Source organism: Hypanus sabinus, chromosome 10, assembly GCF_030144855.1.
Source record: "Hypanus sabinus isolate sHypSab1 chromosome 10, sHypSab1.hap1, whole genome shotgun sequence".
Taxonomy (NCBI): domain Eukaryota; kingdom Metazoa; phylum Chordata; class Chondrichthyes; order Myliobatiformes; family Dasyatidae; genus Hypanus; species Hypanus sabinus.
Window position 1 is genome coordinate 54,545,397 of NC_082715.1, and position 144,179 is coordinate 54,689,575.

Below are 144,179 nucleotides of genomic sequence, written 5' to 3' on the forward strand. Positions count from 1 at the left end.
TTGTACAGAGGGAGAGAAATGGAAGCCAACAGAAGAGTAGTTGTCTGTTTTGAAAATATCATATAATGAAAAAAGATGAGGAGAAGCAAGAATTGCAATATAATAATGAAAAAAAAATCTAAAATCAAGTGATAAACAGTGTCAGTGTGAATCTTTTTTAAAGCAATGCTGTGCAATTGTCCAAATAAATGAAAATAGACTGGAATCAGCATTTCTCATTATTGCATCATAAAATACATTGTGTTATGTTTCAAACTGATTCATTGTGCACAAAGTGCTTCTCAGAATGTTTCACAGGGAAGTGATAAAACTGTAAATAAACACTTGCAATATCTTTGGTCTTCATTATCATAAATCTGGTCCTTCTTGTATTTCACAATTACAAAACTTTATTGTCCATGATTATGAACATATGTAAACCATGTTGTGCTATTTGAGTTTTGAAATCGTGCTTAAGTTTCTCACTTTTCATCTTGTTTTCTGATTAGCCCTGACGGGCACATTGCAGCTCGGCCTGTTTCAGAGTTCAGAGTTCAATTCCAGTGCCATTTTGGAGGGAGTCTCTGGATGTCCTCCCTGTGGAATGTGGTGTTTTTTCTCAAATACTCTGGTTTCCTTCCAGACTCCAAAGGCATACTGGGTAGGCCCATTGGTCAGTGTAAGTTGGCTCGTGATTACTCTGGGTTAGGGTTAACCGGGGCTGCTGGGTTGCTGAGGCAGCATAACTCGAAAGGCTGGAATGGCCTACTCTGCACTGTGTCGTTAAAATAATAAAGAGTTAAACAAAAAATGCAACGAGAACAATGCTATTGCTTGCACATTATAATTTGTTTGTAACAGTTTGTACATGGCCTAAATGCAGAGCAAGAGACATTGAAGCTGGTCGATAGTTCACAGACTTTAATGCGAACGGAGTTAGAAGGAAAAGAAAACAATATACACACAAGGCCAAACAGGGCCATTAACTAAAACTCTCAAATGGAAAACAAAGCCAGCTCTGTGACTGAAAGCAATAACTAAATATAAAACAAATACCGCTAGACTTCAGAGTCAGTTGACTCGACAGTCCAAATTCCCAGGCAAGGCCAAATGCAAACAGGCAACGAAAAGTTGCTGTGCTGTGTTCAAGTCACAACAAGCACTACGATGAAAAGACTGGAGTTTAAATACCATCACAATGAAATAATAATTAGCTGATACATGTATATTCACGATCACAATTGTCATATCTGCTGCGCTGCCGAATCTATAGTTGTGACAGGGTCCCCCTTCCTAGCCGCAGTGCCTGAGGTGCCACAGACCTGTGTCTGTTGGAAGTCCTGGATGAGCAACTTGTCCAAGATGTCCTTTGCCAGAACCCAAGAACATTCCTCTGGATAGTCCACAAGGTACTGGACCTTACCAAGGACCCCGTGAGATGCCAGGAGGTGCTGCACCATATAGACAAGCGAACCATTTACCAGGCCGGGAGGAGGGGGAGGTAGGGTGACAGGGGCCAGGTGAGAGGCAGTAACTGGCTTGAGCTGGGAAACATGGAATACTGGGTGGATCTTCAGTGATGCTGGTAGACATAATCTGTATGACACCTTGTTGACAGCCTTTTCCACTACAAATGGTCCCATGTAGCGCAGTGCCAATTTGTGGCTCTGGGCTTTCAGAGGAAGATCCCTTGATGCCAATCAGACCACCCCTCCTGGCTTGAATAGCCTTACATGTCGACGGAGCTGATCAGCCGCCAGAAATGTTGTTTCTGGGCGAGCAGCAGAGAAGCCCTGGCTCGTCTCCAGGTGAGCTTGTAGCGCTGGATCAGCTGTTCAGCAGAAAGAACTCCTATGTTGATCTCCTGAACAGGGAAGAGTGGGGGCTGGAATCCCTTCTGGCATTCAAAGGGAGACATACCGGCGTAGAACAACTAGAGGTTATTGTGGGTGATCTCTGCCCAAACTGATTGGGAGTTCCAGGAGGTGGGATTGGAAGAAGCAATGCAGTGCAGGGTTGTCTCCAGCTTCTGGTTCACTCTCTCAGTCTGGCCATTGGATAGAGGGTGGAAACCAGACAAAAGGCTGGCCGTGGCTCCTACAAGAGAGCAGAAAGTCTAAAATCGGGAAAAGAACTGTGATCCATGATCAGACGCTATGTCTTGAGGAAAGCCGTAAAGCCTCAACACATGTTGAACCATGAGTGTGGCAGTCTCACGAGCTGATGGGAACTTGGGGAGGGCAATGAAGTGGATGGACTTGGAAAAATTGATCCATAATGACCAAAATGGTAGTGCTTCCATTTGATGGGGGCAGCCCAATGATGAAATCTACTGAGAGCTGGGACCTGGGTGGTGGGGTAGAGGCAGTGGATATAGGAGACCTACAGGATGCTGACATTATGTCTTGTTCCAATTGTAGGTGGGACAAGAAGATACAAAGTCATGGACATCCTAGGACATAGATGGCCATCAAAATTGTCTCCTTATAAACTCCTGGGTCAGTTGAATTCCCAAATGTTCAGCTAGTTTGGTGGAGTGACCCCATTTCAACATTGGAAAATACCACAGCAGTGACAACCAGTTGATTGGGAGGTCCCCCACCCAGGCCTGGGTCCGACTGTTGGGCAGCCCTCACCTCTGCCCCTATTCCCCAGATCACTGGGGCAGCAATACATGGGCAAGGAAGGACTCTGAATCAGTGTTGTCCTCAGGTCCATTGAGCTGCTGGGAGAGAATGCTGGCCTTTGTATCCTTACGGCTGGGACGATAAGTGAGGATGAAATAGAACTGTGTGAAGAAGAGACCACACCAGAATTGAAGAGAGCTGAGTCTCTCAGCATCCTGAATGCAGGAAAGGTTCTTGTGATCTGTCCAGACCGAGAATGGATGTCTGCTCCTTCCAGCCAGTGTCGATACTCCTCCAGGGCCTCCTTGACAGTCAGAAGTTCCCAGTTCTCAACATCATAATTCCTCTCAGCAAGAATTAAGCGACGGGAAGGAAATGAACAAGAGTGCATTAACAGGATCCGTGATAGAGCCAAAATTCTGGGTGAAGCTGAGATAAAATGTGCAAACTCCACAAAATGCCATACCTGTTTGACTATAGGTGGTTTGGGCCACTCTGTCACTGCCTGAACTTTACTCAGTCCATTTGAACACTGGATGGGTAAGTATTTAGCCTAAAAACAATACCTGGCCTTTATGGAACTCACAGTTTTTGGGGTTGGCATACAGGTCATTTTCAAGAAGCTGTGTGAGAACTCTCCGGACATGCTGTACGTGTTCTTAATGAGAGGAGGAATAGATAAGGACGTCAGCTAAATACACAAACACAAACTGGTTCAACATGTCCCTGAGCACATCGTTAAACCAAGGTGTGGCCAGACCACAGGCATCATCGGGTACTTGCAGTGACCATTAGAGGTGTTGAAAACTGTCTTCCATTCATCCCCTTCTCCTGTGCAAACCAGATTGTAAGCATTGCGCAGATCAGTTTTGGAAAACATGGTTGCTCCTCAGAGATGTTTAAATGCGGACGTCAGCGGGGGAAGAGGGTAGCGGTTTGTCACAGTGATGTTGTGCGGGGGCTGATAATCGATGCAGAGATGCCGCCTTTCTTGCTCACTAAAAAGAAGCCCACTACTGCCGGTGAGGTTGATGAATGGACAAAGCCCATGGCCAATGCCTCCTTGATGTGTTCTCCATGGCTACCATTTCCGGATGAGAGAGGGAAAGGAGCCAGCCCCAGGGAGGACTAGAGCCAGGTAGGAGGTCTACTACCAGGACAAGGAAGCTATGAGCATTATGCAATTAGGGGAAGCTGACTGAAGAGAGAACCGACCTGTCAAGATTCTCCTCCCTGCTGATGGGTAACCTCTTTTACTGGATGCTTGGAACCTGCCACCCAGAAGTGTCCTGGATTGCCAAGTTAGATGCAGGAACCTGTTCTCCAGCACCACTCTCGTTCCTCCTGTGACAGGCGCATGTGCCCTACTTGCATAGGCTCCTCCATGGCCTGAGTGCTGGTGGTGATGGAGGGGCAGAGGGTGAGAAAAGACCAATGATCAAACGGTGTGTAGGAAGTTTGAAATATTCTTTCTCTGCACCACTCAGTTAACTGGTTGCCAACTCAAATAGCCAGATTAATCAGGTCATCCAGACTAATCGCGTCCCGGATCTCATGCTAGACCCTCTGAGTTTAGTCCCCGCTGGAAGGCAGTAATGAGAGATCTCTCATTCCAACCTGTCTCTACTGCGAGTGGAATTTGACTGTATGGGCTGTCACCATTTCTCTGCCTTGGCGCAGGTCCAGGCGTTGGTGGGCAGCCTCCTGACCCCATACTGGAAGGGCAAAACTGTAAGGGTCAATAGTTCACAGACTGTAATGCGAACAGAGTTAGAGGGGAAAAAAAACAATATACACAAGGCAAAACAGGGGTGTAAACTAAAACCCTCAAATGGAAAACAAAGCTAACACTGTGTCTGAAAGAAATAACTAAATATAAACTGAACACCGCTAGTCTTCAGAGTCAGTTGACTTGACAGTCCAATTTCTCAGACAAGGCCGAATACAAGCAAGCAGTGAACCATTGCTGTGCTTTGTCCAAGTCTCAAGAAGCACTACGATGAAAATACCATCACAATGAAATAATAATTAGCTGTCACATGCATATTCTTGAGCTTCCGAATCCGTGGTTGTGACAGAAACAAATCACACATGTAGACATATGTGAAGGTAGGGACTTGTGAAAAGAAACACCCTTTCACTGCAATCGAAAATCTATAAAAAAAACAGATGGTGTTATAATTAGCCAGATGCACATTTTTATAAAACATTTAGCCAGATCCAAGCACACCCTGGACAGACTGGATAGAATTAATTACATTGTAAAATGAATCTTAAGAAAAATAAGCATTTTATACAAGGAGTAAGATTACTTCCACACTTCTTTCAGTTGCCTTAGCAATTGTAAATTTTATTGTAAGGTACTAAGAAGTAGTATTTCTTCCCCCTCAGTTAGTTGGTATTAACTTATTATTTATGTGCTTTGGCAGTGTCTGGCTGGATTTGCATCATCAGGGAATAATGTAGTCATTAATACTCTAGTATGGAAAGCCATTCGACACATTTTCCATTGTTTGGCCTTTGATAAAGCTCTTTCAAAACAAATAATAATAATTTACTTTATTGATCCCGAGTGAGAAATTCTTTCATTACAACAGTAGTATTTAAAAACACACTTAGCATTGTGCTTAACTAATAATAAATACAGAATGTTAGCGTAAACATAGTAATATAAAAATAGTGTACTGATATGCAATAATGTAAAATCATAAAGCAGAAACTATTAAATTATGATGTATGAGTTCCTATTACACAGAGATGAACTGTTCTATATGCTTATTGCATTTGGTAGGAAAAAAATTCTGTAACAATCCTTGTGACAGCGGAGCTGAATGAGTCTGTTTGAAAAGGTGTTCTGCTGCTTATTCAGTAGGTCATGGAGAGGATGTGCCAGATTGTCCATAAAGGATAATAGCTTGCTTAATGACCTCCTCTCCACCACTAACTCAAAGGAGTCTGGATTGTGGCCAAGGATAGATGCAGCCTTTCGGATGAGTTTAATTAGTCTTTTAGTTTCACCAGCATTGATGCTGCTTCCCCAACATAAAGAAGCAAAGAAGACTGCACTCACTACAACAGACTGGTAAAAGATCTCCAACATCCTGCTGCATACATTAAAGAATCTTGGCTTCCTTAGAAAATGGAGTCTGCTGATTCTCTTCTTGTAAACAGCCCCATTTCCTACTCAACACACAGGCAGGCCTCCAACCCCAGGAAAAGCCATCTCCGGGCCTCCAGTCCTTGGATGTGGACTCTTTAATTAGATTTATTCTCCTACTCATTCCAAAACAACCTATATATTTTGCAAGTCCTTTTTCAAAGTTACAGTTAATTGAATCTACTTCAATCATTGAAAAGTTCCAACTCAGAAAGCCATTGCGATTTTTCATCATGATGTTGCATACAGTTATATCAGGAACTTCCTGCTTTCATATTCTGTGCCTTGGCTATGAAAGAAAAGCATTTGTATGCCTTTTTAACAACCTTATTAATCTGGAACACACTTTACAAAAGATTAAAAGAAGCAAACACCATCATCATATTTAAAAATAACTTGAATATACCTCACAAGGAGCCAAAATCTGCAGGACTAGAAAGCTATTGCTGGAATGTGAGACTTGGCTGGCTGATCTTTCTCCAACTTACACAGACACAGGCGCTACAATTTGCATCCTGCCATTAAACAAATTTCATATTCAATTTGCCACTCTTTATTGGATCTCATGGGCTTTCAGGTTTTTAAGCAGTTTGGCATATGAAACTTCATGAAAAACCTTGCTAAATTGCATGTGGACTATATCAAGTACAGCATCTCTTGTGGTGACTCTTCAAAAACAAATTAGTCATGTTCATTAGAAATTTATTGCAATAATTTATTCTGCATTCTTGTACTACCTCAATGTACCATAGTGATGAAATGTTTTTTAAGGATATCTGCAAAATCATTTTTCACTGCACCTCCATGAATGTGAAAATAATAAACCAATTTGACAATTTAAGCACAACTTTCCCTGAACAAATCCATGCCAATTGCCTTTGATTTAGCTATATTTTTCAAAATGCATCCTTCAGAATGTATGCTAATAATTTCTTATATGTCAAACCTTAACAGATTCTTAGCAGTTTGAGGAATCGAGGAATATTGGTCTATGTCCATAGATCTCTCAAAGTTGCTGCATAAGTTGATAGCATTGTTAAGGAAGTTGGCCGTTATTAGACAGGGGACTAAGTTCAAGAGTCGTGAGGTAATGTTGCAGCTCTGCAAAACCCTAGTTAGACCACAATTAATATTGTGTTCAGTTCTGGTTGCCTAATTATAGGAAGAACGTGGAGGTTTTAGAAAGGGCGCAAAGGAGATTTACCAGGATGCTACCTGGAGTAGAGAGCATGTCTTAAGAGGTTGGGTTGAGTGAGCTAGGGCTCTTTTCTCTGGAGTGAAGGAGGAGGTGTATAAGATGATAAGAGGCATAGACTGAGTGACCAGCCAGAATAATTTCCCAGTGTGGAAATGGCTAATTCAAGAGGGCATAATTTTAAGGTGATTGCAGGTAACTTTTTTACAGAGTGTGGTGGGTGCATGGATTGTACTTCCATGTGTGATGGGAGAGGCAGATACATTAGGAATATTTAAGGAACTCTCAGATAGGCACGTGGATGATAGAAAAATGGAGAATTATGTAGGATGGAAGGGTGAGATTGATTTTAGAGTAGGTCAAAGGTGTGTTTAAACCTGTAGAATGGAGAATCAGATTAGAAATTACATGTAAATTGAAAGTGCATATTCAAATAACAACTATAGAAAGACAGATTGACAAGTACAAACCCCATTTCCAGAAAAGTTGGGATATTTTCCAAAATGCAATAAAAACAAAAATCTGTTATGTGTTAATTCATGTGAACCTTTATTTAACTGACAAAAGTACAAAGAAAAGATTTTCAATAGTTTTACTAACCAATTAATTGTATTTTGTAAATATACACAAATTTAGAATTTGATGGCTGCAACACACTCAACAGAAGTTGGGACAAAGGCAGGATTGCCATTTGTGTTACATCACCTTTCCTTTCAATAACACTTTTTAATCGTTTTGGAACTGAGGATACTAATTGTAGTAGATTTGCAATTGGAAATTTTGTCCATTCTTGCTTGATATACGAGTTCAGCTGCTCAACAGTCCGTGGTCTCTGTTGTCTGATTCTTCTCTTCATGATGCGCTATACATTTTCAATAGGAGATAGATCTGGACTGGCAGCAGGCCAATCAAACACACACACTCTGTGTCTACAAAGCCACGCTGTTGTAGCCCGTGCAGAATGTGGTCTGGCATTGTCCTGCTGAAATAAGCATGGACATCCCGGGAAGAGAGGTCGCCTTGATGGCAACATGTGTCTCTGTAAAATCCTAATATCCTCAGAGTCAATGATACCTTCACATACATGCAACTCACCCATGCCGTGGGCACTGATGCACCCCCGTACCATCACAGATGCTGGCTTTTGCACCTTTCGCTGATAACAATCAGGATAGTCGTTTTCACAGAGAACTCGACGCCCATTTTTTTCTGAAAACTAGCTGAAATGTGGACTCATCTGACCACGGCACATGGTTCCACAGTCTTTCGGTCCATCTGAGATGAGCTTGGGCCCAGAGAACTCGCCGGCGTTTCTGCATAGTTGACATATGGCTTCCTCTTTGCGTAAAACAGTTTCAAGTTGCATTTCTGGATGCAGTGACGGACTGTGTTAGTGACAATGGCTTTCCGAAGTACTCCCGAGCCCAGGTGGCTATAATTGTCACAGTAGCATGATGGTTTCTTAGGCAGTGCTGCCTGAGGGCTTGAAGATCAGTGGTTCCCAACAGTGGTTTCCGACTTTGCCCCTTACATACTGAGATGTCTCTGAATTCTCTGAATCTTTTCACAATATTATGGTACTGTAGATATTGAAAGACCTAAATTCTCTGCAATCTTACGTTGGGAAATGTTCCTTTTGAACTGACTAACAATTCTCTCACGAATTTTGGCACAAAGGGATGAGCCATGACCCATCCTTGCTTGCAAAGACTGAGCCTTTGATAGACGCTACTTTTATACCCAGTCATGATACCTCACCTGCTACCAATTAGCCTGCTTAATGTGGAGTCTTCCAAACTGGTGTTACTTGAATATTCTGTGCACGTTTCAATCTTATTTTAACTCTGTCCCAACTTTTGTTGAGTGTATTGCAGCCATCAAATTCTAAATTTAAATTGTATTTACAAAATACAATTAAGTTGGTCATTAAAACTATTAAAAATCTTTTCTTTGTACTTTTGTCAGTTAAATAAAGGTTCTCATGAATTAACAGATTTTTTTTATTGCATTTTGGAAAAATCCTAACTTTTCTGGAAATGGGGTTTGTACATGCATGGGAATGATCTAGAAGTTTATAAATCAAACGCTGGTAGATGAGACTAGCTTGGGTAAGGCATCTTGGTTGGTTTGGATCAGCTGGACCAAAAGAACTGTTTCCATGCTATATGATTCTAGGATCACTTCCTCTCCTCCTTCTGTGTAGCACCGGGATAACCTCTCATCCCTCTTTAATTATTTTATCTTTGTTTTAGGATTTGCCTTCTTCAACACCAGAGCACCTGCAAGGCTTCTACAGAAGGACATATACAGATTCAATACTATCATCCCTTCAAAACTCAGCAATAAGCTCAAAGACGTTGGCCTCAATACCTCCTTGTGCAATTGGATCTGCGATTTCCTCACTTGCTGAATCCAGTCAGTTTGGATTGGCAACAACATCTATCCACGATCTCCAACAGCACACTTGCACCAAGTGTCTGTGTGCTTAGCCCCCTGCTCTACTCATTTTACACTTATGACTGTGTGGCTAAGCACAGCTCCAATGCCATATGCAGGTTTGCTGATGACACCACTGTTGTGGGCCAAATCAAACGTGATGTTGAATTAGCGTAAAGGAGATTGAAAATTTGGCTGAATGATGTCATAACAACAACCTCTTACTCAATGTCAGAAAGACCAAGGAACTGATTGACTTCAGGAGAGGGAAACTGGAGGTCCATGACTAAGACATCATCAGATGATCAGAAGTGGAGAGTGTCAGCAACTGTAAATTCCTAGGTGTTACTATTGCACTGGATCTATCCTGGCCAAAGCACATAAATGAAGAAAGCACAACAGCACCTCTACTTCCTTAGGATTCAGCATGACATCTAAAACTTCGACAAACTTCTATAGATGGTAGTGGAGCACCTATTGACTGACTGCATTGCAGCCTAGTATGGAAACACCAATGGCTTTGAATGGAAAATCCCACAAAAGGTCATGGATTTGACACAGTACATCACAGTTATAGCCCCCTCAACCAATGAGCACATCTACATGAAACATTGTCACAGAAAAGCAGCATCTTCACCACCCAGGCCAAGCCCTTTGCTCAATGCTGTCATCAAGGAGAAGGTACAAGAGCCAAAGGACTTAAATCACCAGGTTCAAGAACAATTACTACCCCTCAACCATCAGTCCTCTTGAGCAAAAGCGGACAACTACACTCACTTGCCCATCCATTGAGATGCTCCCACAATCAATGATCTCACTTTAAGGAGTCTTTATCTCATTATCTCTTGTTCTTGTTATTTATTTATATTTGAATTTGCAGTTTGCTGTGTTCTGCACTCTGGTTGATCTGTCATTGAATCTGTTATAGTTATTATTCTTTAGATTTGCTGAGTATGCCTGCAGCAAAATGAACCTCAGGGTTGTATATTGTGATGTATATCTACTTGGGTAATAAAATTTACTTTTAAGTTTGTACTTTGATTGGACTGCCAGGAGTGGTGGTAGAGACAAATACATAGAGGCATTAAGGAGGTTCTTAGATAAACACATGAGTATGCAGAAAATGGAGGAATATGGACCTTGAGTAGGCAGAAGGAAATCGTTTAGTTGGGTATTTAATTAATAATTTAGTTAGCTTGGCACAATTTCACGGGCCAAAAAGCCTGGTCCTGCGTTTTACTCATTGTTCCATGTCTTATAAAGACCATAACATCTAGGAGAAGAATTAGTCCATTCAGCTCAGAGTCTGCTCCACTATTCCATAACTGACCTATTATCCCTCTCAACCCCATTCTTCTTCTTTCTCCCTGTAACCTTTGACGCCTTGATTAATCAAAAACCAATTCCCCAATCTATTTAAGGCCTTCTGCAGACACCATGCTTCCTCAACACCAACTGCCCTTAAAAGCATATAATGCCCTTAGAAGTTTATAGTACAACAGGACAAAGTCAGCATGGTTTTCTTAAGGAGAAATCCTACCTGACAATTCTGTTGGAATTCTTTGAAGAAATAACAGGCAGGATAGACAAAGGAGAGTCAGAGGATATTGTTCATTTGGATTTTCAGTAGCCCTTTGACAAGCTGCTGTGCATGAGGCTGCTTAATAAAATAAGAGCCCATGAAAAGAAGCAGCCCTAACACTGACTCCTGCAGTGCACCACAAATCACTGGAAGCCAAGCAGAAAAAGCCTCCTTTATTTCCACTATTTGCCTCATGCCAGTCAGCCAATGCTCTATCCATACATTTCCTGTAGCACTATGTGCTCTTATTAAGCAGCCTCAAAGAGCTACTGAAAATCCAAATAAACAATATCCACTAATTCTCCTTTGTCTGTCCTGCCTGTTCTTCCTTCAAAGAATTCCAACATATTTTTCAGGCAAGATTTCCCCTTTGGAAAACAATGCTGACTTTGCCCTACTTTATTATGAGCTTCTAAGTACTCCAAACCCTCATCCTTAATAACAGATGCCAACATCTTTCCAAGTACAGAGGTCAGGCAAACTGGTCTATAATTTCCTTTCTTCTGCCTTCCTCCCTTCTCAAAGAGTGAAGTGACATTTGCAATTTTTCATTCCTCAGGAACCATTCCAGAATCTAGTGATTCTTAAAAGATAAATACAAATGCCTCCCCACTCTCTTCAGCTACCTCTTTTCAGAACTGTGGGTCCATCTGGTCCAGGTGACTTATCTACCTTCCGACTTTTCAGCTTCTCTTATTAAGCAACAGCACACACTTTTGCCCCTTGACACTCTCGCATTTCTGGCATTCTAATGGTGTCTTCCACAGTGATATAAAGTACTTACTAACTTCCTCCACTATTTCTTTCTCCTCCATCATTATCTCTCCAGTACCATTTTCCAGCCGTCCGATATCCACCCTTGATTTTTTGTTACTATTTATATATCTGAAAAAGCTTCTTATATCCTCTTTTATATTATTGGCTCACTTACCATCATATTTCATCTTTTTTCTGTTTACTGTTCCTCTAGTGAGCTCAACCACAAGAAAGCCATCTTGGAGATATTCTACAAATTCCCTCTCTTGGTATCCTGCACCAACCAGATTTTTCCAGTCAGCCATGGGATTTGAAATGGAGTGACCGTTGCTGGGGGTGCATGTTGTGTCAATTGAGAATGGCAGAATATGAACCTGTGATTGGCTTGATACTCTGGGAAGATGAAAGTGTGGAGCAAGATTAAGATTGACGAGGAAGAGAGTGGAAAATGAACGGGTGCTCTGTGCCACCTGCTTGTGTTTAACCAGTCTCAGTTTGCTGTGCCTGTGTAAGGTGTAAAGGTCCTGAGATGTAAGCTTCGATCACCTCAATGGCTCTTTGCTCATAGCTGTGGACTCCATTTTGGCTGAGCTTGATGTTTAACGTCCTCAGTGCTGAACGTACATTACTATTTGCGCAATTTGATTGAGGCGGTTCAGCACAGAACTGGATCTGTGGTTGTGGCCTAAAGTCATTGACACAGTGTTGAACTGACTGACTTCATGGCTGTGGCTATTGGCTCCTTGACGAGCTTTACTCACCTTGGCAGCTCGTGGCTGTGGATTCACTTTTGTGAACTCTATGGTTTGATGTTTAATGTTTTGTGTGTTAGTTACTTGGGTTTTGTTCTTTGCGAAATTTGTTCTTTTTACACATGTCCAATTGTCTTGTGTGGGACATATCTTTAAAGGGTATTTACGATGCTTCTTTGTTTTGTGGCTGTCTGCAAGTAGGCAGATCTCAAGGTTATATACTATATACACACTTCGGGAATAAATGCACTTTGAACTTTGAAACTACCTGCATATTGAAATCCCCCAAGATGATCACAACATTGTCTTTTTAATATCTTTTCTAGCTCCCATTGTAATTTGTAGGCTGCATCTTGGTTACTATTCAGAGGACAGTATATAACTCCCATTATGGTCTTTTTACACTTGCAGATCCTTAATTCTATCCACAAGGATTCTACATGTTCTGATCTTATGTTACCTCTTTCTAAGGATTTGATTACATTTTTTACCAAGAGAGCCACAGCTTCTATCTACCTGCCTGTCCTTTTGATACATGGATACACATTTGATACAATGTGTATCCTTGGGTGTTAAGCACCCAAAGATGATTTTCTTTCAGCCATGACTCAGTGATGCCCATAACATCATACCTGCTAATCTTTAACTATGCTTCAATAATCATCTGCCTTATTCTATATACTGCAATTATAACACCTTCAGTCCTGTATTCATCATCCTTTTTGATTCTGGCTCCGTTACATTTTAACTCATCCTACCAACTGCAATTTGGCCCTGTCATCTGCCTGTCCTTCCTTCACAGTCTCATTATACACTGCCCCTAATAATATACCAACTCCCCCATCTTCAGCCCTATCACTCTGGTTCCCAACCTCCTGCAAAATTATTTTAAAGCATCTCCTACAGTTCTAGCAAACCTGCCTGTTGGTTCTCCTCAGGTTCAGGTGTAGCCCATCCTTTTATACAGGTCATACTTTCTGCAGAGATCCCAATGATCCAGAAATCGGAATCCTGCCCACTGTACTGATTCCTATGCTACACATTCATCTGCTAAATCATCCTATATCTACCCTCACTGGGGTGTTACACAGGCACAAATCTACAGATTACTAGCCTGGAGGTCCTGCTTTTCAATTTTTCCTAATTCCTTATATTCTCTCTTTAGGACCACATCCTTTTTCCTACCTATAATTGTTGGTACCAACATGTACCACGACTTCTGGCTGTTTGTCCTCCCCCTTTAGAGTTCTATGGACTCTATCCAGAACATCCCTGACCCTGGTACCTGGGAGGTAATATTCCATCCAGGTGCCTCTTTCATGTCCACAGAATCCGCTTTCAGCTTAGACAATAGACAGTAGGTGCAGGAGTAGGCCATTCGGCCCTTCTAGCCAGCACCACCATTCACTGTGATCATGGCTGATCACACACAATCAGTACCCCGTTCCTGCCCTCTCCCCATACCCCTTGACCCCACTATCTAGAAGAGCTCTATCTAACTCTCTCTTGAAAGCATCCAGAGACTTGGCCTCCACTGCCTTCTGTGGCAGAGCATTCCACATATCCACCACTCTCTGGGTGAAAAAGTTTTTCCGCATCTCTGTTCTTGCTATCATTGACTAATGTACAAGAACATCGAGATCTCATTGTACTTCCCCTTTTCCTAACTTGACTCCATTTAGATAGTAATCTGCCTTCCTGTTCTTGCCACCAAAGTGGCAAAGTCACATTTATCCACATTAAACTGCATCTACCATACATTTGCCCACTCACCCAACCTGTACAAATCACCCTGCATTCTCATAACATCCTCCTGACATTTCACACTGCACCCAACTTTGTTTAATCAGCAAGTTTGCTAATCCCTTCATCTAAATAACGTATATTGTAAACAGCTGCAGTCCCAGAACCGAACCTTGCAGTACCCCACTGGTCACAGCCTGCCATTCCAAAAGGGACCCGTTAATCGCTACTCTTTGTTTCCTGTCAGCCAGCCAATTTTCAATCCATGTCAGTGCTCTGCCCCCAATACCATGTGCCCTAATTTTGCACACTAATCTCCTATGTGGGACTTTATCAAAAGCTTTCTGGAAGTCCAGGTACACTACATCCACTGGCTCTCCCTTGTCCACTGGCTTCACTAATTATGAAATCCCTTATCACTACTGCACTCCTCTTCTAGTCCCTTCCCTTCTGAACCACAGACCTTAATCAGAGCTAGAGACCTGGTATCTGTGGCTTTCTCCTTGGAGGTTGTGCCACCCAACAGTATCCAAAGCAATATACTTATTATTGAGGGAAACTCCCACAGGGGTTCTCTGCACTGGCTGCCTATTCCCGTTCCCTCTCCTGGCAGTCACCCTGGAACCTGCCTGCTGCTACTTAGTGGTGACTACCTTCCTGTAACTCCCCATTTTCCCAAATGTGTCTAAGGTCATTGAGCTGCAGTTTCAATTCCTTCAAATGGTCTCTAAGGAACTGCAGCTTCAGATTCAGATTCAGTTTATTGTCATTTAGAAACCACAAATGCAATGCAGTTAAAAAATGAGTCAACGTTCCCCCAGAATGATATCACAAAAGCACATGACAAAACAGACTACACCAGAAAATCCACATAACGTTTGGCAATCCCCAATTCAGAGTCCAGAGAAGCTGCTGCGTATTAATATCGCGCTACCGTCTTAGCGCGTTCCCTGGAAAGGATCTCCAAATACACCAGACAAAACAAGACCAAAAACTAAAGCTACAAGACCTGCACAAAACCGCATAGTTACAACATATAGTTATAACAGTGCAAACAATAGCATAATTGATAAAAAACAGACCATGGGCACAGTAAAAATAGTACAAAGATATTAAAGGACTATAAGTTCAAAAGATATCACCACGCAGTTTCCACAAATCCTCAGGGTCCCGACAGACTCACCACGCCACTCCAGCGGCAGAAGGGAATACCCTCGCTATGGACTTCTAAGGCACCGCCTGACTCAGCCTCGCAGACGCAGCACACAACGAAAGCTCCGTTGAACTCAGCCTCGCAGACTCAGCACACAGTGAAAGCGACCTGACCGCAGTGGACTCCAAGTCCATCTGTTGAACCTCCGAGCCGACCATCCCCTCTGGCACAGCTTCTCCGAGCACCATCCTCTGCCGAACGTATTAAGACGGCCTCGCCAACGGCCATCGGCAATGTGACCCCGAGGACTGGGGTCGTGTTCTTCCAAGCAGAGTCCCGGATCTCACAGCAGCAGCAGCAATGAAGATCTTCCTGGAATTTCCCAATGTTCCTCTGTGCTCCCACGTCCATTTTCAATCAATTATGATTGCGCACGGCACCCCACTTCACAAATAACAGATAATCAGTTCCGGAGTGGCTGCTGCAAGCTGTGTCACACCACATATTATAGCTTGCTGCTCTTCATGCAGACATGGCTATCGGGGGCAGTGGAGGTCTCTGAAATTTCCCACAACTCACACAATGAGTATACCACTATCTCCAGGCCCATTCTCAGCACACTAGCTATGTATTAACAGAGAAAAAAAACTTACTTGAAGCTTTCTTATCAGAAACTAGAAACTTAGTAGGAAATACAGCAATTACAGGGGGTAGGTTATGAAAAGGTTCTGTTTGTGAGTACTGTCTGTAAGTCCATTACTCTGTAAGTCAGAAATATCCAATATTTCTTGTATTGCTCAAAATACATTTTCTCTAATTCTTTCATTTCATTGAATTATCAGTTGAACACTATCCTGATTAGGCTAATGGGATATATACTGGATCTAGTCAAAAATGTATAAATTATTATTATTAATATTATTCCTACTAGTTCAGAAAAAGCTAAAAAATATACAGCAACCAATAAGTAAAGCCAGATTTCTATAAGTCATGTCTTACATATCTTGGAAAATCGCTTTATTACATGTCTCTGCTCACTCATGACTGCACGGCCAAATACCCTAGCAATCACATCAAGTTCCCCAATGACACAGCAGAGATGGTGGCTCATCACTGGCAATGATGAATCAGAATCAGATTTAATATCACTGGAGGTCCTCCAGGTTATGAAAGTCATGAGATAATCTAGTCTTATGCATACGAGGGGTGATTGATAAGTTCGTGGCTAAGGTAGAAGGAGTCAATTTTGGAAAACCTAACAGATTTATTTTTCAACATAGTCCCCTCCTTCAATTATACACTTAGTCCAGCGGTTGTGGAGCATACGGATCTCAGACCTCCAGAAAGTGTCCACAGCTGGGGTGATTGATAAATTCATGGCCTAAGGTAGAAGGAGATGAGTTATACATCTCTGTTAATAACTCATCTCCTTCTAACTTAGGCCACGAACTTATCAATCACCCCTGATGAGTTATTAACTTCAAACTTTCTGTATAATCACTCAAAGAGTTGAAATGCATGTGCATGTAACGAGAGCTGTATAACTCATCTCCTTAGGCCATGAACTTATCAATCATCCCGCGTATGCTCCTATACATTTTTTATTTTTCCTAAACTAGTAATAGTCCTAGTAATAACAAGGTCATGAAATATGTTAACTTAGCAGCAGCAGTACAATGTAATGCATGATAAATATAGAAAAAAATTGAATTACAGTAATTATAGGCATGTATCTTATGCAATTAAAATAAGTAGTGCAAAAACAGAAAATTTAAAACAGAAGTATTGGGGTAGTGCTCACGGGTTCAAAAGTCCATTCAGAAATCGGATGGTAGAGGAAAGGAAGCTGTTCCTGAATGAGTGACTTCATGCTCCAGTACCTCCTTCCCAATGGTAATAATAAGAAGAGGGCATTGCCTGCATAGAGGAGGTGGAAGAGTTTGAGGCTTGATGCCAGCAAATAGCCACATCTTGAATGTCAATAAGATAAAGGAGATGGATACTAACTTCAGGAGAACACAAAGTGCTCACGCCACCCTTTTACCTTGGCGGCACAGCAGTGGAAACCGTAAGCAGTTTCAGACTCTAGGGAATGCATGTCATACACAACCTTTCATGGTCCCCGAACAGATCCTACACTGTCAATAAATCTTATCAACACATTTACTTTCTGGGGAGGCAGAGAGAGCTGGACATTGCACATCAATACTCACATCTATATGCTACTGTTGGTCCCACTCTCATCAAGGAAGAGGATATGTAGCATCCACACCAGGACCAGCAGACTCATAAACTTGCCCCAAGTAGTAAAGCTGATCAGCATCTGTGCACACTAACTCTGCCACAATTCTATTACTTCCTGTCAGTTAGTGTATGTACAGCCCAGTGTCTTTTATGGACACAAATCAATCTATGTAATTAATTTTATTATTAATACTATGTTCTTTATCATTTGTGTGCTTTTGTGCTGTATCAGATTTGGGGTAACAATCATTTTGTTCCTGCTTACACTTGTGTACAGGAAATAACATTAAACAATCTTGTATCTTGAATACCAGACTTACAGTGAGACTAATTTATATTAATGACATACACCCTACAATATCAGAACATAATGGGAAAGCTATAATTTCTGCAGCAGTTTCAGGATCCACATTGTTTAGAATGAAATAAGTTATTTAAAAACAATGTGGCATATGATTTTTAGCTCTGGAACAAGAACAGAATGGAGATTACCCGCGTGCTTAAAATATGACTTTTCATATACTGTATAGCAGATCCCTGGGTTACAAACGGCACAACTTCTAGAAATTTTACTTTACCCAAATTCTCCCATGCATTTTTAAAGCTTTTCTCAAACTAGTAGCAACAATAATAAAATGATTCATGATATTAATTAATGAGTGGATTCAGTGTGCATTTCATTTGTTTTATTGTTAGTAACGTTCAGATGATTATTCATTGATCCAAACATGTAGACAGTATGGCCAAGAATATACACCAGCACATCTACTTCCTCAAAAGCCTGCAGAAATTTAGCCCATTCATGTTGATCTTTACAAATTTTTTATAGGTGCACTTTAGAAAATATCCTGTCTGGATACTTCATTTGTTGGTATGACAACTGCTATGTCCAGTACTACAAGAAATTGCAGAGAGATGTGGATACAGCTAAGTTCATCAGGAAAATGTCTCCCTCCATTGGCACCATAAGACAATAATGGCATGAGACATAAGAACTGAATTAGGCCATTCAGCCCATCGAGGTGCTCCACTATTCCATCATGGCTGATTCATTAACCCGTTACCTTTGGCTCTCATGCTAATCAGGAATCGACTAACCTTTGTTTTATACATACCCAATGACTTGGCCACTGTGGCAATGAAATCCACAAATCCACTACCCTCTGGCTACAGAAACTCTGCGTCATCTCTGTTCTAAATGAATACCCCTCTAATCTGAGGCTGTGCCCTCTGGTCCTAGACTCCTCCACTATAGAATACATCCTCTTTTATCCACTCTATCTTGTCGTTTCAATATTTGATAGGTTTCAAGGAGATTCCCCTCTCATTCTTCTAAATTCTGATATGTATAGGTCCAGAACACTTCTTAGATAAGAAGCCCAAAACCGCTCACAGTACTCTATGTGACCAGTGCCTTCATTGCCTTTGTATCCTCATCCTCTTGAAAGGAATGCTAACATTGCACTTGCCTTCCTTACTACCGACTCAACCTGCAAGTTAATCTTTAGGGACTCCTGTACGAGGATTCCCATGTCCCTCTGTGCCTATAAATTTTGAATTTTCTCCCTCTTCAGAAGATAGTCAAGTGCTTTTACTCCTTTTGGCAATGTGCATGATTCCACACTTTCCTACATTATATTCTATCTGTAACTTCTTTGCTCATTCTCCTAATCTATCCAGGTCCTTCTGTAGGCTCTCCTCTTCCTCAAACTACTTGCCCCTCCACCTATCAAATGCAAAGCTATCAACTCCATCATCTTAAATCACTGACATACAGTATAACATGAAGAACATGAAAATATGAGGTCCCAGCATTGACCCCTGCATAGCACCACTCATCACTGGCAGCCTCTTTATTCCCAGTCTTTGCTTCCCGCCAGTGAGCCAATCTTCTATCCATGCTACTATTTTTACCATGGGCTCTTGATCTTATTCCATTCTTTTTGCACTTCTGCGCTGCCTTAGGAAAATTGTCCACCGCATCAAAGACCACTTCCATGTTGGTCATTCTTGCTTCTCCCCCCCTTGAGCTTGAGACATGTACCACCAGGCTCAAGAACAACTTCTAATCCATTGTTACATGACTTCAGCAGGGATTACTTCCACAAAAAAGATGAACTCCTGAAATCTCTACCAACCTCATTGTGGCCCTTTGCATCTTATTTTTCACTCTGCTGCATTTTCTCATGAATTGTAACACTGTGAGGCCTCTGTTGCTCAGGGTCGAACATGGGCTTTGTGTCCTAGCTGTCTAGATATGCAAAACCAGAGCAGTACAATATGAAGAGCAAGCAGTTGCCTATGGAGCAAGCTCTGCTTCTCCAGGTACCTGATCATTCCAAAGGAACCATACTGACTGATAGAGTTTGGCATCAGCAGTGTCGCATGAGTTGCCAGTCAATGTTGAACTCAACATAAGAACTCCTGCTTTGGATTTTTTCACTTGGGGTTTACTCCCAAAATCTTCCCCATGACTGGGTACAGCTGCAAGGCAGCAGAGGTTTGAGATCTGAATTGTCTGTCTAGATGAGCTGCCAACCACAGCTGATGAGCTCCATCTGCTCAAAGTAACTGGCTTTAAGGCACAGCAACCTTCCTTTACTCTGCTACTGTCAGTAGAAACTGTTCTGCCAGGCTTAGAAGCTAAGCCACACGTGAAGGCCAGGAGACACATTTGTTTGTCAGAGGCTTTTTGAGATGCACGCCATGGGAGCATTTACTAGGTAGTGGGAGCTTATCCCTTCTACCACCAACCCTCCCCCGGCTATAACAAACTTAAGGAACATTGTATTCTGCACTTTAGTATTGCTTTTCCCAATGTACTGCCTCCACATACTATGTTTTAAAATCATCTGTAGGGATGACACTCAAAACAATGTCTTTCATTGAGTCTTGATACACGTGGCAAAAATAAACCAATTCCCAATTACCAAACAAATAATTTATATCATATACATATATAGAGTTCATTATTGAAAAGACAGCATATGGCTTACTATAAAGGCAAATGTTCCGGACTGACTGAGAAATGGGCTCTCTTACCTAAGCCAGCAGCTGCCTGTGTTTTAACTCCTCGGCAGGTAAAAAGATATTGCTGATCAAAGCCTTAACTAATGTTGCAATTAATTGAGATCAAGCTCTATGATTTGAGAAATCAAACCAGGTTTTATCAAAAAGTGAAGCAACAAACAATCTCCAGAAAGATCTCAATTGGTTGTGCATATTCTGTGAAGGGAAGGGAATTGTTGACTTTGAGGTTTGAAATCCTACATCATGGCCTTTCCACACACAGATGCGACTCAAGCCACTGAGTTCCTCTTGCAAATTGTTGGAGAACTCCTCCAGATTTCTGCATCTACAATCATTTGAGTTTTGATCATGATCATGAAACTGCTCGAATGTTATAAGCATCAAGACTATTTCTTTGACATTGTCTAACTTTACTGTATCAGAGTAGATCATGGGACTTAGTTACAGTTTGAAGGAACTTGTTGAAGGAGAGGCTTGACAAGATCAAGTGAGAGTGTTAAGGTTAAGTGCTTAGCACAATAGTGACAAATGTGGCTCTTGCTGCTAACCATTGTGTTTTCAGGATCAGGAGACAGATCCTTGCTTTTCCCTCTGCTATGTAGAGGCCACAGATTCTTGGCATCATTTATGTGACAGGATCACAGCAACTTTCAACAGGAGCAAAGGCACAGTTTTGCTGAAGTATGCAAAAGTTGTTCTAAATATTGTTCTGTTCAGTCACTAGGTTCACAGCAGCAGCCTTTTGCCGTTTGTCACACCATGGTAATACAAGGAACATTTAGGAAAATATTACAGATTCACCATAGGTAAGGACTAAATTTGCTACAAATCTCCATGTTTTATAACTTCTCTCACTGGACCGTGTACAAATGACAATTTAATGGTTAAATTGCTGCCATTTTATATTTTTTAAAATGACAACTGTAATTGTGGATTCTCATTCATAGAACATAGAACATTACAGCACAGTAAAGATCTTTTGGCCCACAATGTTGTGCCAATATTTTAATCTATCTAATATCAATCTAACCTTCCCCTCTACATTACCTTCATTTTTCTATTATTTATATGCCTACCTAAGAGTTTCTTAAATGCCCCTAAGCATCTGCCACAATCAACACATCTGGCAAAGTGCCATGCTTTCCGTGTAAAGTACTTGCCTCTAACATCTCCCTATCCCTTCCACTAATCACCTTAAAATTATGGCTCCTTGTATTAGCCATTTATGCTGTGGGAAAAAATTCTCTTGCTGTCCACTCTACTATGCATTTTTTCATCTTGTGCATCTCTATCAAGTAACCCCTTACCCATCTTCACTCCAAAGACACCAGTCTTAGCTCGCTCAACCTATCTTCATGAGACATGCTCTCTAATCCAGGCGGTGTCCTGGCAAATCTCCTATGCACCCTCTCTAAAGCTTCCATATCCTTCCTATAATGAATTTACTAGAACTGAACACAGTATTCCAATTGTGGTCCAACACACGGTCTTATGGAACTGCAGCATTACCGCACAGCTTTGCACTCGATCCCCCAATTAATGAAGGTCAACGCACCTTAATTCTTCTTAACAAACCTATCAACTACTACTCTGAAGGATATTTGGACATGGATCTTAGGATTACTCTATTCCTCCACACAGCTATGAATTCAGCCATTAACCCTGTATTCTGCTTGCAGATTCCTTTCAGTTTAATTTTTTTTGAAGTCTTTAAAAATTAGAGATCTCCCTCTCCTCTCTTCTCTCTCTCTCTCCACCCCCCCTCTCTCTCTCTCCCCCCTCATTTTTATTTCTCATGTCTTTTTCTGTCTGTGTTTCCTCCTCTGTGGAGGATTTAGCAGATGATTCATTAACTTTAATTTAAATTCTTTGTTCTTCTGATGTTTGGTTCTTCAATCTGATTGCTCAAGGAGAAACACAGTTGGATGTTCTGATCATTCTGGACCAATATGCCTTTACCAATAACTTTCCACACAAAATTAATTTACATCCTAAACATGTCAGAGTAATTCTGGGGCACAGTGGAGTCTACTACAGGAAAATCTGAATCAGTGTCTTCTCACCATTCAGGCAGTTTGAAACCCATGAAATTGAGTGAAATACAAAAAACTGAATTCACATTGTTCAGGGAATTTCTGAGCCATATACGTCAAAGGGAAGTATTAGTTAAATAGATGGAGTTAACACATCTTTCATTTATTTGTAAAATATATTGAGACAACAAAAAGTAGACTGAAACCACAATAAAATTCAGGAAAGCAAGGTGGAAGAAAATTAGTGTTCAGCTGTGTTTCTCAGAGGCATTACCGCTTCCATCCCTAACTATTGCTGTTCCCTATGATTCTCAGAAATCCTCAATCAAAATGAGGTAGAAGAAAATGGAAGACAGGGAAGCAGGAAACGAAAATGGCAGGTATTTCTGGGAATAATGTAAAAGGTGCAGGATCGGTTCATTCCAAAGTGGAAGAAGGATCCTAAGGGGAGTAAGGGGCAGCCGTGGCTGACGAGGGAAGTAAAGGACAGTATAAAATGAAAAGAGAAGAAGTATAACATAGCAAGAATGAGTGGGAAACCGGAGGACTGGGAAGCTTTTAAAGAGCAACAGAAGGTAACAAAAAAGGCATTACACAGAGAAAAAATTAGGTACGAAGTTAAACTGGCCAAGAATATAAAGGAGGATAGTAAAAGTTTCTTGAGGTATGTAAAAAGCAAAAAATAGTGAAGACCAAAATTGGGCAATTGAAGTCAGAAATGGGTGAATTTATTATGGGGAACAAGGAAACGGCAGATGGGTTGAACAGGTACTTTGGATCGGTCTTCACTAGGGAAGACACAAACAATCTCCCAAATGTAATAGTGGCCAAAGGAACTAGGGTAATGGATTAACTGAATGAAATTTATATTAGGCAAGAAACGGTGTTGGATAGACTGTTGGGTCTGAAGGCTGATAAGTCCCCGGAACCTGATGGTTTGCATCCCAGGGTACTTAATGAAGTAGCTCTAGAAATCGTGGATGCATTGGTAATCATTTTCCAATGTTCTATAGATTCAGGATCAGTTCCTGCAGATTGGAAGGTGGCTAATGTTGTCCCACTTTTCAAGAAAGGAGGGAGAGAGAAAACAGGGAATTATAGACCGGTTAGCCTGACGTCAGTGGTGGGAAAGATGCTGGAGTCAATCATAAAAGAGGAAATTACGACACATTTGGATAGCAGTAGAAGGATCAGTCCGAGTCAGCATGGACTTATGAAGGGAAAATCATGCTTGACTAATCTTCTGGAGTATTTTGAGGATGTAACTATGAAAATAAACAAGGGAGAGCCAGTGGATGTAGTGTACCTGGACTTCCAGAAAGCTTTTGAAAAAGTCCCACATAGGAGATTAGTGGGCAAAATTAGGGCACATGGTATTGGGGGCAGAGTACTGACATGGATTGAAAATTGGCTGGCTGACAGGAAACAAAGAGTAGTGATTAACGGGTCCCTTTCGGAATGGCAGGCTGTGACCAGTGGGGTACCGCAAGGTTCGGTGCTAGGACCGCAGCTGTTTACAATATACATTAATGATTTAGATGAAGGGATTAAAAGTAACATTAGCAAATTTGCCGTTGACACAAAGCTGGGTGACAGTGTGAAACGTCAGGAGGATGTTATGAGAATGCAGGGTGACTTGGACAGGTTGGGTGAGTGGGCAAATGTATGGCAGATGCCGTTTAATGTGGATAAATGTGAGGTTATCCACTTTGGTGGCAAGAACAGTAAGGCAGATTACTATCTAAATGGAGTCAATTTAGGAAAAGGGGAAGTACAACGAGATCTAGGTGTTCTTTTAAATCAGTCAATGAAAGCAAGCATGCAGGTACAGCAGGCAGAGAAGAAAGCTAATGGCATGCTGGCCTTTATAACAAGAGGAATTGAGTATAGATCCTTCTGCAGCTGTACAGGGCCCTGGTGAAACCCCACCTGGAGTATTGTGTGCAGTTTTGGTATCCAAATTTGAGGAAGGACGTTCTTGCTATTGAGGGAGTGCAGCGTAGGTTCACAAGGTTAATTCATGGAATGGTGGGATTGTCATATGTTGAAAGATTGGAGCAACTGGACTTGTATACACTGGAATTTAGAAGGATGGGAGGGGATCTGATTGAAACATATAAGATTATTAAGGGATTGGAAGTAGGAAGTAGGAAGCATGTTCCCACTGATGGGTGAGTCCAGAACTAAAGGCCACAGGTTAAGAATAAGGGGTAGGCCATTTAGAACAGAGATGTGGAAAAACATTTTCACCCAGAGAGTGGTGGATATGTGGAATGATCTGCCCCAGAAGGCAGTGGAGGTCAAATCTCTGGATGCTTTCAAGAGAGAGTTAGATAAAGCTCTTATAGATAGTAGGGTGGAGGGATATGGGGAGAGGGCAGGAACGGGGTACTGATTGTGTATGATCAGCCATGATCACAGTGAATGGCAGTGCTGGCTAGAAGGGCCGAATGGCTTACTCCTGCACCTACTGTCAATTGTCTATTGGAACTCAAAGGTAGTGGGCAGTAGTAAAAAGAACTTGCTCCAGTTTTATAAGAGGAACCTTAATGAATCTTAAGGTTCCATATGTTATGAAATAACATATAAACAGGTACTTGGACAGAAAAGTTTCAGTGGTGCATAGGACTAGCTTAGATAGACAACTTGGTCAGCATGGATCAGTGGGGCCAAATGGCCTGTTTTTGTAATATGAAACTTCCATGAAATCTCTTCCATGTATGATCTAATCTTTCTTCTCCATCATTTCTCTGCTTTAATTCATCTTTTGTGCAAGACATAAAAAATCATAAAAATTAAAATTAAAATAAATAGCGCAGAAGAGGAATAGTGAAGTACTGTTTATGAACCCATGAGCACTGCATCACTACTCATTATTTTGAACTATTTATTTGTTTTGCAACTTTCTAATGATTTTTATGTACTATGTTGTACTACTGTCACAAAACAATAAAATTTGCTACTTGTGTTTGAGATAGTAAACCTGCTCTGCTTCTGATTCCGCTATCATCCCATCAGTTCAGACCTGGGATGAGAGGATTCAGGTTCAAGTTCAAGTTTATTGTCACTTGACTGCACCTAAACACAAACAAATGTACCAACGTTGCTCCAGACCATGGTGCATCCACATACTGTAAACATGACATTATCCTATTATTATCAGCTAACAAAACTAAATCGACGTTTTTTGGAGTTTTGGTGAATGAATGGTGTTCTTTTTGAAACCTAACATCCTGAGGGGGCATAGCAAGGATGATCTCAAATGAGGGGATATGGGTCAAGGTTGGCTCAGCTCATTTCATTTAGCTATCAACCTCCGTGTGAAAAAAAACCCTCTCCAAAGGTCCATTTTAAATCTTTCTCCTTAAAACACAGATCTTAGAGATGTCCAGCACAAAAATGAGTCCTTTAGCCTAGTGTCTCCATGCTGACTGTTTTGACCAGTTACACTCAAGCTGTCTGCCCTCGCCATCTGTGCTTATTTACACATCTGTCTAACTGCCTCTTAAGTACAATGATTGTGTCTGATGAGTGTGCAGGAACTTTTAGCACAGAGTGTTGAATCAGTGGAATTCTCTGATCCTGCAGTATGTAGAAGAGATATAATTGGAAGTATTTAAAGGGGATTTAGAAATACTTTTGAAAAATAATGGAACTGGGATCTATGAAAAACTGACACAGAGGTGGAGACAATTCCTGGGGCTGATCAGCCATGATCATATTAATTGGCAGGGCAGACATGAAGGTCTGCGTGGTGTACTTCTGCTCCTATTTCATTAAGTTCTTCAATTGTCTCCAGATCTTTATCATCTTTCCCCCTTTCTGAAATCCCTGTCTTTCTCTTCATCATGACGTGACTCCCCCCACCCCCTTGTTCTCTCCACAAAGATCCTAGGAGCATTTACCATTTACTGAACATTTCTCTTCTGGTTGATCTTCCCCAGTGGAAGCATTATTCTTGGCAGACTGGCTCCATGAGTCATGGTCATATGGTCCTCCAAAGCCCATACTAAGTTCAAACATGGCAACAGGGCTATGAGTAATCAAGGGATATTTCAATTGCCAGGGAGAAGAATAGTGTAGATTGCCTCAAATAAATTTTATATCAGGGGTAAAGAAGACAACACAAATCCTAATGCACTAAGACAGCTAACAAGGGAATGCATAAGAGTGATTATCCAACTTTTGTTTGTAAAGTAGAATGATTTCATAACTAAATTGAATTTGAAATGATTATTTTGACCAAGTACACTGTGATAATGTAGAACTGAGGGTGAATAGGGAATTAGTGTTGCAGATTTATACTCAGAGTCTTCCCAGGTAGAATAGTTCTGCTTCATTACCTCTCAGTGTCTTCCCACTTTTTTTTTATCAACTACTGAGGTGTGACTGCTGGTTACAAATGACCCCTCATGATGACCAAATTGTTGAGTAGATCCCCACAAATTCTGATTCTCACGGTGCTGTTTTTCACAAGGTGAGACAGTCTGATCCAGGTACTAGGAGGTCCTTCAAGCAAGTCTGAAGTCAGACAGATGATGTGCATATGTTGGATGCCATTTCTGAATGGATTGCACATTGGAATCACGAGTGATGTTGTCAGTGGATAGTCCTTTGTGGCTCAGTGGAACTGAATATAATTAGCTGCTGTACAAGTAAGGTATTATGTCCTTGGAATGGCAACCTGTAAAGTTCATCACCAATACTCACGTGCCAACAAGGATGTTTATACCTTTCTACAAGGCTCATCCACATGGATAACATCCAAACTCCACACAGATGGCGGGGGGGGGGCACTTTTATCATAAACACCAGGAAATTAAAATAAAGTATTGAGATACTGCACAAAATAGGTCCTACGACACCCTGAACTGATGCCGGCCATCAATCACTCAGATACACTAATCTTGTATTCATTTATGTCCATGCTTTTTTAAAAAATTTTCATCTCAGATTCTTATCCTCTCCTCAGATTCTACCTCCCATCTATACACTAGGCCCAATTGACTATAGTCAATTCAACTACCAAAACAAATATTTGGACATAGGAAAGAACTGGAACACCCCAAGGAAACCACACTGCAAATTCCATGCAGACAGAACTTGAGTTCAGGGTCGAACCTAGGGCTCTGGTGCTGAGACGGCAACTCAGCTAGTTGTGCTACTCTGGTGCCTTCACAATAAAGTCCTTTAGATACATAAAAAAATAACAAGTAACCTAAATCTACTTTAAATCTTAATTTAACCCGGGCACAGTCTTTCTGCAATAAACTGACTGCAGAATATATTGTACTTATATTTTCAGCTACAGTAATTGTCTTGTATATTTAATATATATTATTCAATTTGAAAATGTAAGATACAGGCTTAAATTATTCAAATATAACTTCATGCTACTTTCAAATTCATATTGTCATAATTAGATGAAATTTTCTGCTTGATAACCCAGTCAGTCAGTTTTTTTCTGAATGTAAATCTTCTGGTTGTTATCATTTAGCTTTGCTTCTAAGCTCTGATTGAAGTGCACTCCCTCCACGTGAAGTCCTGCTAAGCTTATTATGGCTGTAATAAGTTGATGCTGATTTAGTGATTAGGTTAATGATGCTCAGTGGTGCATTCAACAACTGCAACGTAAGACTTTCTGTGTGAGGAACATTCACATTATGTCAATCACCAAACCTACAGATAAGTGCCAGTGAACCAAGAAAACTCTTTGAAAATCTTGCTTAATTATTATTGATTATTCTGCCAATCATTATTGCTTTCATATTCTAAACTAGGAAGCAACCTATTATTTGGCTGTGTTTACAAGGCAGGTTGACAATATGCCCGGACGTCATCTTGCTTCCTCCTTTACTTGGTAGCAAAATTTCTTTTCCCCCTACATGCTAATTAATTCCCTAACATGGCCCATTATTTAGCCGTCCCCTAATCCAGACTTGGCACATTTGATGAACAGCTGGCAGAACACATGCCATAGAACTCTTATTGCATTCCAATATTCATTGACAAAATGGGCCATTACTTCAAATTGATCTTAGAAAGCAAGCAGCCCTCAACTTTTATTTGCCACCTCTGCTCTATCACCACATTTCTTCCACTCCAACGTCAGCTTATTAATGTGTTCCAAGTTCACGGAATACTTTATAACTAGAATTAACATCTGTTTAATTTGTTGTGTTGACTCCTTGCCAAAGCAAGTTTCTCTCCCGCAAATGCTGATTGATTCTGCCTTTCAGTTATAAATCATTTATTTATAACTGAAGATCTGCTTTGGCCAGCTGCCCATTAACAGGGCACCATGGACATGAGGTTTCTGATGGTGGGTTGTGGAATTGAAGCTTGATATCAGGTGATATGGGGGCTGAAATTCCGAAATCAGCTGCACCCAGGAAATGGTCTACTCTTACCACAACTCATTGGCTGCATCTCAGCAGAGCTCCCATGTGCCTCCATGTAGCACAAGGTTTCAGGATAAACTGGGCAATAATATCAGCAGCTCTTGCTTTTCAGACGTTCTTGTTGTCATGGGCTGGGGAATCCTAGCCCCAGCCCCATGGTCTAGATGGTCTTGTAGTGCGATTAATGTCCCATATCAATGTCAAATGGGACAGTCTATTTTCCTTTAATTTGGAGAATTGCCCTAGTATACATGACATTTTTCTAATCTTTAGTCTTCTTGTATAATTAATATCAGATTATAGGTCAAATCAACAAATGAAATCCACCATAAGAAGTTCTAAAGTTCATGGTTTGCTGATGAAATGTCATTGCCCAGAAAGCGTAATTCTGTCTCTCTTTTCACAAAGTTCCCTAATCTTCAGTCTTAAACATTTGCTTAATTTTGCATAAGTCAGAACCCTTTTTTCCCTCCCTCCTTTCAGCAGTCTTGTCACTGAGGTATGGATGAGTCAGCCGATATAACCAATATAAAATACACAGCACTGAGATTAAAAAGAACGTATTTAACTTTCATACCGGCCTTTCATTACAAAGTTTTGATTAGCCTATGAACCTTAGATTCAAAGGTTCATATTATTATCAAAGTACGAATGTATAATACAACTGAGATTTTTCTTCTCCAGATAGTCATAAAATACTAAAAAAAACCCACAGAAGTTGTTGATGCCCCCACTTCCACACGAAGAAGCAAAGGAAGCAAAACTTTCAAACCCCAACCCCCCCAACCTCTCCCTTGCACAGAAACTAACGGATCATCCACCCAGACGCGGCAGTAAAACATCAAACCCCAAAGTCCAAGCTCCCCCCACACACAAAAATGCGACAATAACACCAAACACCCAACCCCTCCCTCACCCATAAATGTAACATATCACCCACCCACTAACCCGCAACAAGAAAGAGGTCTCAGAAAAACTGAAGGAGACCAATATAAACCATAGTCCACACCAATAATAATCACTTGTCTCGAAATTTCCAAAACATCCTTCGTCAACATCAGGGAGAAGTCGACAGCTCGAACTCACTCCTTTCACAGAACTTTCTGTGGAATGCACCATAGAGTCGATTGTGTGATAAGCAACTTGCATAAATGAAAAAAAAATCATACAGATCCTGTGTATCAGGAAGCCTGCAATGGCTAATTAAATAATAACTCACATACATCAATAGTGCATAGAATTTTCAGAAGCCACGGGTAAATCATATGCCATGGCTGAGTGAAACCAGGATATTATGAATGGATTATTTAAAGAATGCATTAGTGATAATATGTCACAGCATTGAAGAAATGAAAAAAGTGAGGTTTAAAGCAGCTAATTTTAAAAGGATTCAGGGAAAAGCTTATTTTAACTTATAGCGAGAAGATGGAGAGGTTTCAGTCCGAATGCAAAAAAACAGGGACAAGTTTCTAGAGGGTTGATAAAAAAAGAATGAAAATACATTCTGAAGCAAATGAGCAGTCATTTACTTTTGGACGTACTTCAGCACATTATCTCACTCAGAAAGTCACTTTATTCATGTAATGGGCATGCAAGAATCACCATTATGCATCTTTATTTGAAAGGCATTTCAAATAAGAAAGTTATGTGATGAGGAACATATTTGTTTTGCAGAAAATGTAATAGCCTAAATCTGTGTGAAGACATTACAGCAAGGTTATAAACACACACTGCAGCAATGAAGAAATTCTCGAATCTGGAGAAGGCCTGCAAATAAACACAAAAATATGAACGTTGCACCACAGGGAATGCTGCTTCAAGCTTCTCCAACAAAAAACTGTAGAACTCATTTAACTGATAAGAGTATCAAATTATTCCTGTTGTGAAACTGGATAACCTATATAAATACTAAGCAGGTCAAGGGCTGGATATTCCCCAGAGAGTAATTCACCTCCTGATCCTTTTTCCAACCAACACCTATAAAACACAATTGAGGATAGTGATGCCGTTTCAAAGAGGGCAGTACCAACAACACCTGAGATTCTGACACCATCTAAATCAAAACAGACAATACAATGGGCATCCAAGTCACCAGTCTTGAGATTCATTCCATTCACTGCCTGTGCAGCTTTAATGCAGTGTGGACTATTTATAAGATGCTCACCAACAAATCACTAAAGTTTCTTTAACACACCTCACAAATCTTCAGTCAGCTCTTACATGTTCCTATCTGAGTAACGCACTATCCTGGGAAAATATTGCTGCTACTTCATCATCACTATGTCTAAATCCAGGAATTCCATAGCGAACAGCACTGTGAGAACATTTTCATGGAATCACCATAGAGATTCAAGAAGAAAGTTGACCATTGTCTTCTCAGAACCATTTTGAAAAAGGCAATAATTTCAGATCTTATAATTCTGCACCCATTCAAGAAGGAGAAAAAATAAGACTGCAAAACACCAAAAAATTCATTAGACTCTTATGTGGACCATATTTTTTTCCAGTTCACCACCAAATACATTAGTTTTATTGTTGACCTGATAGCTGGGCTTTCCAAAGTTTCTTAATTGTTCTCAATTATTTGTCAACATTATTTGTAGCTGGTTGTAAATAGTGCTAGCATTCCTATATTCTGATCTGGAAGTCCTAAATTATCATAATTTTGCTTACAGCTGTAGATAGAGGGACAAAATTCTGGGCAAAGCAATTTTAATCAATAAATGTATATTTATGATAGAAGGATTTCTATAAAGATTCAGCAGATTTCTGAGGTGTTCTGAGGAGAAATTAAAGAAAAAGCTAAGAATGGGAGATGATCATATTGAAATATACATAATTTGGTTGGAGCTTGACAGGACTAATGCAGAGATAATGTTTTCCCTGGCTGGGGAGTTAAGAATCAAGGGCCAGTCTCAAATAAGGCTCTATCCAGGTGAGGGGAAGTGTTTACAGACAGAGAATAGGGAATCTTTGGAATTTTGCTCTCAAGAGGTTTACTGGCTCTTGGATGATTTTCCAATGGACTCCATCTCCTACAAATAGACAGGTGGAGGAGAACACATAGCAATGTTTCAAGGGGGGAATTGGGGAAATAGAACAAACTGGATTGCTTTTGGAAAGAGAAAGTTTGATAGACCAAATTAACATGACTGTATTTTGTGACAATAACAATATGAATTTAAGTATCCAGTTGAAGGTGAAATAGACCCAAAGAATATACACTTTTGAAAGTTTGGAAATGCATTGTGAACATTGCCCCATCAAATAGTTATTCAGTAGACAGGTATCAGGTCTGATGGCAGTTCTTCAGCTCAACAAAAACCACTCTTTAGTCTGCTTGTTGATCTTCCACAATGAGTTATCCCCAAAGGAATGCTGCCAACTAGCACACCACACTGCACACCAAGGGGCATACTGAAGGTAGGTTAAGAACATAAAAACATAAGAAATAGGGGCAGGAGTAGATTAACTAGACCGTCTAGCCTCCACTGTTTCATTGGGCAGAGAATTCCACAGATTCACCACTGTCTAAGAAAAGCAGTTCCTCCTCATCTCAGTCCTAAATCTTCTCCCCCGAATCTTGAGGCAATGTCTCCTAGTCCTAGTCTCATCTTTCAGTGGAAACAACTTCCCTGCCTCTTTCTTATCTATCCCTTTCAGACTTTTATATGTTTTGTTACGTACCTGTGGGTGTCTCGTACCTGTCACGTGACCATGATGTAATTGAACTTATACTGGACAGGAGGCAATGGTCTTGTGATGGGGGAGTGATGTCATTTTCCCCGCCAGTGAGAGGTCATGTGATAGTTTTTTCAACCAGGTATAAAAGGAGAACCCCACTTTGTGATGTGGGCAGTTCATGGCTGAATTCGCTACTGACTCCATGCTGCTACTTATTCTGATGTTATGATGTAGTTTCGTACAAAAGTGGAATGTTATTTTCTGCCTTAAGTCTCAGAGGTTATTACCAGTTGTGTCGTTATATTACTTCCAGTAAAGTCAGTGGAGAGTGAAGATTCGTCAGAGTTCAGACATACTGAAGGATTTGGAAAGTTAATGTCGACGGTGAAACAGATTCGACCTTCGCACGAGGAAGTAGTAACTTGTGTCCCTGATAGTTCCTGCTTTGCCAATAAAAAAGAGCAGTGAGTTGAATACAAAGTTACACCAAAGAAAGGTCAGTGCCTTTTAAGCCGTTTATTTCTTTCGATTGTAAATCCTCCGGGAAAAGCATACCGCAGCTGGGATCAGCAGTAACTCGATGAAAGAGAAAATTTAACACCTTTCAAGAAGTTTCTCCTTTTAGCTGACTGTGTAAAAATTTGGACCTTCACATTACTACTTTAAGAACTGTTTTAAGAACTGTTTTATGAACTGTTTGAACTGCCGTATCGCAGCTGACTTCCGGTTACGTTAGTTGTTTGTTTACTTGTGGGTTTTTACTGTGTTTAATAAATGTTTTATTTGTTATAAAAAACCTGCCTCAATTATATATTCATTGTTGCTGATTTGTAACAGTTTCTAGAAGATCTCCTCTCATTTTTCTGAATTCCAGTGTGTACAGTCCCAGGCGACTCAAACTCTTCTGATAGTCTAACCCTCTCATTTCTGGAATCAACCTGGTGAACCTTCTCTGCACTGCCTACAAAGCTAATATATCCTTCTTCAAGTAAGGAGACCAGAACTGTACGCAGAACCCCAGGTGCAGCCTCACTAGTACAGTTGCAGCATAACCTCCCTGCTCTTAAATTCCATCCCTCCAGCAGTGAAGGCCAACATTCCATTTGCCTTCTTGATAATTACCTGCAAACCAACGTTTTGCGATTCTTGCACAAGCAAGTTTTGTATTTAATATTTCAGTAATACTTGAGTAATATTGTAAATATATTGTTTAATTAAGCAGTCTGTGTTGTTTAAATAATTCATTGTGTTATATGTGTAAATGAGAATGCCACATCATTACACCAGCACATCATATATCTGCGCTCCTCACTAAAAGTAAAAAAGAAATATACACGTTCTCCCATCTCCCCATGTTTATCTTTCTATTAATTTCATATTTTGGAGTTACAAAACATAACAGTGGCAATGAGGAAGTTTTAAATAAACCGATGATGACTACCTACTTGTTGAAGCACAGCAAGACATTCAAGTTTCAAAATAAAGCAAAGCGATACTTTAGAGTTAAAAAAAGTGCAGCACATTAGTTTCTTTGCAAGAGGGAGAGAAAGATGTCAAAAACTGCTGGAAGTCGATGAATTTATGGGTTGATAAACAGTGAGTACTTGGTGATTATAATCACAGATAAAAAAGGTGACTGGCCAGCTACATCAGAAAGATAAATACATTTGATTGTACAAACGTTTGTACAAGAGATAACTGGATGTTGTTTGCTAATTGAATTGAGCAGTATTTTGAAGCAAATGAAATAGCCATTGAAAATGAGAATGCAAGTTTTATTGAGTGTAAAATATAAAGTTTGCTTAGAAGTGTGACTGCTGCAACCAAAATGGCTGAAATCAGCTTTGCTGATATCATGAAAGTAATGCAGATACACTTAGGACTGAAAACATTCTTGATTGCAGAATATTTTAGGTTTCATTAGTGGAATCAAATGGAAGAGGTGTCCATTTCAGTTTGCATGGCTAACTTGAAGAAATTGTCTCTGCGTTGATGGTACAGTTATAGGCTTAATGATCCACTGAGAGATTGTTTAGTTTGTCACATCTTACAAGAAAGCATTTAAAAGTGGCTCCTAACTGAAGCACAAATCACATTTAAACCAGCAGTTGAAATCCCTGTATCAATGGAAATAGCTGACAGGGATGCAATTGAGTTGCAGTCAAGAATCAAAGTGACCGTGAACAAAATTCCAATGTCTAAACAGAAGCATGCCTGACCAAACAAATTGTGCTACTGTTGTGGCAGGGGCTCACATATACAAGTCCAATGCAGATTTAAAGGCAGGACCTGCAGAAAATGCACAAAAGCAGGACACAGACAAAAAGCATGTCAGACAGACAAAAATAAATGAACTGCATAGGGAAGAGAAAATGATAAAGTCAAGTTGAAGTTTCAAAAAGAGCACTGATCTGCATGCTGTTGATGAAAAAGTTGACAGTGATGAGAGTGACTCAGGACTAGGTAGCCTTGAGCCAACATGAAAATGAACGAGCAATGTGGCTTACACCAAAAGTGAATGGTAAATTAATTCAAATGGAATTGGACACTGACTCAGCTGTTTCAGTAATTCCACAAAATGAGTTTGAATGGCATTTTTGAAAGATAATGAACTGAAGCCTGAAGATATCGAACTAAGAGTTCTACTGGGGAAAAAAGGTAACTTCTTTGGGAATGATATCTGTAACAGTGAAATACAACAAGCCACATTGGGCTTGTATATGGTAGAAACAGGAAGTTTAGCATTGCGGGGTTGTGATTGGCTGAGAGAACTACAACTTGATTGGAGATCCATTTGATTACCTGTATACCCTTGGAAAAAGAAATACCTAAAATAATTACCAAAAAGGACATTCCTCTTGACACATTCTCCCCAGTGGAGATTGAAAATCTCTAAATGATCTCTGATAGAATAGAAAGGGCAGACAGAAAGAAGCCCACACTGTCTCAAATATTCATGGCATCCCAAAATGGCTGGATTATGTAGCAGAATTCCAGATCCCTCATTTTTACTAGTGCCAGCATGAACTTGCCCTTGACAGTACTAGACTTATGTGGGGAGCTATATGCTGGCCATCTAAGCATAGTCAGAATTAAAATGTTGGGTCAAAGGTTTGTCCAGAGGCCTGGGATAGAGCAGCAGATTAAGTAACTTGCCATGCACTGTTTGGGCTGCCAACACATTCAGTAGAAAGGTGTTCACAGCTGTCAGGACCTCCACTTCCTCACTTCCGACCACCACCATGGAAGAGGCCCAAGAACCTATGTGTGTTTTTCTTTTGATTAGTTTTACATTTTGGTGTTATGAAACATAACATAGCTGATAAAAATACATTATAGGAAGGATATTGATGGTGATATCTGCCGCTAAAACACTTGGAGGTTGTATCATCCTAGGAGGCTACAGTTCATGAAAGTTATCTACACAAAATGCTCAAACACTACCAATATATATAACCATTAACTCTAGATGTACAATCTGAATAACACTATGAATGTAAACAAAGCCATTCACTGTTTTAAATAAAAATGCTTCCTTCAAATTTGCTTCCATGTTCCAAATAAAAACCCAGCAAGGGATATCCTGACAGCACTTCTGATTCTTTAGCCAAATACCTTTACTGTTTATTCTATCATTATGTGTTTTGCTCTGACCCCATTTCGTCCATCCCTGCATCTGGCACCATAAGCAGTTCCTTCTTATTTTCTCTCTCCAAATTTCAGTCTATGGTGAAAGTCGCAGATGTACAACAGCCTTATTCAAGGTCTGAGAGAAAAGACTGGACCATTTTCTAAACTTCTTCAGAATCTCAAGTTTTCTTTCTGAAGGCAACAGAAATTCTTATCATCAGACAGATGGGGGATGTTGAAGCCCTGAAGGAGAAAGCATTCATAAGGTGATCTCTAACATCAAAGATCTGAGTTATGAGAAAGACCGGAAAAAAATTGGCTCATCATTCATCAAAGAAGCCAATGGAAGGATACATCACAGAGGTACATGCAATGATAAATGTTGTTTTAAAAAGGTCACCATTGGCAGCTATTCCTTCAGATTCTTGGGTTCTTCCTCTGTAAGTCTCCATAAGCCTATTGTTTACTTGATTTCTTTCTCCTTAAGGATGTTCCTAAAATATTTATTTTATTAGTTTATGAAAAAGAACCAGATTGGATGGCAGGAAGCCTTCCTTGGTGCTACATGCAAAATCAATCACTGAAATTTTAGGTAAATGATCAAACTTGGGAATTTAGAAAATTTAATGCATCTTGCAAGCAAAAGGCAAATCAAAGAATTAAGTATTAATTCTTCCTTTTTTAAATATTTATGAAGTTGACCTGAAAGCATCATTCACACAGCTAGAATTGTTGCCTCAAACACAAGAGGCTTGGGGTGACGTTTGAATGGAGTTTGCATGTTCTCTTTGTGACCATGGGGTTCTTCATGCTGAACTGGTTTCTTTTCACATCCCAAAGATTTGTCTATTGGTAGAATACTGGGCCATTTTAAATTGCCCCAAGTGTGCACGTGCAGTGTGCTGATAATGTGTGGGTAATAAAACATTGAGACTCAAGCTGGATAAAGGTAAAATGGGTATCTGGGAGATGGTGCAACTTAAGAGCCAAAGGACCTGATTCTGTGCTCTATCTATATGAATTTAATATTTTATGAGCACCTGATTGAACCAGGAATCTGTTAGATTTTGTAACTCCAAAATATAAAACTAACTGAAGGAGAAATACAGGAGCTGGGAAATGTGTCTACTTGTTTATTCACTTTCATGAGATGCTCAATTATGACATGCTGGTGCAATGACATATGCCATTCATGTATTTCTTACATTTAATTCTTTTTTACTCTTGTGATACAGTGTCATTCCTGATACTGTGGTGGTGGTGGGTGGGGGGGGGGGGGAGGTGGTAAGGGATAATGTCACTCTACTTGACAGGTGAGACTTGAGGCTGAGAAATAGTCTCAGATTCTGCAGCCTCCTCCCTGGTAGTTGTACGAGTTGACGCTGAGACTGAAGCAAGTGGTTCTGACAGCACTGACCTCCGTTATTCTCTAATAATTAACTCTGCTGTCCTCAACTGGTCAATGATTTATCCAGATGACATCAGATGCAATCTCCACAGTGTAGGAGAGTGGTCCAATGCTGTTCTTAATCTTTCCAAGTACCCACTTTTGATTACCTCTGTAGTCTCTTGTTAGGACTGCTTGTCCAAGAGTCAAACATCGAACCTTTCTGTTTGAGGAGCTCTCAGTCTTTTCTCAGCTGTTTGTCCTGCATACTCATCCTAATATTGGTTATGAGGAGATCCAAGCTTGAGTGCAAGGATTAACCCAGGAACATCATAGCTGGAGACTTATTGGTTGGGAAGTGTGCTGCTTTGTGACAAACAAGGAGAAAATTGGCGAGCTTCTGATTTATTGCCAGTGTAGTATGTTTTGCTGATTTTGCTTGCTTGTGTTCTTTAGACACTGGAAAAACCATTCCATCAAGCTATTTGTAACTGGGTGGTGTGGAGCAACTGAAACTATTCCACAACAAATTGTGGCTTATTGTTACTGATGAAGTGTTTTGGAACACCAGCCCTTAAGAAGAGGCTTCTCAACAGATCAACAGTATGTGTGGCTATTAGTGGAGGCCATTGGAATAATTCTGGTTACTTTGTACTTGCATCAACTGCTATCAAAAATTTGTGCCCATGAAGTGTCTGGCAAAATCCACATGAATTGTCTACCAGGGCATTGCAGGCCATTCTCAGGGATAGACAGATGCTGCTGTTGGCATATTCTGTACATGTTAGCATCCCAAACAGTGCATGTGATTCAAAGTAATTTTTTTTGGAATGACTGAAACAGTCAAATGAGTGGCCAATTCTATTTTAAATAAGTTCCTGTACACTTCAGGTGTAAATCATATTGTTTCTCTCCTATTAGTTTATACATTGTAAATCTTAAGGCTACTCAGTCTTGTGTCATTCTCATCATTGTATGATTTTTAATCAAAAACATGCAGATTTTTGAAACTACAACTTGACATTTTATCTTTTTTTTCTTCCCTGTGTAGTCCATTTGTTTTTGTCTGTCAGGCATGTTCTTTGTAAGTGTCCTACCTTGTATTTTCCGCAGATTTTGTCTTTAAACCTGTATTGGTCTGGTGTAAGTGAAACCCCGGAGGCAACATCAACACAATTTGTTTGACCAGGCAGGTTCTTCTTTAGACTCTGTAATTCTATTTATGCTCACTTCCATTCCTGATTACAACTTACTTACATCTCTGGCTGCTGTTTCATGTTGATACATCAATTTAAACTGCTCTTCTTTGAGTTTTGGCTTAGTTCGGAGCCATATTTGAATGCTTTCTGTAAGATACCACAAAACTGGTAAGATTTACTGAACTGATAATGCTGAGACAAATGTCAGGTAGGTAGTTGTCTTGGGTTCATTTCAAAACTTTCTCATCATATTATGTAAATCTGAAGCATAAAACTAATTGAAAGAAAAATACAGTAGCTAAAAAATGCGCCTACTTTGTGCTTATACTTTTGTGAGGTGCTCATATATGACACGGTGGAGTAATGACATTGGTACTTTTTACGTAAATCCCATAACGAATTATGTAAACAAACAAAAATACTCAATTAAACAATATATTTACAATATTACTCAAATATTACTGAAATATTAAATACACAATGGTTTCCCTCATTAAAAGTGAACTGAAGGGCACATCAAGGAAAGACTAATGAGATGTTTGTATTAATCTTAAACTAGCTTAAGTACAAAGAGGACCATGTTATGTTTGGCTTGTCTAGGTCCCTGATCATACTCTAGCTGAAATATTGCATCTTTTCTCTGGGCATGGTACCTCAAGGAAAAAAAAAGCCATGGAGATAACATTGCAGAAGTACATCTATGCTACACCAAAGCTTAGAAAGCCAAGTCACCAGAACAGATTTATTATATTTACCTTGTATTCTCTTGATGTTGAAGATAGATGGGGAAATTGCACTGAGATATTTTAAATATTTAAAAGGTTTGATAGGACAAGTAAAACAACTTTAAGACAGCAAATCATCACAGGACGTTCCACATGAGTTATCAAAACTTGATATTCAGGCATGAGACCACATGACAAGGCTAAGCATTTGCAACTACCTTTAGGCAGAAGTGCCAAATCGAGGATCTGCCTTGGCCTCATGCTGAGCTCTGCAACATTACAGAAGACAATCTTCTGCCAATTGGATCAACACCACTTGATATCAAAAAATAAATGGCTGAGAACAGTGGAAATAGCAGTGACTATGGTAATAAAGATCAGTGCTCTGACACTGTTAGAAACTGCCAGTACAACCAGAACAAAATATGCATCCAACTGAAAAATTGCTCAAGTGCCTGTGTAGAAAGGATAATCAAAGCCAGTTAATTTCCTGCTTCCTACAAATGCTCTCAATAATAAACCAACTGAAAGGTGTTGCAGACTGTCACGTTAAACAGCAGCTGATTTCAACAACCTTTGCCATAGGTTCCAATAAAATCAGTAAATCCAGACCATGCTGCAACATTAGTCCAAATGGGAAAAAAAAGTAATGTAGTGTAATGCATTAGACTTGGTGCAGTATCAGTGCGCATCTTTACAAACCAATGTCAAAGGGAAAACTCTCCACTTCATTCTTCACACAAAGGAATATAGAAACAGTTGTTGGAAGTCAACTATATCTGCTCTAGGTCTGTATTGCAGAGTTCTTCAGGACACCATTCCAGGCAGCTTCACCAATAACCATCTTCAGTTAGTTTTATCTTTGATCAGTATTCCAGTCAAACTCCAACACCTCAGACAATGAGGCAGTTCCATGCTTGCATGCAACAGGATTCAGGCATGGATAAATAATATTTACACCACATTGGTACTAAGTAATGATTGTTTTGAATGACAGAGCAAACAGGATATTGAAGGTACAGAATGTATCCCAATTATCAAAGACTCACTAACATCAAATATGTTTTAAATTTAACTTTGTTCTTGCTGCTAATGCTGGCAATGCCTCCACACTCTCTTGATACAGCTATTTGGACTTAAACTGAACATTAATGTCCTGGAAAAAGAAATTGTTTCAATCTACTAGATGTTCAGATAGAACTTGATGAATGTTGCATCATTATAGATACATTTGTCAACATTTTCAGCTCTTGCCATGATTCTTTCACTTGTTCAATCACAGAATGCTTTGAGAAATGGGACTTGCATTGATAGCTAGCTGCTGGACAAGTACAAAACAGTCATTTATCATCCCTTTGATCCAATTGCTTATCTTGTATTAACGCTTCATTCTGAACTCCATGCTGAAGGTTGAAATCTGATACATTGGCTCACAGGTTCTCTGACAAAGTGCCATATCTGCACTCAAAACAATTCTGTTGTATTCTGTCCTTTGTTCAAATTATTCATGAATGTCTAGTTATAAGATCCTGTAGTGATTTTTTTAAAATTCACTATTCAAAACATTTGGTGTAAAGACAAAGCAACAATCACAGCTGGAACAGAAAAGTGATTGGCTTACAGCTTACGAGAAAAAGCTACTGAATTACTGATCAGGTGTGCATCTGAATTTTTAAATCAGCTTCTATTTTCTGTTATTCCCTGGGGAAGTACATTAAAAATCCATATGACCTTCATTTAAGTATATGTGAGCTTGCTAAGGAGTTGTCACAAACAGACAATGACTGAAGTCATTAACCAGAATGAACTACAAGCCAATGTCACCATCAGGATATTTCTATAGCTTTTGCATGCAGTTCAATTATTGTAATGATTATTTTTTCCAAAAGGAAATGAATTGTTTTGATTGTAGAATGAAGGAAAAATTGGGTTTTGTGCATCTATGTTGCCTGGTTCGTTATATGATCTTTATTTTTCTTTTGTTAACTAAGATAGAAAATTGCATTTATATAGCACCTCTCACAGAATATTCCAAAGTGCATAAACCCAGCAGCTGTCATACAGACTACTTGTGTTATGATGTCCACAAAACCAATAGATATCAAAGTCAAAATAAAGGACATATTTCTAAGATTGCATTTTAAAATATATTGCCACACGTAAGGATTAAATGGTAATTTGCAAAATTTATCATTACTGAAAAATTTAAATGGAATATATAGAAAGATGTTTATGTGATACAATATGATAAAATTAAATATGGTTTGAGTATATATTTGTGCATATCTATTAAAAATCCATTTTTTTCCTGGGATTCTATCAGTGGTGTTTGAACTGAACCTGAGGCTGAGAACCCTGGACAAGAAATTTGCTGCCCTAGAGGTTCTTAGGAAGATATAAATGAAAAGAAACACAAGAGAATTGGAAAAAATGATTTTAGCAACTTCTTATTTAGTCTCTTTTCTCACGCTTTAGCTCTGGTGGCAAATTCTAGATATTAACGCCAAATTAGATTTTTTTTACCAGAGCCACCAATGCATGATCATTAATATCAGCGCACAGAAACATTTGTCTTTAGCAACAGTGATCATTCATATAAATTTACATTTTAAGTGTTCATTCTTTAGGGAGTTGCAAAGTAGTCCTATTTGTCTTTTGAGCCAAGAGCAAATCCACTGTCTGCTCTGCTGATGTATTTTTATACTGGAAATCATTTTTATTGAGGATATTGAACTATTGCTAAATCAAGAAATTTAAGCTATAGCATAAAATTAGTGCAGGTACACATTGAGATTGTCCAACACCATATCACAAGTGAAAAGGGTAGAGCAGCACATTTTTCATACTTCCTGATTCTTATTTTCATCAGAGAAAATGGAAATTTGAAAAAGATGAAGGTAAATCGGTCCAGTGACTCATGTGCTGATACATCATGTTATCACAAAAACCTGAGAATGACTGTGATACCTGATAGGTTGTTGAATTAACAACAGAGTTTCATGCTACAGAACAAAAATGGTTGATGTATCTACTAGAATACTGTACTACATGCCTGTAGGTGCCAACGCATGAGTAATGATCATCTTCTGTAAATTTTATAATCTGCTTATAAGCTGCATAATTAATGAAAATTCATTGTTTGATATTTATAGCATTTTGTTATGCTTCAATTCTAGTAAGTTTATAGCCTCTACTATGACTCATTCTCTCAGGGCAGGAATGTTGGAGTGACTCTATTATCAGGCCTATTTAAAGTGGAAACATTCTTTTGAAATGAAATGGGGCTTTGTTTATCTCTAATTTAACATTAATAATTTACAATAATATCACAGAATAAATTGATATTACTTTATTAATTTTGTTTCCATTAACTTGAGCTGTTTTTCAGATTGCATTGGTGACTCAAAGACGCAGGTGAAGAATGATTCATATTGAATACCATTAACACCTTGTCAGACATGAAAGAAATATAAATTTCTATAATGCATAGCCCAAACACAGATGATTAATTTTTCAAATTCATCATTAACTTGTTTGCAGTGGAGAATCATTATAACATGCAACTGAACATTCCAAGACTGCATTTTAATAAACAAACTTACCCTCTTTGCTGTGTGGCAAGACACACTACTGGTTTTATAGACATTGAAGAAGTCAAGAGATACGAATGATAGAGCAGAGAGGTGAACTTAAGGCAGGATATCAGTCAAGTGTGTTGAATGGCAGAACAGCTCCAGGAGATCATTAGCTTACTTCTGCTCCAAACTTTACTGTTCTAAAGGTCAATAGATTCATGTGCAAATATTAGGGGGAGTATAATCACCCAGAACAATTGCATTTAGGTCAGGTGAGAAGTAAAAACAAATTCATATTTAATTCACATCGTATCTAATTAGCAAAAATAGAGCAGACACTGACCTGTTTCCATGAGGTGGATAATATTTTACTGCATTCTAAGCCATAGCTTTACGCATTTATTTTAATTTTAATTCAGGCTGTCAGTGTTTCTCAGATCTGAAGGCCACAGTAGTTAAATAGAAGTGAGGTCAGTTGTGTGGAAAAGTTAAATGATATTCCTGCATTAGTGATGGGCCAATAACATTTGCCATTATCTTATAAAAGAACAGAGCTGGCTTGAGGGGCCAAGTGGCTTACCTCTGTTTGTAATGCATATATTAGGCTCCTAAAGAAACCCAGGAACAGAGCAAATGAAATATTGAAATGTGACCCATTAAATCCCTGCCTAACTAATACTCATGTCTGGACTTCCTGCCAACTCTGACCATCAAGTTAGTCATTGAATGTGTCCAGTATCATCATCTGTCAGACATACTTTTATTAGAGTTATCAACAGGGTTTTTAGATGCTGGTCAGTTTTTGCTACTAGGTGTTTGTTTTAATGTAGTTATTGGACCAAACTACCAATTTTTGCGTGACAAATATCACTCCCTTTGAATAACACTATTAAAAGTGTGTTAAATAGTAAGTGTGTGGCAGCTTAGCATACATCTAATATTCAGCATCGGATATGAAGTGTGCACATGCATCTGACTAGTCAATTGCATTGAGATTGAGGGGGTTAAGAACTTCAAGTTCCTACAAATGAACATCATCAGCAGACTGCTCTGTCCAGCCATGTTGATGGCGTGGCCAAGGAAGCTCACCAACATCCGTACTTCCTCAGGAGGATAACAAAGAAATTGGCATGCCCCCGTTGACCATTGCTACTTTTAATTAATGCACCATAGAAAATATACCGTCTAGATGTATAAGGGTTTCGGATGGCAACTGTTCTGTACGTGACTGCAAGAAACTGCAGAAAGTTGTGGACACAGTTCAGCAAGTTACAGAGACCAGTCTCTTCCCTGTGGACTCTGCCTGTACTTCTAGCTGCCTCAGCAAAGCAACCAACATAACCAAAGCCACCACCTATATGGACTATCTCTTCTCCTCTCTACCATCGGGCAGAAGATACATACATACCACCAGGCTCAAGGAGAGCTTCTACCCACTATTATAAGATGATTAAATAAGTCTCTTGACCTTGCAAACTACCTTGTTATGATCTTGCATGTTATTGTTTACCTGCGATGCACTCTCTCTAGACGTTACACTATATTCTGCATTATTATTCTTTTACTTTGATCTAGCTCAATGCACCGTGCAATGATTTGATCTGTATGAACAGTGTGTAAAACAAGTTTTTTATGTGGCAATAATAAACCAATTCCAATACTAATTCCAATTACAAATATATGGTCTTATGAAATAACAAGTTATTTCCTCTGTAGGCGCTAGTACTGTGGAACATACAAAGGAAATCTGGCAAGACTGTGTCTGAGTCATTGTGTGATCAGTGCAGTGGGTCAAAGGCAGAAATTAAGAAGTGAGCTTGCTGCTGGGAGTTGTAAGTAGTCCAACTGAATTAAAACCTGGCCAAGACCAGAGGTGATAATCAGCAATTAGTAGTGGAGTGACAGGCAGGGAATCAAGAGCTGGTGTTGGCCAGGTTGCCATAATACTATATGTGATGTATTTACAAGGGATATAGCTGGAATTGGGATCCCAGATCTGCTCTGTTAGGTGGAGAGGATGATTGTGCAGCAGGTAGTGCTGGTTCCTCACAGCATAAGTGACCTTGATTTGATACTAATTTCAAGCTCTGCTCGTGTGGAGTTTGTACATTCCTCCCATGATCACATATGTGTCCTTTATATGTTTTGGATGCTTCCCACATCACTTCTGTACTGCAAATACTGATGTAGACTAGTAGCAAAAGAACCGATTTATGTGACAAGTGACACATTTCAGGAATTACGGGTAGCAGCCAATTAATGCAAACAAGAACCAATCTTCTATCTAGGATAAGGATAGCTGAATGAACACACTGTTTGCAGCAGGTGGTATGACAATGCAAAGCTAAAAGAGAGCAGATTGGGGTGCCTGGACAGCCGATAAAGGTGTTTGAATATACAGAGGTTTTCTAATCAGTTGAGATGTGCACCATTGTAAATATGAGCCACTTACCAATAGCTAAATTGTTGAAGTTAAAACAGTATTTAATCGCCTGCTGTTACCTCTGCATTAAAGAGTATAAAACCTCATTGTGCCTGGAGTTCAAAGTGATTCTACTGAAAAACTTTCCAGAATATCTGCTGACTATGCGGAACAAAAAGCCTTTACATCTTCAGTTCCAATCTCCCTTTGGTTCACTTAAAAGGAAATTGGAACTGGAGATGTTCCAGGGTACAGGGTAAATTGCAGGGTACAGCAGAATAAATAAAACTGCGACATGGTATGAATCCAGTGGGTTGAATGGCTTCCTTCTGCTCTAATTGTAATGAAGGTCCTCTTTTGTTAACAGTGAAAGAGTTCTTAAAATCACTGAGTCCTTAATAAGTGGTTGTACCTAAAATGGTTCATGGATGCCATAAGAAATCCTTTGGTTCCAGTACTTGGAGTAACTAAGAAGCTTCCTGACACTCTTTAATTTGCTCTTCCTTTGAAATTAAATTCAAGTAGGACCATGAAAACCTTATGAGATATAATTTCCAGACAATTAATTTATTTTCCAGATTGACCATACCATCTATAAATTTCCATGAGTCCTTTTCTCCCTTTTCATTTTTAATACTGAGTAACTGATATTCTTTCTGCAATACCAGCCCAGCCCGTTCTACAGTTTGAGCAGGACAACATTGGATTCAATTTCCAGCTGTGCTGCAGCACAATTCAATGTTCCTTATGTTTTATTCATTACTATCTCCCACATGTCCAGAGAAAATGCCATTCTGTGTCTAAAAAAAGCTAACCCATCTCCGCAGCTTTTCATGAAAGTGCAGTTGAATCACGGAGTGGAAATCAGCTGCGGTTGGCTTCTCTCCCTTCCCCTTGATTGCAGTCCAGGTGTTCACACTGTGTATCCAAACAGACCCAATCTGGGAAGATTTGGATGCTCTTCTCCTTCAGCCTTCAGTGAGTGAAAAGTTCAGAATGCATTAGTCCTTCAGTTTGATTGCCAGGGCTGAAATGTCAATTCAATTGTGCTAAAGGACTAAATGAGCATAACTGAATATTTTCTGCAAAGTATCAGTTTTGAAACTTCGAAGTAAGCTGAACTTAAGTTACAGCCTTTGCTTCTGCTCTGTACCATCAACTGTCACTCAATAGACAATAGACAATAGGTGCAGAAGTAGACCATTCGGCCCCTCGAGTCTGCTCCGCCATTCTGAGATCATGGCTGATCATTCACTATCAATACCCAGTCCCGCCTTGTCCCCATATCCCTTGATTCCCCTATCCATCAGATATCTATCCAGCTCCTTCTTGAAAGCATCCAGAGAATTGGCCTCCACTGTCTTCCGAGGCAGTGCATTCCACACCTCCACAACTCTCTGGGAGAAGAAGCTCTTCCTCAACTCTGTTTTAAATAACTGACCTCTTATTCTCAATCCATGCCCTCTGGTACTGGACTCTCCCAACATCTGGAACATATTTCCTGCCTCAATCCTATCAAATCCTTTAATTATCTTAAACGTTTCAATCAGATCCCCTCTCAATCTCCTCAATTCCAGCGTGTACAAGCCCAATCTCTCCAATCTCTCTGCATAAGACAGCCCTGCCATCCCAGGAATCAACCTAGTGAATCTACGCTGCACTCCCTCAATTGCCAGAATGTCCTTCCTTAAACCTGGAGATCAAAACTATACACAATATTCCAGGTGTGGTCTCACCAGGACCCCGTACAAATGCAAAAGAACATCCTTGCTCTTGTATTCAATTCCCCTTGTAACAAAGGCCAACATTCCATTTGCCCTCTTCACTGCCTGTTGCACTTGCTCATTCGCCTTCATTGACTGGTGAATTAGGACTCCTAGGTCTCTTTGCATTTCTCCCTTACCTAACTCGACACCGTTCAGACAATACTCTGCCCTCTTGTTCCAGATTCCAAAGTGGATAACTTCACATTTATTCACATTGAATGACATCTGCCAAGTATCTGCCCACTCACTCAGCCTATCCAAGTCTCCCTGTATTCTCCTAACGTGCTCTTCGCATGTCACACTGCCACCCAGTTTAGTAGCGTCAGCAAACTTGCTGATATAGTTTTCAATGCCCTCATCTAAATCATTGACATAAATCGTAAAGAGCTGTGGTCCCAATACAGAGCCCTGTGGTACCCCACTAGTCACCTCCAGCCAGTCTGAGAAACACCCATTCACTACCACCCTTTGCTTTCTATCTGCCAACCAGTTTTCTATCCATGTTGAAACCCTGCCCCCAATGCCATGAGCTCTGATTTTACTCACCAATCTCCTATGTGGCACCTTATCGAATGCCTTCTGAAAATCTAGGTACACAACATCTACTCGTCTAACATCCTTGTTACACTCTCAAAAAACTCCAACAGATTAGTCAAGCATGATTTGCCCTTGGTAAATCCATGCTGGCTCAGCCTAATCCTATTTCTGCCATCTAGATGTGCCACTATTTTGTCCTTAATAATGGACTCAAGCATCTTCCCCACGACTGACGTTAGGCTAACAGGGCGATAGTTCTCCGTTTTCTCCTTCCCTCCCTTCTTGAAAAGTGGGACAACATTAGCCACTCTCCAATCTTCAGGAACTGATCCTGAATCTAAGGAACATTGGAAAATGATTACCAATGCATCCGCAGTTTCCTGAGCCACCTCTTTTAGAACCCTCGGATGCAGACCATCTGGACCCGGGGATTTATTAGCCTTCAGTCCTACCAGTCTACTCACAGTTTCTTTCCTAATGTCAATCCGTCTCAATTCCTCTGATATCTTATGACCCTGGCCATCCATACATCTGGGAGATTGCTTGTGTCCTCCCTGGTGAAGACAGATCTAAAGTATGCATTAAATTCTGTTGCCATTTCCCTGTTTCCCATAACAATTTCTCCCAATTCATTCTTCAAGGGGCCAACATTGTTCTTAACTATCTTCTTTCTCTTCACATAGCTAAAAAAGCTTTTGCTATCCCCTTTTATATTCCTGGCTAGACTGAGCTCATACCTGATTTTTTCTCTCTGTATTGCTTTTTTAGTTAAGATCTGCTGTTCCTTAAAACTTTCCCAATCATCTGTATTCCCACTCATCTTAGCCCTGTCATACTTCTTTTTCTTTAATGCTATACAATCTCTGACTTCCTTTGTCAACCACTGTGGCCCCTTCCCCCTCTTTGAATCCTTCCTTCTCATTGGAATGAACTGCATTTGCATCTTTTGTATTATGCCCAAGAATATCTGCCACTGCTGATCCACTGTCTTTCCTGCCAGGGCATCCGCCCATTTAACTTTGGCCAGCTCTTCCCTCATGGCTCCGTAGTCTCCTTTATTTAATTGCAACACTGACACCTCTGATCTGCCCCTATCCCTCTCAAATTGTAGATAAAAACTTATCATGTTATGATCACTACTTCCTAATGGCTCCTTTACTTCAAGATCACTTATCAATTCCTGTTCATTACACATCACCAAGTCCAAAATAGCCTCGTTCCTGGTTGGCTCAAGCACAAGCTGTTCCAAAAATACATCCCTTAGACACTCCACAAACTCCCTATCCTGGGGTCCAGCACCTACCTGATTCTCCCAGTCCACCTGCATGTTGAAATCTCCCATAACGACTGCATTACCTTTAGCACATGCCAATGTTAACTCCCTAATCAACTTGTACCCAATATCCACGCTACTGTTTGGGGACCTGTACACAACACCCATTAGGGTCTTTTTACCCTTACTGTTCCTCAGCTCAATCCACACAGACTCTACTTCTCCTGTTCCCAAGTCACCTCTTGCTAAGGACTGAATCTCATTCCTCACCAACAGGGCTACCCCACCCCCTCTTCCCATTTTTCTGTCTCTACGATAGCACGTATACCCTGGTACACTCAATTCCCAGGCCTGATCCCCTTGCAGCCATGTCTCCGTTATCCCAACAATATCGTAGTTCCCCATTTTCATCTGAGCTTCAAGCTCATCTGTCTTATTTCTGACACTACGTGCATTCAAGTATAGAATTCTTAGCCCATTCCTCCTCTCTTTGCTTAAAACACTGTCTACTGTACCTAACCCAGCTCCTTGAACTTCCATCGGGCAAATTGCACCCTGAATTTTGATGACCTTCTCAAGATCACCCAAACCTTGTACACATTTGACCCCATGCACCTTCTGACCAACCCTCTGGATCTGGATCCCTGCCCCCTGCACATCTAGTTTAACCCCCCCCGAGCAGCACTGGCAAATACTCCTGCAAGAATGTTAGTACCCCTCCGGTTCAGATGTAGACCATCCCTTCGAAACAGATCCCAATGTCCCTGGAACAAAGACCAATTATCCAAAAACCTGAACCCTTCCTTCCTGCACCATGCTCTCAGCCTCGTATTAATGTGCATAATCATTCTATTCTTCGCCTCACTCGCACGTGGCACAGGTAGCAATCCCGAGATTGTCACCCTGGAGGTCCTGCCTTTCAGCTTCACTCCTAACTCCCTGAACTCTCTAAGCAGGACCCCCTCACTCACCTTACCTACATCATTGGTCCCTACATGGACCACTACATCTGGGTTCATGCCCTCACTCTCAAGGATAGCCTGCACCCGATCTGAGATGTCCCGGACCCTGGCACCAGGGAGGCAACATATCATCCGAGACTCCCGATCTGCCCCACAAAATCTCCTATCTGCCCCCCTAACTATAGAGTCCCCTAAAACTATCGCTCTCTTCTCTTCCCTCCTTCCCTTTCTAGTTGAGGGTTCAACCTCTGTGCCAGAGGCAGGACCACTACAACTCATTCCTGGTAGGTCATCCCCATCAACAGTATCCAGTACGGTATACTTATTGTTAATGGGAATGGCCGCAGGGGTGCTCTGCTCTCTCTGCCTGCTCCCCCTGCCTCTCTGGACCGTCACCCATCTGCCTACTTCTTGGTTTTTTGGTGTGACTACCTCCTGATAACTCCTATCTATCTCTGCCTCCACCTCCCGAATGATCCGTAGTTCATCCAGCTCCTGCTCCAACTCCCTAACTCGGTCTGATAGGAGCTGCAGCTGGACGCACCTTTTGCACTCAACTAGCACAAAAATTGTTACATGGAAAAAGTATGCTTAAAAGCCTGCCCTTACATCTGAGGTGTTGATATTTCCACTCAATGTTATAACATACACCTGCAAGTTCATATATATATATATATATATAGACTCAGAACCCAACCAGCTAACAATCTTGGTTGTTCAACTTCTATTCTTGAACTGTACTTGGTCTTTAGTAGTTGGCACAGAGGACCTGGTTTCATATAAATAAGATTAATCTGCTGATAGAAGAACTTTGGTAAAAATGGATTAACTGATTCAATCTTCAACCAACATTCACAGAAGGATGGCCCTGTCACTTTATCAGTTTCTCCACAATATAATAAAAACAAAAACTGATGGAAACACATAGCAGGTCAGGCGGCACCTGTGGAAAGGGAAAAAGAGTTAGTGTTTCAAGTTGATGTCCCTTTCTCAGAAGTCCCCAATGCAGTTTGAAAGATGGATCATAGGGTCTCAGTTACAAATATTCCTTCTTGGGTAAAAGGAGAAAATGTTGGAAACACTTTGAAGGTATGTGGTAAAAGAAATGGAATTAATGTTTCACATCAAAGACCATTCACTTTCAAAGTGGAACTCATAGGAGCAGAAGAAGAGCAGAAGGAGAAGGGAGGTGTATCCAAGTCTATCTGAATTTGAAGCAGATGCAGAAGACAGAGAAAGCAGCAAGGGAGATAGAGGCAAGTGAAAAGACTCCCATCAATCTTGGTGGGAGGACTCCTTCTCTCTCATTTTCCTCTTATCTTTTCCTTTTTTTCCTCTTCCCATCTCCTCTGCACCCTCCTTCCGCTAGCCTGGCTCCACTATAACTAGTTCATCAGAGGCTCAGAACAAATGGCGAAGGTTAGAGTTTAAAGGACCCACTGTCTAAAATCCTGGTGAAGTGCTGGTCAGCTAGTCAGGGATTTGCATTGGGTTACTTCTTCACTGGCTCTTGAGGCTCAGTTACCGCACATTGATAAGGCAATAGAAAAGAGTGTTGGAAGTCTGGGCTCTGAAAGGGAAGGAACTTCTATTTGGGACTCCAAAGAGAAGGAATCCAGAGATAATACTAAAGTTCCCACTGAGAGGGAGTCAATATGATAAATTGTCTGACATATCATGCCCCACAATTTGAAGATTTCTGCTTTACTGTCACTCAAAATATATTTTGCTGCAAGAAAGTCTATATAGATCAATTTTTCAATCAAATGTCCAGTGCCTGAGTTATTGCAGACCCGATATCTCATTTTTTTCTTCTTCACTGATGAGAGTAGACTTTTTACCTTGGGAACTTTATTGATGAGCGTTATAAGGACAACTCACAGTGACGTTGCTAGTGTCCTTGTGGAAACAACAATTTAGTGTTGTTGTTCCCATTTGATTATTGCTGCCATGTTGGAAGAGCAAAAGGAAGAGGATTATTGTCTTTGCAGAATTTAGTCTTTGAAGCAAGGAGTGAGAATGGGTAACAGGGAAATTTAGAATATATATGCCCACTGCATTGCTTTAAAATAAGAACATTCCTCAACATTTGGTTTATTAATACTCACAGCAAGCAAAGAAATATATGTCAATAGTAAAAAGATTTATTTCACTAGCTATTGTAAATCTACATACTTATTGCTGTAAAGTTACTGTTTTCAACAATTTGGAGAGCATTTTATCTTGTATGCTTTTTCAGAAACTTATATCTAGTGTTCCCACTTCTCACAAGGTCTTTTTCTGCCTTATTGCTTTCAAAACTCCTGCCATGAAGACAAAAGCAATAGAAGATGCTGGAATCTACAGCAATAATAGAACAATGGGTCAAGTAACATCTGTTGGCAATGGGTGTGGAAGGTTCACCTGTAACACTTCAACTTGGCCAATTGTATTTAGTGCTTGTGCTGAGGCCTTCTCTACATTGGTGAAACCAAGAGAAGATTAATTGTGTAATTGTAGAGCACATTTACTCTGTTTGCAGCTGTCATCTTAACATTCCTTTGCACTCCTACACTGACTTGTCTATCTCCACTGTTACAGGCCTTCTCCACTGTTACAGAGGCCAAATGCAAAGTGGAAGAGCAATATTTCATATTCCACCTGGGTAATAAACAACCCAGGGGTATGATCATTGAATGCTCCAGTTTCAATTACCAACATGCTCAGTGCACTTTTCCTCCCACACACTTACCAGTTCACCTACTTTTCTTCCTCCTTGTGTATAAAACTCCATCCTATCCCCTTGCCTGGTTCTATCTACCCATCATCCCCCCTCCCCATCCAGATGCACCTCTCACCTATTGGCCTCTGTTTCAGCCCATATGACTAAACGTCAGCAATATTTTCTGTTTCCTATCCTGACACAGGATCTCAATCGGAAGCATCAAATTACACTTTTTGTCTCAGATGCTTCTTAGTTGCTAAGTTATCCCAACATCCCTTTTTTGCCATTCCAGCCTTGCCTTTCCTTTTCCTCAAAGTTCTGCTGTTCTGTCCTTTTCATGGTTCATATTTTGCCTTTCTGTTTCACTGGTGAGTTACATTTTAGCGGTTTTAGTATCATCTCTTTATGGTGAGACTATTAGCTGAATTAGAAACAGAAATTCATTAAACCTATTGATAAAAGAAATGCACATTAAATTCTACTGGATCATCCAGACTGCCACCTTGAAGATAGATCCTTGGATGAGTGAGAGTGGTGAGATTGTTTGTGTATCATGAATTGAAGGAGATCCAAAGAAGGTGATGTTCAGTGGGATTTTAGGGGCATAACATTAGTGGGCATGGGGACACAGTCAAACATCTGCCCTATCTCAATCTTTAATGATGTTTAGTAGAGTTAGATTCTAATCAGTCTGCAGCAGTGCACACAAAGACTTCCTAACACAATGGATTGCACACTGCCTATGACAGGGACCTCTTGGTACTAGTAATATGGGAACAGATTCAAAAGATGTCACACAAAAGCAAACAGTTATTCAGTTGCTAGATAGAAACACCAAAATAAACAATGCCATTATTTTACACCCTGCCATTTAAGTAAATCTTCCAAGTTACTTCATAATAGTTTGTCACTTTGATAACTTATGGAATTACATTTGAGCACAAATAGACAAAAGTAATTGCTAATAAATGGATTTTAAAACATGTATGATATCAATAGGTCTTATAACAGTGCATAGGTAACTAAGTGCACTTCTTCTGGGGCAGGTACAACTTGTACAAAAAGGATATGTTACACCTGAACCCAAAGGGGTCCAATATCCTAGTGGGCACAATTAATAGAGCTGTTAGGGAGGGTTTAAACTAATTTGGCAGGGGGATGGGAACTGGAGTGATAGTTTTGAGGAAGGGGAAAACAGAAATAAATCAAAGATAGCATGCAACAGAGATGATAGAAAGGACAGGCAGGAGATAATGCTTAATCTCAGCCAGTGGAATGAATTACAGGGCATTAGAGGTGTGGTGCAGTAAAAACAGAAAGCAACAAATATTGGACTGAATGTGTTATATTTGAATGCACGCAATATAAGGAATAAAATGGACGATCTTGAAATTCAGTTACAGATCGGCAAATATGATGTTGTGGTCATCTCTGAAACTTGGCTAAAGGATGGCTGCCATTGGGAGCTGAAAATCCAAGGATATATGGTGTATTGGAAAGATAGGTTAGTAGGCAGAGGGGATAGTGCGGCTCTGTGTGTAAGAAATAATATTAAATCAGTGACATAGGATTGGAAGGTGTAGAGTCTCTATGGGTTGAATTAAGAAATGACAAGGGTAAAAGGACTATAATGGCAGTTGTATACAGTCCTTCAAACAGCAGCCGGGATATGGATTGCAAATTACATCAGAAGATAGAAAAGGGGTTTTAGAAAGGCAATGTCATGATAATCATTGGGGATTTTAACATGTGAATGGATTGGGAAAACCAGGTCAGTATTGGACCTCAAGAGAGAGAATTTGTAGAATGTCTAAGGGATGGCTCTTTAGAACATCTTGTTGTTGAGTCCACTAGGGGATTGGCTGTGCTGGACTGGGTGTTGTGCAATGATCCTGAAGTGACAAGAGAGCTTAAGGTTAAAGAACCTTTTGGGAACAGTGATCACAATATGATTGAGTTCACATTGAAATCTGAGAGGGAAAAAAAATCCAGTTTGTCGGCATTTCAGTGGAATAAATGAAATTACAATGGCATGAGAGGAGAACTGGCCAAAGTTGACGGGAAAGGGACATATGCAGGAAGGACAGAAGAGTAGTAATGGCTGGAGTTTCTGTGGAAAATGAGGGAAGGGCAAGACAGATATATTCCAAATTTCAAAGTCAAATCCAAAGTAAAAGCAAAAGAGAGGGCATACAAGGAAGCTGGAGCTAGTGGAAAGATAGAGGATTGGGAAACTTTTGAAATCTTGCAGAAGGAAACTAAGAAGGTCATTTGGAAGGAAAAGGTGAATCATGAGAGGAGGCTAGTGACTAATATCAAAGATGATACCAAAAGCTTTTTCTAAGTATATAAAGGATGAAAGAGAGTCAAGAGTAGATATGGGATCAACAGAAAATGGTGCTGGAGATATTGTAATGAGAGATGCAGAGATAGCAGTGAAACTGGATGCATATTTTGCATCAGTCTTCACAGTGGAAGACATCTGCAGTATATTGGACATTTAGGAATGTCAGGGAACTGAAGTAGGTGCATTGAAAATTATGACTGAGAAGGTGCTCAGGAAGTTTAATGGTCTGAGGGTGGATAAATCTCTGGACCTGATGGAATACACCCTTGGGTTCTGAAGGAAATAGCTGTAGAGATTGCGGAGGCATTAACGAGTCAATAGATTCAAGAGTCGATAGGTTCTGGCATTGTACCGGATGACTGGAAAATTGCAAAGGTTACTCTGCTATTTAAGAAGGGTGGGAGGCAATAAAAAGGATACTATAGACCTGTTAGCCTGACTTCAGTGGTTGGGAAGTTGTTGAAATTGATTGTTAGGGATGAGATTACAAAATACCTGGAGGCACATAACAAGATAGGTCAAAGCCAGCATGGTTTCCTGAAAGGAAAATCCTGCCTGAATAACCTACTCCAATTCTTTGAGGAAATTACAAGCAGGGTAGACAAAGGAGATGTAGATGTAGTGTACTTGGATTTTCAGAAGGCCTTTGAAAAGGTGCCACACATGAGGCTGCTTAGCAAGATAAGAGCTCATGGAATTGTATGGAAGTTACTAGCATGGGCGGAGCACTGGCTGGCTGACAGAAAATAGGGGGTGGGAATAAAGGGATCCTATTCTGGCTGGCTGTCAGTTACCAATGGAGCTCCACAGGGGTCAGTGTTGGGACCACTGCTTTTACAATATATGTCAATGATTTGGACTTTGGTATTAATGGATTTGTGGCTAAATTTGCCAATGATACAAAGATAGGTGGAGGAGCGGGTAGTGTTGAGGAAACAGAGAGACTTAGATAGTTTAGGGGGATGGGCAAAGAAGTGACAAATGAAATCAAATGTTGGAAAGTGTATGGTCATGCATTTTGGTGGAAGAAATAAATGGACAGATTATTATTTAGATGGGGAAATAATTCAAAATGCAGAGATGCAATGGGACCTGGGAGTTCTTGTGCAGGATACCCTAAAGATTAACGTCCAGGTTGAGTCTGTTGTGAAGAATGTGAATGCAAATTTGGCATTCATTTCTGAAGGTAGAGAGTATAAGAGCAGGGATGTGATGTTGAGTCTCTATAAGGTACCCAAGAGACCACACTTGGAGTATTGTGTGTAGTTTTGGGCTCCTGATTTTAGAAAGGACATACTGACATTGGAGAGAGTTCAGAGAAGATTCACGAGAATCATTCCAGGAATGAAAGGGTTACTGTATGAGGAACATCTGGCAGCTCTTGGGCTGTATTCCCTGGAGTTCAGGAGAATGAGGGGAGATCTCATAGAAATATTCCAAATGTTAAAAGGCTTGAACAGATTAGATATGGCAAAGTTATTTCCCATGGCAGGGGAGTCTAGGACAAGAGGGCATGACTTCTGGATTGAAGAACGTCCATTTTGAACTGAGATGTGGAGAAATTACTTTTGTCAAAGAGTGGTAAATCTGTGGAATTTGTTGCCAGATTCAGCTATGGAGGCCAAGTCATTGAGTGTACTGAAGGCAGAGATAGATAGGTTCTTGATTAGCCAGGGCTAATACCTTACGGTCTTATATATAATATACAACCTTGTAGCTACCTCTAGGGAGATGATTTTCAGGGTTGTATGGTATATACATACTTTGATAAAAGATGCTCTTTGGAACTTATACCTCTAACTGACAGCATCATGAAACTATAACAGCCATATATGCTGAGAAAGAACCCATAATGAAGTGAAATAACATCTAGATCTTCTGATTTAGGAGTTAGTTGGGAGTAATTATTTACAAATGTTTGTACCAGAATAACTTCCTTTCCAAATCATACGTGGAAGCTTGAGATGAGTCATACCTGAAAGCTAGCACTTCTAACAGTATATTAGTGCAGTGTTAGCTTTTTCCCTTTTAAATTATGAAATTAGAAATTTTACCCTAAATACTGGGAAGCTACATTAATATTAATCTGGATTCAGATCAGGCTAAAGGATGTTTATTTTATTTTTAAAAAATTTATTTACAAATGCAACACAGAATGGATCCCCGGACCTTTCAGCTCTGCTGCCCAGTATTCCCTGATTTAACCCTAGCCTGATCACAAGACAATTTACGATGAGCAATTAACCTATTAACTTGTATGTCTTTGGACTGTGGGTGGAAACTGGAGTACCTGTAGAGAAAACCAACACAGTTCTGAGGGAGGACGTACAGACACTTTACAGAGGGTGCCAGGATTGGACTCTGAACTCTGGTGCCCCGAGCTGTAATAGCGTCACACTAACTGCTAAGCTACTGTGGCACAGCGTTGTTTCTCATTGTTACTCATCAGTAAGTGAATACTTCATTGATCATCAATACTGTTAGAAACTTATTGTTAGTTACAGATTTTATGGATCCAAAAGCACAACACATTTGGTGGAACTTGATTTCTAGATTGCCAGTGCAGAAACTACTTTGCCCCTAGAATGGCCCAGAAGCTAAATTAGTTGCTCAAGGCTTTGGAATCAGAATTGGGCTGTGAACATTTTAATTTTAATTTGTAGTCAAGAATCTTTGTCTGAACCAGGATTATATCTTGAGCCATCTTTTTCAGGAAGTCTGGTGTTTTTTACTAGGGTACCTAGGTTCTGTTCCAGATTCTGATCTAAATTCAAATTTGTTCATTGTCATATGCACCAGAGAGTAATAAAATTCATTACATATCAAAGAGTAAATAAGTATATATGATTCCATTGATTCGAGCATCCCAATCAGTGCAGGAGCAGGTCACAGCAACGAGATTTCTCACAGGTCGGTGACGCTTTCTTAATAGTACAGAAGAGACAAGCAGGGCGGCTGTCGTTGGGAGCATGCCAGTGGTGGCAGAAGGAGTAACAGGGTTTGGTTGAAGGGAGGCTTCAGCTCGAAAGAGGCGCTAGCTCTGGGTAAGTTTCTGTTAAGTTTCCCTTTTTTTTTCCTCTTACTACACCCAGTGTAGTAAATAGCTGTTGTTTGTTCTTCATTCTGGATTTTGGAGCCCTGGGAGACCCAGAGTCTCCCAGGGAACTACATCTGTATGAAGTACATCCAGCTGCAGCTTCTTGAAGACCTGTTAGGGATGTGGAGCAGCAGCTGGATGACCTTTGTCTTGTATGGGAGAAATGAGGAGATAATCAATCAGGGTGGGAGGGAAGTAGTCACACCAAATTTGCAGGAGGCGAGTAGCTAGGTGACTGTCAGGAGAAATGGAAATGTGAATAGGCAGTTAGTGCAAAGCATCCCTGTGCCATTCCCCTCAATAATAAGTATACCACTTTGGATATTGTTGTGGGGGATGACTTCCCAGGGAATGCCACAGAGACTGGGCGACTGGCTCTGAACATAGGTCTGTGGTGCAGAAGGGAAAAAGGGAGAAGAGAGGAGCAGCAGTGATTGGGGACTCGAGGGAACAGACGGAAAAATTCTGTGGATGTAAATGTGACACCTGAATAGTAAGATGCCTTCCAGGTGCCAGGGTCAGGGATGTTCTGGATAGCATCCGCAGCATTTTGGAGGGAGAGGGAGAGCAGCCAGATATCTTAGTACATATTGGTGCTGATGACATAGGAAGGAAAAGTAAAGAGATCCTGTAAAGATAACTTAGAGGGTTAGGCAGAAAGTTGAGAAACAGGACCTCCAGGGTAGTAATTTCTGGATTGCTGCCTATGCAACACACCACTGAAGGTAGAAACAGGATGATCTGGCAGATAAATGTGTGGCTGAGAAACTGGTCCGGGGGCAGGGCTTCAGGTTCTTGGATCACTGGTATCTCTTCTGGGGGAGGTATGACCTGTTCAAAAGTGACAGTTTGCACCTGAACCCGAGGGAGACCAATAATCTAGTGGACAGGTTTTTTAGAGCTATTGGCAAGGATTTAAACTAATTTGGCAGGGTTGTGGGAAACAGAGTGAAGGGACGCAGGATAGGACAGATGGTAAAAAGCAAAGATAGCATACATTCAGATTGTTAGGAAAGGCAGGCAAATGATAGGACAAAATTGCAACCAGCGGGGTAGGTATCAGTGTATCAAAAATGCAGAATCAAAAAGGGTAGCAAATACAGTAATCAAAATGTTATATTTCAATCCCTGGAGTATGAGAAATAAGGTGAATGACCTTGTTGCACTTTCACAGATTTTCATGTGTGATGTGGCCATCACTGAATACGGCTGAAGGATGGCTGTAGTTGGGAGCTGAAAGCCCAAGGTTACACATTGTATTGGAAAGATAGGAAATTAGGCAGAGAGGCTTTGCTGGTAAAGAATGACATCAAATCAGTAGAAAGTTGTGACATAGGATCAGAAGATGTTGAATTCTTGTGGGTTGAGTTAAGAAACTACAAGGGTAAAACAACCCTGATGGCAGTTATATACAGATTATAAGTCACCAGAACCAGATGAACTGCATCCTAGGGGTCTAAAAGAGGTAGCAGTATAGATTGTGGAGACATTAGCAATAATCTCTCAAAAAAATCATTGGACTCCAACATGGTGCCAGAGGACTGGAAAATTGCAGATGTTTCTCCACTTTTTAAGAAAGGAGGAAGGTAGCAGAAAAGAAATTATAGAGCAGTTAGCCTGAACTCAGTGGTTGGGAAGATAATGGAATTAAGTTTTAAGGATTAGGTTATGTAGTACTTGATGACAGAGGACAAAGTCAGCATGGTTTCCTTAAGGGAAAATCTTATCTGATGAACCTGATTGTATTCTTTGAGGAGATTACAAGCAGGATAGATAAGGGAGAAGCAGTGGACGTTGTATACTTCCAGAAAGCCTTTGACAAGGTGCCACACCTGAGGCTGCTTCCGAAGTTAACAGACCATGGTATTATAAGAAAGTTACGGGCATCCATAAAGCATTGGCTGGTTAGTAGGAGGCAGCAAGTGGGAATAAAAGCACACTTTTCTGGTTGGCTACCAGTGAATAGTGGTGTTCCGCAGGGGTCAGTATTGGGACCACTTCTTTTTATACTGTATACCAATGATTTGGATAATGGAATAGATGGCTTTGTTGCTAAGTTTGCAGGTGATATGAAGATTGGTGGAGGGGCAGGTAGTGTTGAGTAAACAGGAAGGCTGCAGATGGACATAGATTAGGAGAATGGGCAGGAAAGTGGTAAGTGCAATACAAAGTTGGAAAAAGCATATTCATGCACTTTGGTTGTAGAAATAAATGTGCAGACTATTTTCAAAATGGGGAGATAATGCACTAATCTGAGATGCAAAGAGGTTGGGAGCCCTTATGCAGAACACCTTAAAGGTTAACTTGCAGGTTGAGTCTGTGGGGTGGAAGGTAAATTCAATGTTAGCATTTATTTGAAGAGGTCGACAGTATAAGAGCAGGGCTGTGATACTGAGGCTTTATAAAGCACTGGGGAGATCTCACCCTGAGAATTGACAGCAGTTTCGGGCTCCCCATCTAAGAAAAAAAGTGCTGACATTGGAGAGGTTTCAGAAGAGATTCACAAGGATGATTCTGGGAATGAAAGGGTTATTATATGAGGAAAGTTTGATAGCTCCAGGTCTGTACTCACTGGAATTTAGAAGGATGAGGGGGGGGGGGGGGGATCTCATTGAAACCTCTTGAATGTTGAAAGGCCTAGAAAGTGTAGATGTGGAAAGGATGTTTCCCACGATGGGGGAGTCTGATAAGAGTGCACAGCCTCATGATAGAGGGGTGTCCATTTATACAGAGATGAGTAGGAACCTCTGTAACCAGAGGGTGGTAAATTTGTGGACTTTGTTACCACAGGCAGCTGTGGAGGCCAGGTTATTGGGTGTATTTAAGGCAGAGCTTAATAGGTTCTTGGTTGGACACTGGATCAACAGTTAAGGCAAGAATGCCGGGGAGTGGGGCTAAGGAGGGGGAAAATAGATCAGCGATGACTGAATAGCAGTGCAGATTCTTTCAGCCAAATGGCCTAATTCTGCTCCTATCTTCTTATGACAACTATAAAAATGTAATTGAACTGTACTATATACAAGAAAAATTGCTGCATTTCACTGAAGATGGTTTGATATGAAGTAGCTCCCATTAATGTACATCCATGTGGAGCTGCAAAATATTTTACCAGTTTGACCTTTCTGAAGAAAATTATTGCCTGAGTATTTTCTGCTCTGCACAAATACACACAGCTATGAAGCTATGAGCCATTGCCCTGAAATTCATTTTGTGCCATAAACCACATTGATAATTGCTAGTGTATTATGAGTGCTCTGCATGCAGACTGCTTAACCTGCCGAGGAGCAGAAGTTAGCTTACTGTGCAGAAGTGGCTTTGAGTATGAGGTTGGAGAAGTGGGGGGGGGGGGTGTGGTGGGCAGGAGAGAGTGGAGAACATCCAGAACACAAATATGTGTTAAGATCAAAAGATACACTGTAGGGGCAGAATTAGAACATTCAGCCAATCAAGTATCTTCATTCATTCTATTATTCTGCCCCTCAACCCCATTCTCCTGCCTTCTTCCCATAACCTTTGGCAGCTTTATTAATCTGGAAACTATCCACCTCCACTTTAAATATCCCCAATGACTTGGACTCACTCTACTGCCAGCTGTGGTAATGAATTCCACAAATTCACATGCCTCTGGTTCAAGAAATTTCACCTTGTCTCTGTTCTAAAGGGTTGTCCTCTATTCTGAGGCTGTGTCCTCTGGTCCTAAACTCACCCACTATAGAGAACATCCTCTCCACATCCTAAGCCTACCTAAACCTTTCAATATTAGATAGGTTTCAATGAGATCCCCCTTCATTCTTCTAAACTCCAGTGAGTACCGGACTTTCCTCATATATAAACTCTTTCTTTCTTGGGATCATTCTCATGAACCTAGTCTGAATCCTCTCCAATGCCAGCACATCCTTTCTTAGATAATGGGTTTAAAACTGCTCATCATATTCCAAGTGCAGCCTGACCAATGCCTTGAGCATTACAGGCTTGCTTTTATATTCTTCTTTTGCATTTTACACCACTGGCGGACAGGGCAGCGATGAAAGTCCTGCATCTCTACCAGCATTCATGGCTTCCTTCATCATATTAGTAGCTTCCTCTTGGTTCACTGTCAGTCATGCAAGCCCCTGGTTGAGACTCAGGAATATCATCACAAACAGAAGTAGAAAGACTCAACATTGCCGTTCTTATCATAGTTTGGTTAGACCAGTCAGAGTTGTTATTCCTGAGCTTAACCCCAGAACCTGGAGGATCAGACCGTTCTTAGTCTGGCCTCTAAACTTTGACCTGTTTGGGATGGATGATCTTTCCAACAGTCAAAGCATAAAGCCCTGACTCCAGCCAATAGAGCTTCCTGGGTCATTGAGGCATGCAAGCCTCCAATCCAGGACAAGATTGTGATCCTTTTAGAGGTTTTAAATTCTAGTCCTCTTGAAATGAATGTTAAAATTGCATTTGCCTTCCTTACTATCAATTCAATCTGGAAGTTAACATTTAGAGAATCATGAATTTTGACTCCCAAGTCCTTTTGCTCCACTGATTTCTGAAATCGGTCCTGTTTAGAAAGTAGTCTATGCTTCAAAGATAGTAATTGCATGTAAGTGCAATTATAAAGAAAGCACAGCAGTGCCTCTACTTCCTTAAGAGTTTGCAAAGATTCGGTGTTACATCTAAAACTTAGAAAAACTTCTATAGATGTGTAGTGGAGATAACATTGATCACAGTCTGGTATGGAAACAACAATGCTTTTGAACTGGAAAATCCTACAGAAGTAGTGGGTATATCTCAGTTCATCACAGGTAAAGCCCTACCCAGCATTGAGCACATCTACATTAAATGCTGTTGCAAAGAAGCAGCATTCATCATCAAGGACCCCCACCACTCAGGACATGCTCTCTTCTCACTGCTGACAGATGGTACAGGTACATCAGAAATCACACTACCTAGTTCAGGGACATTTATTACCCCTCAGCTCTTGAACTAAAGTGGATAACTTCATTCAACTGCATTTGCCCAATTATTGAAATGTTCCTATAATCAAATGAATCACTTTCAGGAACTCTTTATCTCACATTCTTGACATTTATTATCATTATTTCTTTCTCATGGTATTTGTACAGTTATTGTCTTTTGCACGTTATTTGAATGTCTAAGTTGGTGCAGTCTCTCCTTGATTCTGTTATGATTATTATTCTATTTTTTTATTATGTCCAAAAGGAAATTAATCTTGAGGTGGTATGTGGTGACATTTATGTACTTTGATAATAAACTTACTTTACTTTGAATTTTCAACATGTTTTGAAGTAACCAAATAGCTCGTCTGATAAATATTCACACCAATCTGAGAAATATGCAACAATATAAATATGAACTGCATGGGTGGAAAACAACAAGACTATCATTTCTTGTCATCCACAATCATAGATAGGAATGTTATACCCATGCTCAGGGTAAATATAAACAGCCAGTTTTGTGGAGGACAGAATCGCCAGAAAGCTGCTTGCAGCACCCTTACTTTCATTGCGCCAAGCAGAGTTTATTTGTTATTGATTTGCTAGCAGATGTTCCTTAATTACAGTTGTCTGCCCAAACCCATCATCATTTTCAAACTGCAGATCTCGCTCAGTCACACCTCGTTCATTTGCTCAGCTCATTGCCATGAAGGATAAAGGCGAAACAAGACATTGGTAAACCTTTGAGATCATTTACACCAATATGGCTTCCACATTTAAATTCTCTCCCAGATATTTATCTAGTTCTGTAGTAACTTTGCCTATATAAGTAAACAAATCTAACTAGTTTAACTATATGTTGGTCATACCTGTGCTATATTTAGTGATGGGCAATAACTCTGCATTATTGACAGGGAGGCTAAAATCTTTGCCCTGTCATGTGATAATCTGCAGGTTGCAATCATCATCTTCCAATGCTGCATTGAAGACAGTCACTTTGCTTTGTAACACTGCTCCCAAAAGTGATTAAATTCATTGCCGCAAGTTCAGTGCTGCATAGAGCAAATATTAACATAATAATGACAAGAGATTCTGATTCTAGTGTTCATTTTCAATGATTCTAGTTTGTTACTGTCACATGAATTTAGGTTCAGTGAACCCTTGAACTCTGAATTCATACAGAATGTAAATGCAAGAGATTCTGCAGATAATGGAAATCCAGAGTAACACACACAAAATGCTGGAGCAACTCATCAGGCCAGACAGTATCTTTGGAAAGGAATAAAGATTCAATGTTTCAGACCCAGACCCATCATCAGGATTGGGAAGGAAGGGAGAAAGAAACCAGAATAAGACGATGGAAGGTAACAGCTGAAGCCAGATGAGGAAGAAGGTAGGTAGGTGGGGGAGGGTGGATGGTGAGAAACTGAGAGGTGATAGGTGGAGAAAGTAAAGGATTGAAGAAGAAAGAATCTGATAGGAGAGGAGAGTGGACCATGGGAGAAAGGGGAGGAGGAAGCACCAAAGGGAGGTGAGGACAAGAGAAGGGGTAAGTATTATATTTTCAGAGAGTACAGTGCAATTAGAGAATAAGAGTGTTGGCACAGTAGTCCATCTTAACATACAAGGGTACTATTCAATAGTCATATAACAGTGGGAAAGAAGCTGTCCTTGAGCTTGGAGTTTTGCCTCTTCTTCCCAATGAAGGGGGAAAAGAGAATGTCTATGTTATCTGGGGCCTTGGTTATCTTGGCTACTTTCTTGAAGCAGCAAGAAGTGTATATGGAGTACATGAAGGGGAGGCTGGTTTCTGTGCAGGGCTGTATATATAACTCTGTGGAGTTCCATGCCAACATGAGCAGAGCAGTTGCCATACTAAAGTGTGATGCATCCATACAGGATGCTTTCTATGGTGCATTAATAAAAATGGGTGAGGGTCAAAGAGGACATCCTCCAAAGAAAGTAGAGGTGATGGCGAGCTTTCTTGACCAAGGCGAGGTTGGGTGATTGGTAATGTTCATTCCTAGGAAACTAAAATCTTTAAAATATTTTGCTGGGAGAAGTGAAGTAGACTCTCTACAAAATATCTGATGTATTGAATGAAATATGACAGGGTGCAAGTAAAGTCTGACATAGCAGCATGTGGGGGGGGGGGTGGGGAGAGGATTGCTACTGCACAGAACCAAAAAGCTGCAGAGAGTTGTAAATTTAGTCGGCTTCATCTTGGGTACTAGCCTACAGAGTATCCAGGACACCTTAAGGGAGTGGTGTCTCAGAAAGGCAGCGTTCATTATTAAGGACCTCCAGCACCCAGGGCTTGCCCTTTTCTCACTGTTACCATCAGGTAGGAGATACAGAAGCCTGAAGGCAAACACTCAGTGATTCAGGAATAGCTTCTTCCCCTCTGCCATCCAATTCCTAAATTGACATTGAACCCGTGAGCACTACCTCACTTTTTAAATATGTTATTTTTGTTTTTTGCCCAATTTTTAATCTATTTAATGTACGTATAGTGTAATCAATTTACTTATTTATTGTTATTTTATTTATTTAACTTCTTCATCTATATTATGCATTACACTGAACTGCTGTTGCAAAGTTATCAAAGTTCACAACACATGCCAATGATAATAAACCTGATTCTAATTCAGATTCTGATTCACTGGATTAAAGGAAATTACAGTGGAATGAGAGGGGAGTTGGCTAAAGTAAATTGGAAAGATTTGCTGTCAGGGATGACAATAGATTTGCAATGGTGAGGGTTTCTGGGAAAAATGAGGAAGGTGCAGGATAGATGTATTCCAAGAACAAAGAAATACTCAAACAGCAAAATTGTAAAACCGTGGCTGACAAGGGAAATCAATGCTAACATAAAAGCAAAAGAAAGGGCATACTACAAAGCAAAAATTAATGGGAAGACAGAGGATTGGGAAGGTTTTAAAAACCTACAGAGAGCAACTAAGAGTATTATTAGGAAGAAAAAGATGAAATATTAAAGCAAGCTAGAAAACAATATCAAAGTGGATAGTAAAGGCCTTTTCAAGTATGTAAATAATAAAAGAAAGACAATACTGGACATAGGACTGCTAGAAAATGAGACCGGATAAATAATAACAGGGGACAAGGAAATGGTAGATGAGCGAAATATGTATTTTGCTTCACTCTTCACTGTGGAAGACACTAGCAGTGTGCCAGATGTTGAAGGGTGTGAGGGAAGAGAAGTGAGTGCAGTTGCTACTACAAGGGACAAGGAGCTCACAAAGCTGAAAGCCCCAAGGGTTCTTAAGTCACCTGGAGCAGATGAATTCACTACAGGGTTCTGAAAGAGGTAGTAGTAGAGATTATGGAGGCATTACTAATGATCTTTTCTCCTTGGAGCGATGGAGGATGAGGGATGACCTGATAGAGGTGTATAAGATGATGAGAGGCATTGATCGTGTGGATAGTCAGAGGCTTTTTCCCAGGGCTGAAATGGTTGCCACAAGAGGACACAGGTTTAAGGTGCTGGGGAGTAGGTACAGAGGAGATGTCAGGGGTAAGTTTTTTTACTCAGAGCATGGTGAGTGAGTGGAATGGGCTGCCCGGCAACAGTGGTGGAAGCGGATACGATAGGGTCTTTTAAGAGACTTTTGGATAGGTACACGGAGCTTAGAAAAATAGAGGGATATGGGTAAGCCTAGTAATTTCTAAGGTAGGGATGTGCTCGGCACAACTTTGTGGGCCGAAGGGCCTGTATTGTGCTGTAGGTTTTCCATGTTTCTTAAAAATCACTGGTCTCTGGTATGGTGCCAGAGGACGGATAAATTGCAAATGCCTCTCCACTCTTTAATTAAGGAAGAAGGCAGCAGAAAAGAAATTATAGACCAGTTAGCCTGACCACAGTGATTAGGAAGATGTTGGAGACAATTTTTCGGAATGAGGCTATGGAGTACTTGGTGACACAGGACAAGATAGAACAAAGTCAGTTTGGTTTCCTTAAGGGAAAGTCTTGCCTGATGAACCGGTTGGAATTCTTGGAGGAAATTACATGTAGGACAGATAAAGGGGATGTAGTGGATGTTGTATATTTGGACTTTGACAATGTGCCATACGTGAGGCTGCTTACCAAATTAAGAGCCCATGGCATTACAAAAAAATTTGCTGCCATGGTTAGAGCATTGGCTGATTGGTAGGAGGCAGCAAGTGGGAATAAAAGGATCCTTTTCTAGTTGGCTGCCAGTGACTAGTCGTGTTCCACAGGAGCCGGTATTGAGACTGCTTCTTTTAATGCTGTATGTCAATGATTTAGATGATGAGATAGATGGCTTTGTTGCCAAGCTTGCAGATGATACCAAGCTTGGTGGAGGGGCTGGTAGTATTGAAGAATGGGTGGGCAGCAGAAGAAATTAGACAGATTAAGAGAATGGGCAAGAAATTGGCAAATGAAATATAATGTGGGAAATGCATGGTGATGCACTTTAGTGGTAGAAATATATGTACAGGCTATTTTTGAAACAGGGAGAAAATCCACAATTCTGAGATGCAAAGGGACTTGTGAGTCCTTGTGCAGAACACCATGAAGGTTAACTTCCAGGTTGAGTCGGTGGTGAGGAAAGCAAATGCAATGTTAGCATCCATTTCAAAAGGTCTAGAATACAAAAGCAGGGATGTGATGCTGAGGCTTTATAAGGCACTGGTAAGACCTCACCTTAAGTACTCTGCACTGTTCTGGGATCCTCAACTAAGAAAAGATGTGTAGGCCTTGGAGAGGGTTCAGGGGAGATTCACATGGATGATTCCAGAAATGAAAGTGTTCTCAAAGAACATTTGATGCCTCTGGGTTGGTATACACTCTGCAATTTAGAAGGATGAGGGGGAATCTCATTGAAACCTTTTGAATGTTGAAAGGCCTCGATAGAGTAGATGTGGAAAGGATGTAGGTGTCTTGGACAGGAGAGCACAGCCTCAGGGTAGAGGGGCATCCACTTAAAACAAAGATGCAGAGAAATTTCTTTAGCCCAGAATAGCTTGTTACTACAGGCAGCTATGGAGCTATGGAGGCCAGGTCATTGAGCATATTTAAGACAGTGCTTGATAGGTTCTTGATTGGAATCGGCATCAAAGGTTACTGCAAGTGGGGCTAAGGAGGGAAAAAAATGATCGGCCACGATTGAATGGTGGAGCTGACTCGATGGGCCATATGGCCTAATTCTGCTCCTATGTCTTATTGTCTTAAGATAAGAACTTCTGATGGCAGTTGTATGACATTCATAAGTTCTTGTACTAATTTGTCACTCGTGATTGGTGTTGCTATAGCCATGATGTCCTCTTTGTCTCCATAATGTCCCAAAGTATGTCAAGAATCATTGCAGATATTAACTGATACCCCTTATGCTGAGTTGCAGGCTTCCCAATGCAGGTACACTTCCCATTTCTACCTCCTACCCAAGTCTCCCATCCACTGCCACGGACCTCATAGTTTCCACACCCCACACTTCCCGTTTCTACCTCCTACCCAAGATCCACAAACCTGCCTGTTCTGGTGGACCCTTATCTCAGCTTGCTCCTGCTCCACCGAACTCATTTCTGCATACCTCAACACTGTTTTATCCCCTCTTTTTCAAACCCTTCCCAACTATGTTCATGACACTTGTCATGCTCGGAATTTTTTCAATGATTTTAAGTTCCCTGGCCCCCACCTCCTCACTTTCACCATGGTCATCCAGTCCCTATATACCTCCATCCCCCACCAGGAAGGTCTCAAAGCTCTCCACTTCTTTTTGGATTCCAGACCTAACCAATTCCCCTCTACCACCACTCTCTGTCCAGCAGAATTAGTCCTTACTCTTAATAATTTCTCCTTTGGCTCCTCCGACTTCCTTCAAAACAAAGGAGTAGCCACGGGCACCAGTATTGATCTCAGCTATGCCTGCCTTTTTGTTGGCTTTGTGGAACAGTCCATGTTCCAAGCCTATACGGGTATCCATCCCCCACTTTTCCTTCACTACATCAATGACTGCATTAGCGCTGCTTCCTGCACGCATGCTGAGCTCGTTGACTTCATTAACTTTGCCTCTGACTTTCACCCTGCCCTCAAATTTACCTGGTCCATTTCTGACCCCTTTCTCGATTTTTCTGTCACTATCTCTGGAGACGGCTTCTCTACTGATATCTACTATAAGCCTACAGACTCTCACAGATACTTGGACTATTCCTCTTCCCACCCTGTCTCTTGCAAAAATGCCATCCCCTTCTCATAATTCCTCCTTCTCCACTGCATCTGCTCTCAAAATAAGGCTTTTCATTCCAGGATGAAGGAGATGTCCTTCTTTGTTAAAGAAAGGGGCTTCCCTTCCTCCACCATCAACTCTGCTCTCAAATGCATCTCTCCCATTTCACGCACATCTGCCCTCACCCCATCCGCCCACCACCCAACTCGGGATATGTTTCCCCTTGTTCTCACCTGCCACCCCACCAGCCTCCGGGTCCAACGTATAATTCTCCATAACTTCCGCCACCTCCAACGGGATCCCACTACCAAGCACATATTTCCCTCCCCCTCCTTTCTGCTTTCCGCAGGGATTGCTCCCTACGCGACTCCCTTGTCCACTTGTCCCCCCGCTTCCCTTCCCACTGAAGGGAACTTGTAAGCGGAACAAGTGCTACACCTGCCCTTACACTTCCTCCCTCACCACCATTCAGGGTTCCAGACAGATTTCCAAGTGAAGCGACACTTCACCTGAGAGTCGGCTGGTGTGGTATACTGCATCTGGTGCTCCGCGGTGTGGCCTTCTATATATTGGTGAGACCTGCCAGACTGGGAGACCGTTTCGCTGAACACCTACGCTCTGTCCGCTAGAGAAAGCAGGATCTCCCAGTGGCCACACATTTAATTCCACATCCCTCTGCCATTCTGATATGTCAATCCATGGCCTCCTCTATTATCAACGTGAAACCACACTCAGGTTGGAGAAACAACACATATTCCTTTTGGATAGCCTCCAACCTGATGTCATGAACATCGATTTCTCTAACTTCTGTTAATGGCCCCCTCCCTTTCTTACCTCATCCCTTATTTACCTATTCCCCCCCTTTTTTTCTCTCTGTCCTTCTCACAATCACTCCTTGCCTGCTCTCTATCTTCCTCTGGTGCTCCCCTCCCTCTTTCTTTCTCCCTAGGCCTCCCATTCCATTATCCTTTCCCTTCTCCAGCTGTGTATCCCTTTTGCCAATCAACTTTCCAGCTCTTAGCTTCATCTCTCCGCTTCCTGTCTTCTCTTATCATTTCGGATTTTCCCTCCCCCTTTCAAATCTCTTACTATCTCTTCTTTCAGTTAGCACTGATGAAGGGTCTCAGCCCAAAACATCGACTATACTTCTTCCTATAGATGCTGCCTGGCCTGCTGTGTTCCACCAGCATTTTGTGTGTGTTGTTTGAATTTCCAGCATCTGCAGATTTTCTCATGTTTGCAGTATACTTTGCCGCCTTTAAAGTTTGTAAAGTTTTCAGTTGTTCTTCATTATGAGTCTTTGGGTTACCCGAGGGCTTGCTGCCCTTCAGCAGATTGTTAGGCGGTTGAGCAATTTCAGCATAAGAATCGACCCATGTTCTGTTGTAGTTGCTGAAATGCAGAGATGACTGGAGTTTCTGAACTGTTGTAGGAGTCTTTGCAGACTAAATTGCTTTTGCACAATTCTCAGTGATTTCTTGCTTACCTTGGGAAGTTTTCTATCCCAAGTAAATTACTTCCTCTTGTGCAATGTTGCCTTATCTAGATTTGCTTTATGACCTTTGGAGGATAGATAATTGAGTAAGTAAAGCACATCATGTTCATGCTGGTCTGCAGCTTCCGATGCAATCAGGACATCATCCACATAATGTATGATTGTTGAAACAATTGCTAGTAAATCCCTCAGGTATTGTCTTATAGCCATGTGATAGGCTGTGAGACTGCTGCAGAGCCCTTGTTGAGGCATTGTCCACTGGTATTGTTCTTTCTTTATCAATCTTTTTATTAATTTAAAAAAGTACATATATACAAACAAGAGGAGAATTACCTCAAATATCTATATTGATAACAATTCATATAAAAGGTAAAACATTATCAAGATCATACATAGTATTAATCTAATAGTATATAATAAAAATAAGATAATCAATTCTCCTCTTATTATTCCATGAAAAGAAAAAAAGATAAAGAAACTTTTGTAATTTTTATATACATAAAAATCCGCTATTCTCTATAAAAAAAAATTAGAGAAAAAGGGACAGAGTAAAAACAAGAAAAGAGAAACTTTCTGATCAAATCCAAAGTTTCTAGAAAGTAACTAGAAGAACAATATATCAAACCATATGAAAATATTGAATAAAAGTTCGTCAGGTTTCTTCAAATTTAAAGGATGTATCAAATGTCCAACTTGTTATTTTCTCTAAACTTAGACAGGACATAATGGAGGTAAGCCAATAAAAAATAGTAGGTGGATTAGAGTCCTAACTGGTATTGTTAACCATCGACTGTGAAAACCAAGCCATTCAATTGCCAGTGGTATGGACCTGAATCCACTGGCCATATCAATAAAGGTAAACCACTTGGTTACTGGATCTACACCCAGCTTATCAATAGGTTGATTAACAATAATTTCATCTTCAGTCCTGTGGTCTTTACTGGAGTAAGCTGTGATATATCCATCAATCTTATTGTTTTATCTCAACACACACAAAATGCTCAATAAACTCAGCAGGTCAGGCAGCATCTACGGAAATCAAAGAATAGTCATTGTTTAGGGCAAGATACTTCTTTCAGACTGGAAACAAAGGGGGAAGGTGCCTAAGTAAAAGGCAGGGGGAGGTGTAGAAGGATAGCTAGAAAGCGATGGTTGAAAGCAAGTGAGTAGGAAAGGTAAAGAGCTGGAGGGGAAAATGTGAAAGAAGAAAGGGGATGCAGAGGGTGGGTGGGTGATAGGCAGATTCAAAAAGGTAAGAGGCCAGAGTGGGGAATAGAAGAAGAGGGGAGAGGGAGGGATTCTTTTTACTGGAAGGAGAATTCGGTATTCATGCCATCAGGTTGGAGGCTACCCAGACAGAATATAAGGTGTTGCTCCTCCACTCTGAGGGTGGCCTCATTGTGGCACAAGAAAAAGCTGTGCACCAACATGTCGAAATGGGAATAGCAATTCGAATTAGAAGGTTTGTCCACTGGGAAGTTCCTCTTTTGGTGGATGGACTGAGGTGCTCAGTGAAACAGACCCCCCAATTTATGACGGGTTTCACCGATGTTAGGGGAGGTTGCATTGGGAGCACCAGACACAATCGGTGACCCCCAGCAGATTCACAGACGGAGTGTTGCCTCACCTCAAAGAACTGTTTGTGGACCTCATGGTGCCGAAGTTCTGGGTCTTAGGCGAGGTTGAATCGATAGTTTGTGGATTGGACCCTGTAATTCATGTCATGATGAGTTTCTGGTTGCTCCTTACTTGTTGCTGGTTTGGGTGATTTTGAATCAGGGCAGGCTGGCAGATAATGAACACTGAGCTGAACTGAATGTGCATGGACTTTTTTGGTCTTGTGTTTTAAATTCTGAGTTTTTGCACTTTTCCTTTGCTTGTGGGGGATTGATGTTTTTCTTTAAACAGGTTCCATGGTTTTCTTGTTTTGTGACTTTCTATGGGGACTTGGGAGAGGTCAAAGACCATGAGAAGGCTTTGGCAAGTAGGATGAAAGGAAAACCCCAAGGCATTCTACATACATGTGATGAACAGGAGGATAACTAAGTTGTGAACAGGAACAATGAGGGATAAAAGAAAAAAAACTTGTACCTGATTTTGGAGGATGTGGGGAGGTCCTTAATTAATACTTTATTTTGGTATTCGCCAATGACAAGGAAATTAATGTTTGTGAGGACAGTGTAACAGGCTGATGTGCAGGAACACATCAATGTTAAGAAAGAGAATGTACTGGAACTTGTGCAAAACATTAGAATGGATAAGTCCCCAGGGCCAGATGTGATATACACCAGGTTACCTCAGGAAATGGGAGAAAAGATTGTTTCACCTTTGGCAATGATCTTTGTGCCATTAATGGCCACGGGAGTAGTACAAGAAAATTGGAGAGTAGCATATGTTCATCTTCTGTTCAGAAAAGTGTAATAGGGATAATGCTGGTAGTTGTAGACCAGTGAGTCTTATGTCAATGGTGGACAAACTATTGCAGAGGATTCTTAGGGACAAGATTTATGAGCATTTGGAGAAACATAGGTTGATATGAGGGGCAGGTCATGTCTCACAAGCCTGGTTGAATTCTATGAAGAAGTGACAAAACAAACTGATGAAGGCAGAGTGGTGGATGTGGTGTAAATAAATTTTGGTAAAGCCTTTGACAAGGTTCCCCATGGTAGGCTATTCAGACAGTCAGGAGGTGTGTTATCCAGGGGATCATGGCTGCATGCATTCAGAATTGGCTTGCCCACAGAATGCAGAGGGTGGTATGAGATGAAGTATGTTCTGCCTGAAGTTTGGTGAGCTGTGGTGTTGCGTAGGGATCTGTCTGGGACCACTCCTCTTTGCTGTTTGTGATTTTTTAATGGATGATTTGGATGAGGAAATGGAAGGGTGGGTTATTAAGACTAGAGATGACATGAATTTTGATGGTGTTGTGGATAGTGCAGAAGGTTGCTGCAGGTTACAGTGAGACAAAGCTAGGCTGAGAAGTGGCAGATGGATTTCATTCAATCCACAACGTATGAAGTGATTCAATTTGCAAGGTTGAACTTGAAGGCAGAATATAGGTTTAATTGCAGGACTCTTAACCATGTGGAGGAACATAGGGATATTGGCATCCATGTCCATAGATCAAAGATGCAGGATAAGTTGATAGGGTAATTAAGGCAGCATATGATGTGTTAGTTGTCATTAGTCAGGGGATTGAGTTCACAAGCCATGAGGTAATGTCGCAGCTCTATAAAACTCTGATTAGGCCACATTTGGAGTAATGTGTTCAGTTCTGGTCATCTCATTGTGAAAAGGTTGTCAAAGATTTAGAGAAGGTGCAGAGGAGATTTACCAGGTTGTTGCCTAGATTAGAGAGCATGAAGATAGATTGAGTGGCTAGGGCTTTTCGGTTTAGAGTGAAGGAGAATGAGAGGTGAAATGACAGAGATATGCAAAGTGATAAGAGGCATACTGTGAATAGCCGACGTCTTTTTTTTTACAGGGTAGAAATGGCTTATTGAGGGGCATAGTTTTAAGATGGACAGTACTAGGGGCATTTCAAAGGTAGGTCTTAGACACAGAGAGAAAAAGATGCGTGGAATGCTCTGCCAGGGGTGGTTATAGAGACAGATGCATTAGGGACACCTAAAAGACTCTTAGATTAGCACATGAATGAAAGAAAAATAAAGGGCTATGTGGGAGGGAAGGGTTAGATTGATGTTAGAGTGGTTTAAAGGATTGACACAACTTTGTGGACTGAAGGGCCTGTACTCTGCTGTACTGTTCAATGAGATAAAAATATTATAGTTAATCATTTTAAAATTACTTTGATTTTTTTTACCGTAAACCTTCATGGGGGTCCTTTAATCAGAGTTTCCAAAATTCCATAGGAAGATTTACACTAGGATATATATTTATTTATTAATTTAGACATACAGCACAGAATGGGTTCTTCCAGCCCTTCAAGCCCTGCTGCCAGCCACTCACCCATTCATCTATCCATCTATCTACAGTTTCCATTTGTTTATTATTTTATTTATTGGGATACAGTAAATAAATAAATTAATAATATAATGGCAACTCTATAAAGTATCACAAAGTCACTAACTTCCATATCTTAGCCCTATCTCTAACTTCCAGAGAGAAATGCTTGTGCCCATAAATTGTATTATAAAAGCAAAATAAAAAATACGCAGAAACTTGAAATCTGAAATAAATGCACAAGATGCTGAAATCATTCAGCAGGTCATAGAGTATTGGTGACTAGGGAAGCAGTTAATAGTTCTGAAAAAGAGCCCTGAACCTGAGACAGTCTCTCTTGTCACAGATGCTGCTGAATCGGAATAGAGCCTCCAGCATTTTGGGGTTTTATTCCTCAGCTTGTGTCCTCATGGAAGAGAGAGAGAGAGCAGGAGAGAAGGCAAACCATCTTGGTGATTCTGAGCATGAAAATAGTGTTGGATTGAGAGGACATAAACATTCTCTGTCACTGAGGTTGTGAACTTAAATCCTCTCTGAAGTTTCTTTGCCATAATTATTCAATCTCACTGTTTGCAAAAAAAATCAATGACTATATCAATATATGGCCACTTAAAGGACAAAGTATAAAGAAGGCAATGGATTGAGAAGTTACAGAAAGAATCACTTTCTCTTTGAAGACTGAGAGCAAGCCCTTTTATGGCTTCAATATAAGTTTCAAAATTCGAAGTCTACTGAAAAAAGGACTGCTGGTCAATGAATGTCATACCGAGACCAATGATCAAGAAATACCTGAAATAGAGGATACTCTATCTCTCTGTTTCAGCAGTATCACAAAGTTCCTCAATGGAAGGCATGAATAGTATGTGTAGCTGCTCCCTTCATTATCTATCAGCTGATAGCTCTTTCATACAGAATAGCTGCTCTGCATGCACTGCACATTGATATAATCTTAACCACCATTTAATTACTTTCTCCTTATCAGATTCTTGTTTGATACTTTAATAAACCTGGTCATTCATCTTATCCAATGTTCTCACTGATCCTATTGATGCATTATAAGAAGTCTCTAATCCTGGAGTCAATCTTTGATAATCCACTAGATTAGTACAGGGATTACAGCAATGTAAAAAATCTAAAATTAGGATTACATAGTCTTGAATCAAATCAGCACTAGTTAAACAAGATGCAGCCTCTTATAGCACAAATAATGGACCAGAGACATACCCTATGTGAAACTGTGGACAACAAGCCACTTTGTAACTACACATACTAAATTGTGTTTTTTGGGAGGTATATGTAACCTCCACGTGGCAATACTGACTGTGGTCAAATGACTGCCAACTTTAACTGCAACCTTAATTTTCTGTTCTAATATTTCCTGCAAAAAAATATCTTGATCCCTCTGTCTTTTGCAAGAAGCCGTATTGGGTCAGAAAGGAATACCTCCAGAAGAGATTGTTGAAGATTATTTATTTTTCTTTGTTTTTTTGAGGCCAGATAATAATCTTAGTTTTTCCCCTCCCATTACTTCTTTCCCATTTAAAATCTTATATGAATTACAGGATCCCTGTGCAATGGGTAAGAATCCAAGATTGCTGCCAGTTTGGTACAGCTGGGCTAGCACTGTGCTTTTGGAGATAATTGACACCTTGAAGCAGTGTGGAAATTAAAACAGCCTGGACCTCAGACCCACTCACATGTAAAAGACCTGTGGACTAGTTTACATTTCATCAACATCCAATCATGCACAAATGTGTAATAGATTCTGTTTTCCAACTATGAACAAATTACTGCTGATTGTAATTGTGAGTATCTTCACTTGTCAACAATATTAGGTTCTCTCTCCAAAAGGAGAAACAAATGAAACTGTGAGGGTGAGGAGAAGACAAAGATATGAAAAAGGGTGGGTGAAAACTCACATGGAGTATGAACATCAGTATTGAACCTGCTCATTTGAATGGTCTGATAATTTAACTGCCAAATAATTAAAAAAGTGATATGAAAACATTATTAAAACTCTTGCCAACAAAAAACTTTGCCATTGAATAATTTAAGACATTCAAATGAAGAATCTTGGTAGGGGAGTTATGAGCTCTGGAGAAAAGGGAGAAAAGTGGATCTGAGGCCAAACTCAGATCAGCAAGGTTCTGATGCAGTGTTTGGACTCAAAACATTGACACTTCCCTTCCTCCCCTGCACAGATGTTCATCTATCAGATTAATGCCTCAGGTCAGCCATAATCTTACAGAGTGGTGGAGCAATGTTGGCCCACTGCTGTTCCAGTTTCTTCCATTATCACATGCTCCCAGTGTTGTAAATTTGGATTTGTGCTGCAGTAGTTCAGGTTTTTCCATTACAAGCAAAATTCAATATATAAAATCCTATTTTTTTCTCCAAATCAAGTAGCACATTTTCAGTGGAGCATACCGGAGGTGCGTTCCCTGTGAGCAACTATTAAAATATTCTTTCTAAGTTGGGTAACATTTCCTTCTTTGCCCGCATCTTTTTCCAGGTGTACAAGTAGAAGAAGCTAATGCTTCTACTGCTTTCAGCCTGCTGCTTTACCTTCCCTTGTGTCAATTTTGTAAACTACTGTCACCATATCAATGCTGTCACCTGTCAGACTGTTCCCCTCTGCTTCCATTTCAACTTGGTCCAAAATATTGTTTGCCTGTTCCTTGCATTTGACTGCCCAATGCTGACAAACCTATGACTGCATTCTAGTGGATCATACTTCATTGTTATCTGTAATAAAAAGCACAGCAATGATTTGTTTTGCACAGCATTGCAAAGCCAGGACAGCATGCTACTAACTTTAATGTACTAGTTGAATGTAAGGAGGCAGGCTTCACAAAGTTAATGTCAGGGCAGTGAGTATGGAACAATATACACAGTAAACTATTTTTAGGAGGCAGCAGTAACAGAGCCATTATCATTCCTCAATGCTGCTTTCATATAGCTGGCAGAGATGATTCTGGTTGAGTATGTCAGGATTCCTTTGTGTGTCATGAATATTGGTGATCCATCGGAGGCATCCTTTTATATTGTGTGGCTCTCAGTAGTAATGTTTAGTTTGCAGCAAAGTGTCAGATGGTCAGAGGTGACAGAGCAGGGTGAAGGACATGAGGGAGGTTCTTATCGGAAAGCATAGTGCATGCTAGGCCTTAATAAACAGTGAGAACCACAGTAAACGTTGTATTTGTTTGCATCATCCAAGTCATCAATCTGCATTTCAAGAGGTGATGGCTGTTTTTTTACTGACTTATCATTCACCACCTTCCAAACTGTAAACTCGCCGGTGAAGCTAACCCCCACCACAACTCTGGGAACAAGAGCTTCTGAGTTCCTGAAGTACCATTCTTCGATGCAAGCCAGCTGAGATTTCTTTGACACACTCAACCACTGGTAAGGAGGAAGCCTCTGGCTATTTGAGATCATGGACAGGAACAAGGTCCTGAGTTCCCAAGGTTTTCCATCATTTGCAAAGAATATTTGGATGAATGTAAACATGCTTAATACCATCCTGAAAAATGAGCTATTTGACTGGATTTTGATTTATTACCCTAATTTCTCTTCCATTGATGCTGTTCTGCAGCTGCATTGAGTTTCATCACAAAATATTGCAGTTACTCACTGGGCTGCTCCTACAGTTCTCCCCTAAACTGTGACCTCTTCCACCAAGAGAAAAAATGAAGGTCCATGGACATATGGAAATACCAACATCCATGAGCTTCCTTCCATGTCACAAATTAGCTTCATTCAGAGCAATATCACCATTCATTGATGGCCCATAATCCTGGATCTCCTTGCTGAACAGCAGAGTGACCATATCTCTACCAGGAGGAGTGCAGCAGTTCAAGAAAGTGCCACACCACTCCCCTGTAAGGTCAATCGGAGATGAGAAATAAATGCTGCTTTTACCCTTATTCCATGAAATTGATTTTAAAATGGCTGCTGGAAAGCACCTTTCGCATGGGAATGTTAGGAATATTTACTCCTCCAGAAGTACAACTGCAGTAGTCAAGTGATAATATCACACAGAGGTACATTGTTCTTTATTCTCACGGTGGCTGTCCAAGCTGTTAACTGGAATCATTTGGACTCAAATGTGCTGATTAAGAAAATTTTCCTGAATGCATTTGATAAAATCTATCCAATCTAGTCCTTTTGCTGTATGGGGTCCCAGTCAATATGTGTAAAGTTAAGATCACCTCCTATAACAACCTTATGTTTCTTGCAGCAGTCTGCAATCTCTCTTCATATTTGTTCCTCTGAATCCCTGGGACTGTTGGGTGGTCTGTAATATAGCCCCATAAATGTGGTCGTACTTTTCTTATTACTCAGTTCCACCCATAAAGTCTCTCTAGGTGATCTTTTCAGTCTGTCCTCACTGAACAATGCTACAACATTTTCTCTGACCTGTAAAGCCACCTCTCCTCCTTTAATCCCTCCCATTCTGTCACATCTAAAACAACAGAACCCCGAGATGCTGAGCTGCTGGTCCTGCCCCTCCTGCAACCATGTCTCACTAATGTCTATAACGCCATAATTCCAGGTGTTGATCCACACCCTGAGATCATTTGCTTTTCCTGTGATACTTCTTACATTGAAATATACGCAGCTCAGAATATTAGTCGCACCATGCTCAACCTCTTGATTCCAGACTTTGCCTTAGGTCTTACCACCATCTGCCTCCACAACCTCTCCACTATCTGTTCTGGCATTCTGTTCCCATCCCCTGCAACTCTAGTTTAAACTCCTTCTTATATAATTTAAATGAAATTATAATGGAGGTAAAGCTATCATAGAGGTTAAACTGAATTAGCAGCTTTGTACAATATCCCATGTTAATGCTGCTCCCAATGCAGTCATAGAGTCATGCAGTCATACAGCAAAAAAACAGGCCTTTCATCTCATCTAGTTCATCCAAACTATTATTCTGTCTAGTCCCATCAATCTGCACCTAAACCATAGCCCCCAATACCCCTCAAATTCATGTACATATCCAAATTTCTCTTGGTTGCCATGGTAGCATAGTGGTTAGCACAATGATATTGTAGCTTGTGGCATTGGAATTCAACACTCAGTTCTGGTGCCATCTGTAATGGCAGTACATTCTCCCCTGTGACCATGTCAATTTCCTCTGGGTGCTCCAGTTTTCTCCCACACTGCTGTGGTTAGAGGTTAATTGTTTATTTTAAATTATCCTGTGATTAAGCTAAGGTTAAATAGGTGGGTTGCTGGGTGGTGCAGTTTGTTGGGACAGAAAGGCCCATTCTGCTCTGTATCTCTGCATTACTAAATAAAATAATGCTGGAATCAAACCTGCATCCACCACTTTCTATGGTTCCAGTGCCTTGGATTCTACATTAATCTTCACTAATTGTGTATGTGGAGTTTGCACGTTCTCTGTGACCATGTGGCCATTCCCTCAGTAAAATGTATACCTCATTGGATGATATTGAAGGGGATTCTCTTTCAGGGACTAGCAGCAGTAGTCAGATCTCTGGCATTGTGAATGGCTCCGCAGCTCAGAGGAGAAAGGTTCAGTCAGACAAGGTGATAGTGATAGTACACCTAATAGTGAGGAGAGACACTGGGGCCTCAGAAACAGCAAGAATAATATGCTGCCTTCTGATGGTAGGCAATCAATCAGAGGTCATTGCACATGTTGGTACAAGGGATGGTATTCTGCAAAGTGAGGAAGAGATTTTGATATGAAGTTAAGAAGCAGGATTCTCAAGGGTAGAGATCTCTAGAGGGGACCTGTACAAAATGGACAAGTTGCACTTGAACCAGAGAGGGACCAGAAAGAAAATGCTAGTGTTTTACAAGTGGGTTTAAACTAGATGGGGAGGTGGGGCTCGGAGCAGGAACAAATCATGGGATAACGCCATTACCAGTGAGAGCAAGAGTAGTAATCAGGATAGCCAGAGGACAGTAAAAGATGGAACGGAATACCCAGTTAACCTGCATTAATTTCACTTTTTGAGGCTTTCTTTTGAAGAGGAAGTATGTAGAGAAAATGCTGATAGTTGTAAGAATAACAGAATTGTACTAGTGTGGCATTTCACTTTCTACAGTATTAATTGGACTAGCCAGATTGTTAAAGGACTGGAATTTGTGAAATGTGTTAAGGGTAGTTTCTTAAGTCAATATATGGAAAACTTCCTCAGGGAGGGTGCAATACTGGGAATAAGGCAGCCCTAGTAACCAAATTATCAGGAAGAATTTTGCTTCTAGTGACCATAAATCTAACAGTTTTAAGAGGGTGATGGAAAAGGATAGGATCTAGCCAAGGAATCAGAGGTAGAATCGGTAGAGAAATTCTACAGATTCTGGTAATTCCACTTCCCATTCCGATATGTCTATCCATGGCCTTCTCCACTATCGTGATGAGGCCATGTTTAGGCTGAAGGAACAACACCTTGTATTCCGTCTGAGTAGCCTCCAACCTGATGGAATGAACTTTGAGTTCTCAGACTTCTGGTAATTCCACCCCCACCTCACCATTCTTCATCACGTTTTTCCTCCCTTACCTTACCTCCTTGCCCACATATTGCCTCCCACTAGTGCTCCTCCCCCTTTTCTTTCTACCCTGGCCTTCTGTCCTTTTCTATCAGACTCACCCTTCTCCAGCCCTGTATCTCTTTCACCAATTAACTTCCCAGCTCTTTACTTCACCCCTCCCACTTCAGGTTTCACCTGTCACCTTGTATTTTTCTCTCCCTTCCCCCACCTTTTAAATCAACTCAGCTTGTTTTTCTCCAATCCTGCTGAAGGGTCTTGGCCTGAAACATTGCCTGTGCTCTTTTCTGTAGATGCTGCCTGACCTGCTGAGTGCCTTCAGCATTTTGTGTGTGTAGAATTAGAATCAAGTTTGCTATCACTGACATATGTTGTGATATTTGTCGATTAGTGGCAGCAGTACAGTGCAAGACATAGTCTCGGGTATGAACCTGGAGCAGGGTTAATCTGAGAGGAATTAGGTAGGATCTGGCAGAGGCTGATGAAGGGAATAGAAAATGGGAGGCTTTTGAGAGTATGATATAAAGCGTTCAGAAGCAGCATGTTTCCATTATGGTGACAAGTAAAACTGGCAAGTTCAGGGAACCTTGGCTGATGAGAAAAATTGAGGTACTGATCAGGAATAAAATAGAAGCATATATTGGGTTTGGTAGGTCAGGGATGAAGGAATCCCTTGATGCCTATAAAAAGATTAAGAATGCTTGAGGAAAATCAAAAGGGCAAAGAGAGGATATGAAGCAACACACACAAAATGCTGGTAGAATGCTGCAGGCCAGGCAACATCTATAGGAAGAAGTACAGTCGACATTTCAGGCCGAGACCCTTCGTCAGGACTAAATGAAAAAAGAGATAGTAAGAGATTTGAAAGTGGGAGGGGGAGGTGGAGCTCTGAAATGATAGGAGAAGACAGGAGGGGGAGGGATGAAGCAAAGAGCTGGAAAATTGATTGGCAAAAGGGACACAGCTGGAGACAGGGGAGGATCATGGGATGGGAGGCCTAGGGAGAAAGAAAGGGGGAGGGGAGCACCAGAGGAAGATGGAGAGCAGGCAAGGAGTGATTGTGAGAGGGACAGAAAGAGAAGAGGGAGAGAGAGAAAAAAAGGGAAAAATAATAAATAAACAAATAAATAAGGGATGGGATAAGAAGGGGAGGAGGGGCATCAACAGAAGTTAGAGAAATCAATGTTCATGCCATCAGGTTGGAGGCTACCCAGATGGAATATAAGGTGATGTTCCTCCAGAGGATATGAGATTGATCTGATAAGTATGGTTAAGGAAACTTCCAAGAGGTTCTACATATTGAGAGTAAAAGGGTGACTAGGGAAAGAGTAGGTCCTCTTATAGATTAGCAAGGCCATCTATGTCTTGGACTACAGGAGATAAATAGAAATTTTAACAAATCCATTTCCTTGGTGTTTACAAAGCAGACAGTTATGTTTGCTCGAGAGATGAAGGAAACAAGTGGAGATGTTTTGAAGAGCATTGATATTACCATGCAAGAAATATTTGCAGGTTGATAAATCCCCATGGTCTAACTGAAAAGACTGAGAGAATGGAGGGGAAATTGCAGATGCTTTTGTAGAGATATTTGCTTATCAATATCCACTGGTGAAGTTTCCAAAGACTGGAATGTGGTTAATGCTGCCCCATGGTTTAAAAAGAGTACCAAGGACAAGCTAGAGATCTACTGAACCATCAGCCTGACATCACAAGAGGGGAGGATACTGTAGGGAACCTTGAGCTACAGGACCTACCAGCATTTGGATTGACAGAGTCTGATTAGTAAGAGTCAGCATGGCTATGGGAAATCATGTTTGTCAAACCTTAGAGTTTTTTTTGAGGAGGTAAGCGAAGATGTGGATGAGGCTGGGTCAATGGGCATTGTCTATTTAAACTTCAGCAAGATCTTCAACAAGATATCATACTCTATTCTAATCTGGAAGGTTAGGTCCCATGGAATCCAGGGAGAAGTAATTAGTTGGATTCAAAGTTGGCTGTGAGGTAAGGAGTACAGATGGTAATTGAGGATTGATTTTTTTTCCAAATTCAGAATTCCGAATCCAGTGAATGGTGGTGTGCTATAGGGGTCAGTGTTGGCACCCTTCTTAATCATTATTTATATAAATGATTTGGAGATGAATGCACAAGGTTGAATCTGTAAGTTTGCAGATGACAAAAAAAATCAAGAGGTGTTGCTGATTCAGAAGTTGATTGTAGATTACAGGAGGATGTTAGGGAGTGGGCTGAGGACTGGCAAATGAATTTCAATACAGTTAAGTGTGAGGTGATGCATTTTGTAAAGTTAAACCAACGTAGGACATATTTTATTAATGGCAAGATACTAAGGACCATAATGGAATAGAGGGAGCAATAAGTATATAGTTCATTGATAGTGTCATCACGGTAGACAGGAGAGTGAAAAATATGTTTAATATGCTGGCATTTATCAGTCATGACATTGGAGGCTTTGGGACATTACAGTATATTGTAGTTGTGCAAGTCAATGGTGAGACTGCACTTGAACTACTATGTACAGTTTTGTTCACACTGGCAGAGGAAGGACATCAGACTAGATATGGGGTATTATGAAAAGTTTTTAGCCTAATATCTAAAAGATGTGCTGGCATTGGAAAGGGTTTACAGGATGATCCCAAGACTGAAATGGTTACTGCAGGAGTAACATTTGATGGCTCTAGGCCCGTACTCATGGAAACTTATAAGGGGGGCGGAGGGGGATGTCACTGAAACCTATCAAATATTAAAAAGCCTTCATAGACTGGATGTAGAGAGGATGTTTCCTATAATGGGGAATGCAGGACTCTCCTTTGTCTGCTTTTTTCTTTTTTGAAGAATTCCAACAGATTTGTCAGGTAAGATTTTCCCTTGAGGAAACCATACTGACTACGATCTATTTTATCATGTACCTCAAAGTACCCTGAGACCTCATTCTTAATAATCGCCTCTAACATCTTGTCATTCACTGAGGTCAGATGAACTGGCTGACAGTTTCCTTTGTTCTGTCTCTTTCCCTTCTTTAAGAGTGGAGTGACATTTGCAATTTTTCAGTCTTCTGGAATCATTCCAGAATCTAGTAATTCTTGAAAGATCATTACTAATGCCTCCATGATCTCTTTAGCACCTCCTTCTGAACTCTGGATCATACACCATTTGGTTCAGGTGGCCATCTACCTTCAGAACTTTGTTTCCCTAGAACCTTTTCTTTGGTAGTGGTAATTTCACACACATCATGACCCCTGACAGCTGGAATTTTGACTACATTGCTAATGAAAACTGATGCAAAATACTTATTCAGTTTGTCCACTATTTCCATTGCTTCCTCTTCAGCATTGTTTTCCAGTGGTTCAATATCCACTCTTGCCTCTCTTACACTGTGTATCCAAAGAAACTTTTGGTATCCACTTTAATATTATTAGCTAGCTTACATTCATATTCCATCTTCACCTTCATAATGACTTTTTGGTAGTTTCCTTCTATTGTTTATTAAAACTTTCCCAATCCTCTAACTTTCCACTAATTTTTGCTCAACTATATGCCTTCTCTTGGGTTTTTATGTTGGCTTTGACTTCTCTTTTTAGCCATGGTTGAGTCATCTTCCCTTCAGAATACTTTTTCCTCTTGGGATATACTAATGCTGTGCCATCCAAATTGCTTCCAACAATTCCAGCCATTGCTGCTCTGCCGTCATCTCTGCCAGTGATGTTTCCAATCAATTCTGGCGTCTCCTCTCTCATGCTTCTGCAGTTCCCTTTATTCCACTGCAATAATGAAACATTTGACTTTAGCTTCTCCATGTACCCAGGGTTCTTTTACCTTAGGCTCTCTAATCAATTCCAGTTTATTGCACAACACCCAATCCAGAGTAGCTGATCCTCTGGTGGGCTCAACCACGAGCTGCTCTATAAAGCCATCTTGCACACACTCTAGAAATTTCAATTTTGTTGCATCATGTTTAACCTTGTGATTCCTGACTTTGTAAATGGCGATGTAGGTAAGACCTCAGACAATCTCTCCACTAACTATTCTGGCAAACTGGTTCCTATACCATGCAACCCCACCGTGCAGCATTAACAAACTTTCCTGCTAGGATATTAGTCCCTCTCCAGTTTAGCAGCAAACTGTACCTGCTGTATAGGTCTCACCTTCCCTGGAAGAGAGCTCAATGATTCAAAAATCTTATGCCCTCCCTCCTACCGCAACTAATTAGTCACATTAAACTGTATAATCTGCCTAGTTTTAGCCTCAGCATTGAACATAGAATAGTACAGCACATTACAGGCCCTTCAGCCCACAATGTTGTGCTGACCTTCAAACCCTGCCTCCCATATAACCCCCCACCTTAACTTCCTCCATATACCTGTCCAGTAATCTCTTAAATTTCACTAGTGTATCTGCCTCCACCACTGACTCGGGCAGTGCATTCCACGCACCAACCACTCACTGAGTGAAAGACCTTCCGCTAATATCCCCCTTGAACTTCCCTCCCCTTACCTTAAAGCCATGTCCTCTTGTACTGAGCAGTGGTGCCCTGGGGAAGAGGAGCTGGCTGTCCACTCTGTATATTCCTCTTAATATCTTGTGCACCTCTATCATGTCTCCTCTCATCCTCCTCCTCTCCAAAGAGCAAAGCCCTAGCTCCCTTAATCTCTGAACATAATCCATACTCTCTAAACCAGGCAGCATCCTGGTAAATCTCCTCTGTACCCTTTCCAATGCTTCCACATCCTTCCTATAGTGAGGCGACCAGAACTGGGCAAAGTACTCCAAGTGTGGCCTAACTAGAGTTTTATACAGCTGCATCATTACATCACAACTCTTAAACTCTATCCCTCGACTTATGAAAGCTAACACCCTATAAGCTTTCTTAACTACCCTATCTACCTGTGAGGCAACTTTCAGGGATCTGTGGACATGTACCCCCAGATCCCTCTGCTCCTCCACACTGCCAAGTATCCTGCCATTTACTTTGGACTCTGCCTTGGAGTTTGTCCTTCCAAAGTGTACCACCTCACACTTCTCTGGGTTGAACTCCATCTGCCACTTCTCAGCCCACTTCTGCATCCTATCAATGTCTCTCTGCAATCTTCGACAATCCTCTACCCTATCTACAACACCACCAACCTTTGTGTCGTCTGCAAACTTGCCAACCCACCCTTCCACTCCCACATCCAGGTCGTTAATAAAAATCACAAAAAGTAGAGGTCCCAGAACAGATCCTTGTGGGACACCACTAGTCACAACCCTCCAATCTGAATGTACTCCCTCCACCACGACCCTCTGCCTTCTTCAGGCAAGCCAATTCTGAATCCACCTGGCCAAACTTCCCTGAATCCCATGCTTACCATGTGGAACCTTGTCAAATGACTTACTAAAATCCATGTAGATCACATCCACTGCACAACCCTCATCTATGTGCCTGGTCACCTCCTCAAAGAACTCTATTAGGCTTGTTAGGCACTATCTGCCCTTCACAAAGTCATGCTGACTGTCCCTGATCAGACCATGATTCTCTAAATGCCCATAGATCCTATCTCGAGGAATCTTTTCCAACAGCTTTCCCACCACAGGCATAAGGCTCGCTCGTCTATATTTACTTGGACTATCCCTACTACCTGTTTTGAACAGGGGGACAACATTCGCCTCCCTCCAATCCTCCGGTACCATTCCCGTGGACAACGAGGACATAAAGATCCTAGCCAGAGGTTCAGCAATCTCTTCCCTTGCCTCGTGGAGCAGCCTGGGGAATATTCCGTCAGGCCCCAGGGACTTATCCGTCCTAATCTATTTTAGCAACTCCAACACCTCCTCTCCCTTAATATTATCATGCTCCAGAACATCAACCTCACTCATATTATCCTCACCATCATCAAGTTCCCTCTTTGTGGTGAATACCGAAGAGAAGTATTCATTGAGGACCTCGCTCACTTCCACAGCCTCCAGACACATCTTCCCACTTTTACCTCTAATTGCTCCTACCTTCAATCCTGTCATCCATTTGTTCTTCACATAATTGAAGAATGCCTTGGGGTTTTCCTTTACCCTACTCGCCAAGGCCTTCTTATGACCGCTTCTTGCTCTTCTCAGCACCTTCTTAAGCTCCTTTCTTGCTACCCTATATTCCTCAATAGACCCATCCGATCCTTGCTTCCTAAACCTCATGTATGCTGCCTTCTTCCACCTGACTAGATTTTCCACTTCACTTGTCATTCATGGTTCCTTCACCATACCATTCTTTATCTTCCTCACCGGGACAAATTTATCCCTAACATCTTGCAAGAGATCCCTAAACATCGACCACATGCCCATAGTACATTTCCCTGCAAAAACCATCATCCCAATTCACACCCGCAAGTTCTAGCCTTATAGCCTCATAATTTGCCCTTCCCCAGTTAAAAGTTTTCCTGTCTTCTCTGATTCTATCCTTTTCCATGATAATGCTAATAGTCAGGGAGCGGTGATCACTGTCCCCCAGATGCTCACCCACTGACAGATCTGTGACCTGACCCAGTTCGTTACCTAATACTAGATCTAGTATGGCATTCCCCAGTCAGCCTGTCAACATACTGTGATAGGAATCCATCCTGGACACACTTACCAAACTCTGCCCCATGTAAACTCTTGCAACTAATCAAGTGCCAATCGATAATAGGGAAGTTAAAGTCACCCATGATAACCACCATTATTTTTGCACCTTTCCAAAATCTGCCTCCCAATCTGCTCCTCGGTATCTCTGCAGCTACCAATGGGCAGCATATGGCATGTATAATAGTTGCATTGAAGAGCACTTGGATAGCTACAAATAGGGTGAGGCTTAGAGGGATATGAGCAGATCTAGATGGGTTGGCACCATGAATTCCATGGAGCAGAAGGATGGTATCCATGCTGTATTGGTTTATATCTATTCAAGTCTCTGATTGTAGGGATTTACTCAGAGAGAGTGTTGATTTGATAAGCCAAATAGCCTCTTGTGCCATAAGGAAAGATTAAAATTGTGTATGAAGTAATATTAAGTAACATGAATTCTCAGAGCAAGACTAGAATAAAAGTTTGAATAGATATTATGAGGGCAACTAGAATCTGATGAGGACTAATCAGATGAAACATTTTAAATAGGGAACTGCAACATATTAGAACTTTCTATTAAACTCTTCAGGTACTGAGTGCACTGTTAAAAGTGGAATAATTCTTGTAAATTACAACATTACTTTATGCTTATTTCATCTGAATGGTTCGCAGTCAACCTAGTTGTGGACTAATTTAAACACCTAAACATAAGAATATGTATTCTTTATTACATGGGGTTAAAAGCAACAGGAAGGATTCTTTTAACCCACATTCAAGATATTGAACTGTAAGTATACCATCAAATCAGAAATTTCCTCATCTTCAATAAGTCTATTTTCCCAATTTTGAATGTGCAGCAGCAGCACTGTCCAGGTGGATGAGTTGTCTAGATCTAAACCCTTATGTCTGAGATGTTTTTTGAGTTGGTGAAAAGAAACCATTTATAGACAACTTAAAGCTGTTCAGTGGACCAACAAGCAAGATATTAAGAGTTTGAATGTCACCAGCACAAGTTGTAAACCTTGTTCTCTTAATAGCCAAGCACAAAGTGAGCCAGGTTTGTATTGAAACTTGAAATTGAAGTTAAAGTCATGTTTATTGTCACAGTGTACGTGCAATGAGAAATATCTGCAGCAGCATCACATGCACCTATTAAATGGACAACATTCAGAGAAAAAATTCAGGCTTAATGCTATGTATTTAATATTTTGAAAAATACTTGAGTAATCTTGTATTTGTTGTTTGATAGAGCATTCTGGTTTGCTTAAATAATTGATTACAGGCTAAATGTGGAAATGAGTATGTTACATGCATCATTGCATTATACCTCACTTAAAGTAAACTTGATGTTATACCCATATTTTTGGACTGCCATCATTTGAATTAATTTAATTTAATTTTTTGAAGTTTAAAAAACATAACATTGGCGACAAGGTATTTATAAAAGAAACCCAAGATGGCTGCCAACCCATTAAAGCAGAGCAAAACATTTGAACTAGAAGAAGTGCTGCCACTGTGAGGAATGGTCAAATTTAAAAGAAACAGCCCAGCACAGCACATGGAAAGGTGGCCTTCGGAAGGCAGAAGGGAAGACACAATCAAGCTTTTTTTAAGTCAGAAAATGGAAATATTCAGGGTTCATAAAAATACTGGGTGATAATAACCATTAAAAATGCAGAAATTTCTGGCTACATTGGAAAGATTGATGTGTTTGATTACACATCAGGTAATTGGCTCATGTATACAGAGCTATTGGAACAGTATTTTAAAGCAAATTAAATAACCAATTAGAAGCAAGTGCCAAATTTGCTAAGTGTATTAGGTTTAAAGGCACATTGTTTGCTTTGAAGTTTGACTGCTCCAACCAAACCATCAGAAATAAGCTTTCCTGATATTGTAAAAGTGATATAGGAACACCAAGAACTGAAGCCATTGTTGATTTCAGAATGGTTTATGTTTCAAAGAGAAATCGGAAAGAAGGAGAAACCAGTTTAGTGTTCATTGCCAAATTGAAGAGATTATCTAAGCTTTATCAGTTGATTAATGGTCTTAATGATCCACTGAGAGATTGGCTAACTTGTGGAGTCTTAAGAAAGTATTTTAAAATGGCTCCTAACTGAAATATAGCTTACATTCAAATGAACAATAAAAGTTGCTGTTTCAATGGAAGCCAGAAAAAGATGCAATTAAATTAAAAGAAATAAAAGTCAGTGTGAACAAAATTGCAGCCTCTAAACAGAATCTGGCCTGGTTTAACAAATAGTTCTACTACTGTGGCAGGAGATCACATACTCTAAACAAATGCAGATTTAAAGGGGAGACTTGCAGAAAATGCAACAAAATAGGAATATACAAAGAGCACATCAGGTAAACAAAAATAATTGGACTGCTCAGGGAAAAGGCTAAAAAGTCAAGTTGCAGTTTCAATAAAAGCACTAATCTGCATGCTGTTGCTGGATTACCAGATAATGATGAGGGTGATACAGGACTGTATAGCCTTGAAATTTACAGTGTGAAAATTAACAATAGATAGCCAACATGGCTTCAGCCAGAAGCGAACAACAAATTAATTAAAATGGAATTGTTTGCTGGTTCAGGTGTTTCAGTCATTCGGAAAAAAAAAGAGTTGGAACGACATCTCAAAAATACCAAACTGAAGCCTGCAGATATCCATTTAAGAACTTATACTAGAGAAAAGATAACTCCTGTAGGAAAGGCATCTGTAACTGAAATACAGTGATCGGCAAGCCACATTGAGCTTGAGGGAGGTAAAAACAAAAGAACCAGCATTGTGTGGAGCATTTGGGTGAGACAAATACAACTTGATTGGAAATCCATCTACCAATTGCATACTGCATTCCCTGTAATGAAGACAATTTAAAGTGAAATAAGAAAGATACTGGAATATGCCACAACTGTCTCCAAGCTGTACACCATGAACCATTACTCGAGAGGACCAACAGCTATTGTTGCCAATCTCTGTGCCTCTGTCTGGAAAGCATATTAGATCAAGGAATAACTTTGTTGCTCAGAGCAGTCGTAGAAGTGTCAGAAGCTGTAATCTGAATACAACAGTATTCATAGGCAACATATCTGAGAAAGCTTCTGATATGTTAATCAGGCAGTTACTTTAGAAATGTGACTTGGTTTTAAACTGGGAGAGTTAAAGGGGCTTCAGGAAAGTTGCAAGCATTTGGATTTTGTGAGTATAAAGAACAAGAATCTGCTTTGCATACATTAAAGTTATTGCATGAGCATCAAGTGGGAGACAAAAAAGCTGTTGTAAAAGTAGATACAAAGACCAAAGCCCAGCTGGATGAATGGAAGGCATAAAAGAAAGGAGTCAATGGAGATACAAAAGCAGAGATTCATCAGACGATGTTGTGGTTGCAGAAACCAAGAGAAGAGATCAGATCATAAAGGGAGCAATAGAAAGATCAATAAGAAAATTCTCCAGTGAACTAAGTGGACATTTCCAAGATCAAACTAGAAGAAAAAGGAGGGAAGAGATGGAGAGAGAATCTGAATGAGAAAATGTGAAAGAGGAAGAATCTGAGAAAGAAAAGAAAAAGAAAAGTAGATCCAAAGAGAGAAAAGGAGAAGAAAGGTGTCCGGAGTTGTCAGAACCCTTCCTGCGGGCTCAGAGTCAACTCCAACAACCACCACGCATGAGTCCTCAGAACCTGAGATTTTTCTCTCAGCCACAAGTCTCACCTGCCAAGCAGAGTGATCCCTCATGTCAGGAAAGACATTATCCCACAAGAGAATGAAATGCTGATAGAGATTGAATCTTTAGGTCTGAATGGGACAATTTAAAATTTCTTACACTGTGGATGTCTTTATATGGTACTCATGTTATATAATATTCTGTGTTTATGGTTGGGATGCATTCTATATTTAGTTGGAGTTTATAGCTAAGAGTGTTGTATATTTAATATTTCAATAACATTTGAGTAATCTTGTACAGATATATAGTTTGAATAAGCATTCTTGTTCATTTAAGTAACTAATACTGGGTTATATGTGGGAAGGTGTTAGTTGCATGCATCATGGCACTGCCACATGATGCATGCATGCTTCACTGAAAAACGTTACACTCATTTTTGGACTCCCAGCTTCATTTGAATTAATTTAATATTTTTGAAGATACAAAATGTAACACTTAAATTATACAAGGAAGAATACAACTAGAACAAGAGTCCATTATGAGGCAAGACAGTCATAATGTTTCTATACTAATGTAGTGATTAGGGTTGTGCAGGTTGGTTCATTGTCTGAATGGTTGAAGGGAAGTAATTGTTCTTGAACCTGGTGGTGTGGAGCTTCAGACTTCTGTACCTTCTGCCAGATGGTAGCTGGGAGAAAATGATCTGGATAGTGAGGATCTTTAATGATAGACTCAAATAGCTTTCTAATGTTTCATCAGGGAAGCCAACCCATCTGCATGAAACCCAGTTTTGCACTATATGGCTGATTCTAACAGTTAATACAGTCCAGCAAGAATAAAGTAGGCTAACCACATATTTGGTTATGGGCATACAGATCCTAAGAATAAATCAAGAAATGTGTTTTAGAGGCAATTAAGTTTATACATACACAACAATTCTACAGAATCAAATAAATGAAATAGTCCATATGGCACAGAACAAATTATCTATTATTTAAAGCAAAAAATCATGCTTCTTTCATTGAGGCAGCAATAATGCAATGAACATTGCAAAATGTAAATCTGTATGAGGGAAGTTAATGACAGAACAGGGACTTCCCAAACTCTTAACTCCAATAAGCCCCTGGAAATTCACAATAGGAGGTAGCATGGGGACAGACAACTATTCCCCCTCCAAAATTTGCTGGTTAAGGATATATATATATATATTTGTTCAAAGGTATGTGGCACCCCTAGTGTTCACAAAATTAGCTTTTGGGCATACCCTTGTTACTCTCTAAATCCTGTTGCTAAGATGTGCCCATAGGCATGATTCCTCAAATTTAATGATGTCAAAGTGGTCCAGCTTCACGAGTTTTCAGAATCAGAAATATTATCACCAGCATGGGTCATGAAGTTTATTAACTGAGCAGGAGCAGTTCAATGCAATACATGACAATATAGAACACAGCAATTATTCTAAATAGATTAAAAATAAAGCAAAACAGAAATAATATATACAAAAAATGTGAGGAAGTGTTCATAGATTCAGTGTCCATTTAGGAATTGGATGGCAGAGGAGAAGAAGCTGTTACAGAATTGCTGAGTGAGTACCTCCTTCTAGACTGCAACATTGCTAAGAGGGCATGTCCTGGTGATGGGATCCTTAATACTTGATGCTGCCTTTCTGAGGCACCATTCCTTGAAAATGTCTTGGATACTACAGAGGATAGTACTCAAGATGGAGCTGACTAATTTTACAACTTCCTGTAGCTTCTTACATCCTGTGCAGTATCTTGCCCATACCAGACATTGATGCAGCCTGTCAGAGTGCTCTCCAAGGTACATCTATACACATTTGTATGTTTTAAGTGACAAACAAATCTCTTCAAACTCCTCATGAAATATAGCCACCATCTTGCCTTCTTTATAGCTGCATTGGTAAACTCGGACCAGGTTAGATCCTCAATGATCTTGACACCCAAGAACTTGAACTTTCTCCACTTCTATTCCCTCTGTGAGGAGTGGTTTGTGTTTCCTTGTCTTATTCTTCCTGAAGTCCATAATCAGCTCTTTCATCTTACTGACATTGAGTGCAAGGTTGTTGCTGTAACACCACTCTATAGATGTTCTATGGATGTCAACTTCTCTGATCTCACTCTCCGGCGTCAAATTGAATCACCTATCTAAATGTTTATCTCTAAAGTTAATGATATTCAAGATGGTGGATCCAATTAGTGCACCAGTGCTACTTAGAGGCATCCAAACTATAGCAGGACAACTGTGGCAGCAAATTACATAAAACTTCCAGCAATTCATTATGTTTGTTGACTGCTAATATAAAGTTATTGAGCTGTGCAGAATAGAAACAAGTTGGTTAGCACTGAGCCCACCATTTGGAGTAATCCTATTGCAAAAATCCCATTTTATTCCTGCCATATTCACATCAGCTCCCTTCCGATACCAGCTTGCACCCACACACTGGCCATTTACGGTGGTTATTGTACCTACACATCTTTGCGATATGAAAGAAACTGGAACATCGGGAGGAAACTCCCATGGTCGTTAGGACAATGTAGAAACTCTAAACCTAGGCTAGGATTGAAGCAGAGGTCCTGAAGCTGTGAGGAAATACATCTATTAGCTATGCTACTGCATCTCAAGAACATTGTCAATCAAATGCAGTGTCATCTCCTTTACTAGTTCAATGAAATAATGATTTATTTTTTGCAACATGAGAAACTTTTCTTATATAGACACATTCACTATCAGAAAAAACTAAAGTTTTGGAAGCAACCTCGAGAGACAGGCAGCCTGTGTACAGGCAGGAAAGGAGTTAATAGAGCATTGATACAAGCAGTTCTGCAGATGCTGGAAATCTTGAGCAACATGCACAAAATGTTGGAGGAATTCAGCAGACAAAGTCACATCTATGACCAAGGCTCTTCATCTGGACTGGAGAGGACGGGAGCAGAATCCACAACAAAAAGCTGGAGGGGGAGGCGGGGGAGTACACGCTGGCAGGTATTTGCTGAGGCAACGTGAGGGGGAGGGTGAGTAGAGGAATGATGTAATAAACTGATAGGTGATATGTCCTTATTACAAATGACAAGATCTCCTGGTAGCCATCCTTTTCAATGTGACCTCACAGTTCCTATTCTAATACCAGTATGTCTGTCCATGGCCTACTCTACCATGACAATGATGCCAGACTCAGACTGGAGGAACAACACCTCATTCTATCTTGGTAGTCTCCAGTAATTATTCTGCTTCCCTTCTCTTTTTCTCTTCCCTGTTCTGACTACTTTTAGCCCTTCTCTTCTCCACACCGACCCTCATGAACTGCTCATTACCACCCGCTGTTTCCTCTCCACCTTTCCTTTATTGCACAGTCTAATCTCCTCTTATTAGATTAATTCTACTTCAGCTCTTTACCTCTTTCACACATACCTCCTAGCTTCTTACATCATTGCCCCTTCCCTACCCACCCACGTACCCCCTCAACTGGTCTGACCTATCACCTGCCAGGTTGTATTTTTCCCTTGCCCCTACCTTCTTATTCGGGCAGCTGCCCCCTTCCATTCCAGTTCTGATGAAGAATCTTGGCCTGAATCGTTGAATGTTTATTCCCCACCCCCTTACACAATTTACTGAAATACTTCAGGATTTTGTGCTGCTCAGGAACAGAATTAATATTTCAAGTTAAAACAAAAACTGCAAATGTTTGAAATATGAAGTAAATGTCATCTGATCTACTGGTTCCTTCTGGTGTTTTCCATTTTTATTTGACATTTAAGCATCTGGATTTGTTTTTACCATTTTCTGTGACTGAAGCTATGTATTAGAATGTTCCTCCAACATCCAGAATTTTCCTTTATCATTCCTTCTGACATCGATAAACATAAACTCCAGAAACTATAATAGGATTGTAGGGGATGTTCTTTAGTTTTACAACTCCTGTATCAGTCTATTAAATAGATGGAGTTATTTTGATGTGCCCTTGTATCCCAGGAATAATTTTACATTTTCAGGGATATTCAGAGATGGAACCTGCTGGATCAACCCCATCATCCTTTCTATTGAAGCCAATTGAAATGAAAATTGGAAAATTTATTCAAGTGGTACTAAACAATTTTTTTCCCTTTTTAACAACATAACCAACATTAAAATAACTTCCCTTGTGTCAGAGCTCTAATTTCCATTTTTATTTAAAAAGAAGAAAAGTATTACTCCCATATGGAATCACAGAGGTGAGCTGGAGCGGCTCTGAGGTTCCATACTGAAGTTGTACATTGTTATCTTCTGCCTCCAAAAAGTGATGGGCATTAGTGGTAAAAGATTTCAATGGAATTATGAAGACTGTCAGTGAGAAAAAAAAATGGATCATCATTTAAAGAACTACTTTATCTGATCCGTTCACAAAGCCAATTCTAATTTTAACTGGATTTCCTCCTCCATCACAATCCCTTTGACTTTAATGACTATGCTTAGATACGAAAAATCATCCTACCCCCAAACCTGTACAGAATTTACTGACCTAGATTCTAAGTAGAGATTTGGCTTTTGCATATTGAGTCTCACTTGTGCCTTCACTGTAACTCAGCTCCCAAGTTAACAGTTAACATTTCAGGCAAGTCCTGATGAAGTGTCGCAGCCTGAAACATCAATTGATTATTCTCCTCCCTAGATATTGCCTGACTTGCTGAGTTCCTTCCGCACGTCATGTGCTTAGTGCTCAAGATTTTCAGCATCTGCAGAATCACTTGTTTTCCAAAATGATTTCATTTTCCCCCACCTTTTTTTTCTAAATACAGTTTCATTAATTCAAATCTCAGCTTCAGTTGTGATAAATGCTTCAATTCTAGTGTTTAGTAATTCAGTTTCAATTACATCACAGGACCTGAAGTACAACACAAACCAACAAGTGCTGAAAACAAAGCTTTCACAAGGTTGAAATTAAATTACAATTGCAAGATGTTGAGGCACTTTAATCAAATAAGCAATGCAAATTGGTAGGCTGAGCCAAATGAACTCTGTACAATGACACACAAAAGCTTGCTTTACTGCAGCAGTAAGTCTGGTGTCCATACAGATTTCTGGTTCATCAACTCCACAAGTGGAATAATTATTTTTCAAACTATTTTGTAAGTTATACTGAAAAAGTAGAGTACATATCAGAGTTTCTAACAGGGAATGACAGATAGTATGTTAGCCCTTCTCCAGAAACCAAAATTGGGAACTACACATTGTGCTTTATAGGGCTGAACTGAGTGTCAGATGAGGGTGGAGGGCAGTCGGAGAGAGGAGAGAACAACAAGATAAAGGTCAACAGTCAAGTGTGTTAACTGCTATTACGAGGAGACACTTAATGGATTTAATAGCCTGTGGAAGACTACTTCACAGACTATTAAACTGCCATTGTAATAGCAGTTATCATATCCGAGTCTTGTACCTGTAATTTCACAGAAAAGCTCTAATCTCTTCCCGTACTCACTGTGTCAATAAAGCAGCCAGCATTATCAAAGACCCCACCCTGGATATCCTCTCTTCTCCCCTTTTCCATCTGGCACAAGATACAAAAGCCTAACACCACAAACCACCAGATTCAAGGATCCCACTGTTGTAAGAGCATTGAATGGTTCCTTAGTATAAAAGGATGGACTCTTGACCTCAGAATGTATCTCATTATGATCTTGCACCTTAGTGCCTACCTGTATGGCACCTTCTCTGTTGCTATTACACTTTACTTTGTGACCTCTTATTGTTTTACCTTGAATCTCTGAATGGCATGCAAGACAAGCTTGTCACTGTATCTCAGTACTCATGACAATGATAAACCAATTCCAATAATGTGGGTGAAATCTCTATGGAGCAACCAGAAGAAATGGACCTTGTCCTCTCTTCCCTAATGCAGTCCATCAGGAATGAGGATACCTTGTTTTTACCAGGTGTGGTGGATTTTGAGGTGACTGATAATGCTGATGCGCAAACCATTAGATGGGTAGGATGTGTCTGATAGGATCAAAATTTGATGTAAATTAATGATAAAAGTACACATACACTACCATATACTATGAGATTCATTTTGTCACAGGCACTTACAGGAAAAAATTATGATAAAATTTGTTGAAAATCTATACACAAGTCTTGGTAGTATGGAGAAATGGAGGTATTTTGGGGTTGATGTGCATAGATGTCTCAAAGTTGCTATGCAAATTGATAGGGTGGTCAGGATGAAACATGGTGTGTTGGCTGTCATTAGTCACTGGATTGAGTTAAAGAGCTGCAAGGTAACGGTGCCACACAGTGTTGTGCTCAGTTCTGGTTGTCTCACATTAGGAAGGATGTAGAAGGTTTATAGAGGGTACAGAGAATATTTATCAGGATGCTGCCATGATTAAAAAGCATCTCTTATGAAGATAGGTCAAACAAGCTGGGACCTTTCTCTTTGGAGTAAAAGAGGATGAGAGCCGACTTGATAGAGGTATACATGATAAGAGGCATAGATTGAGTGGATAGCCAGAAACTCTTTCCCAGGGTGGAAGTGACATACCAGAGGGCATAATTTTAAGGTGATTAGAGGAAAGTGAAGGGGGAATGTCAGAGGTGTGTTCTTTACAGAGAGAGTGGGGAGTACATAGAACAACCTGCCTGAGACAACCTGCCTGAGACAGTAGAAGACACAGATATACATGTTCATTGTTCTATAAACAGACTGACAAACCAATGTACAAAATACTGAGAGCAAGAGTCGTAAAGAGTCCTTGAAAGTTAATCTATGGACCATAGAATCATTTCAGAGTAGTGGAATTATAGTTAACCATGCACATTCAGGACCATTATGATTCATGTGTTCCTTTTGGCTGTTTAAGAGGAATGTTGTTTCTTTCTGATGTATCCATGTACAGTTGAATGATAATTAAATTTGATTTGCTTTAGTTATGGTTGTAGGTCAATTATTGTTGGTGAACCTGGTGGTGTGGATGGACTATTAGCAGAAGAAGACCACAAGCATACACTCAGTGGTCACTTCATTAGATACCAGAAGTGCCACAAGTCTATGAAATCTGGAATCACATTTTTCCTGCTGCAGTCCCTTTATTATTAAAGACATCACACATTTCAGCTGATGATCAATGAAGGATGACGACTGTTGTAATACATGAAATGTAGCAACCAAATTTTATCCTCAGATTCCCACAAACAGCAATATGATAATGACCAGAAAATCTGTTTTAGTTATTCTTAATGAGAGTTAAATATTGGCTAAGACACGAGATAATTCTTTAACATCCTCCTGAGAGAGCAGATGGAAATTTAATTTAATGTCTCTTATGAAAATAGCATATCTGCCATACGGCACACCATCAGTTTACAGTAGATATTAATCTAGAATTTTTTCCAACTTATTGAAGTAAATATATGAACTTGTAAGTATTTTATTAAGAATTAGGAATGCACACAATGAGACACTGACATTTATTATTTAATTAGCCCAATTCACCAGGTTTGGAAGCTAGTTGCTCCAAGCCCTGACTGGTAAATGGAAGATTATTACACAGTATTCTCAGCTGCAGAAACACCCAAGCTGTAGCCTATCGCCAACTGTTGAATGGGCAGGAACTGACAGAAGTTGCACTAGAGGAATTCATCTTGTAGAATGCATAATGATAGAACAATTACAATAGCATCAATTTTACACAAACTAAAACTGGAAAACATTGGATAGCTGTGATTTTTTTATATAAAAGTTCCAAGAGACATACTGTAGCATAATCAAGGTCTAAACACCAAAAATTTTTCTTTCATCTAATAACTGATTAAATTAACATTCTTAAATACACTTTATAATTCTGTGCAGTGTATGCACTGCTAATTCTTGCCAGGGCAATAAATCACACAGCATTCACACAATCCAAGTTTTGGGTGGGTGAGACATCCCAACCTCACAGATTGGGCAGGATTAAAGTTTTATACACCTAGACATACAAAGCCTGACAAAGGTAGGTTTTTTGCTGTGGAATCCAGTGGCTGCTAGTGAGCAGCTAACAAGCCACTTTTCCAGAGATGCTTAGTAAAAGAGGGTTTCATAGTGGATTGTAACTTATCTTGGATATCCCATAAAGTACATTAACCAAATGGCTAAACAAGTCAGATCTGAATCATTCATTTCCAATTTTTCCAGGATGTTGATGGTTTGGCATCCAATTCATATGGAGATGAATTCCTGTGTTCCTCATTAACACACCAATGCATGGTTCTCACATTTCCCTTGACATACTGAGGTCCTTGGTCTCACACTTCCCTTAAAACACCAGGGCCCCATGTCCAATACTTGCTTTAAATTCAATGGGCCGCTTCCTTAAATTCCTGTAAATTTAGTCTTTTCACTAAGTATTATACTAGTTTTCGATATCTGAGAAAAGTAGACTTTTGAAGTATTAACTAGAATCATACATAACAGGGAAACCAGGCCTTCAGGTCAACCTGTCCAGATCAGCCAGTGATATCCTCTTGCTAAACCCATCACTAGCAATTGGTCCAGAGCCTTTAATGTCCAAGCCGTTGAAGTGTTCATCTAGGTCAAGGATTTCCAACCTTCTTTATTCCTTGGCTCCCTACCATTAACTGAGGAATCTGTGGAGTACAGGTTGGGAACCCATGATCTAGATATTTCTTATATTGTCAGTTACCCAGGATCATACACTCTCATTCCAGGTATTGTGGAGAATGTCCCCTCTTCTATCCTCAGAATCTTTCTCCCCTTATCAAAACATACATGTAATTCCACATCCCATTCTGATATGTCTATCTATGGCCTCCTCTATTGTCAAAATGAATCCAAACTCAGGTTGGAGGAACAACACCTTATATACCGGCTAGGTAGCCTCCAACCTGATGGCATGAACATTGACTTCTCTAACTTCCATTAATGCCCCTCCTCCCCTTCTTACCCCATCCCTGACATTTAGTTGTTTGCCTGTTCTCCATCTTCCTCTGGTGCTTCTTCCCCCTCCCCCCCTTTCTTTCTCCGGAGGCCTCCCATCCCATGATCCTTTCCCTTCTCCAGCTCTGTATCACTTTTGCCAATCACCTTTCCAGCTCTTGGCTTCATCCCACCCCCTCTGGTCTACTCCTTTCATTTCACATTCCCCCCCCCCTACTTTCAAATCTCTTACTATCTTTCCTTTCAGTTAGTCCTGATGAAGGGTCTTGGCCCAAAACATCAACAGCACTTTTCTCTATAGATGCTGTTTGGCCTGCTGTGTTCCACCAGCATTTTGTGTGTGATGTTTTTATTTTATCTACTTTTGCTGAGAAGAAATATTTCCTGCAGTCTCCACAGTCTACAACTCAATTTTTTATACCCCATTCATGTCCTCTGTTAAATTCCTTTTCTCCATGGAGAAAATACTTAGCTTCCTCTTCTTTGATCTCCAATTCCACCCCAGACAAAATCCTAGTGAACCCTTTCCAACACTATCACATTCTTCCAATACAACATCAACAGGAGCTACACACAATATTCTGAGGTCTCACCAAGGTTTTTGAAGCCGGAAGATCAGCTCTCCACTTGTATTCAATGCCTTGATGTCAGGATGCTGGAGCAGGGATCCAATCACAGACCCAGTACTGTGCACACAGTGATATTAATTGAGTAGCAAATCCTGAGGTGCAAACCAAGTCAGCATCAAAGTTCATGCAGAGTTCAAAACATCCAGAGAAATCCCAAAACCAGAAACAGGCAGAGTTGATGTTCAGACAGATAATGTATGGATCTAAATGCTAGAAAGCTCAGAAAAATTCACTGGTGTAATCTGGCAACAAACAAGTGAAAAGACTGAACTGAAATACACTGAGCAATAAACAGCAAGGCAAATGATAGGTGGAGCACAATGAGACAGAAGTGGCAGCAAAACAGCTAATAATGAGAAACAGGTGAGAGGTGGATTACTCAGTAATACAGGGGCCGGAGTGGAGCAGGAGCAGGAGCAGATGGCAATATAAAACCACAGACTGGTGGCTAGGGGGAAACACACAAAAAGACAAATTCCAACTGTTGGTACTGACACTTGACTAATAAAGTAAACATTTCCTTTGCCTTTGTAATCATACTTTCTGCTTGCAAGACCACCTTTCAGGACCTAAGGACTTATACTCAAAGGTCCTTCTGCCTTCACCTCATTCTAAGACCTCACTAATCATGGATTATGTACCCCTGCCTTATTAGTGCTCCCAAAACACATCACCTCACATTTGTTAGGATGAAATGCCATCTGATGTTTCTCAGCCCATTTTGCCACACATTTGATATCAATCTGCAGCCTAAGACTACCTTCCCATATTATAAATAACTTTGCCAAACTTCAAGTCACACATAAACTTAATGATTTTTCTTCCCACATACACCCCCATTTTCTTGTTATTCATGTACATTGTAAACAGCAAGTGTCCTAGCCCTTGTGGAATACCTCTGGTCACAGGCATCCAATTGCAAACATGTCCTTCTACCATCATCCTTTGTCTTCAATTGCCAAGACAGTTTTAGATAATCTTGCCCTGAATGCCATTGAATGCCTTATGAAATCTTTCCGGAGGCTTTACTAAAAAATCACATCAAATCACAGCCACTGGGTTGCCCTCATTGATATACTGTGTTACATTTTCAAAGAACTCAATCAAATTCACTGGAAGGATATGCAATTGATCAAAGCATGTTGTACATCGCTGATTAGTTCCTGCCTTTGCAAGTGATCATTAACCCCCATTCACTCAGAATTTTTCCACTCCCTCCCACTCATTAAGCTTACTGCCCACAATAAACTCACACACTATAGTTACCAGGCTTTTCCCTGCTGCCTTTCTTGAAAAACAGAACTTCATTTGCTGTTCTCCAGTCATCTGCTCCCATACTTGTGTCCAGCAAAAACTGTAAAACCTCACCAGAATCCCAGCAATCGCTTTCCTTGTCTGCCAGAGAAGCCTAGGTTAAATCCCATTTGGTCTAAGGATTTATCCACATCAAAATGTGCCAAGACATCCAGTACCATGTTTTTAGTTTAGGAGACTTGCATTAGTCCTATCCCTTCACTAAATTATCCAACTACAAATTCCGTTTCCTCTGAATATCAATGAAGAGTGTACCTTATGGCTGTACAAAAAGATTGCCGCTGTTGTCCTTAATGAGTCCCACCTTTTCCCTGGTTATTCTCTTGCTCTTAATATACTTGGAGAACACATTCAGATTTACCTTAATCCTGTCTGCTGGTGGTCCTCGTCTTTGTTTTTTCAGTCCCTACACTTTTTTTGCTTTTACCACGCCACTCCTGGTGTTTGTTCTCTATACCTGTCATATGATTTGTTTACCTTTTTCCCTGTATGTCCTTCAACATCCAGGTTTCTGAGATTTATTTCATTCATAATGGATATTTGATGTTTTGGGTTTATCCCCTTTATCCAGAGTTCAGTCAATATCTCAAACTGAAATGGCAACTGTCCATTTCTCTCAATGGGTGCCACCTGTCCTCCTGAGCTCATTCAGCACTTTGTTTTGTAGTATGGATACAAATGGCGTAAGAGGAATGACCACAGGTTTCTCATGTACCACCTTCCTGCCTTCACTGCTATTCCCAAAGGTCACCTATCATTTCTCTTTCTGTACCAGCAGAGTGACCAGCTCACTCTGTTATATTATCTACTACATTTTCTACATCCCAGGTGCTTTGTAGGAGTCCACCCACAGCTTGAAATAACTTTGAGTGACCTGGGAAATCAACCAATCCAACACTGTAAAAGTGCTGAGGGTATCAAATTAAGAGAATTGTATTGTACGTCTTCATAAAATTTACAACATATGACATTCCTTTGTTGGCATTCATTGTAACCAGCATACCATTGCAGTTGCTTGCAACATTCACATCATGCCAATATTCAGATTCAGATTCAGTTTATTGTCATTTATAAACCACAAATACAATGCAGTTAAAAAATGAGACAAAGTTCTCTGGAATGATGTCACGAAAAAGCACAAAACAGACCACACAAGAAAAACCGCATAACGTTTGGTAATCCCCAATCCAGAGTCCGGAGAAGCTGCTGCGTATTAATATCGCGCTACCGTCTTAGCACGTTCCCCGGAAAGGAACTACAAACCCATCAGACAAAACTAAAGCTACAATATCGTTATCGCATCAGCTTTTCAGTTCCAAATCTTCCATCAATGATAAATTTAAGAGTTTTTCCACAAAGATCCAGCCCCTCAGTGTTGTCTGTAGGGAAGATATTAAACAGAGCTTTTGCTGCAGCAGTGCCAAGTGTCAGTGCACCCCCTTGCACAAGCATCCAGAGGGTACTGCATCCCAAAGCCCTGCAGGTTTAAGGATTTTAATGAGAAGATGGGAAGATGGTTTCTTCATTTCTTCATACCATCATATCTCGGAGGAAAGGGTGATTATCTTTTCTAATTATGTAAAAGGATTGCAGCTCTTTAAAACATTTTATTTCATGATCTTCTGCCTGCGGGATAGAACACCACTTGAAGTTTTATGACTTCTTATTGCTCAGATAGTTTGACAAGTGAGTTTTTTGCATTTTTATACTATCCTGTTACTTTCTTTCATTGCTTCTCTTAAGCTATGCTTTATTGTGGGTAATCTTTTGAAATTCTCAGATGACAGCGTATTGTTGCATTTATTACAGAGGACGACAATTCTAACACATTCCTGGTTAACATCTGTCATTCTCCAAATTCTAATGCTTATGTTTCATCCCATTTCTCAGTTAAGCTTTTAAAACTCCAGCAGTATAAACTAAAATATTGCATTCCTCTGGCCTGCTGATCATTTTCAAAAGTAATTTGAAATGCTTCCAAATCCATGTCCTCCACCACCATTTGGGCAGATCTCACATCTTGAATTTTTCCTGCATGCTGCACATTAGCCCAGCTTGAAGAATATGTTGCTGTTACTTTAGTATTGCTGACTTTAAATTAAAACTAAATGGAAATCAAATTGCATCATATTTATGCTCACCAAATCGATCTGATGGTTATCAGACAGAGTAGAGGCCTCATGCCTTTATAACATTTGAGCATGCATATTTTAATAGGACAAAATATTGCCAGGAAAACTCAACAAGTCAGGCAGCATTTTTTTGAAAGAGAAACACGGTTAATGCTCTAGGACAAAGACTCTTCAGCAGAACTAGAGGAGGGAGAAAAGAAGTAAATTTTAAGCAGCAAAGAGGATGCAAAATAATAGATTGGACATGAGAGATGTTTGTGACAGTATAGGTGTGGGCGTATGCTGGAGTGAGGTCCAGTTAGTGAGTTAATGAAAGAGAGAGAGAGATAAGAAAATACAGAGCTGTGGAACATACTTAACAGATCAAACTGAGCATTTGGACAGAGGGAGAAAATAAGCCACTATAAAAGGTGGATGACTTACACCAGAAATGGTTGGCCTGGCCCGATACAGAGAAAGTGAGTTAATAGTGTTCAATATTGAGTCCAGAAGGCCGCTCCTCACATAGATGGAAGATGGTTTACACTCAATCAGTGTTCGGTTTGTCCTGCAATGAGGAGAATCTATTACAAACTGCATAGTGGATGGGAAAGAGAAAAGGTGAATAAATAGAGTTTGGGTCCCTGGCTGTGAGAAAAGGTAAAGGACAGCTGTTGCATTTCCTCTTGTTGCATGAAGAAGTGCAATAAGACAGGATGCGGCTAATAGAGACAGAAAAATACTGAAAGGGAATGGTGGGGAAGGATATCTCTCGTAGTGATATCTCTTTGAAAGTGATGGGATTTGCAAATAAAAATGAGAGTTGGAGGTGGAGGCTTGTGGGGTAGAAGATGAGGAACAAGGAATCTTACTTTGCCCTGTCTATGAAGAGTACAGGTGACAACCAAACTGTGGAAAATAGATGATAGGCACCAGGGGACCTGTCAAGTAGATGACGTATTTCAAAAAGAAGGAAGACTGAAACAGCTGTGATGTTGTGTGAATGAAAAGTACTGGCAGATATGAAGCTGCTTCTTTATTTGACAAAGCAATGTGCGGCAGACATCATATGAGGATGCTTTCAGTCGAAAGGTCTGGCTGGCTCAACATGAGGCTCAATATTTTATATGCTAAACATCAACAGACAATTCCATATTTACAATGTATCTGCAATACTTTCTTTGAAGCTACACACAAACTTCAAATTTCTGGATTCACGTCCACACCACAGTCATCCAAGTGAATTTTAATCAGCATTTTCTGGTCTGAGATTTACGGCTTTCAGGAACCCATTGTTCAGAGTGGCATTCCAAATTAAATCAAACTTGAAGACTATTGTCTGAAATCATTTGCTAAATGTAAATGTGTTAAACTCAAAAAGCTCTCTAACTGTTGCATGGAAATTCTCTTTACTGGAACGAACATGGAAGAAATAGTGGAACTATGAATGGAATGAAGTCCTCCCGGCGGGAGATGTCAATGCCGTATAATTGAGAAAACCATGGAAATCTACAGGTATCACGTGATATGTTAAAAAGGAAGGAAAAGGTGAGATCAGTGTGAAAATTAGCAGGGAAAATAGTGGCATTTTCAAATTTTGAAGGAGGACTGGAAACAGCTCCAGTGCAGTTGTTCTTGGGGGTGGGAAAGGGGAAGTAGGAATGAAACAAGGACTGTCATGGGCATTCAACACATCCAGGCATATTTTAGGCCTATGTACATTTTTTTTAGTGATATCTACAACTTGGAGAAAGCAATGGAGCTGAAGGAGAAATTGTTCCACAATTCCAACAATTTTCCCTATTGTTATTTTCCACAAGCTTTGGTATATACAACCTTTTGATGTTCAGCTCAAGGCAGCTTTTGTTGTCATTTGCCCAGATGAGAAGATTGTGTATCAAAAGCTTTATCTTAGCATCATTGAGAGTAAAAGGAGATTTTTTGGAAACACAATTTAAACCAGCATATCTATACCAATGTGGTGTTCTTTAAAGAAAATAAGGAATAATGTAAAAACTTATCAATATGTTGCAAAGGACAAGGCCACCTGATAGGCAGATGATTCAGTCATATGCATGATAGAACACAGAGTGGGAAATAGGTCACAATGTGCTCGCAAAAATAAACAGAGTGAGATTACATCCCGAAACTAAGCTACAAAACATTTGAAATAGATATTTTTTCAGAGATAGATACTGGAGATTTTCCATTTCATGTGTCAATGACAAAAAGAGATTGGAAAATAAAGTTATTTCTGCTATTATTCCATATCAGAAAGATGAACACAGCAAAAAGTTTACAATAGGCATATGTACCTGAATATTAATTAGAAGAGAATTTGTTAATACTAACCTGCGCTGCAAGAGGATATTGAAATATTTTGCACCAAGGCATCTTGCATCGTTGAACACTCATAAGATGTCTTATTTATAATTGAACAATGTACCTCACCTGGCATGAACCACCAAAGTGTTTTCCACATAATATTAAAAAAGGAAATGGATACAAGATGAAAAAATGAGAACTAATTAGCAAAACAATTACAAATTACAAGTGTCTGTCTTCAGGTACTTGTAAGAAAACTCTTTCAGTTATGTAAAGATTCAATGCAAGAAAAAAATCCACTGAAGATTTGTGGGATTTTTGTTACTAATACTTTGAGGGTAGATCTTTGATTAATCAGTTGTTGACACATTTTAAACTATTGTACTTACTGTATGTATGACCATAGATCCTTACAAGTGGCAGGATAACTCACTGAGGAGGTTAGAAAGGTATATTGGATCCTCTCTTTTAGAGTCATAGAATAAGATGATCAAGAAATAGCCCCTTTGGCCACTTGATTTAGTACTGACACCAATCCCCCATTTGAACTTGTCCTATATTAGCCCCATCTTCTAATGCTGCCCACATTCTCATCAGCTTTCTTGGATTCTACCTCTAGCGTATATGCTAGGGGCAATTCAGCTAACAAATTAACTTAAAATCCTGCACATGTTTGGGATGTGGAAACCAGACAACCATAAGGGAACACACATAGTCACAGGTAAATAGTGCAATCACCACTCAGGTAGCAATGGAGGTCAGCATTATACCATAAGACCATAAGATATAGGAGCAGAATTGGGCCATTTGTCCTGTCAAGTCTGATCTGCCATTTACTCATGGCCTGATCCAAATTTTCCTCTCAGTCCCAATCTCCTGCCTTCTTCCTGTATCCTTTCATGCCCCAACTAATCAATTATCCATTAACCTCTGCCATAAATGTACTTACAAGACTTAGCCTCCACAGTTGCCTGTGACAAAGAATCCCACAGACTCACCACTTTCTGGCTGAAGAAATTCCTCCATTCTAAAAGGACGTCCTTCTATTCTGAGGCTGTGTCCCGTGGTCTTAGACTCTCCCACCATAGGAAACATCCTTTCCACATCCATTCTATCAAGGCCTTGCACCATTTCAATGGGGTCACCCTTCATTATTCTGAATTCTAGTGAATACGGATCCAGGGTCATCAAACGCTCTTCATATGATGAACCATTCAATCCTGGAATCATTTTTGTCAACGTCCTTTGAACCCTCTCCAGTTCCAGCAGATCCTTTCTGAGATAAGAGGATCAATGCTTCTCACAATATTCTAAGTGAGGTCTCAGCAGTGCTTTATAATGTCTCAACATTGCATCCTTTTGAATCTAGTCTCTGTATTATGAAGTAGCTGTTCTACCAACGATGCCACTATGCTGCCTCCTTTTATTATATTGGAAAAGCATGGAGATAACACTGAAACTGTTACACTACACTAGCTCTTCTTCTACAGAGCAGGAGATAAGCAATGGACTGGAAGGCTGCAGGAGAGATTTATGGTTATATTGGCAGATCTGGAAAATTTTAGCTTAGAGGTCAGAATGGATGAGTGAGAGCTCTTCTTGTGACAGCAAAAAGCCACACAAAGATAAATAAGGTGCGTATAATGTTGAGGGTCCTGAAAAAAAAATAAACAGAAGCAATCAATCACACAGAGGGATCAAAAATCAGGGGCAATAAATTTGAAATAATGTGTATGGAGATTAAAGGGGTGATGAGAACAAATAGTTTCACCCAGACATTGGTAGGAGATTGGAATTCACTGTTTGGAAGGAATAGAAAGGAAGTAACCCTCAGCATATTTAAACAGTAACCAAGGGTACACTTAAACAGCTGTGACCAGTAGACCTAGTAGGTGGGATTATTCATTTGGGCAGATGCAGGCTTGATAGATCAAATAGGTTACTGTGTCATAATTATATGATGATATTTCTATGACATTGATCTCTATTGCTTGAATTAAATAACTGTTTAATTTGACTCATAAGGTGAGAAATTGCTTCACATTAATGGCAGAAGAATTAAATTTTATTGCCATTAATTACTCATTGAATGATCTGCAAATCTACATGACTGAATTACAATTGAAATATAGGATGCTCTGTTTCCTTTTTCTTATACCTAACCTATTCAGTCGTGAATTAAGCATAGCTTATACTTTACCACATCTGCAATCCTTTAAATCAGGAGCTCCCTTGCTCAATGATATTCGTGCAGAAGCAGAGGGACTTAGGAGTCCTTGTACAAGACTCTCAGAATGTTAATTTACAAGTGGAGTCTGGTAAAGAAGGCAACTCTATGTTGGCTTGTATTTCAAGACAAATAGAATGTAAAAGCAAGGAGATAGTGCTGATCCTTTATAAAACACTAGTCAGGCCGCACTTAGAGTGTTGTCAACAGTTTTGGGCCCCATATCTCATAAAGGATGTGATGTCATTGGAGAGAGTCCAGAGGAGCTTCACAAAAACTATTGCACTGTGTCAATGGATTTTGGGACTGACTGCTAAAGGAAGTCATTGAAATATCACTAGAGGAAAAGAATTTGAATAGAGACAAAGCTCTTGTTCTAAGTAAGAACTTAAATTTGATTGTAAACAAGGTGGGAGAGTGGAAACATGATTGGACTAGTCAATCACAAGAGATAGACTACAGGGGTATAAATACCAGAGGACTAGACATGCCTAGGCATCATCCCTGAAGAAGATGACAGAGTTTGTCATCAAAATGTCGGTTATAATCAAAATCTGTACCCAGCTTGATGCCCAAGAAGAGTTTATCCGTGAGCTGTAATTTGTTGTCCATGTATCATACCGAATAAAATTAAGACCACATTTAACTTTATTACGCTAAACAAAAATTTTAGATAAAATTGCCTTATCTTTTGTAATAGATATAGCCCAAAAAAAGGTATTTTACAACACAAATGCTGCAGAAGTACTGGATGATTAAAATTAAATTGGTCACTTTACTCTTCAGAATGGGACAGAAATATAATGAAAATATAAATCACCTGTTTGCTCAGTGCCAGCGAAAGCAAAATGAAAACAATTTGGTCATATTCTGCAGCCAAAAATTGTCACATTCTTATCTAGAGGAGAATAAGAGTGGACAGTCCGGAAACTACCAGGAAATAGTGATTCCATGAATACTGCTAGTCTCAGCCATGGTAAGAGCCCATCAATTTAGTGAAGTGGAAAGATGGAATGGCTTCCAAATCTCAGAAACTAAAGCCATTTGGATTTCTCCGGAGGTCTTCGCTATCAGCAGTCCAGTATCCTCTCTTTGGGGCACTGCATGTAGTAAAGAGGAATTCGATATGAACAGTATCTAACAAAAACTTGGAACCCAACAACTAATCTGGTTGTGGTATATAAACTCTCATTACAAAGCTAGTTTTCACACTTGTTATTCTGTTCTAGCAGAGCAATGACTCTGCTTTCCATCAAAGACTTCCTAAGAGAAGCAACCCTTCGGGAACAGTGACTATAATGTTGTAATTTTCAAATGTAGTCTTCATTTGTCAAATATTCATTGACAAATATAAGGTTCTTCCTGGAGTTAGGTCTTTAGTGAAGGAGAACTGAGTTCAATAGTGTAGGACAGGGTATGGTGAAATTGGATTGGGAACTGCTGCTGGAGAGAAAAAAAACAACTTTGTATAAATGAGTGGCACTTAAAGGTACCATAATAAAAATTCAAAGCTAACATATCCCTTGAAAGGTAAGAAGAAAAGAAAGTAACATTGGGGATATTTGGTTAATGAAGAAAATTGAAGGTTTAATCAGATAAAAGAAGGATACATATGTTTGGTATAGACAATTGGTATAAAATGAGTCTGTGAAATTAAGAAGGAAGTTAGAAAGGCAAAATAAAGTCATGTAATGCTTTGGTAAACCAGATGAATGAGAATCTCAAAATGTTTTATAACTGTATGAGGAGCAAGAGTATAGTTGGGAGAAGTGCCAGTCTCCTCAGGGACCAACAAGTTAATCTGTGTGTGAAACTGAGGAAGAGGAGTGTGGTTATAAATATCTATTCTTCATCTGTTTTCACCTGGGAAAAGGAAATAGAGGATGGAGTGTTAGGGGAAGGAATGCTAATATTTTGGATCATGTTTGTGTGAGGGTAAAGGAAGTGTTAAAGATACTGACACACATTAAATTGGATAAATCCCCAGGGGCTGACAGGATTTATTCGGTTATTAAGAGAAGAAAGGAAATATACTGATGGGGTTCTGTTGGAGATTTCTGCATCTTTATTAGCTTTGAGTAACATACCAGAAACCAGGAAGATAAAGCTTGTTGTTCCCTTATTAAATAATGAGAAGAGTGATGATACAGAAAACTATAGGTTGGTGGACCTTACGTCAGTAATAAGGAGATTGTTGGAAAAGAGACAGGATTATGTTTACTTCAAAAGGCAGAAACAGATTAAGGGGAGTCATACTTTTGTACAGAGGAAATCCTGCCTCATAAATCTGACAGTTTCTGCAGAGATAACTAAGAAAATTGATAAAGACAGAATGGTAAAGTGGTATACATGGTTTTGGGCAAGGTTTTAGACAAGGAACTGCACAGTAGGCCAGTACAGAAGGTTAAAGCACATGTGATCTGAAGTCTGTTGGCACATGGAATTCAAAATTAACTTTTTGATAGGAGGCAGAGAGTAGTGGTGAAGTTGTTTTATCTGATTAATATTCTGTAACCAAAGGTGTACTGCAGGGATTAATGTTGGGACCTTTGTTGTTGTTTATTTATAGATACAGTGTGGAATAGGCCCTTCCGGCCCAATGAGCCACACTGCCTAGCAACCCATCTATTTAGCCCTAGCCCAATCACAGAACAACTTGCAATGACTAATTGACCTAATAACCAATAAGTCCTTGGAATATGGGAGGAAACTCATGTGTTCCCGGGAAGGATGTACAAACTCATGACAGAAAGTGCCCGAGTTGAACTCCAAACTCTGACATCCCAAGCTGTAATACTCTGGCACTTCATAAGTTGTCATCTATACTATATAAAGACTTGGATGAGGACATTGACGGACTGATCAGTAAGTTTACAAATGATACAAAGATCGATAGCTACCAAACAAGGATTTAAATCAAAGGAATGCTCCTCTTTCAGGATGTGGGAAGGCAGGGAAACCTCCTGTGTCCCTGACGATTACACCTGTGAGAAGAGCATCCAGCATCCAGCTGTAGCTTGTAACAATCCGGGATAAGGAGCTGGAGCTGCAACTGGATGATCTCCAGATCATTCTGGAGAATGAGGGAGCGATAGATAGGACATATAGAGAGGTAGTTACGTCCAAGGTGCAGGATGCAAGAAACTGGGTGACAGTCAGGAAGGGGAAGGGGTTTAAGCAGCTAGGGCAGAGTACCCCCGTGGCCACCCCCTTCAACAACAGGTACACCACTTGGGATAATATTGTGGGGCTGTCCTAGCAGAGGAAAGTCACCATGGTCAGGTCTCTGGCACTGGATCTAGCTCTGTAACTCAGAAGGGAAAGGGGGAGAAAACATGAGCTGTGGTGATTGGGAGTTTATTGGCTTAATAGTTCAATAAATACACTTAATACCAGAGAATGTATACAATACAGTCGGCCCTCCTTATCAGCAGGGGATTGATTCCAAGACCCCCGCGGATACAAAAAAACGCAGATGCTCAAGTCCCTTATTTAACCTATCTCAGTGCGGTGAACATTAGGACCCAGCGGTACAGCTCTGAATCCGTAGTGTTGCTGTTCATGAAAATAATCACGATCACGATTGAAAATAAGGTGAAAGTAATAAGGTGATCGGAAAGAGGTGAAACGCCATCGGTCATTAGAAAAGCGTTAGGCTACAGTCTGTCAACAATCAGAACAATTTTAATGGAGCATGTGAAAAGCCCTGCCCCAATAAAAGCTACAATTGCTACTAAGCAATGCAGTGGTTTAATTATTGAAAAACGTATGTTTCTTAAGTGTTTTATATACATAGAAAGGTAAAATATGTACTATATACTAAGAAAAATGTTTGACTAACTGACACTAAATAATACCGGATGTACCTGTTCCGATTTCAAATCCGACTTAATTCAGACTCAGGAACGGAACTCATTCATAACCCGGGGAACTGCCTGTACTTTTAAGTCATTTATAGATTACTTATAATACATAATATAATGTAAATGCTATGTAAATAGTTGTTATACTGTGTTGTTTAGGGAATAACGACAAGAAAAAATATTCTGTACATGCTCAAACAACGAGTACTGAAGAGAGAACTTACGCATTTTCGTGATCCGCGGTTGGTTGAATCTGCACAAGCGGAATCTGCTGATAAAAAGGGCTGACTGTATACAGCATGAAATTCTTACTCTTTGCAGACATCCACAAAAACAGAAGAGTACTCCAAAGAATGAGTAACAGTAAGAATGTTAGAACCCTAAGGCTCTCCCCGACTCCCTCTTCTCTCAAGCACGAGCAAAAGCAAAGTATCGAACCCTCTTCCCCCACTTACTTCAGCACCCTCCACCCACCAAACAAGCAATAGCAAAGTAAAATAGAGGAGCCACAAAGCAAGAGGAAAGACATATCAATTCAAATTGCTGATTTATGGTGTTAAAGTCTGCTGTGTCGCTCTTTTCCCAAATTCTCTGACTCGAGAATCGGTAACAACTCTCCCCCATAAGAGAGAGAGAGAGAGAGAGAGAGAGAGAGAGAGAGAGAGAGAGAGAGAGAGAGAGAGAGAGAGAGAGAGAGAGAGAGAGACAGAGAGAGAGAGACAGAGAGACAGAGAGAGACAGAGAGACAGAGAGACAGAGAGACAGAGACAGAGAGAGAGAGAGAGAGAGAGAGAGAGAGAGAGAGAGAGAGAGAGAGAGAGAGAGAGAGAGAGAGAGAGAGAGAGAGAGAGAGAGAGAGAGAGAGAGAGAGAAAACCAAGTATAGAGCCCTGACAGCTGATTTTCTGTTCCCAATATTTTGTTTTGTCCCACAACTCTTCATTTGGTCGTGCCGCAATAGAATTGGTTTGTTCTCAGGGCTGCAAATCTTCGGAACCCTAAAGGTGCACTTAACCTCTACACTACTTCCTTACGATATCGAAAAACTGCCCATCGGTAACCCCTGAGTGTGGAAACCAACATTGTAAGGAAGCAAAGTTTGAGTGCAGCTCTAGGTCAGGATCTTCAACAGAGCATCATCCACCTTGAAAAGGAAAAAAAAAGAGAGACGTTAAAGGTAGAAATTAAGCTGTTTCCGTGGATGAACTCAAAGAGACAGCAGCCTAGAGCAATCATAGTTCTGCCCATTAGTTAGGGGAAAAGAAAGGACTTACTGTGGATGAGAATGAGTTTCCTGGCTGGTGTATTTCCTCCTGGGTGCCAGGGTCTGGGATATCACACATCCAATACTCAGCATCCAGAAGTGGAAGGGGGAGCAGCCAGAGGTCAAGGTCCATGTAGGCACCTTCCAGGGAAGGTGGGAACTTTACAGAAGGGATGATTTGCACCTGAACTGAAAAAGGGGACTTATATAGCAGAAGGAAGGTTTGCTAGTGCTGTATGGGGTGGTTTAAACCAGGGTTTCAGGGGGGTTGGGAACCAAAGTGCCAGAGCAGAGAGTGAAGAGGGTGTGGAGATAGATGTTAAGATCACAGACAAAGTCAGGGATTAAAAGACTGAGCATTAGGATTGGTCTTACACAGTGAACGATAGATCACTGAGGGATGCAATAGCATGAAGGGATCTGTGAATACAGGTCCATAATTCATCGAAAGTGGTGTCACAGGTAGATAGGGTCAGACAGAAAGCTTTTGGTACATTGGCCTTCATAAATCAAGGTATTGAGTACAGGAGATGAAATGTCATGTTGAAGTTGTATAAGATGCTAATGAAGCCTACTTTGGAGTAATGTTTACAGTTTTGGTCACCTTCCTACAGGAAAGATGTAAATAAAGTTGAAAGAGTACAGAAAAAAATTACTAGGATGTTGCCAGGTCTGGAGGATCTGAAAGATTGAATAGGTTAGGACTTTATTCCTTGGGCAGAAGATTGAAGGAAGATTTGATAGACTTGATAGCAAAATTATGAGGGACATGGATAGGGTTACTGCAAGCAGGCTCTGTTCATTGAGGTTGGGTGAGCCTACAAATAGAGGTCACAGGTTAAGGATGAAAAGTTTAAGGGGAACATAAGGGGAAACTTCTTCACTTGGAGGATTGTGCAAATGTTGAATGAGCTGCCAGTGCAAATGTTGCCTGTGAGCTTGATTAGTTTGATTAGGTACATGGCATGGAGGGCTATGGTCCTGGTGCAAGTTGTTGGTTGTAGGTAGTTTGAATAGTACAGCACAGGCTAGATAGGCCAAGGGCTTGTTTCTGAGCTGTACTTTTCTTTGATTCTATGACTCTATGAAGCTATGAAGGTTGGGTGGAATGCTGACAAATGGAATCTAGTTGAAAAATATACAAGGATTTTGCAGAAAATGTGGCAATACAGGTAGATGGGATAATAAAGATGGCATTTGGTATTCTTGCCTTTGTCGAATGAGGCACTGAGTAAAGGTTGGGTTGACATGTTTCATCTGTACATAGTACTGGTTTGTTCACACTTGGCTTAGCATGTGCAATTCTAATCACCAGACTAAAAGAAGGATATGGTAGCATTAGAAAGAGTGCATAAGAGATCCATCATGTTGTTGACTGGGATGAAGGACTGTTTTTATGAGAGATTAAAGAGGCTGAGTATAGGAGACTGAGGCTGACTTTATAGAGGTTTATAAGCTGAAGAGACTAGATAGTCAGCTTGATTGGACAGGGGAGTAGATAGACTAAATGTATAGGTTTAATGTATGAAGGGAAATAGTTAAAGAAAATACAAGGGTTATGTTTTTCACACAGAGGTTGGCGGTTATGAGAAACAAGTTGAGTAGAAGATGATAGAGATAGATATATTTACTAGACTCCTGCACAGGAATGGAATAAAGGAGTGTGGACCTAATACAGGTAAATAGAATTAAAGTAGATAAACATTATGGTCAGCATGGTTGAGCAGAGCTGAAGGCTCCATTTCTGTACTATGCAGCTCCATGAGGTTGTACTCTCTATGGCATTAACTCTGCATTAAATATATATTTCAGATGACTATTGTGGAAGAAGCGAGATCTGAGTTAGTGTTCAACAAATGCTCATGATCATCTAGAGATCAATCCCACCTCCCTACACAGCTGAAGTAGCAGATCATCCCTCCTATCTCAATCCCACCACCCTACCCCACATCAAACCACTCACTTAAGTACAAAGTTGTATTTTTTTCTGTAATCAATTTGGAGAACCAGTTCAGAAATAATGACTGAACAGTCTGGTAAAAAATGCAAAATTTAAATGTAATGCTGACAGAATGATACTGCAGAATGTTATTATCATACTTGAGCATCTTAAACCTTGTATGCGGTGCAAGATAAAATAAATCCCATAGAGTATTGTGAGCACACAGCCATTCAAGCTTATAGTTCAAAGTAAAGGATCTAGCTATTCCCATTTATTCTACAGTGTGCAGATGAAAAATGCTAGAACATTTTTTAAAGTTCAGTTTGGAACTGGATACTAATTAGATCATATGATTATAAGACATAGGAGCAGAATTAGGACATTTGGCCCATTGAGTCTGTTTTGCCATTCCATCATGGCTGACCTATCATCCCTCTTAACTCCTTTCTCCTGCCTTCTCCCTAAAACCTTGGATGCACTGACTAACCAAGAACCTATCGACCTCTGCTTTAAGTATAATATACTCAATGACTTGACCTGAACAGCCATCTGTGGCAATGATGGCTAAAGAAAGTTTTCCTCATCCTGGTTCTAAATGAATGTCTCTCTATTTCGAGGCTATTCCAATGACTACTTGTCCAGAGCCGTCAAACACGCTTCATACATTAATCCTTTCATTCCCAGAATCATTCTCATGAATTCCTTTGGACCCTCTCCACTGTCGGCACATCTTTTCTTAGATAAGGGGCCTAAAACTGCCCATAGTACTCCAAGTGTGGTCTGATCAATACTTTACAAAGCTTTAGCATCACATCCTTGCTCTTATATTCTAGTCCATATAACCATATAACAATTACACGGAAACAGGCCATCTTGGCCTTTCTAGTCCGTGCCAACACTCACACTCACCTAGTCCCACTGGCCCACACTCATTATCCCCCTCATTATTTTAAATACCTCTGTCAAGTCCCCCGTCAAACTTCTCCTCCAAAGTCCTCTCACAATGAATCCTAACATTGCACTTGCCTTCCTCACCACTGACTCAACCTGTGAGTTAACCCTGAGGGAATTGAGCACAAGGGCTCCAAGTTTCTTTGCACAACTTTATTTCAAATTTCCTCCCCATTTAGAAAATAGTCTTTGCCTTTATTCCTTCTACCAAAGTGTATGATCATACACTTCCCTATACTATATTCTATTTGCCTCTTCTTTGCCCATTGTTCCATTATATCCTTCTTCAGACTCCCTGCTTACTCAACCCTACCAGCCCCTCATTCCTCAGAGACCATCTGCCTTAGGCAGAGGTATTCACCCATAAACTAGATGGACACCAGGTATAGACTACGACCTTTAGCTCCAGCCCCTATCTTTCTGAAAGGAAGTCTTAGACCAAGATATTCTGGGACAGAGGGAATATTCAGGGAGCCATCAATATTATGGAGACGAGCACAAAATGGAGCACATACCACAAGACTAAACTCATTCTTAACCCTCCAACTATACAAATGGACAGGGCCGATCTTAAACATTGACTCTCTCCCCTGCAACTCAGGAGAAAAATACAAAGAAAGGAAGGGCCCACATTAATATAATAGAAACTGCAGAGGAGAATTTCAGCAAGAACTCAAATCAAAATGCTCCATCTGATGAATAGGATACAGGCATACCTAGTCTTGCCTTCCCATATGCCAAGACTCATACTTTGAGCAAAATTCGAGCCTGCCACTTTGATACAGGTACAGACATTTCAATGTTAAATTCTGATATTATTCAAGGTGATAAACCAACAGGGAAAATTAAAATTATAAATTTACATGCAAAACGAGATAGAGTACCCAATTTATAAAGTTTCTATGCAGAAATATGGATTAAACAAACAATAGCAGTAGCCGTGAAGCCTTTACACCAGCTTGCCCCAGATCATAATAAACTAGCACTTCTAATATGTACACCATAAAATTAAAAACTTTTGTTTTTACCTCAGAAGATTATGAGGCACTTGAGATATTGATGAATGCAGTTCAGTCAGGAATAAACCTCCAGACAAGAGACCAATTGTTCTGAGAATTTGTGTGTCTCCGAAAACCATTGTAGACATCTTCTATAGTAAAGGAGAAGAAATACAAGCCTCTATACACTATGCATCATATAATTCCACACCAACAAACAAGAAGTTTATTCCCTGAGAACAAAGACCTACTATGGTATTCAATACACATTGCAGTAAGACCACTGCAAGGGGACAGCCAATTATTATACAAACAGAGTTTGTGGCTTTGAAAAATATTAGCACATAACCAACGAATGAACGGAGAGCTACCATAACTAGATATGGCAAATGCCAAACAATTTCACAAGACAACAATTTAAAGTGGGAATATGTTCCTGAGAGCTATGACTGATAGTCCTTACCTGTCATAAAAGATGCAGAACCATCTTTTCCATGACCTAATATAGTGTGATATCCTTTATAGCACTATTCTCAAATATGATACTGTGATGGATCAGCAATAAAAATCCAGTAAGATGGATCCACTCACTTAGAGGCAGGAGCAGAGAAAGAGGAACATTTTTATTGGAAACTGAATTTGAATCACATGAATTGTAAGCACATCCTTTAGGGAATCATACAGCTCAGTTTGCAGAGGCTAAAGACCTTGAATTACGTCTAAAACAAGCAAATACAACAGACACAAAATGCTGGAGGAATTCAGCAGGCCAGGCAGCATCTATGGAAAAGAGTACAGTTGACGTTTCAGGTCAAGACCTTTCAGCAGGACTGGAAAAAAAAGATGAGAAGACAGAGCAAGAAGGTGGCAGAAGGGCAGGAGGAAGTACAAGGTGGTAGGTGATAGATGAAACCAAGTGAAGTAAAGGGCTGGGAAGCTGATTGGTGAAGGGGATACAGGTTTGGAAAATGGTAGAAGAAGGGGAAAGGGGAGGAGCACCAGAGGGAGACAATGAGCAGGTAAGGAGATAAGGTGAGAGAGGGAACCAGGAATGGGGAACAGTGAAGAAAAGGGCGGAGCAATTACCGGAAGTTCAAGAATTTGTGCCATCAGGTTGGAGACTGTCCAGACTGAATACAAGGTCCACCAATCTTAGTGTGGCCTCATTGCCGTAAAAAGCGGCATCACTTGATGGCCACCCTTTTCAATTCTACATCCCATTTCCATTCCGACATGTCAGTCCATGGCCTCCTGTTCTGCTGCAGAGCCTCTCCAGCAGTTTGTGTGTGTGTTGGTTTGATTTCCAGCATCTGCAGATTTTCTTGTGTAAATACAACAGAACCAGTTTTAATATGTACTCGTTTTAATTGCATTTGGAATGTGGTAGAAAGAGATCTTTCCATCTGGTCCACTACTGGATGTTGAACACATAGAGGTAAACTAATTCCACATTTGTCCACATGGAAGAATATTTAAGAATGACCGATTTGACAGTTAGTACAGGTGATACACATCCTGGGACAAACTGCAGGCTACTGACACAGCTATGGTATAAACTAGTGGACAAGCTGTTGAGATGAACCTTACTACAGAAAGGGAGGCCAGGGCTTTGTAGTGACTAAGTAAGAAATAAAAAATTACCAAGATGTTGTTTTAAGAACTCTCCTAGATACAACCAAACCCAATTCCAAAGGATTTCCATAAAAGTACAAGGTTGAAGGTGATGTATGAGTATGCCACTCTAAGAGAGATAAGGAGAAAATGCCTCATGTCCACAAGAAAGAAGCACAGACTGAGGAGTCCACCAAGGGCTGGACACAGTCATGGTGGTGGACGAGCCTCTCATGTGAAATTAGCCATGTCATACTGGCAGCCGTATATGCTGAGTGATTGGAAGCAATTTAGTGCAAATTGTAAAGAATGTCTGGCCTATAATAAAGCAGCAGTCGCAAGACCACCTCCTGTAAGACAAAAAAAGCAACTGTACCAATGCAGCTGTGACAAATTGATTATATGGGCGCATTTCTGGCATTCCAAGGCACCCCACTTTATCAGAAGCTTAATATTCTTGTGATAGTTTGTATGGGATATGCATGGCTACTTCCCATAAACTCTTGCAGCCACAGCACTCCAAAATTCCATATTGCCACATGATGGCACCCCCAGCTGCATACATGCCAACCGAGGATTTTCCTTTATTGGTAAAGGCTTTTAGGCTATGTGTGAACAAACAGGCATAGTAGTGGAGTACAAAACTCCATTTTACTTTAAACTGAGTGGCACAGTGGAGCAAAAGAATTAAGAGAGTAACCGAGGCCTGGCAAAACCTGTCTACTCTAGAGGCTAAAATTGGGCTCCACTGTCCCTGAAGTGCAGCTGCCCATAAACAAAATGCCAATTGTGGAGAAAGGAATACACAAGAAAGTTGCTCTTCATTTCATAATGTGCAATGCCCGCCTAAATACACTACTAACTGCTTCCACAGGGCAACCATTGGCTACATCAGCAGGATTTATTCCCCCAGAAGACCAAATAAGACCATGAAACCATTCGGGCATTTGGCCCATCAAGTCTGCTCCGCCATTTTATCATGACTGATCCATTTTTTTCTCTCAACCCCAGACTCCTGCCTTCTCCCCATATCCCTTTATGCCTGAACCAATCAAGAATCTTATCAACTTCTGCCTTAAATATACATACAGACTTGGCCTCCAAAACTGCCTGCAGCAAAGAATTCCACATAGTCACCACTCTCTGGATAAAGAAATTCCTAAACATTTTTGTCCTAAAAGGAATCCCCTCTTTTCTGAGGCTGTATCCTCTGGTCTTAGATTTTCCCACCATAGGAAACACCCTCTCTACATCCACTCTATCAAGGCCTTTCTCCATTCCATAGGTTTCAATTATGTCACCCCTCATTTATCTGAATTCTAGTGACTACAGGCCTAGAGCCATCAAATGCTCTTCATTTGTCAAGCCATTCAATCCTGGAATCATTTTCATCTACCTCCTTTGAACCCTCTCCAGTTTTAGCACATCCTTTCTAAGATAAGGGGTCAGTCCAAAACTGCTCATAATACTCCAAATGAGGTTTCACCTGTGCCTTAAAAGTCTCAACATTACATCCTTGCTTTTATATTCTAGTCCTCTTGAAATGAATGCTAACATTGCATTTGCTTTCCACACCACAGATGCAACCTGCAAATTAACCTTTAGGGATTGTACACAAGGACTCCCAAGTCCCTTTGCATCAGTTTTTTTTTGTTTTTGCTCTCCATTTAGAAAACAGTCACCCTTTCATTTCTTATACCAAAGTGCATGACCATACACTTCCTGACACTGCAAAGTCCTTCTGAAGGCTCTCTACTTTCCTCAAAACTGCCTGCCCCTCCATCTGTCTTCAATTTTCCAGTCTTCCAGAACCATTCGAGAATCTAGTGATTCTTGAAAGATCATTACTATTGCCTCCACAATCTCTTCAGCCACCTCTTTCAGAACTCTGGGCTATACACTGTCTTCTCCAGGTGACTTATCTAACTTCAGATCTTTCAGTTTTCTAAGACCCTTTTCTCTAGTTATGGTAACTTCACTCATTACATAGCCCCTGATGCCTGGAACTTCCACCATGCTGCTAATCTCTTCCACACTGAAGACTGATGCAAAAAGGACTATATGAGACTGGTACATGGGTTCACCACTGAAATCAACACACTGTTGGGAAGGGGCGTGAGATGTATTAAACAGATAAAACTCATGTTTAGATCTAAGAAGAAACATAAAATTTCCTGTTCACTTGAGGAAGATCTTGTAGGAATAATGGCCAGGGATAACACATCAGACTCAAATTCCAGAAATTTTGTTCATGCTATATTTTATTTTTAATATTTGAACATATAATAATATTATTTGGTGCTGCCTCTATAGCAGACAAAATCACATTTACTATGGGAATTGTCACTTTTGGCCAACACCTTCATTTTGACCATGTGTAGATGACCAGCATACAACAACTCCAGCACTTTAGCTCTCATCTTGGATAGTATAACAGCTTTCAATCCCCACATAAGGCAACCTTCATCAATTCAAATTCATCCCAGTGCTGGTAAAAATGGGGAAACTTGAGTTTCTGTGGCACATTGCAACCAACCTGTTTGGCTATGTAGGCAAGAAATAGTGTGGGATCTTTTCTGGTTTCCCTATAAATCATCTCTGCTGTAATAAGTAAACTTTTGATTTATGTTAAAGAGGATATGTCAAGAAGACTGTCCTCTTTGGTAAATTTTCTCAGATATTTCCTTTTCCAAGGATAAATGGGACAAATCCATCAGCATTTCCATGATGAGTAATTCTTTTGAATTTTATCTTGTAATTGTGTCATCTGAGAAACATAGCCCATCTCTGGATATGTGCTGTTGCTATTAGTGGAACACCTAATGTGAATTTAAAATGGTCTTTAGTGACTAATGATGAGAAATGAGAGTAACCTCTCTCCAAATCAAATACTGGCTGAAATGCATTATACCCCAAACTAGACTCAAGACCTCCCAAGACAATCTCTGCATAATTTATTCTGCAGCTAGAAGGGAATGTGATGCAAAGGCATTCACCTCCATCACTGATAACATAGTCATAGAGAATAACACAGAAACAGGCCCTTCGACCTATCTAGTCCATTCTCAACCACTTAAACTGCCTACTCTCATTGACCTGCTCTGGGATCAGAGCCCTCCATACCCCTGCCATCCAGGAAGCTATCCAAACATCTCTTAAATGTTGAAATTGAGCTCACATGCATCACTTGTGCTGATAACTCTCACAACCCTCTTATTGAAGAAGTTTCCCCTCATATTCCCTTTACATTTTTCACAATTCACCCTTAACCCACAGCCTGTGGTTGAAACCCCACTGAACCTCAGGTAGAAAAGCCTGCTTGCATTAACCCCATCTATACCCCTCATAATGTTGTTTACCTCTATCAAATCTCCTCTCAATCTTCTACGTTCCAAGTCCTAACCTATTCAATTTTTCCTTATAATACAGTTCCTCCAGACCTGGCAACATCCTTGCAAATATTTTCTGTACAGTTTAAAACTTATTTACATCTTTCCTGTAGGTAGGTGACCAAAGCTGCACACAATACTCCAAATTAAGCATCACCAATGTCTTATACAGCTTCAACATAACATCCCATCTCCCAAAATCAATATTTTGATTTTGGAAGATCAATGTGCCAAAAGCTTTCTTTATGATTGTATCTACCTGTGACACTAGTTTCAATGCATTATAGACCTGTATTCCTATATCCCGTAGCTCTATCTCACTCTTCAGTGCACTACCATTCACTGTGCAAGACTTACCCTGATTGGTCCTCGCTGGTCATCTGCATTAATTTTCATTTGCCAATTTACAGCCCATTTGTTGATCTGTAAACCATGATAGTCTTTTTCACTGTCTATTACACCCCCAATCTTGGTGTCATCCACAAATTTGTTGATACAGTTAAGCACATTATCATGCAGATTATGGATTTACAGTCAGCCCTCCTTATCCGCCGATTCCGTATGCACAGATTCAACAAACCACGGATTGGGAAAACCCAGAAGTTCCCTCTCCAGCACTCGTTGCTTGAGCATGTACGGACTATTTTTTTTAGTCATTATTCCCTAAGCAATACAGTATAACAACTATTTACATAGCATTTACATTGTATTAGGTATTATAAGTAATCTAGAAATGACTTAAAAGTACAGCCAGTCCCCAGGTTACGAATGAGCTCCATTCCTGAGACCGTCTTTAAATCGGATTTGAAGTCAGAACAGGTGCATCCAATATTATTTAGCGTCAGTTAGTCAAACGTTTTTCTTAGTATATAATACATATTTTACCTTTCTGTGCATATAAAATACTTATGAAACATATGTATTTCAATAATTTAATCACTGCTTTGCTTAGTAATAATTGTAGCTTTTATTGAGGCAGGGCCTTTCACATTCTCCATTAAAATTGTTCCCATCGTTGACCGACTAGCCTAACGCTTTTCCAATGACCGATGGCGTTTTACCTCTTTCCAATCGCGTTATTACTTCCACCTTATTTTCAATCACGATCTTGATTATTTTCATGAACAGAAACACTGCAGATTCAGAGCTTCACCTCCAGGTCCTATTGTCCACCGTACGGACACATGTTAAATAAAGTCCGGGGTTCTGCTGGTACATGTTAAATAAGGGACTTGAGTATCCGCAAATTTTGGTATCCACGGGGGGTCCCGGAACCAATCACCCATGGACTGTAGATGACAAATAACAACAGACGTGGCAACAGATCCAACAGCAAACCCTGCGGCACTCCACTAGTCACCAGCCTCCAGTCAGATAGGCAAATATCTACCACCACTTTCTGGCTTCTCCCACAAAGCCATTGTCTCATCCTGAATGCTCAGTGACTGAACCTACTTGATCAACCTCCCATGCGGGACCTTGTGAAATGCCTTGCTAAAGTCCATGTAGACTGCATCCATTATCTTGCATTTACCCACTTTCCTGCTAACCTCCCAAAGAATTCCATGCACAAAGCTCAGGGTAAATATCAGCCAGATATGTTGTGAAATTGGTTAAATTTAGAGCAGCAGAACAATGCAACACATGATAAATACAGAAAAAAACCTGCAATTACATTAAGTATATACATGTATACTCAGTAGTTAAATTAAGATAAGTAGTGCAAAAGAATAAATTAATAAAAAGTAGTGAGGTAGTGTTCATGGGTTTAATGTCCATTTAGAAGTTGGATGGCAGAGGGAAAGATGCTGTTCCTGGATCACTGAGTGCCTTCAGGTATGTGGACCTCCTTCATGATGGCAGTAATGGGAAGAGTGCTAGCTGACTATCCTTAACCAGGTCATCTCTATCTAAATACTTTTATATCTGGTCCCGTGGAATACATTCCAATAACTTTACCAATACCGATGGCAGACTCACCAGTCTATAATTTCCTGGTTTATTTTTCGAGCCTTTCTTAAACAGTGGGACAGCGTTGGTTATTCTCTAATCATCTGGTACCTTGCCTGTCGCTAAGGATGTTTTAAATTTCTCTGCTAGGGCCCAGGCAATTTCTGCACTTGCCTCCCAGAGGGTGCAAAGGAACACCTTGTCAAGCCCTGTGGATTTATTCACGTTAATTTGCCTCAGGACAGCAAACATCTCCTCCTTTGAAATCTACATAGTGTCCAGGAAGTTGATGCCATTGTTTGAGTAAATATAAATAGAAAAAAAAAAATAAGATTTCCCCCATCACTTTTGGCTCCACACATAGATTGCCATTCTGATCTTCCAGAGAACCAATTTTGTCCCTTGCAATCCTTTTGCTATTTGAATATCTGTAGAATCCCTTCAGATTCTCCTTCAACTTGTCTGCTATCCCTCCTAAGTTTTTTCTTAAGTGTTCTCTTGAATTTCTTATACTCCATAAGCACTCATTTGCTTCTATCTGCATATACTTGCTATGTGCCTCTTTTTCTTTCTTACCCAGGACCTCAATATCTCTTGAGAAGCAACATTCCCTACACCTGTTATCTTTACCTTTTATTCTGACAGGCACATACACGTTTTGTATTCTCAAAATTTCACTTTTGAAAGCCTCCCACTTAACAAATACACTTTTTCCACACTTGCCAGTTCCTTTCTGATGCCATCAACTTGGACTTTCTCCAATTTAGAATCTCAAACCAAAGACCAGACCAATCCTTTTCCATATTTACCTTAAAACTAATGGGATTATGATCAGTAAATGCAAAGTGTTCCCCTATACTAACTTCTGTCACAAGCCCTCTCATTCCCTGATAGCAGATCAATTATTGCACTCTCTCTAGATAGGAGTTCTATGTCCTGATTAAGGAAGCTTCCCTGAACACACTTGACAAACTCTTTACCAAAATGGACTGCAATTGTGACATATTTCTAGGACTTCTGGTATCCAGCACTGCTTTTATTTTCTCAGCACGCTTGTGTAATACTTGTGCATCAATGGTGTGACCACAATAAGTGGTATTTGGTTTGAAGAATTTACACTTGTATTGTGCTTGGAATCCTTAATCTTCTAATCTTCTTAACACTGTCTTGATATTTTGGAGATGTTCCTTTTTATCCTCACTGGTCACAATGACATCCTCCAGCAAACTCTGATTCCTGGCTAACTTTGCAGTACTTGGTCCACTGATTTCTGCCAGAGTGCATGTGCAGATGCTACTCCAAAAATAAGCCTATTATAATGATAAAACCCTCTGTGAGCTTTTATGGTGATAAATACTTCGGACTCTTCTTCCATCTCCATCTGTAGGCAGGCCTCCTTGCTGAAGTGTTTTCCTCTAGAAAACTTTGCAAAGATATCCTCTATCCTGGGCAGAAGGTATTGATCTACTTTCGACACTGGGCTGATGGTGACCTTAAAATCACTACAGATCCTGAGAGACCCATCCTTCTTGGCTAATGGGACCACCAATATTGCCAATTGGCTCCACTCAACCTTGGAAAGAATTCCTTAAGCTTCCATGTGATCTAGCTCACAGGCTACTTTAGCACAGATCATATAAGGAACCAGACAGGTTTAGTAAAACTTGGGAGTGGTATTTTCATGCAACACTATTTTACATTTGATATGTTTGGGTTTCCCAATGCCTTCCTTGAACACTGCTGTGGCAGCAGCCAGAACCTTTCCTAATTTGCTTCTGTTTAAATCTATCACAGGGGATGTGACATGCATCTCACCCCATTCTTTGGTCTAACTTCCAAGAGGTCCTTCAAGCAGCAATTGACAAGTATGTCCCCTCTGAACTGAGGTCTTCCAGGTTCAACTTACCATGGGTAAACGAGTCCACCTGGCGTGCGATACGTAGAAAACAAAGACTCTATAATAAAGCTAGGAAATCCAGTCATAGTGAAGACTGGCAAAAGTTCAAATCCTCATGCCGATTTATTGATAGAAACATCAGGGAAGCTCACTATCAGTATGTTAATGAGGTAATAGGTGAGAGCTTAAAGAGTGACAACACCAAACCCTTCTGGGGTTTATTAAATCTGCAAGTCAAGAATATTTTGGAATTTCCTCTCTTTCATCTGTGGGCCGTGTAGTATTTCCTGCTGCAGACAAAGCACAAGCACTTAATCAGCAGTTTTGCTCTGTGTTCACAAGAGAAAACTTGAAGGAACTCCCCACTTTAAACCCCAGCAATATCCCAGAATTGCCAGATCTCATTCTAACTATAACAGGGGTTATGAAGCTTCTTGAGAAATTACAGCCTAAGAAAGCACCAGGACCTGGTCAAATACCAGCCATGATTCTGAAGAGTTGTGCTTCCCATTTTGCAAAGGATATTCCAGAAGTCTATTGATACTGGGCCATTACCGGACATTTGATTGAAAGCGAATGTCATTCCAATTTATAAGAAGGACGAGCACACAAATCCAGGAAATTACAGACCAGTTTCACTCACTTCCATCCTTTGTAAAATTCTTGAGCATATTATTTACTGACACATTATGAACCATCTAGACAGACACAATGTTCTTACTCACCACCAACATGGATTCTGACAGGGCAGATCTTGTGACACGTGACTTACAGGGCTGATCAATGACTTAGCAAAGACCCTTGACAATAGAAGCCAAGCAGACTTTATCAAACTCAATTTCAGCAAGGCATTGGACATGGTCTCCCACCAGAGATTGCTTTGTAAGCTTGAACATGTGTGCATTAACAACAGCCTTCTACATTGGTTAAACATGTTCCTTATCAACAGATAGCAACGCGTGCTTCTCGAGGGGGCAGAGTCCCCTGTATCTCCAGTAACATCCGAAGTGCTCCCGGGGACCATGTTGGGACCCTTACTTTTTCTCATTTACATCAACAACTTGCCAATATAGTCAAGTCCAAGGTCAGACTCTTTGCAAATGACTGCATAGTCTACTGTGAGTTAAAAAATGACCAAGATGCTCAGCTGCTGCAAAATGATATTGATTCATTATGTCAATGGGAGTCTCAATGGCAAATGTCCTTCAACTCATCTAAATGTTATGCCATGCATGTCAATCACAAAGTTAAACCAGTCAACACGACATACAAAATGAAAGGAAAGATTTTTGAACCAATCACCCACCACACATTTCTTGGTGTTGAAATTAGCAAGAATCTTAACTGGGCATGCCACATCAATCAGATTACAACCAAAGCAAACAAGATGCCGGATATCCTACAAAGAAACCTCCACTCATAGTAAATCCATCAAGGTCATGGCATACAAGACATTTGTCTGTCCAAAGCTTGAGTGTTGTGCGGCCATATGGGATCCCCATCAAGCTAACAATAAGAAGTCCATTGAAAAAGTCCAACGCCATGCTGCTCACTTTGTGCTAAACAATTAGAGCAGGAAATCCAGTGTCACCAACATGCTCTCTAATCTTCAAGGGAACCACCTGAAAACCGACGTACTAAACTACGGTTAATCTCCATTTTCAAGTAAGTTCACAACATCATTCCATCAAACATCCAAATTCGTCACAGGGTCAGTTCAGCTCGACAGCAGACTGGACTTTTCATACTGGAAACCCCTTCATTCAACAAGATTTGCTACCAGTACTCCCTCTACCCAAGATCAGCAAGAGAGTGGAATCTTCTGCTGCCAAACCTGTGTAGTATTTCTGACATTAATGCTTTTAAAGATAGATTCAATCAAATCAATTTAGGGGATTTAGTTAAAAAAGTTCACTTTACAATTTAACTCTCACACTGTTCACACCGACTGCGCATATAACAGCCGTCCGCATTGCTTGCGCAGTACCAAGCAGAAACAGAAGCTAACCATGGACTTTTTACTCTCTTCCCATCCAATTGGCACTACAGGAGCCTCCACTCCCGCACCAGTAGCCATAGGGAGAGCATCTTCCCTGAGGCTGTGGCTCTGCTGAACCTCACATCACAGCGCTAAGTAGTATTGCACCCATATTGTACCGTCTCAGTACTTTTATATTTGTGTGTTGTAGCACTTACTTTTTATTCACAGTTATCTTGTAAGTAACACTATTCTTTGCATTTCTGATTAGATGCTAACTGGATTTCATTTGGCTTTGTATCTGTACTCAGCACGATGACAATAAAGTTGAATCTAATCTAATCTAATGCAAATGGTGACTAGATTTCCAATCAAGTTGTAGTTGTCTCAGCCACTCATGGCCCCACAAGGCTGGCTTTCCTGCTTTTACCAAATACAAGCTCAATGTGACTTGTTGGTTGTTCTATTTCACTGTTATGCATGTCATTTCCACAGGAGTCATCTTTTCCCCAGCATATTTCTCAGTTGGATATCTGCAAGCTTCAGTTCAGTATCTTTGAAATGCTGGTCAAACTCATTTTGTACAATGACTGAAACAGCCAAACAGTGACTAATTACAAATTATTTAATTTGCCACTGACTTCTGGTGTAAGCCATATTGCTTATCTCTTGTTAGTTTTCACATGGTAAATCTTAAGACTATTCAGTCCTGCTACACTTTTAGCCTTTTCAGATTTTTCATTAACTGCAGTAAGATTAATGCTACTGTTGAAACTGCAACTGGACATTTTATCTTTTTCTCTTCCCTGTACAATCCATTTCTTTTTGTCTGGTTGACATGCTATTTGTATGTCATACTTCGTTGCATTTCTGCAAGTTTTGTTGTTAAATCTGTATTGATCCGGTGTATGTGAACCCCTGCTGCAAAGGTAACACAGTTTGTTTGGTTGATCAGGTTTCTGTTTAAGCACTGCAACTTTGTTCAGAATCACTTTCATTCTCGACTACAATTCAATTGCATCTCTGCCTGCTGTTTCCATTGATACAACAATTTCAATTGGTCTTTTAAATGTGAGTTGTGCTTCAGGCAGGTGCCATGTTTGATTGTTTTCTTGTAAGATTCCACAAGTTAAATAATGCCTCAGTGCATTGTTAAACCCTTCACTGAAAATACAATGCTTAGGGAACTTATTCAATTCAGCCATTTCTGCTTATGAAACCTAAAGCAACCTGTAATCAGAATAAGAATCAGGTTTATTATCATTGACATGTGACATGAAATTTGTTAACTTAGCAGCAGCAATTCAAAGCAATACATAATCTAGCAGAGAGAAAACAATAATAATAACAAGAAAATAAAACATAATAATAAATATACAAGTAAATCAATTACATATATTGAATAGATTTTTTAAAATGTGCAAAAACAAAAATGCTGTACATAAAAAAAAAAGTGAGGTAGTGTCCAAAGCTTCAATATCCATTTAGGAATCAGATGGGAGAGGGAAAGAAGCTGTTCCCGAATCACTGAGTGTGTGCCTTCAGGCTTCTGTAACTCCTACCTGATGGTAACAGTGAGAAAAGGGCATGACCTGGGTGCAGGAGGTCCTTATTAATGGATGCTGCCTTTCCGAGACACAGCTCCCTAAAGATGTCCTGGGTACATTGTAAGCTAGTGCCTAAGATGGAGCTGACTAGATTTAAAACCTTCGGCAGCTTTTTTCTGTCCTGTGCAGTAGCCCCTCCATACCAGACAGTGATACAGCCTGTCAGAATGCTCTCTATGATACAACTATAGAAGTTTTTGAGTGTATTTCATGACATGCCAAATCTCTTCAAATACTTAATAAAGTATAGCCGCTGTCTTGCCTTCATTATAACTACATCTATATGTTGGAACCAGGTTAGATCCTCAGAGATCTTGACATCCAGGAACTTGAAGCTGCTCACTCTCTCCACTTCTGATACCTCTATGAGGATTGGCATGTGTTCCTTCATTTTACCCTTCCTGAAGTCTACAATCAGCTCTTTCACCTTACTGACATTGAATGCCAAGTTGTTGCTGCATCACCATTCCACTAGTTGGCATATCTCACTCCTGTACACCCTCTCATCACCGCCTGAGGTTCTACCAACAATGGCTGTATTGTCAGCAAATTTACAGATGGTATTTGAGCTATGCCCAGCCACACAGTCATGTATATACAGAGGGTAGAGCAGTGGGCTAAGCACACAACCCTGTGGTTCACCAGTGTTCATCGTCAACGAGGAGGATATGTTACTACCGATCAACACAGACTGCAGGCCCAAGTTCTGCAGCTTCTCAATCAGGATTGTGGGAATGATGGTATTAAATGCTGAGCTATAGTTGATGAACACCATTCTGATGTAGGTATTTGTATTGTCCAGGTGGTCTAAAGCCGTGTGGAGAGCCGTTGAGATTGTGCCTGCCATTGACCTATTGTGACAATAGGAAAATTGCAATGGGTCCAGGTCATTGATGAGGCAGGAGTTCGGTCTAGTCATAACCAACCTTTCAAAGCATTTCATCACTGGTGATAGTCAATAAGGCAGCCCACATTATTCTTCTTAGGCACTGGTATGATTGTTGCCTTTTTGAAGCAAGTGGGAATTTCCGCCCATAGCAGCGAGAGGTTGAATATGTCCTTGAATACTCCCGCTAGTTGGTTGGCACAGGTTTTCAGAGCCTTACCAGGTACTCAATAGGGACCTTCTGCCTTGCGAGGGTTCACTCTCTTTAAAGTCAGCCTAACATCAGCCTCTGGGACAGAGATCACAAGGTCATCAGGTGCAGCACGGATCTTCACAGCTGTAGTTGTGTTCTCACTTTCAAAGCGTGCATGGAAGGCATTGAGTTCATCTGGTAGTGAAGCATCGCTGCCATTCATACTATTGGGTTTCGCTTTGTAGGGAGTAATGTCTTGCAGACCCTGCCAGAGTTGCCGTGCATCTGATATTGCCTCCAACCTCATTTGAAATTGTCCCTTTGCCCTTGAAATAGCCCTCTGCACACCACACCTGTTTCTCTGGTACAGACCTGGTTTGCCAGACATGATCTAGCCTTCAGCAGATGACGTACCTCCTGATTCATCCATGGCTTTTGGTTTGGGAATGTACAGTAAGTCTTCATAGGCATACACTCATCCACACAAGTTTTAATGAAGTCGGTAACAACATCAGCATATTCATCCAGATTCAAAGATGAATCTCTGAATACAGTCCAGTCCACTGATTCAAAGCAGTCCTCTAGGCACTCCTGTGCTTCCCTTGTCCAAGCCTTCTTGGTCCTCACTGCTGGTGCTGCAGTCTTCAGTCTCTGCCTATACTCAGGGAGTAGAAGTACAGCCAGGAGATCAGACTTCCCGAAGTGAGGGCGTGGGATAGTACAGTAGATATTCTTGATGGTGGTGTAGCACTGGTCCAAGTGTGTTGTTTCCTCTGGTATTACAAGTGATCTGTTGATGGTAGTTGCTTAGTGATTTTTTTCAGACTGGCCTTGTTAAAATCTCCCAAAGCAATGGCGAAGGCACTAGGGTGCGCTGTTTCATACATGTTGATCCCATTGCTCGGATTGTATAAAGCCTGCTTGACATTGGCCTGAGGTGATATGTAGACTGCTACCAGAATGACTCCAGAGAATCCTGTGGTAGGTAAAAAGGATGGCACTTTACTGTTGGATATTCCAGGTCTGATGAGCAGAATTGGCGCAGCACTGATATACTTGTGCACCAATGGTTTCAGTTCTAAATTACTTTCACAATATCAGCAAAGGTCATTTTGACTGTTTTGGTCGGAGCAGTTATAACCTCCAAACAAACTGTATGTTCTTGCATCCAGTACACTGAGCAAAATTGGCACTCACATATGCTATTCCAGTCACTGCTCAATTCTGCTCAACTACTGCTCAATTCACTCAGTATAAAATATCCAGTTATTTGTCATGCAATCAAATACATCTATCTTTCCAACGTAGCTGGCTCTTTCTGCCTTTTTAAATTTGTTATTATTATCACCCAGTTTATTATCCACTGTTTATGGAGCTATGTTTTTTTTGATTTTTTTTGCCTTTTTCTTTTGATTTCACTGTCTTGCTGAACTTCAGAAAAGAAAATTGTGCTACACTTCTTTAAAACTCAAACATCTCTCTCCTATTGCGAAGAAAAACGACGTGGTGTACTTCAACATGTAGGTAGTCATCTCGAGTTCATTTAAAACTCACTCACCACAATAATTATATTTTGTAACTGCAAAACATAAACTAATCAAATGAAAAACATAAAGCCAAGGATAAACAATCTACTTTGTTTCTTTTTTCACTTTAGTGAGGTGCGCACATATGGCGTGTTGGCATAATAACGTATGCCATTCACGTACTTTTTACATATAACTCATATGAATTACGTTAACAATAAAGAATGTTTTATCAAACAATATTACTCAAGTATTACTGAGATATTAAATACACAAAAGGTCCCACTCCTGGTTTATATTCTAAATAGATTTAGAATTTCCAGAGTAGCCCTGGAACCAGTTTTTGCACGAGGAGATAAAATGAGAAGGTGCACTGATGACGTACTCCTCAAACAGACAATGTTACATGCATGGGCAAGCCTGAGATTATTGCTATGTATTCAGTCACACAGTATTATCATCAACAGTTGGGAAATTCAGCCCTTAACAATTTTCATGATATTTTCAAAAACATTAAAGTAAAACTGCCTTGACAGTGTTCACACTCATAATAGCATTGATGTGATCCTTTAGTTCACTTGGAACGTACAGTAGAAAGTTCTGATGACAAAATTTGATTTGACATACTGCTATCAGAGGATCACCCACTTTTTAAGATTTATCCGGAAATTACTTTTGGAATAATCTTATTAGTCAATCTATGTTGCATATCTCCAGACCAAAACACAAGGCTAGGTTTAAGGAACGATTAATGATAGGTGCAACAAGACTCCTCTCGAGGAATTGCTATTCATCAACAATGTCTAAAAGAAATCCAGTCCAATCAAAAGAACATTTCTTAATAAACTTACCATGAGAGTAACTGAACTGACACAATCAGTTCTTTCAAAGCTCCTTCTTTCACAATTTTCTTTTGCAGACTTATAGCAAGCCATTGATTGGCTTCATACTCTAGCTGAAACAATAGCTAAGACCTTTCCAACCATTGCAAATTTACTTTTCACAGCAGCAAATACAATTTTTAAATGGATTGGCACTACTTTAAATTGGGTTACAGTCTTTTTTTGCAGTTTTCCGGTGGACAATTCCCCTAGTCATAGGAATTATTATTTTTGTAGTGGTACTTCCATTGAAAGGTTGAAGCCTGCAAAGACTGAAGTTTGGAGACTTCTACTCCACGCCTAAAATTTAGCTAACTCTATTTCCTAACCATAAGACCATAAGTCATCAGAGCAGATTAAGCCATTTGGTTCATCGAGTCTGCTCCACCAGTCCTTCCTGTCTGATTTATTAACCCTTTATAATACTGTGAGACAGAGTTTCTTAAGACTTTATACTTTGTACAACTTTTATTCACTGTAAATGATGGTATGATAGTATCATGGTTTACACATTTGACTTTTATATTCAAACCATCTCTCTTACACTATTTTGTGCGCTATTTGATACAATGGTAAGAAACTTAAATGGAAGAGAAAGATGGCTATTCCTGAAGCATCCTGCATGCTTGATAACCGTTTTACCTATTCTGTTGAGATTTCTTCAGAAAGGGCTATATAATCTAAGGGTCTCCAAGATCTACAAAACTTTATATTATCACAAGGTAGAACTATTTGAATGGATTTACTTACTATTTGGGTATAGCCATATGTGGTACTCCTACAATGCAATAAGTATGACCACTAGGCTTACAAATACTGCCATTTGAGTTATATTTAATATTTCCTGACCAATGTGTATATTTGATTGACAAAATCCTGTGGTCTGACAGAACAGATTGGGTAGCCCTGATCAGTTAAAGTTTTCTGGGAAAACTCAAAAGTTGGAAAGTCAGTCAGGTCCGATCCTTAGCAAAATAAAGGGTGAAGACTTGGACAATTGTACCCTGAGTCCAGGCTCAGCAAAATGGGAAGACACTTATGCAGATGGTATGGTTGCTATCAGAATGTAAAACAACTGTACACCATTGGGGGGTCAACTCAATTGGAGGGACTTAACCAACCCCAACTTTCCCTGCCTCCAACCCGGATACTCAGACCACATATCTGTTTTGTTAATTCCTGCACACAGACCACTGCTTAAACAAGTTAAATCAGTTCACAGGATGATCAGAACCTGAAGTGAACCTGCTACCTCAGTGCTGCCGGACTGCTTCGAAAGCGCAGACTGAGGCATATTCAAGGAGATGGCTATCAATGATCATCACATCTCCATTGCTGAATGTGTGGCATTGGTGACTAGTTACATAGGAAGGTGCATTGAGGACATTACCATAATTAAACACTACACTGCCAGGGCAAGCCAGAAACTCTGGCTGACTACAATGGTCCTTACACTGCTTAGGGATCAGGGCGCTGCCTTCAGATCGGGGGACAGGACAGCTCTAAGGTCAACAAGGGCTGCACTCTCCTGTGCCATCAGAAAAGCCAAGCATGAGTCTGCACAGAAAAACCACAGACACCTTTGTGACACCAGGGACATCGGAATCAGAATCAGATTTCATATCACTGGCATATGTCATGTAATTTGTTGACTTTGTGGCAGCAGCACAATGCAATACGTAATAGTAGAAAAAACTGTGAAGCCAGTTAAATTTAAAAAGTAGGGCAAAAATAGAAAATAAAGTAGTGAAGTGGTGCTCATGGGTTCAATATCCATTCAGAAATCAGGTGGCATAGGGGAAGAAGCTGTTCTTGAATTGTTGAGTATGTAGCTTCACAGTTCTGTACCTCTATTCTGGTGGTAGCAGTGAGAACAGGGCATGACCTGGATGATGAGGCACATGTCACATCAGAGTCATGGCTGAAAGAATTTCAGAGTTGGGAGCTTAATATCAAAGGATATATTTTGTATCAAAAGGACTGGCAGGAAGTCATAGGTAGTGGTGTGGCTCAGTTGATAAGAGATGGAATTACATCTTTAGAAAGAGGTAACATAGGGTCAGAGAATGCCGAATCTTTGTGGATGGAGTTAAGAAACTGTAAGGGTAAAAAAAGGAAGGGAGGAGGATATTGGCAGGATGATGGCAAAGCAGAGCTGGCTGAAGTTGCTGGGAATAGTTCACAAGGTGCAGGATAGAAACCTCCCACAGAAGAAGTTGTTCTCAAATGGCGGGGAAAGGCAACCATGGCTGACAAAGGAAGTTATGGACTATGTAAGAGCCAAAGAAAGGGCATATAATGTGGCAAAGGTGAGAGGGATGTTGGAGGATTGAGAAGTTTTTAAGATGCAACATAAGGCAACTCAAAAAGCCATAAGAAGGGAAAAGATGAAATATGAGGGAAAATTAGCCGATAATATGAAGCAGGATACTAAAAGTTTTTTTCAGTTACATAAAGAATAAAAGGGAGGTGAGAGTTGATATTGGACCACTGGAAAATGATTCTGGTGAGGAAGTAATGGTGGACAAAGAACTGACAAATTAACTTTCCTGATTGGTCAGCGCATCAAAGGTTATGGCAAGAAGGCAGTTGTAATGGATTGAGGAGGATCTGGGATCAGCCATGATGGAATGGTGGAGCAGACTCGATGGGCTGAATGGCCTAATTCTGCTGCTATGTCTTATGGTCTTATAACAAGGTGTACAAGCCATAACTGACTAGAAGCCGACTCTGCATGCCATTGACAGTGACATCTCCCTTCCTGATAGGCTGAATGACTTCAATGCATGATTTGAAGCATTCAAAGATGTGACATCAAGGAAATCCCCCTCTCCCCCTAAGGAACATGAAACCTGTCTGGCTGCAGCCAAGCTGAGGAGGATCTTAGTCAGGATAAATCCACCCAAAGCTGCGGGATGAGAAAAAATACCTGATCAGGTGCAAAAGGACTATGCAGCCCAGTTCACAGAGGTCTTAATGAAAATCATTTAATTCTTCTGAAGCACTCCACTGTCCCAGCAGGCTTCAAGGCAGCCACCATCATTCCAGTGCTGAGAGAGCAGCAATAACTGGTCCAACTGATTATCGTCCAGTGGAACTGACTTCAACAGTTACGAAGTGCTGCGGAAGGTTGATAATGGATCAGCATAAAGAAGTACTTTTCAAATAGTGTGAGAACAGCAACCTGAATCTCAACATGGACAAGACAAATGATATGATCGTGGACTTCAGACAAACACAGGACTCTTCACACTTTCTGCCATGGAGAGAATGCAGAGCACAAAGTCCCTTGGTGTACACATAATACACAATCTAACCTGGACCCATAAAACCTCCTAATTAGTCTAGAAGGATCTTTTTGAGGAGACTGAGGCATGCAAGGCTCCCTGCCCCCATTCTAAAAACTTTCTACAGGATCACCATCTAGACTGTCCTGTCTGTCAATAAAACTGTCCTGTGGTCTGTCCTATTGACTGTCCTGTCAATAAAAACTGCAGTCAGGCTCTCCCTCCTCCCATTTGTGATATTTACTGGGTACTTGCAGACAAAGGGCCAAAGGATTGGTGCAGATCCCTAACACTCATCCCATAATCTCTGTAGACCATAAGACCACAAGATATAGGACCAGAATTAGGCCATTTGGCCCATCGAGTCTGCTCTGCCATTCAATCATGGGCTGATCGAATTCTTCCAGTCATCCCCACTCCCCTGTTTTTACCCCATACCCTTTGATACCCTGGCTAATCAAGAACCTATCTATCTCTGCCTGAAATACACCCTCCATGGTTGCTCGTAGCATCAAATTCCACAGATTTACCACCCTCTGACAAAAGTAATTTCTCTGCATTTCAGTTCTAAAAGGATGTCCTTCAATCCTGAAGTCATGCCCCCTTGTCCTAGAATCCCCTGCCATGGGAAATAACTTTGCCATAGCTAATCTGTTCAGGCCTTTTGACATTCTAAATGTTTCTATGAGATCCCCTCTCATTCTTCTGAGCTCCAGATAATACAGCCCAAGAGCTGCCAGATGTTCCTCATATGGTAACCCTTTTGTTCCTGGAATCAATCTTGTGAATCTTCTGGGAACCCTCTCCAATGTCAGTATATCCTTTCTAAAATAAGGAGCCCAAAACTGCACACAATACTCCAAGTGTGGTCTCACAAATGCCTTATAAAGCCTCAATAGCACATCCCTGCTCTTATATTCCATACCTCCGGAAATGAGTGCCAACATTGCATTCAGCTTCTGCACCCACCAACTCAGCCTGGAGGTTAACCTTTAGGGCATCCTGCACAAGAACTCCCAAGTCCCTTTGCATCTCTGCATTTTGAATTCTCTCCCCATCTAAATAATAGTCTGCCCATTTATTTCTTCCACCAAAGTGCATGACCACTTTGATTAGCTACCATAAGGAAAGAGGTACAGAAGAATCAGGACTAGGACAGCATATTGGGTAATGGCTTCTTCCCTCAGGCTGAGAGACTAATGACTACCCTGCCACCACCAATGTCTCCTAACTAGGACAGTGAGCTGTTTAGTGTGAAATGTGCTGTTTACTGTATACTTGTGCAATGCACTACATGCAATGCATTTTGAATTATATTTCATTAACTTATTTATGGTAATATTTTGTCTTATATGCTGTGTGTGATATATGTTTTGTGGGTGCACTGTGGTCTAGAGAAATATTATTTCATTTGGTTGTATATATGTATTGTCAGAAGACAATAAATTTGAAATTAAACTTGAAGTCTGTTCTGATTTCTCTTCAGATTTAAAAGTACAGACAGGATCCTCAACAGGAGAACTGCACTCTTCCTTACTTCTATAAATGATTCATCTTCTATGTATGATATTATATTGTGAAATCATGTAACTGATGAATATAATATTTTATAACTAAAATATGAAATTACTTATCCTTAGGCAAAAGACTTGTTTACATGACTTGCTTTCAGGAAACCTGAATAATATCACACTCTACATTCAAAGCAATGCAAACAACACTGTGAAAGAAATGAACTATCTTCAGCTCATTACCGGCTGACTGGATGAACTGTTGGTGATAAAGACAGTGATCCAAGCTTGCATCAAGGAAATGGCAAGAACTGTTTGTGAAGAAGATTATCTTAAAGATGCACTGATATGCACATTGGTGCGTCATTTTCACATGTTTATGAAAAATTATAATGCTGGCAGAACAGTTCAGAAATGTGTGCAACCCTGGGATTAAACTGAAATGTGTGCAACTGAATATTCTCACAAGAAAATTACACCAAAAGCACGACATTGGGAACTACTGGAGTTCTCTGAGTTTTGGATCAGGGAGAGCCATTCTAGCATTGGTATCCAACTGGTATGGCTGGTGAAGTGATCGCCTGCTCCCAAGAGGAGTTTGCCAGGAGTCTGATCTCGAAATTGATTTCCGTAAGGAGAAACTGGGTTAGAAATCTTTGTTTAACAAGAGGCAGGGCGTGAATGATATTTGATGTCCAAAGCCAGGGGCTTATTAGAAATGTTCTAGGAACGTCAAGAAGAATGACAGAAACATGGGATGAACTAGAATCATTCCTCTGTCTTCGATTTCTGTGACGGACAGTTCATTCATCTGCATCATTGGTATATCTTTTTTTTTAGCTTACTGGAATTGTAGGTGTTTTGGAAATCCTTTGTGCTTCAGGAATTGTTGGTAATTTGGATTTTTTTAACATAGATAATCTCTGTGGGTTTTAAATGTGTTTTAGGAATTTTGTCTGGATTTAAATGTGTATCACTAAAGTTAAATGAAATGTATTTAAATTACTTTGTTAGTAGGAAGTATCTCCTCCTAGGTAGCGAGGGGAACCATGGCTCAAATAGTGGATATTGGCAGCTAAGCTTGCCATGGGGGATAAACAGAGAAGTGAACTAATCTCTGAAGAGTAGGTAGCCACTGGGTAACCTCCCTTTACATAGAAACATAGAAAATCTATAGCACAATACAGGCCCTTCAGCCCAGAAAGTTATGCTGAACATGTCCTTTCTGAGAAATTACCTAGGGTTAACCATAGCTTTCTATTTTTCTGAGCTCCATATACCTGTCCAGGAGTCCCTTAAAAGACCCTATTGTATCCACCTCCACCACCTTTGCTGGCAGCCCATTCCACGCACTCACCACTCTCTGCATAAACAAATCTTACCCCTGACATCTCCTCTGTACCTATTTTCAAGCACCTTAAAACTGTGCTCTCTTGTGCTAGCCATTTCAGCCTTGTGAAAAAGCCTCGGACTATCCACACTATCAATGCCTCTCATCAACTTGTACAACTCTATCAGGTCAGTTCTCATCTTCCGTCGCTCCAAGGAGAAAAGGCTAAGTTCACTCAACCTATTCTCATAAGGCATGCTGTCCAATCCAGGCAACATCCTTGTAAATCTACTCTGCACCCTTTCTATGGTTTCCATGTCCTTCCGATAGTGAGGTGACCAGAACTGAGCACAATACTCCAAGTGGGGTCTGACCAGGGTCCTATATAGCTGCAACAGTGAGGATGATATCTGCAACTATCTATGTCAGATTGGGCTTAAGTCTTAGCTTGAGCGAAAAGCTTTGTGGTCAGCAAATTCAATACTGTCGCACTCTAACCTCCTTCTCACTTCAGGAACATCGTTATTGAAGAACCGTGACCTGATTGAACCTCCAATTCATTCCATCTGCAAAACTGCACAAAATGGAGGAAAGGGTGGGAGAATCTTCTTGGTTTTAATAAGATCATGTTTGAGAAGCACTACAATCTTGTCTCTGGTACCAGTTGCAGCATCTTATAAGAAGACAATATGCTCTCTGCTGTTTGTGTGATAGTATTCCACCAGGATTTTTTGCAATGTCTCTCAGAGCATATAGCATTTATATATTGTGTGGACCAATAAATTCAGCAGCTTGTGATTGATCAAATCACTTTTCTTTTAAATGCTGAGCATTAGAAGCAAAACTTGTAAGCCATCACCACAGTGAGTCATGTTGTACATTGTCCTGCACAAACTCACGCTTGCTTGTACTCCATCAAACATCTGCGGTGTCTCTTCTTATATTATCTGTAGACAATTGGAAGAATGAAAAAAAGATAATGGCATGGCAGGAACATGAAATCCCCTCCCCTACATTTCTGCAGCTGCAGCATTTGACTTGGTGTGCGTAAAGAAAAAGAAGAATAGAAAAAGGATGAGATAAAAAGGGAAAATAAGGCATGATGGTCCAATAGATATTGTAGCAATCTCACGATACGAGATAACAGGGTTTAGTCCTGACTTTTGATATTATCTGTGTGAGATTTGTACATTTTCTCTGTTACTATGTGCACTTACTCTGAGTGTTGCTTTTCCTGCCAAATAGCAAATATGTGCTGGTTCAAACGTTCAATTTAATGTCAGTGCAATCTATATAATATACACCCTGAAATACTGCTTCTTTGGAAACATCCATGAAAACAGAGAAGTGCCCCAAAGAATGAACGACAGTTAGATGTGAGAACCTCAAGGTACCCCCCAGCTCCCCCCCCATGCATAAGCAACAACAAGCAATGATCCCCCCTCCCCCCAGCAAAAAGAAACGCACCAGTTACCAAGCACAAGTGTGCACTAGGTGATAGTAAAGACACAGACCTCACAGTTACCCCAAAGACTGCCGCATTTCAGCCAGCATTCAACAACAACTGGTTCTCTATCTCCCTAATAAGGGAGAGGGAGGTGTCCCACATTTTCACAGTGAGCAGAAGACACAACAACAACCTTTGGTTTATGATGTTAAAAAGTCCATTTCTCCCTCAGAAATGACCTGCATCTGCTCCAATTTACCCACTGCCATAACAGATCAACAGGAGAAGTGATTTTTCTGTCTCTTCACTTTGTTCCAGACCATCTGGAAAGCAGGAACTCATATACCGGGCTGCTGTACATCAATTACAGTGTGATATTCAACACAATTATCCCATCAATTTCATAATCAACCCTTCAGTCCTGGTTCTCTGTGGCTTCCTCTGCAATTTGATTCTCAATTTCCTCAGTGAGAATCAGTAACAACATGCTGACCATTGACAAAGATGCACCTCAATGTTGTGTGCTTAGCTCCTTGCTCTTCTCTTCATACACAAATAACTGTGTGGTTAAGCACAGCTCCAACACTATCTTCAAATTTACCAATGACAATACTGATTGAATGTTGTTGTATCAATAACCTTGCACTAAAAGTCAGAAAGACTGAAGAATTAATCGCAGACCTCAGGAAGGGGGAGAACACAGACCATTCTTCATTGAGGAGTCAATAATGGAAAGGATGAGCAATATCACGTTCCTGGGCATCAACATCTCAAAGGATCAATCCTGGCCCCAACATGCTGATTTGCCCAACATGAAGAAAGCATGCTAGTAGCTATACTTCACTAGAAGTTTGAGGAGATTTGGTATATCACCAAAGATTCAAGCAAGCTTCTACATCACACCAAGAATGAAGATGTAGATGACAGGATCGTACGTGGCGTCAGGGAGTTGCAGAATCAGCTAGCTCCATAACAGGCATAACCCTTCCAACCATTGAAGGGTGACATCCATCATGAAGAATGCTGAATATCCGGGACATGCTTCTTCTCATTACTACCATCAGGGAGGAGGTGAGTGAGCCTGAAGACCCACTCTCAACATTCTTGGAACAGTTTATTTCTCTCTGTCATATGGTTTCCGAATAGTCCTCAAACTCATGAACACAACTCACTATTCTTCTTTTGTATTGCTTTGTTTTAAAATTGTGATTTATAATACACAATTTGTGTTTTCTCTCTCTCTCTTACCCTGCATGTTGGGTGTTTGTTGGCAGTGTTTTTTAACGAGTTCTTTTGGGATTTTTGTTTTGTGTCTGCCTGTAAAGAGAGGAATCCCAAGGTTATATATAGTGTTTCCTATGGTGGGGGTATCCTATGTGGTGGATCATTTTGGTAGGTCAAATTTGATGGCAGAATATAGTATTAATGGTAAGACTCTTAGCAGTGGGGAGGATCAGAAGAATCTTGGTGTTCGAGTCCATAGGTTGCTCAAAGCTGCTGTGCAGGTTAACTCTGTTTAAGAAAGCATATGGTGCACTGGCCTTCATCAATCATGGGATTGAGTTCAGCAGCTGAGAGGTAATGTTGCAGCGAGATAGGACCCTGGTCAGACCCCACATGAAGTACTGTGCTCAGTTCTGGTAGCCTCACTGCAGGAAGAATATGGAAACCATAGAAAGGGTGCAGAGGAGATTTACAAGGATGTTACCTAGATTGGGCGGTATGCCTTGTGAAAATAGGTTGAGTGAACTCAGCCTTTTCTCCTTGGAGCGGCAGAGGAAGAGAGGTGACCTGATAGAGATGTATAAGATGATGAGAGGCATTGATTGTGTGGACAGTCAGAGGCTTTTCCTCAGGGCTGAAATGGCTAGCATGAGAGGGCACAGTTTTAAGGTGCTTGGAAGTAGGTACAGAGGAAATGTTGGGGGTAATTTTTTTTTTACGCAGAGTGGTGAATGTGTGGAATGGGCTGTCGGTGACAGTGAAGGTGGATACGATAGGGTCTTTTAAGAGATTCCTGGATGGATACATGGAGCTTAGAAAATTAGAGGGCCATGTGTAACTCTAAATAATTTCTAAAGTAAGGACATGTTTGGCACAGCTTTGTGGGCTGAAGGACCTGTATTGTGCTGTAGATTTTCTATGTTTCGATGTTTCTATCCAGAACTAGAGGGCACAACCTCAAAATTGAGGGAAGAGCCTTTAGGACAGAAGTAAGGAGGGATTTTCTTAGCCAGTGAGCAGTAAATCTGTGGAATACTTTACTACAGACTGTGGTGGAGGCCTTGTCTATGTACATATTTAAGGCGGACGTTGATCGTTTCCTGATCAGTCAGGACATCAGAGGATATGGTGAGTTG